We start from the raw sequence: 144,179 nt of genomic DNA, 5'->3' as shown, positions 1-144,179 counted from the left end.
ACTAGACAGTCCTATGGTCCTCAAGCTCGAGTTCTTCCTAGTTCTTTGCACCAAAACCACGAGGGCTTGGCCTTGTTGATGCCGTGTCTGCAAACTGCCTTCTCGACTCTGATCTCCTCTTTCTTCTATCTGTATACATCGGAGAAAAATGCAAACATCAATTATTACAGAATCTAGCTTGCCAAAAATCATTGAATTCGCATTATGAGTCTTGATAGGATTCCATCAATCATGAACCAGTTTATAGTCATATGAATGAAACTTTCTGCGTAAGTGTGCATGTGTAGAGTTGCGGACAAGGTACCGTTTGTTCTGCTTTCATTGCATCCTCGAGATTGCTCAATGTAGGAATAGAACCACTCTCCATGATACCCATCAAATTCTTCATGCGAACTCGCATTTGGAAGAGTTGAGCAACAAGTTGACTCACCTATTATTGATCCCATAAATTATATCTCATTCACAAGTTAAAATTTTAAAAATCCTACAAGTAGCGGCAATCCATACATGCTGTTCTGTTTTACCAGAATCTTTAGCAATTCTTCTCCTCCTGTCAGGAGACTCGGCCAATAACTCTGGCTTCTCCCTTTCCTTTGAAAATAAAATGAAAGGAGAAAGAAGCAAAACAAGAGACATTGTTTGCAAGTGGTAATGCTAGCTCGTTGTAACTTGAGTTCTAAAATTAGCATGAGAGCCAACTGTTTTTAAATCGGCATGAGAGCCTCTAAAATCAGTAAAACTTCTTTGAACCCTTGGTGCAGCAGACTCAACCAATTGAGCACTAGTCTCATCTCCTTCCACTTTCTCTTCTTTTTCTTCTCATTCTCCTCCTCTTCTTCTTCTTCTTCTTCTTCTCCTCCTCCTCTTCTTTTTCTTCTCTGTTTCTTCTCTTGTTCTTTTTTTCTCTTCTTCTTCTACTGCCCAAGGGTGTTTAGGGTTAAAAATGACTGTTAAAATGATAGCTAACCACTGTTAAATGCCATGTCATCTTTCTGTCAAGTCTCTGTTTTGTAACTTTTTTAAAGTTGAGTGACTGAAATAAAACCTAGGTGGATGTTTTGTCAACTACCCTAAAGTTGAGTGACTATTTGTGTAATTTACTCATTTAATTATTTTATTAACTACTTTAAATTTTAACCATAAAAAAAAAAGAAATTAACAAAAATATCAATTTTAACCATTTTTTACGGGATATGGAATCCTCAGAAAATTAAAAAATTCCTAAATTCCATAATACCTAAATTACCCTCAAATAAGTTTACAAATTACCAACCGTTGGTCGGTTCGTTACTCTGCTTTTCATAAGCGTAAAGCGTTAGTTGCGTATAAATCTCGAGCGCCAAAAACCAACGGTCAAGATTTCATCAACACATGCCGCATTAGAATATGGTTAATTATTTAGTGTTTATACTTTAATTTAACATAGTTTAATCATTTTACTTCTGTTTCTAATATCGTTAGTACAAACATCTAAAATTATTAATTATTTTAGTTAAAACAAGAATCAAATTTAGTAATTTTTAATTTAATGGAAATTTAGAAGGAAAAGAAAAGAGAGTGTATAAATATAGGAGAAATTCCAAAACGTTTTCATGAACCTGGTTGTTAGCAATTGCTTTGATCTTCCCTAAGAATAACCAATTTCCAAAGATAAACCATTATTTTTCTTCAAATCCACTCTGTATATCTAAAATTCCATTGGTTAATAATCATTCTTTTGTAAAAAAAATTGGGGATTGGGATTTGTAAATCTCCACCCTCAAAACATGAATATGGAAGAACTTTAGTTGATTCATTCTATTGTGGGGAGGTGGAATAATTTTGTAACCTTTTTTTTTAATTATCCAAGAACTTTTCAAGTTCAATGTTGAAGAGGAATTGAAAAAAAAAACAATCAAAACCCAAAAAAATTCATAAAAAACCCAGAGTTTTTTCTTCTTTCTTTTAGGAACTTGAAAAGCCTTGGATAATAATAACAATAATGGCTGCTGAAGGTATTCAAGTTTGCTCTTTTTTTAATAAAAAAAATGGGTTCTTTTTGGATAAAGATTTTATTTTTCTTTTTCTAAATGCAGGGATAAAATCAGACAAGGAATCTCCAAGGGGTGTATTGGAAAACCCTGGGGTTGGATCAGATTCAGATAGCAGCACTTGCAGCAGCAGCAGTTCAAGCTTGAGTTTACAAGAGAAACCAGTTCCTTCTTTATCTTCTTCTTCTTCTACATCCAATAAGAACAACCTGGATTTCAATGGTTTACAATGGAAGAGTATATTTGGGACTATCAAGAAAAAATCCCCCATAAGTTTCTCAATCTTCCCTTTGGTTACTAGTTATGAGATTTCTAGGAAGAATTTTATGAAGAAAATTGCTAAACTTTATGGTTCTGAGGACGATGATGATTGTATCCCACAAGTTAAACCTTCATGGAAGAATTTTTCTTACGCTGACCTGGCTGCTGCTACTGATAATTTCAGTCAAAGTAAGCTATTTTAATTAATTTACATCAATTAATTAATGATTAATCCCTGTTTTTGTTTTTTGTATTATAGAGAATTTGCTTGGAGAAGGTGGAAGTGCTGAAGTGTATAAAGGGATATTACCTGATGGTAAAGTTGTGGCAGTGAAGAAGTTTATTAAAAATGACAAGGAAACTGAAGAGAGGGCCGGTGATTTATTATCGGAACTCGGGATTATTACGCATATTAATCATCCGAATGCCGCTCATTTGATCGGTTATAGCATCGATCGCGGCTTGATTTTAGTCCTCGAGTTTTCGCCTCATGGCAGCCTCGCTTCTGTGCTTTTTGGTAACCATCTGTGATTACCATTGCCATTGCCAAGCTCTGTTGGAGACTAATGAGGATATTGTTGATGCATTTGCAGGTTCAATTGAGCAGTCCCTTGATTGGAAGAGAAGGTTTAAGGTTGTTCTGGGGATAGCCGAAGGATTGAAATACCTGCATCATGAATGTCCGAGACGGATTATTCATCGAGACATTAAAGCGTCCAACATATTGCTCACCGAAGATTACCAAGCTCAGGTACTTCCGACATCCACTTGATGATTCTTTTTCATTCAATTGGCTCACATTGGCATTTCATTTATAGATATCCGATTTCGGTCTTGCGAAATGGCTCCCGGAGAACTGGGAACACCATGTTGTCCACCCCATCGAAGGAACATTCGGGTAATACCATCCATCTTCTTTTAAATTCTGGAGTTAACTTTGGTCATCATACTCATAACGTTGCCTTCAGGTATTTAGCTCCAGAGTATTTCATGCACGGAATTGTTGATGAAAAAACCGATGTATTCGCGTTTGGAGTTTTATTATTGGAGATATTAACAGGTCGCCGTGCCGTCGATTCATCGTCGAGACAAAGTCTTGTCATTTGGGTACACCTTCTCCACTTAAAATATCATCAAAACACGATACATAAACAAACGAACTTAATCTCATTGTCTTGTAACAGGCAAAACCACTTCTTGAATCAAATAATGTCGAAGAATTAGTAGATCCTAGACTTGGAGACAATTATAATCCAACTGAACTAAAAAGAGCAATGCTAACAGCTTCCCTCTGCATTAGCCACTTATCCACCATGCGACCGAGCATGATGAAGGTAAACATAACATCGATACTAACAAGTTGTTCGATATCTCCCACCCGGAAATTCACGCCGATTACCTTCTTCTTCTTTTTTTTCAGGTCGTAGATATGCTTAAAAACGGAGAACAAGGTCTTTTAGAGTATCAACCTAAGTCATTCGGAGAAAAAGCGATGATCATAGACAACTGTGACTCCCAAGCTTATAATCGAACCAGCTACCAAAATGACTTAAATCGTCATATGCAGCTGGTTATGGAGTAAGCAATGATTGATGTTGCTGCTGCTACTAATTTTTTTGTTAGTTGTTTGTGTGAGAAAAATTTCCGAGCCGTAGAGAGTATACTGTCGGCCTCGTCGATAAAAAACAGTGTTCTTCAGGATAATTTTTTTTAAGGCTTTTACTATAAAACTGGCTTTTAATTCTTCAAAAACAACCATTTGAGAAACCTGCAATAATCTCAGAAGAAAATTATATCAGAAAAATCAATATGCAATGAGGTCATATTGTACTCATTTTTCTTTTTCTAAAAAAAAAATAATTAGTTCTTGTTTCTCAAAGAATGTAACACCTAGCATATAAGATTGTCGCAGCAACAACAACAAAAAAATGTAATTCGTATCGTTACCATATTTTGTCTGGGTCAAACTCGAATCGGGTACGATTTTCATTTTTTATTATAATTATGTCATATGTTTATTAATTTATTTATAAATATTATTTATTAGTACTACAATTTGTTTATAAAAAAAATTAGAATGATGATTAATTTGGTTGAGTTGTAGGGCAGTGTATAGTGACGAAGCTAGAAAATTTTTTGTGAGGGTCAGAATTAAATTGTATATTTTTATGATAATTTTATCATCATTTTAATAGTTTATATCTTTATAAATTTTAAAAGATTAAATTAAATTTCTATCATTTTCGAACGTAAAATATAATTTTACCATTGCTAATTTAAAATTTCATAAATTATAAAAGGTTTAAATAAAAAATTATCCATTTTAAGCCAATATACTAATTTTAAATATTGAAATAGTAGAACAGTGGACTATTTTTAACTACTGAACGATAAATAAGAAATTGTAATAATAAATCGATATTGTTTCATGATATTATATCGATTGTTATATTAATAATTTATAAAAATTAAATTAAATTAAATTAATATATAAACTATAACATTATATATTAGATTAAAATTCATAAAGGCTCATTTTTTTCTCACAACACAATATGAATGAATGGAATTGGTATAATGGAGAGACGTGAAGGGTGGAGGAAGAAGATTTTTTTTTTAAGAAAAAAATATTAGTTCACACTTCACAATGACATGGAAAAATAATTTGATGTGGTATCAGATTATTAAATAAAACCATTGCTTATATAATAGGAAAGGTCTACCTAATAATGTCATTACACAAATCCAAAAAGACAGAGCTATTTGACAATCCCTCATGGCATGTAAACTTGTTTTTGCATAATCGACACTAATATTCATGTGAGATACCTTCAAGGGCGAAGCTAAAGGAGATAGACAAAAGCAAAACCAATCGTAGTCATCTCAAAATCAACCTTAACAGTCATTTCAGAATTTTTTTTAGCAATCAAGTTGTTTTCATAATCTTCCTCAATCCATTGGAGTACAGTTTTAGTGACAAGTTCGTGCACAAGCTTATAAGCTTAAACTGAGTTAAAGATTCAAGCGGCGTCACCATTGACACCATAAGCGTATAAATAAGTTCTGGGTCCAGCCCAACCCTGTAAAAGACAGATTATACTGTTCTATAAAAAGAGTCGCCCAGCAGATCCTATCTAAACAACTGTGCCTAAGACTCAAAAGGCTCCATAACATAAAATCTATCTGCATTTCTAAAACAAAGTTTTAATACTTGGTAAGTGTTGGATTCAAATACCAAAATTTAAAATATAGAATCTCAAAAAGAACAAAAGGATTAAGGACACAAGGGTACAAATAGTCAAAATTGAAAGGGGCAGAAAAGTTGGAAATGTGCACCTTCTGCTGCTTTTTAGCCCCATTCTTTTCAGACTTGTCATGTCTTTAAATCCCTTTGGTCCTCACTCACTTTTGCTATAAGCCTACAACCAAAAAGCCAATTAATTAATCAATATATGTTTAAACAAAGATTAATTAATCCTCCTTTTCAGCTTACCGGCTCCAAGTTTAGATGATTAGGTACAAAATCAAACATCCATGTTCCCATTAGAGACCAAGTAATGAACGAAAAAGATTACGGCTTGGGCAACTGAGATTTTTACTTCATGATAGGGATATCAGAAATTGAATCTAGTTATTTTGGTTGGAGAGAATTTTTACCGAGAGGAGCAAAATGGATTACTTTTTGGATAATAAATATAAAGTAATTGTATCCAAAAATTGAAAATAATTGTGATAATTGTTATAATTAAAAATTAATAATGTAAGAAAATATTATAAAAAATCACAGTTTTATGTTCAAATCTTTTTAAAAAATTATATTTAAATATTCACCTATTTTTAAAAAATAAAAAATAATACTGGAATAATGTGAAGCGTCAATAAAAATAGTGAAACAAGACAGGAGATGGAGAAAAAAACAGGCTCGTTGTGAAGCACAGAAAGATTTCACAACACCCATCCTAGTCTCCTCCATTGCCATCCCTAAACTTTAAACTACTAAATTTCATTTGATATTTAATGTGGCATTCTTCATTTTTTTTTGAGTCCTCGAATGGCCTGTAAATTTTTATGATTAAAATATCCTTCATATCCATTTCTTCCTCGTATATGAGGACTTCCATGACTCCTCATCCGCAAAATTTGAACCTTGGAGCCAGTGGTTGGACTTTAATGAAAACATTGGAAAACACTTTTTCGCAAGAAAATGGAATTGATTTTGCCTATTTCAGCATGTCTCTCATCTCTAACATATGAAGATAAGATACTTTACAAAATCCAGCCTTCAAAACCAGAAAAAAATAAAACCCTCAACCCAAAAGGTAGATCAGATTGGTGATGGTTAGATTATGGGGTCAGCTGGGAAACATGGTTGCTTCTTGCTACTAATGTTAGCTGAATTGCAAAACTACTCCTTGTTAAATAAATAAATAAATAAAAACCTGATTTAAGGGTCATTTCAGTAAGACTGGTGAGGCCATAAGAAAAACTGATCCGCTGTTGGTTGCGACATTAAGGTCGTTGGAGTTGTGGTCATCGTTGAGGAAGAACCGGGGAGATCCGAGATGCTGATATTGGAAGCCTGAAGGTGGTGGTAGAGATTCTGCTGATAAAATGCCGCTGCATCAAACGGGATTCCGCAAGGGATAGTAGATATCGACTGCTGTATGGGGGCAAAACTTATGTTGCTGTTAGAGCTGCACTGGGGTTGTTGTTCGTGGTTTACTACTACTGGTTTTTGCTCCGACTCGAGTGAGATCTTTAGCCGCTTAGCTGCTCCACCGATGGGGAGAGAACTCTTGGCAATTGCTTCGACGTCGTAGCGGCTCATCTCGAAGTTGGTCACCGCATTTATGCCCCTAAACTTGATGGCCGCGATATCGTAGGCCTCTGCTGCCTCCTCTTCGGTAGCTGTCATCATACATAAGACGATTATTATTAGGTATCTATAGTTACCCTTACAATAAGGCATCGGATCATCATCACACGCATCTGCAGCCTTACCAAAAGTGCCCAGGTAAAGGTCCTTGTTTCCAGCAACACGACCAATCCTTGCTTGCCATCGACCTTGTTGATGATGCCTGCCAAAATTAAGTTGATAATTCAAGCATTAGTCTTGGTTTGTAATAATCGAAAACAATCCGGAGCGCATAATTCAAAATCTAACCTCGTGACACCTCTGTAAATTGATGCTCCCCTCGAAAATCCGCTGCTCTTCCTATTAAATTTCAATCGAGACAAAGGATACATTAAATCACCACAATTAACCAAGAAAATAAGGAATCACAAACTGATTAAGAATACTATGCTTTTACCTCCTTAAAGAAGCAATAAATTCTTGCTTTGTCACATGTTTCATCTCCTCCAACTCTTTCGAATAGTTTGTAATCTAAACCAAGCATAAGATCGAACAATTAAACGAGTTAACACAAAATATCATTCAGCAACAAAAAGGACCTTGAAATCATATATACCGGAAAGTTGGTGGTTGCAGTAGGACCCCAGTATTTCAGCGCAGCTAAATCGTAAGCCCGAGCTGCCTTTTCTTCTTTATCATATCCACCTGAGGAAAATTACAAAATCTCACATTATCAGCCTACAAACTTAAAACTAAATACAACAAAACATGAAACTGTATTGAGTTTTCTTACCCAAGTACACTGTTGAAAACAAACATCGGCCACGATCCCGCATTTTCATGCAAAAAAGTAGCAAAAAATTGTCAATATCAGGCAATAAATTTAGTCAAAATTTTCTGCTTCCAATCATTCATACAAAGCAATGCAAAGCCAAAATATAACAATCATTTTTTATACTGTTCAATCCTTGCACTTCACTATTATTTTACCCTTTAATTAAACTTCAAAATTTACATTAGGTTAAATATTAAAATAAAATTACAACTATGGCTAGATTATTAAAGCTTGAGTGCGAACCAGAACATAGCCCACATTATCAGCTTTTTTAGCCAAGAGGCACTGTCAATAAGTTTAGGCTATAAAAGTGGGGGTTTCACACATACTTTTTTTTTTTTATCTTTCATATAAAATAAACCCAATGGGTGGTTTGGTCAAACCCAGACCTTCTCTCTCACAGACCCTGGGGACTGAACCAGTGGGTGTGTGGGTGTGGGACGTTTCAAACACAGGGTGCTAAAATGGCGGCATATCTGATCAAATCAATCAAAGAAGAAAAAAATAAAAAATAAAAATGTGTTTTGTTTGGCTGTAAAGAAAAAGTAACATTTATACATTATATATAACATCAGTCATTCAATCATCAAAAAAAAAGGCTGACAACAAATGGCTATCATTTGAATGCATGCAAGTTTCTTTTCACTGTCAAACAGTGTATATATAACCATATATGTATGTATTTATGTACCTTGACGCCCTTTCCGAGCTTGACCTTCTCTCCTACAGCTGTTATCCCATAAATGAGCTTCGTATCTACCCGTCCATCGGTGTCTGTATTTACCATTGCCATGTAAGTAACCTCCATTAAAAAAAAATTAAAAATTTCTCGGGAAAAAATAGTAAAATGATGTTGTATACCTGGTGACACCCCTGTAAATTGAAGTTCGCTGACCAAAAGTATCAACGATTTTCTTTGAACAATCGGAGTCAACTGAAACGACGGCTTTATTGGTGGTGGTGGTGTTGATTTCGGAGGCTTGGTTAACACCTAGGGATAAGGAACCGGCGGTGGGACAATTTGAGTGGCCAGGAAACTCAACAGCAGCTAACTGAGTTCGTCCCATTGAAGCTGAGTCATCAACTTCAGACCCCGAGTTAGTCGAAAACGCTTGAAACCCAGTAATGGCTTTGAGATCTTGGTGGTCGTTGAAGTAAGCAGCAGCACCGACGTTGTGGTGATCGTAGATTTGAGTTAAATGAGTTAAGGACGAGTCCTGGGTTTCGGTTTGGCTATTATCTGAATATCTAACGATTGACGAGGAATCTCCGAGGAAATCTTCGAGTTTCGGAACTTGATGATGGTGAAAGCTTGAGAGAATGGGTGACTCATCGGCCGCCATGGCCGGTTGTTGAGTTTGATGTTTTGGATTCGTCCAGTCTATTAAAAAAAACCAAAAATGCACATAAAACGAGTCAACTCAGTATGTCTTTCTGGGTTTATTTTATATGTAACAGTATACAACACCCTATATTTTCTCGCCAACCAAACAGAAACCATGAAAAGAAAAGAAAGAAAGAAAATATTACCATTGGCATAGAAGTTATCGATCAAGTAATGAGGAGAAGCAGCAGAAGCAGTAGCAGCTGAGGATCCTTCATATGACACAAACTGAGGCTCAGATGAAGACCTCAACATCTCCATCGGGGATAGTGAAAATGAAAGCCAGTTACTCACTGTTGCTGGTGCCATTTAATACTTGTAAAAAACCAACACTAAAAACCAAAACTGTTTTTTTTTCTCAGGAAACAAACAAAAAAAAACTATCTCAAACTTTTTTAAACTCGAATCATAAGCTGAGAAAATAAAACTGATCATGTACTTAATCGTTACTTAAAAACTGCCCCCCTTTACGATAATCACGAAGCTTAAAACTAAGAAAAATGGGTAAAAAAATCTTTTCCAAAAGCTTAAAAAGAGGGTTAAATGCATGCAGAACCGGTCTGGGATTTCTTTGAAATTGGTTTAGCCTTTTGGTTAAGAGAGAAAGGAAACTAGGAAAAAGGAAAATTGACAGGAGAGGTGTTTGGGTTTTTAAAGGGATCGAGAAAGAGAGAATAAAGGGCAAAACTATTAATGCCAACCAGAGATAAGCCGCATTCAAAAGGAACTTGTTTGAGTGATTTTTCAAAATAGAAATATAGGTTTAATTTTCCAAAAGACCTTGTACTCTTTGGATTTTTTTAACTTAGTTCTTTGTCGACTGAAGTTAATTATTACAAACACTAAATTGAATAACTTAAACTAAACTAACCGACTAAACTTAACTAATTATTTTACTTGTCTTATGTAAAAATTAAAGTCTTAATTATTAAAAATTTTAATAAATTTCTGTTAAATTAAAATATGTGGTATTTTAATATTCCAAAAAATGAATTAAAAAAATTAAAATTCAGTTGATAATACACATTCAAATATAAAGAAGTCAGTTAACAGTATTATCGATCCAACTTTAATTTTAAAATTTAACAAGTAGATTAAATATAAAAAAAATTTAAAAATTATAAGGATTCACAACAAAATTATACCCAAAAAATTAAAAAAAATTGAAAAAAAAATAAGAGGCAATGTGAGGGGTGACTTTTAGCTCTGCGCGGTGAAGAAAATTTGTCTGGAACAGCGTCGCGAAAGATCTGGGCTAGGTGGGTTAGAATTTTTTAGGGTTAATATTTTTTTTTAATTTATTTCGTTTGTATTATTTGTAAAGAGATTATATATTTTAATTAATTAATAAATAAAAGGGAAGTGAGGGGTTTATTTAATGTAATGTTCTCGATTTTACACACTTGTCCGACATGCAGCTTTGTTTCCCAACCTTTTATTACCCATTGGCTGTTTCTTAAAGGGTCGGTTAGGTTTATGTATTTATTCTCCCTTCATTTCTTTTTTCTAATATTTAGTTCCATAAAATAAATCTAAATTTATTATGCACTAAAATAAAATCCATTTTAATTATAATTAAAATATTCAAACATAAATTTTACCCTAAATTAAAATATTTATAACAAAAGAATGTGTAAGACAAACATGTCTACATTCATGTTATTTGAATTAAATTTTGGGGAAAATTTTCTATATTTAGTTAAAATTAATATTATTAAGCTAAGTTGGAATGTATAAAAAACATTATTTCTTCATTTCTTTATTTATTTACAATTTTTCTTCCACTCTAAAGCTTTTGATTGGAAAAAGAAAAAAAGTTTGTCTCTCGTGCCATGGCGCGCCCAAAACTATGACTCTTTTTCCAAGTCTTTTTACGTCCCAATTGGCAAAAGAAAGAAGAATTAACAAAAGAATTTAATCAAATCATAAAATACCCAACAAATGGAAAAAGAAAAAAAAAGTAAAGGATAAAGTTAAAGGTGAAAATGACGAAAGCTTGAACGTAGAAGATAAATCGAAGAGATGTTGCACCACGCAATATGGAGATGAAATTTAAAATAAAATGGTTCAAAATTGTTTTGAAATAAATATTTTGCTTATTATATTTAAGTAATTTGTCAACGAAATAGGGAAGTTATTAAAATCATATTTTTTTTATATGATTAGTAAATATGATACACTCAACTCTTTTTATAATAACACTTAAAATTATGGATATTATAGAGAGATGATGATTATATATTTATAACACTATTGGAATTTTAGATTATATTTGATTTTTTTTCCATTTTCAAGTTTGAAAATTATAATATATCAATAACATTAATTACTAATATCTAGATAATTTTTTCAATAAATTCTTTCTATCTAGATTATATTTAATTATCTAATCTGACTATTATATTAATTTAGATGGAAACAATTTAAATTGTTTTTTAATTTAATAAAATATGATTGATAAGAAATTTTCATATAAAAAATAAATCAAATTTACAATAAAATTAACCGTTACAGTTACAATATTACAAAGAAAGGTAATTATATACATAAGGATGCAGTAAATAACATAGTAAGCACTAAGAAAAGCCAAAACTGAGAAAGTAAAAGTAAAAGTGGGGAAGAATAGAAAATGAAAACACTAAGTTGGACACTTAGATTTACATGAGATTCGGTCAAAGGAATAGTGAATGCGTAGGTAAAAAAAAATTTGCTTTTATTTTTTGCTTTGAAAGTGCAGAAAGAAGAAGCCAAAAAACAAAAGAGAAAAAAAAGTAAGGATTGGGGTAGAGGAAACCAATGAAGTGCGAGACCAAAAAGCTAGAAAACCAGGAAACAGTGAGGCGGCCCCCCATCACCATTCACCACCTTCAACCCTTTTAATTTGTATTTGTTTCCTCAGTTAAATCGAAACAAACAACCCCATCAATTTAAGGCAATGTTTGATTTTTGCCATAATTTGCGTACCCTATATGAGCTAAGTTAAGCTATACCCTCTATAGCCTCTAACCTCTAACTCATGCATGTTTTCCGTAATTTGTAATCCCGGCGAGTGAAAATCCAACGTATTTTACTGCTGATTTAGGAGTGTAACGGAGTTTGATATTTGGTTATTTAACATTTTTATTTATTAAATTTAAATTTATTAATTAATCCTCTTTATCAATTTTTATATTCGGGTTCCATTAAGTTCATGTAATAATATATTATAAGATAATAATGTAATTTAATAGAGTATCAATATATATGCTACATAAATCATAATTACAAATTATTTAATAAAATTTTGTAGAATTTACCCTATGCATGCATATGAAATTGATTTCAGAGTTGAAATTAAAGGAAATTGAGCGTTTGAATTATCTTTTCCATGAATATTCCGACAGTGTGCGTAGAATAATTAATGTTGGGAGTCTGAAACGATCTGAAATGTATAAAAATTGAAAGTTTGGACCGATCATTGATTGATTCAACACGAATATGTAGATTTGAAAGCAGGCAGCAGCGTCGAGTTTGTAAAATAATTTTTATTGTAAGGTATAATTATATAGTCATAAGACACGTTGCTGTAAAGCCATTTGTTGAAAGCTTCGGTGCCCAACAGACTGTATAGCAGCAACAGCGGCTGCTACGCAACCGCAACGCCAGTAGTAGGTTTGGTTCATTTGGACGCCTTTCTTTTTCTTCTTTCCTTGTTTCCTACTCCATCACCATCAGGGATAGTAAAATCCCAATTACTCAATGCTTTCGGTGAATGTATCCAACAACTCCTTTTTTTTAGAGATATAACTAAATTAATTTGAGAATAAAGTTAATATTTATTGTTTAAAAAATATTTATACTTAAAATATAATTATGTTTAAATATTAAATATAAAATATAAAATTTTGTTATCACCCACAGGTGAAAGGTAATCTAAGAAAAATAATAAGGGTAGGTTTAGATGGCATTACGTTTACTTATAGTTAGTATAAAAATAGTAGCCACTATGGATATTTGAAAAAATCACATAAAATAAGAAGTTTAATGTTAAAACTAATTTTATGTATATAATTAAATTAAAATTAAAAATATCGATTGAACTTCAATTTACTTTATATTATTTCTTAAAATCGCTCGTAAAACTACTATTATATGCAGAATAAATAAGACTAAAAAAATGTAGTACAAGAATGAACAAAAACTTCTAAATTTGAAGATTTATTAAAAAATAGAAAAATAAATAAATAAAATATAAAATTTAAGATAACACGTGTCTAAATCGACATGTGAAATTATTTATTATTTTAAAATACTTTCAAAACAAAAACAGATTAAGAAGTTGACGAAAAGTCACCTACTTTTCAAAAAAATTACTGGTAGTCGATAGAGTTTTAGCGAATAACGAGTACCGTCATCTATCCATTACAACTTGTAAAGACATGTGTAATGAATGAGAAAAATAAAGAAATAAAATATTGATAAGAGAGAAAAAGGTGAATAATAATCAACTCGAAAACTAATACTATCACTTTGTAATACAAAAGATAAAAACAAACGACTTAAAAAATAGAATTTAGGGTTTTTCTAAACTCATGCCAAATAATAGAAATTTTAATATTTATAATAACATATTTTAAGACTCCAACATGATTTAAATGGCTTTATTGCTGACTTTTGAATTGATAATATATGCATCATTTAACGGCATGTGACATCACACGTGATAATGACTAACCCATGCAAAACGGAATTACAATATTATATTTTAATTATCCTTTTTTCTACCTATAAATACAATCATGAAAAAATAAATAAGCGGCTGATGAGAAATATCCTACTATTCATCCATATATCACAAGACACGTGGCGAATACGTGGCACCCCACGATGTCTTCTTTTAAAATAGTAACATGTTGGCAACTTTGCATGACTTAAACTTGATTTCGATCATTATCAATATCTTTACACGTCATCTGCAATGTATATATATACGAGTTTAGCAATTTTATTTAAATAAAAATATCAACCCTAAGAATATTTGTTTTCTCATTTTTCTTTTCAAATAATATTATTAATAATTTGATAATTTTTTGTTATACACGTGGCACCAGTTGACTGCTTTAATTAAGTCACGTCCCACATTGAGATTTTATTTCTAGTATGTTTAATATATGTATAAATCCCCATTCACGTCCGATTTTGTTCTCGAAATATAAAAAAACTCTTCAAAATATCATTCAACTGAAAATTAGTTAGATTTCCAATAATATAAGATATTATTCCTATGAAGGAGTTTTATACTTGATTCTGTAAAAAAGTTTTAAGTGTAGCTCAAGTATTATTATGCTTGCAAGTATGTAGCCTATATGTATTGGTAACTTATATAATTAACATTACGTACTATGGTAACACATCACATCTCTTTATCTTCACTAGTTAAAACACTCTCAATTTCATAAATTCGAACTCACATCAAACCTTTTAAGACAATCTTTGTATAAAAAAATTTCATCATGAAAATAATATCTTCAATTATTCGGCATAAAGTTCCATTATTAAGACAAAACCCTCAAAACAACAATTTAAAATATTTAAATATCAAAATAGGTATAAAAAAATCACATCATGCATTATAGGTAAAGTAAAAATAAAATCAAGTGGTGATGATGTAGGGCTTAGATTCCATAGAAGAGATCCTAATCATCGTTCTTATCTTGGCTTCATCTTGGGATATCTTTTCCTTTTTAATAAAAAAATGGTAATTAGTACTTTAATATAGTAATAATTAAATTTTATATGATAAGATTAAAAGACTAATGGTGTAATCACTGCCTCTGACCATTGACTGAAAAGCACGTGCGCTGCATCTTTTAATTCAAATGTTTTCGGTCGACGATTTCGGTGACGCACGTGCATTCTCTGTCCCCGACAATTTATAATAATCATGTCTTCCATGTTTATTGTTTAACCCTTTTTAATCCTCTATAATGTAATACTAATATTTAATTACACATTTCTTATTATATATGTATATATTTATATTTTTCTATATAAAATAACAAAATAATATAATATTTATATTTTTCTCATCTGAGTTGATATTCGATTAACTCATAACATCAACTTAATAAAAACATACTTCAAGAATAATAGCTAAGTTATATGATTAGGGTAGGAAAAACAAATCTAGAAGGACCAAAACTATAATTAGAATAAATTTTGTTTTTTTTACTAGTTAGCTGTAAAAATGGATCTAAACTGGGGGGCAAAAAAAGTGATTCTTTTTCTCCCTTTCTTGGCAAGTTGGAGGCATAGACTTTGATCTAAAGTTTTCATTGCATTTTTAATAAATAAAAAAAGCTAAAGCTTTTACCATTTGACCATGCTTCTTGTATGCATTTGTATAAGGATTGTACTCTCTAAATCAAACAATTTTGATGTCAAGTTTGAATTTTGCAAATCCTTTTGTCGGTTTTGGAGCATTCTGTAATTTAAAATTGTTATATCACGTGAGATTTCAAGAGATTAATGATAATTTATAGTTTGTTATTACAATTACAATCATATTGATCACAATAATAAAAATATAGTGCGTAAAAAAATTATACCGATCAGTTTTAAATCAGAATAAATTTAGACTCAAATTCGAGCTTTTAATATTTGAGGTATCCGTGGTTATCAATTATTCCAAAGTTTTTATTAGACTAATTGGGTATAATAATTGGTGTTATTTATGTTAAATAGATTTATATTTGATGTCCTTGTAATTTACACGATGTATTCATGGTGGATAAATTTATGCAATTAACCAAATAATGAAAAATAATTAAATTTAAGTGTCTTCATTTTATTTATATTCATTAACAGGTTGGTTTTTTAAGCAAAAGATTGAAGTGGGCTACTTTTTTCTTAAATCGTTTAAAAGTGAGTTAATGGACGAAATTACATTGCAGATTTGGGCCGAACCTCTAAAAATAATCAGACAAGTTCTTTAGTTGGGCTTGTTTGAGAGCCCATAAAATAATAAAAATAATTTATTAAGTATTGGAGATGCGGGGAATCGAACCCCGTGCCTCTCGCATGCGAAGCGAGCGCTCTACCATATGAGCTACATCCCCGGGACGACGGCATTTATTTAAATATAATATTTTTTAATATGTTAATAATCTCGCACTATACAAAATCTAAAACTACAAAATATTATATTTAACTAATTTTAATATATTTTTAATATATAATGTTTTTATATTATTTTTATTTAATATCATTATTCTTATTTTATCAATTTATACAAAATAATTACAATATTTTAAAACAATGATTTTTAAAAAACTCTAAAATATCCAAACCAACCCTTATATATATATTCATACAGTGGCAGAGGTAGGGGGTTGGCAAGGGCCCCAGTCTCCCATATAATAAAAATATTTTCATTTAAATTCTTTATAATTTATAAAATTTTAAATTAGTAATAGTAAAATTGTAATTTAACTCCCTAATAATAATAAAATTTTGATTTAATTTTTTAAAAATTATAAAGATATAGACTATTAAAATAATAAAATTATATTTTTACTATCGTAAAAATTTACAATTTAATTTCGAAGCCCAAAAAAAATTGTCTAACTCTGCCACTATATTCATAAAAGATGTTATAAGAAATATTCTTAGATGAAAATAATAGAAAATTCCTATGTCCATTTCCGAATCTTCCAAATAACACTTCTTTTCTACCTTCAATATATTCAACAGCTACTTCCATTTTTATAACTATGTTTCTTAAATATATATATATATGAATTTTAATGCTCTAAAAAGAATAAATATTAATAGTTTAATATTTGAAGAAAATTATTTGTAGCCGAAAAATAAAATCAATTAACAGAACTAAATATATATATATATGGATGATGCAAAATGTCATTGTTTTCCAAAAGAAAAAACAAAAAAATAGATGTTACATATAATATTATTATATTAATTTATGAATAAAATAGCAAATAATGGTCATGCATGACGACACAATTTGACTCAACTAAGCCATTTCTCTCTCTCTCTCTCTCTCTCTCTCTCTCTCTCTATTTCTAAGGGGTTAAAGTCTAAATTTGCATGAATATTGGAAATTTCCCTTATACTTTACTTTTATTGATTTTTTTATTATATTTTCAAAAAAAATAATAAATTCTCATTCATGATTGGATTTTACAACTAAATTTTGAATTTTATTAAATCTTACCATCAACTTTGATTTTTTAAATTAAAATTTACTACTATTAATTTTGATGATTTAAAAACATAATTTAATAAGAAAAATTCTTTCAAATACTTTATTTTAAGGAAATATATTTAACAAATAAAGTTAAGGATTGACAAGTATCCTATAAGGAGTATAGTTAAATATTTTTTTAAAAAATGAGACATTTGAAGAATAAAAAAAATACATTGTCAATGTACCAAATACTAACTCTTATTATTTGGTTCAAATTCAAAAAAAAATCATAATTTTAAAAACTCGAAAATATATAAAAAGACATTTAAATATAAAAATTTTAAAATTTTTGAATTTTTTGAATTTGGACTAAATTGACAAAATATGCAAACATTGATGATTAAATTTGTTGGATATTTTTAAAATTAGGACCAACCTGACAGAATGTGTAAAGTGTTAATAGCTAAATTTATTATTATACCAATAAAAAAACTGCCACATCAACATTTCGTTTAGTGACCAAGGCATTTTAACGATGGAGTGATTAAAAATGACAATTAATCTAATGGAAGTGACTAAATTAACAAAAACAAAATTGTCGGCCAAAATAGGAATGCATTAAAACTTAGTCACTTTCTAAGTAGTTTAACCTTTAAATTTTTTTAGAATTATTATTAAGAAAAAATTTAAAAGTATCAATTTGATATTTTGGTTATTAACCTTTAAATTAACATGCTGCATCATCCTATGAACGGACGTTAACGGATGAGTGACCAAAATGTAATATTTCTATAACTTAAGTGACAATTATATAACTTTTGAAAATTAGGTGACTGAAATGTAATTTCAATCAATGGTTAAAGACAATTGGTGTAGTTTATCCTTAAAAGTATTAAGACAAAATTAGCTTTATTTTATTTTGGTTTAGGGTATTAGTCTATTAATGAACATAAAAAAAGAAGCTATTGCCTTCTTCCTAGAGGTGCTTATGCCCGGGTTCAAGCCATGTCTATACAAGGTATCCAAACTAATTTTCCAAGCTCAAGCTCAAGCCCAGCCCGACTCGAAAAATGGGCTTTCTTTTTTGGCCATGTCCGACCTAATTTAAGAAAGGTAATTCTAGACCCGTGTCGCCCATATTTGATTTTTTTAGATTAGTTTTTATTTAAAAATATTTTTTTAAAAAATATAATACACCAAATGCACTAAAAAAACTAAAATAAAGGTTTTCTAACACATTAAAAAATATTTATATTAAAAACACTACCATAAATATAATAAATATTTTATTATATTAAAAACACAAATAAATATAATAAATATTTTATTGTATTAAATATATTTGTTAAAATTTTATATTTTGGGTTGTGTTATTTAGTTGGGTAAGATTTTCTTTTTCTTTTTTTTTTATGTTTTTGGGTAATGAGTTTAATTGTTATAGAGTTAGTAATTTAATATAAATATATATAATTATTATATTTCTTATAACATAATATATTTAGGTCGGAGTTGGGCTAAAAAAATATTGCCTAAGGTTCAACTCATTTATAAAACGGATCTTAAATTTTATCCAAACCCATTTTTTAAGAGGTCTATTGGACCTGGACGAGTGGACTGGCCCAGGAGTATATACATGATTATATATACATTTTTTTAAAACAATTAGTCAAAAACAAGTTTTATATATACAAGATTTTATATGTGCATTATTATTTGAAATAATTTTAAAAATTTTAAAAAATATCAATTAAAATTTATTATTAAATATTTGATTCAAATATTTGTTAAGAATAAAGTTTATTATAAAAATTTAAGTTTGTTCGAGGTGTTTGTTTTAATTTATTAATATTACTTAAACATATATCATGATATTTCACTTCTATTTAAGTCCACTCATAGTGTATTAAATAATATTTTTATAAATTATTATAGTTTACAAATCAAGGTAGCCAAGACCCTTTTTCTACCAGTACTGATACGTACCGGTATCGATCTGTTCTATTGTACCTTTTCAAGTTTATCGCTATTTTATATATGTGTATAAAGAATATTTACAAATATGAAATAATGAGGTTAAATAAATTTTAAAAATAAAATTTTTGTTGAATTGGTAAAGAAAAGATTTTAAAAAATGTTAGTAGCATGGGTTCAAATATCACCATACATAAATTTTAAGATAAAAGAACTCATTAATTATATAAAATATCCTTTAATAAAATTCGCAAATGCAATCCATCATTAAATAAACTCAAAATAAACAACCAAAAAAATATATTCCATAAATAATTCAACAAATTCAAGTAAATAATAAAAATTTAAATTTTAAAATATATTTTAAATTGATATTTTTTTATAAAAAATAAATAATAAAAAAGTAAATTTAAAATTAAATTTATTTTTTACGAATAAATAATAAATTTTAAAAGAAATTTTTTTAGTACCTGATACACCATATTTCGATCGGTACGAGTGAAATCAACTAGTACGACTGTTACCGATTAGAATTTGCACCAGAATGAAACTTAAAGTTTATTGTTCCGATTTATTACCGAAACAGAGCGCTTCGGTCGATATGGGTTGTACCAAAACGATACTGACTACCATGTTATAAATGATAGGCATAATGACTTATTTAACCCTCTAACTTTATAAAAAAAATCATTTTAACCCTCCTCTTTTAGCCCTTGACTTATTTGACTTTTTTTTGGTTAAAAAGTCATACATGGATTGCCATGTGGATGACACATCAACATTTAATTAATTTTTTTAAATTATATAAAATATATATATTTTTATAATTTTGTACTTATTAATAGTTTTAATGTTTTTTAATTTATAAAAATAAATTTTATATTTTTGAATTTTTAAAATTTTAAAATTTTTAAAACATAAATTAAATGATGGCGTGGCAACCCACTGTATATCTTATTAACAAAGTAAAAAAAAGTTAAATTTTGTAACGACTCGAATTTTACCGTTACCGAAAAATGTATTTTTGGGTCTCCGTTTCTGAAAAATGGATTCGTAAAGTAAAATGAGTAATTAATTAGAGTTTAATTAAGTGAATTTAATTTAATTAAGAGTAATTAAGTAAAAGGACCAAATTGAATAAAGTGTGAAAGTTGAATTATAGATTAAACGAAAATAAAAAGGACTAAAATGGTAATTATACAAAAAGTATAAATTGAGGCGGTTTATCGTGAAGAAAATCTAAGATTTTTTTTATGTTTAGTATATTATTATATTATTATATAATAAATATATTTTATGTTTTAATTATATTATATTATATTATATTATATTATATATAAACTCAAGAAGCAAATGAAAGGAAATAGAAACAGAATGAAACAAAACAGAGAGCAGGGGAGAAAAAGAAAGAAGGGGAGAAAAGGGAAAATTTAAGGTTTGAAGCTTTAAGCTTTAATAGGTAAGTCAATCAAGCCCTTTTTACTTAATTTTGATGTTTTAGAAGTTTTAGAACAAAGTTTTGATGAAATTAAGTTGATATTTTGATAGTTATTAGATTTCTAGATATTGTCCATGTTAAATAAAATGATGAATTAAGGGCTAAATTGATAGAAATTCAAGTTAAAAATGATACAAGGATTGAATTGTAAAGTGATTCATAAGTTTTATGCTTTAAGGACTAAATTGAAAGAATTTTGAAATTATGGTTTTATGATGGAAAATAGATAATTATGTCTAATTTTGGTTAAAAATTTAGTAGAAATAAAGTATGAATTAAGATAGAAAAGTAAGTGAATTTAGTTAGAATTAAATTGAAATTAAAGTAAATCAACATTTTGTACTAAGACTATTTTGGACAGCAGCAGTAGTCTAAGTTTGAAAAATCACCAAAAATTGTAGAAATTGAATTAGAGGATGAATAAAATATGGAATTAAATATTATTGAGTCTAGTTTCTTATAGAAGAAACGATATAAGCAATTGAATTGTAAATTATGATATATAATGAATTTTATGAGACAAGGTCAGAATGAATTCAAGTTCCCCTGTTCTGACTTTGGAAAATCACAAAAAATTGAAGAAAAATAATTAGAGGCTTAAATTTATATGTTTAGAATCCCTAATGAGTCTATTTTCAGGAGAAATCAATGGGAATATTATCCGAGTTCTGTACTGTGAGATAATTAATTTTTAGTGAAGAAGGGACGAAACTGTCAGACAGCAGAATAGGGGTGAATTTAAAGAATAAACTGTACTTAATGACTAAACCAAAAATTCTGAAAATTTCATTGTAAGAAGATTTGTGAGTCTAGTTTCAGGAAAAATTAGCGGATCTTAATTTAGAATTCTGTAACTCAAGATATGAATTAGTAATGTATTAATGATTATGAATTGTATTAATTTCGTAGTCAATGTGGTACCAGAAATCTCGGCTAAGAAAGGACAAGACAAAGTCAACGGGAGTTAGCTCGAAAATTACGGTTTGTATTTCTATAATCCGAACTTAGTTATTATTTGTTATATTTATATACATATGGCAATTGTTAGTGTTAGAATTATGATGTTTTACAATTGGAATGGATTGATTTTGGTATGCGATGAATTTATTGAATTTATATTGATTGAAATTATTTTGATTGAATTTATATTGATTGAATTATATAATATACATGATTTATGTAGAAATTTGAATATTGAATGAATGTTATATTGAAAATATATTGATTGGAAATATGAGGAAATTGATATGAATATATGAGATTATGATTTTTGAATATTTATTGAAAAGTGAATTGAATTGTATTGAATTATGAATTAATGTGAATAATTGAAATATATTGTTGAATTGAATGAAATTGTATGAATTGTGAAAATGGGTGAATATATGTGATTATCAGAATGGTATATTGATGAAAGAATTATTAAATTGAGAAAGTGAATGAAATACCCTATTAACTAGTCGGGGTGAGTCGGATATAATTGGCATGCCATAGGATCTGGAAGTGTACGGGATTTGCCGGCTTTATCGACCAGGAACTTTATGTGTCGTATACTGATCAGGTACTATGTAGCGTTTTAGGCACAATGTGCTGTACTGGTGTGTTTGGGTTGAAATCCGTGTATCCGTCAAAGTTCGGGTTTGTTAATAGGGGTAAATAAGTGAAAGATAAATCGAATAAATTTGATTGATCAAGCTATTGAAATGAAACGAGAAATTGAATTGAGAATTGAAAATTTAGATATGAAATTGAAAATATGAACCAAAGGTTCATGAAATGATTGGAGTTCGAATTGATGATATATGATGCCACTTGATGAATTGAAATGTGATTTGAGATATATGAATCGTATGTATATACTGAAAGCTATCAGGGATAGTAAGTTGATATGATATAAATGAAATTGACTGTTATTGAAATGAATTAAAATGGAATATGATTGATAAGTGTATAGTTGAATATAGTTTAATGATATTGAATTGTGAATAAATTGAGGAAAGTTATACCGAATAGTAAGTGAAAGAACGGAGTAAATAGTAATGGATTTATTTAAGAATTGAACAATTATGTTATTGTGTTTATTATATGAACTGTATAAAATTTATATGGTAAGTAGTTGAAATTTATCTATGAATAAATAATTGCATAACTGTAATTGTTATTATGATCTTAAGTATTTGTTATATTATTAAATGTTCGGATTATAGAAATACCACTGACAGGGGCGAAGCCAGAAAAAAATTTTGGGGGGGCCGAAGGAAATTTTAATTTTTTATAGTCTATATATTTATAATTTTTAAAGGATTAAATTGAATTTTTATAATTTTAGGGGGGGCCAAAGTGGAATTTTACCTTTACTAATTTAAAATTTTAAAAAAATCTAAAGGGCCTAAATGAAAATTTCCCATTTTAGGGGGGGCCGGGGCCCATGCCTGCCCCCCTGGTTTCGCCCCTGACCACTGAGTATACCATACTCAGCGTACGGTTTGTTTCCGTGCGCAGGTTAAGTAAAGATAGTACGTTGAATCAGTATCCCAGGACGATCTCGAATTCATTAAGGTAAAGTATGTTGAGTATTGATAATGGCATGTACCCAGGATGTTTAATGAGAGTCATTTAGGTTGTAAAAGTATTGATGAAATGAGTAAATTATGGTTGGCAACGGTATGTAATATGAATTTTGAAATTTACTAAAAATTCATAGTGATTCTAAATTAGTCCCGAATTGAAATTACTGTTCATATTGGACCGCGAGGGCCCATTAAAGGGACGACATCTTAAAACTAGGATGTGTGAATATTTATTTTAATTAATGACCGGAATTGGACTGTACTGACTGGTAATGTCTCGTAACCCTGTTCTAGTGACGGTATAGGGTTAGGGGACGTTACAAATTTTCCATCCATTTTGAGGTAATTTGATAAAAAACATGTTTAAGGGTTAAAAAAAGCAAAAAAATAAATAGAGGGCTAAAATGACTTTTTTTTTATAAAGTTGGAAGTCTAAATAAATCATTATGCCTAAATAATAAAAATTAATTTAGCTAAGTGATATGAGATTAAACCTGCTCATAGTTTAAGCCACTTGTCCAGGCCCAAAGGCCTACATGAAAAATGGGTGGGTTTGGACAAAATACGAGATCCAAAAAATGGGCTTAAGTAAAATTTAAGGTCCATTTTCTACATGGGTCGAGTCTTGGGAAAATATTTTTGACCCGAACCCAGCCCAGCATGAATAATATGTTATAAAATAATATCATATTAATTATATATGTTAAATAATAATAATTTATATTTATATTTATATTTATATTAAATCACTAATCCAATAACAATTAAACTCATCGCCCAAGACCTAATAAAAACTTACCCAACTAAATAACCCAACCCAAAATATAAAATTTTAAAAATTATATTTAATACAATAAAACATTTATTATATTTATTTGTGTTTTTTAATATAATAAAACATTCGTTATATTTATAATAGTGTTTTTAATATAAATATTTTTTAATATGTTAGAGAACTTTTATTTTAGTGCATTTAATGTATTATATTTTTTAAAATAATTTTTAATAAAAGTAATATAAAAAAATCAAATATAGATAAATTAAGTTGGATTCAAGTTTACTTTTTTCAAATCATACTAAATTTGGATAAAAGAATAAACCATTTTCCGAACAAAGACGAATCCAGGATAAAAAATAAAAATAAAAATAAAATCCCAGCACATGAGCACTTACTGGGGATAAGTTGTTCCAACAAATTTCCAATCTCATTTCGTGTTGTTTTAAATTGATGAATAAATGTTTGATTATTATATAGATTTCGTGTTTAATATTGATTGAAGTATAATTAAAATATTATTTAAAAAATATATTTTATAAATTGTTTGCATAGAATTGGTGCTTAATTAGACAGCAATTAAAATTTTCAATAAATCCATACAACAAGCTCCAAACTAGCCGTCCTACATTCTCATTCAACGAGCCTAATTTTCTTTTCTTCTTTGAAAACATCTATAACTTGACAACAACCCCTTTCAGTGTTTTTCACAAAATTCAACTTAATCCAATTTCCTTCTATTCCATTTCCAATCATTTTATTTATTTATTTCAAATTAATCCTTTGACACCCCTTTATAGCTTTATATCTCCATGGATGTTCACTGAGTATTAAAAAAAAAAACTACTGTTTGAAAGCTAAGATCACCAATGGAAACACAAGTGGAGAAGGTCTATGTTGCAGTTGGGAACGATGTAAGAGATGGATATAAAACGTTGGCTTGGACGCTAAGAAGATGGAGTTTTCAACCATTCACCATAGTCCTCCTTCATGTTACTTACAACATTTCCACTGATTTTGTTTATACCCCATGTAAGTTCAATCATCAAACTTAGGGTTCATGTATATATTTTCGGTTTTATCTCTCTACCGAGAACTTTAACGGATTCACAGCATGAAAGCATCTCGGAGTGCTTGAACATGCAGAACCATGATAAACCTAAGAGCTTGTTCATGGTCTGACTCGACCCTAACATTTTTTTTTCACCTTCTATATAGTTGGAAAGCTTCCAGCAAGTGCAGTGAGTGAAGAGAAGCTGGAAATATTGCAGAAATATGAGCAAGAAAAGACTGAAAAGTTACTGTCCAAGTACATAGCTTTTTGTGGAAAGGTTTTTTTCTTTTTTCTTTTTTTTTAATGGCTATGGTGGTTGATGAGATTAGTTTTTTTTTTTTTTTCACTTTGTTGCCATTGATGATTATAATAGTTTTTTTTTTCATAGGTAAAAGCTGAGATATTAAAAGTTGAGAAATATGATCAACCTATCCACAAGCTCATAGTAGATTTGATGTCAGGTCTTGAAATTGGCAAACTTGTAATGGGAATCACATTCATGAAATCCTCATCATGGTATGCAATTATATAGATCTTATATTCAAGTTGAATCTTTCTACGATTAAATTTAAGAATTCTGATGTTTCGAATTAATTTATTCCTTTCATAGGAGATCAAAGAGTGCAATTAGTGGAGCATTCTATGTTCATCAATATAAACCTGATTTTAGTGAGCTATACATTATATGTGGGGGAAAACTGGTGGTCCTCAATGGGAACATCAATGAAGGGTTGATGGAAGATGATGGAGGAGGGATCATGGTTGCAAAAATAAAAGAAAAACCAAGCATTAAAAGCTTGTTAGGAAGAATTTTCTGTGAACGCCGAAAATGTTCGTCCCTTCCGTCAACAAACCAAGATTCGGTGAAGGATCGGTGGGACAATAATGTGGAAGAGCTTGGAAACTATTTCCAGCAATTGTTGTCCTTGAATTTGGATGAAGAGATTGATATGTTACAAGCTAATCCCGTGGAGTCAGATACACCAGAAAGCATCAATTCTAACATGGTGAGATAAGAACCATTTTTCAATGTTTGTAGCAGGTAGAAAATTTTTGTTGTTTATGCCTAACTAAATCCTGTTTTGCCAACAATTATCTATGTTCATTTCTTGACTCTAGAGGCACATGACAGGGACAGGATGTTTAATTATGTTTGGTCCCTTGTCTAGATTTGAATGTCTTGTCTTTTACCTAATTCTATAATTATTGAGCATCCATCATTCCATTTCCATGCCATAAGGAAAATGGTTGCATGTGGTAGAATTCCAACCCAAAGCTGCTAAATGTCTGCATGAATCAACTGAACTAAACATGCATTTAAGACAGTGATTTTCTGACAATTATGTTGATGAGTAATTGGACAAAGCATTGTCTTATTGACAGAATGATGAAGAAAAAATGGAAGCTGTGCAATGTAAGATAGACGAAGCACATGAGGCTATTATTTTGAAGAAGAAAGAAACTAAGGCTGATGTTGAAAGACATGCAAAAGCTAAATCGGCTATAGATTTATGCAATGCCAAGGTATTTTTTCAAGCTCTTTTGATTTTGTTTCGTGTGTGTTTGGAGCCTTAAATTCATTCATTTTCTTTTAGGCTGAGGATCTCGAAACTCAGATAAAAGAAGAGGTCACCCAACGGTTAGAAATTAAGAACGTATTGGACATTGAAAAAGAGAAACTATTTGAAGTTAAAAGAGAAGTTGAAGAGAGCAAAAATAGGCTTAATTCATTTAAGGATCTTCAAGTTGAACTATCAAATAAACTTCAGAAATCAAGTCAAGCAAGAGCAAATGCTGTGGCTCAGTTGGAAATGGCTGCAGTTACAAGAGCTAAGATGGTAATGGAAATCGTGGAATTGAGGCGACAAAGGGATGTTTTTCAACGCAGGATTGAGTTTTGTAGAGAGAAAGATGCACTCAGAATGGTTGCACGATCAAACGAGTTAAGATGTGGTTACAGAGAGTATATGGCCGAGGATATTAGATTGGCGACTGATGATTTTTCGGAGCGTTTGCGATTAAAAGTGAGTGGAGATTGGTCGAATGTTTATCGAGGACGAATCAATCATTCAACGGTTGCGATCAAGATGCTCAATTCTGTTAATGGAATGTCTCAAGAAGACTTTCAAGCTAAGGTATGAACGAGAAATGACTACTTGTTTTAGTTAAAGTAGTTGTATCTAATCAGACAGATAGTCACATATATCTGAATAAATGTCGAACGTGAATATTTGTAGGTGAGGCTTCTTAATGACTTAAGACATCCACATTTGGTTGCTCTAATGGGATTCTGCTCGGAGCTGACATGCATAATCTATGAATACATGCACAATGGTAGCTTGAGAGACATTTTATTTACCCCCCAAAGGAGCTGTAGGAAAATAAATAGAAACCGAGTCCTTTGTTGGTATGATCGGATCAGAATAGCTTGCAAGGTTTGCTCGGGCTTGAGCTACTTGCACTCGGCAAAGCCAAGGCCCATAGTTCACGGTCATCTAACCACATCCAACATTCTCCTAGACCGTGACCTAGTTGCAAAGATTAGCGGCTTTGGCTTGAGACAGCACCATGATCACTATGATATAAGATTGGACATTCGAGCTTTTGGGGTTTTATTGATGCATATGATAACTGGGAGGAATTGGGCGGGCCTGATCGAAGATGCGACAGTGGAGGACCAGGCAGCACTCATTAAGGTCTTGGATGAGAAAGCAGGGAAATGGCCTTCGGACTTGGCAGTAGAACTTGCAAAAATATCTGTGAAATGCATGTCGGTGTGCCGAAGGGCGAACCCAGATTTGCAGATTGCAACAGTAATGGAAGAACTACATGAGCTGAAAAAGAAAGCTGATGAACTGAGGGCTAGAGGGGGATTTGAAGTGGTAAGCAATGAGAACGTAAACAGTGAAGACTCAAATGAGGCACCAAGTGTTTTCCTCTGCCCCATATTCCAGGTTTGATTTTAATGGCAAATCCCTAAAAAAAAAAACTCTATTCATTGCAAGACATTTCAATCCTACCCAACACAATTTGACCATAGAAAAGCTAACCCAAGTCCATTCAACCCATACCCAAGTTGACTTGAACTTAAAACCAATTTGAACCTAAAAACAATTCGACCAAGTTAACTTGAACTTAAAACCAATCCAAACCCAAAAACAATTCGAAAGTAATTTAAAATGATGCATACCTAAAATAACCGAACTCGAAATTGACCAAACCCAAAACGATACAAACCTGAAATTCACCCAAACAAAAATGGAATGGAAATTTTAAAACACAAATTGACTCAACCTAGATTCACCCAACCCACATCCAATCGACAAGTCCAATTACAATGAGATTTTGGTTATTGTTTTGACATGTTTGAATGGTATTTGTGGGTGCAGGAAGTGATGAAAAATCCACATGTGGCAGCTGATGGGTTTTCATATGAATTGGAAGCCATAGAAGAATGGCTGAAGATGGGGCATGATACTTCTCCCATGACAAATTTGTGTCTTAAGCACAAATTCCTGACCCCAAATCACACCCTTCGTTCCCTCATCCATGAATGGCAGAACAAAGGAGCAAATTTGCCTTGTTGAATTAAAGATATTTCCTTGTGAAGATTTAAGGATTTGGCATTTGAGTTTCTTCATAGGTTATTTATTGCTTTTGTCTATGACCCAATAACAGTGCTACCCAAAGCATACCAGTGAAATCATCACATAGCCTAGCCTCGTTATCCAATAAGTTTGATGTTTGAATCTCGCAATCCCGAGCGGCGAACTCCTTTCATAATAAATCAATGTAAACAATATCAAATATAGATATAGAGTTCAAGCTGTTTGATATGTTTCTCTTGTGCAGCTCTTTGGATCAGTCATTGCTATTGATATAACAAATACGCATGCTTTTCATTTTTACCATTTTGCTAGCATACAGTCCAGTCATGTTCATCCCAATCAGTACATAATATAGGAAGTAATTATTCGAAGTTTCAGCACAAGACAGCAAAGGAAAACAAATAATTTCATCATATTTGCTCATGAAAATACGACCATTACCTCTTAGAGAACACCTGGGTATCTTCTTGCAATTATTTGGAGATCTTTGCCGTGTTACTGTGACGCCTTCAACAATTCCATTCAACTCAATACAACCTGAAACTAGAACACAACAAACACTGCAATTATACTGGGATCTTTTAGCATGCAACTCTTATGCCTTCAATGACCCCATTCAACTCAATACAACCCGAAAACTAGAATGCAGAAAAAATATTGCCACGCTTGCTCTTTTTCCACTCTAGCTCTGCTAAAAGGCCTAAATGATCACAAATTAAGTAGTAATCAAAGAATATGATATAGCCCTCCAATGACAGAAAACTTCCACTTGATATAAGGCTTCTCAAATCAATATAAATGAGATTAAAAAGGAATCACAAAGACAAAACATCAATTTCTAGAACTCATTCAACTAAGCAACTCCAAAGAGTATTATACTTAGATCTCCGCCTCTTAAGCCTTCAAAGACTCCGTTCAACTTGATACAACCTGAAACTGAAATGCAACAAACACCTTGCCGCCCTATCCACTTTCCCTTTCTCTGTTTTCTTCTCACTTAGCTAATGCCTAAATTTGCACAACTTAAACACATAATCAGAAAAACATAATTTAGCCCTCTAATGCCAGAAACTTCCACCTAATATGAGGATTCTCAAATCAATATCAATTAAGAAATTAATAGAGATTAAAAAGGATTAATCGCGATGAAAAAAGAGCAATTTGTAAAACTCAATCAACTAAGCAGCTCCAAAGAGAGTTTAATTTTAAGCCTTCAATTTAACCACAAACAAACATAATTAACACCTACTTAAACAATTTAACACAAGAAAGGAGTAATATAACTATTTTCCGTAAAATACCAACAAATTTTTGAGCTCCCCAAACCCTAAGAGCTAGAAACAGAAACCTTTTACAATTTCAAATCAGTTAAAATGTAATTCCTTCTATCTATCAAACATGATCAACACTCACAAAACAACATCATCACCACCAACAACAAAATATTCTAAAAGGAAATATTAACAAAAAGTTATTTTTGTTAAAATCGCCGAAGGAAAAGCTGTTTCTTTTGTTTTTCATTTAGCAGGAAGCGAAGAGAAGAAGCGCGCCACGTATTCTTGCTGCTCGCGGAACCGTTGTTTGAGGTAAGATTCGAGGATCTCCATGACGGAAACGAAACGCTTCATTTCCTCGAGTCGGCGAGTGAGTTCGGCTTCTCGAGCCCTGGCTCGTTCGAGTCGAGCCTCCGTCTCGGCTAACCGGACTCGGAGCGTATCCACCACCAATGCGTTGTTGTTGTTGTTCCGCGGCGGACGGTCCGGTGAGAGAGATCGTCGGTGATGACCGTAACACATTTTCTCTTCAGAGAATTTTTTTTGTGTGTGGAGATTGAAACGTTTGTCGTTTCGAAGGATGGAAGAATGAAGGAAAAGAAAGTTTTGGTTGCAGAGTTATTGCGAGCGAAAGAGGTTTGGTTACAGCACGTTTGAGATCAATGATGGATGTGCTCATCGTTTGATCTGGACCGTTGGCTGAGATTACTGGAATTGGTATCGTCTTTTGATGGGTCGGGTTGACCGGAACAATGTTGGATTGATTGAATCGAACGGCTTGAAGAAAGCATATGTGGTGGGCCGATCAAATCTTAGAATAATCGTAAATGTAGTTTTTAAAAGGGTAAACTACAGACTAATCTATGATAAGTTTTCGTTTATCTCATTTAACTAAAACAAATTACAATTTAGTCACTGAATTATTTAAAAATTTTTATTTAAGTCATTAAATTGTTAAAATCGATGCTATATGACTTACTCTATTTACACTATCTGCACCAATCAAAAGCTATCTTTCCCTTTCTCTTGTACAGTCTAATTATTTTTCATAAAACAACTTTGGACGTCATGAATCTGTGAACCAAAATTCAAAAAGCTTTTTTCTCCGATCTCTGACACTGACTATCAAATTGACTTGGATTTAAGGTATGTTTTTTACTTGTCGATGGTTACTGATCTATTATATCGATCACCAAATTGTCATTTTGAGTTCACTGGCGGAACTTTTTATTTAAAAAAAAATTAACAGTATAGTGATTTAGATAAATTTTTTTGAATAGTATAATGACTTAAATGAAAACTTTCAAAAAATTAATAATTAAATTATAATTTTTTTTAATTAAATGACCAAAATCAAAACTTAACTATAATTTAGTATTTAATAGTGTAACTATCATTAATCGAATTGTGAGGTATATAATAAATGTAAATTTTACTTTTTTGAATTTAAATGTACATAAATTATGCTAAATATTAAATATTAAATGAATTGATCCATTACAAGAACACAATATAAGAAAATAAATATACAAAAAAATGCACTAAGTAGAAATAAATATATCAAAATAAACATAAAACAAATTATTAAGTTACAAAAATTCATATAAATTTGTAATAGTAAATTTATAATAATACTTTAAATATGTAAAAATAACGCGAAAATAAAAAGAAAGGCCGCTGTCAATTTTTGAAGGTCAAGCTCTTGACGTATTCTACTTTAAGATATGTTATAGGTTATTTAGTAGTATGATATAAATATGAGTTAATTACTATATATGTGTCTAAATTAATATTTCCATTTTAAGCTAGTCTTATATTAATAAGATTTTTTCGCTATTAAAATTATTTATTTAACCATTAAATGAAACAATAAATTTTATAAAAATTTAAAGAAAAATACCAAATGGAAAAGATGGAAATTTTAAAATGAAAATTAAAAGAAGGGAAAAAGTTATGCTAGAATGTTTTTAATTTTTTTTTAATCATTCATTTATCTTTTTTATTAAAATATTTTATTTTTCTTAAAGAAAATCATTTAAAATTATGTCATACTTAATAATTAAAATTAGTAGTTTTAATAACAAAATGATGTAATTGATATAATCTCGATAGTTTATGATGTAGATAGAATGTTTTCAAATTTATGGACCAATTTAGAATGAGGTTGTAGTTTGGGGGAACTATAGTGCAATTAACTTTGGGCTTGAACCAACATCCCTACACAAATAAACATCCGTATTGTACGTTTCTCCTTCTTTATGAAAGTAAAATTATTATTTATTATTCTTTTTCTTTTGAAATGGGTTTTTGTTATGAATGATATTTAAATGATTAAAGATTAGTGTTATTTAATATGTTTGAAATTTGATTAAAATAGTGATAGAAAGTGTTATTAATTTATTGTTGCTGATTATCGAGTCTTATTAACCTATTATTGTTGAACGCTTGGATTATATGTTTTAAATTGAATTACAAATTTTAAATAATTTATTGTTATACTATTCCACAACATATATTTAGTATTGAAATTTGGTACAATGTATATCGGATAACTTTTAAGCATCGTACGAAAAAAAAGATTGTTTTATAAATAGTTTTTACTATTAATTTATAAATGTTATTGTGAAAGCAAAATTGTTTTAGTACTTGTAATAGTGCTTAGGATAATAACCAGGGTGATAACCATGATGTTAATAAATTTCATGTATATTTTAATATGATTTTTTTATTGTAGCATATGTATTATAATTGGAGACTAACCATGACAATAATATGAACGGATAGATTTTGAATTGAAATTCATTCATGTTTAAGATATGTGAGCTTTATTCATGCAGATGTTTAACTTTGAAAGATATGACCATTAGAATATGATAATTTTATGCACCTAAAGTTGCAAGATCACCTATCTAAAACTCATTGTGATCAAATGCACATGAAGTTGTAAGATTTTAAAATCGTGAGTATAACTCTGCAACAATTAAGATAACTTATGTTATTGAAGGTCATTGGTTATGTACCTATTGTACGCCTAAATATTTAGTTAAATTCTATCAAGATTCCATCAACGGAAGGGAGACAATGCAGAAACGAATAATAAAAATGATATTAAATCAAATTTAGCATGCTAGATTGATGATCGTGATAAAATTAAATAATAAAGGGATATTGGCACTGTCTTTGTGATGGAGATCATTTTAGATGTTAGTTTGTTAATTTTTAGGATTTCTATAATCTATATTGAGGAATTTCTTGTTGTAATCTATTTGCTATTCATTACTAGCTTAAGTATATTATTTTATTTTAATATTTATATAAAATCTTACTACTATATTACTTAGGGTTGTATGTTTTTTTTGTAAAAAACAAAATTTCTAAAAGCGTGAGTTGCATCCTTTTTATGAATTGTTAAACTTATTATTTGGTTTTTGAATATTTTATTAGTAATAATTCTTCTTACCACAAGAAGTGAAAATATAAAGATAAATAAGATAACAACAAAAATTCTCAATATAACCTTTCAAAGAAGAGAGACAATTTATGAAAAGTTGTTGGTTATGTACCACTCCTATCTTACACTTGTATCCAATAGATAATACAATAGTGCATACTATCATTAGGGATAAAAGGCATTTTTCTTGTTTGGTAAATAAACAAACTAACCTTTGGTGATACATTAATTTAAGGCTCCAAAAGAGCTGATATATTATTAACTTATGTTCAATGTGGTAATGAAACATGTTAATATTTCATAGTACAAAATTAATTTAAGGCTTCAGAAGAGCTACTACATTGTTATCTGAAGAAACAAAACGATAATTAATGTATAATGTCTTAGTTAGTCTCAAAGAAATTATTATCTTTTAAAAGGGCATACGTTGTAACAGATACAATATTGAGACTATGGATGAGGAGGTGATTAATTTCCATATATTAAATCTATTACATTGGGTAAGAATTTTGTATTGGAAATTATCGTATTTGCTCTAGTTTGAATTGTGTATATATTAGCATGGTTAAATCACACGAGATGGTAGACCAAAAGTTTACATTAGTAATGTTGAATAACTTGCATAGTAAACAAGAAGTTTACTAGTCCACATATACAAAATAGTTGGCATGACTGGTTAACCATCCCGATCAATATGATGCGACAATATAAAAATTTATATGTATATTTATTAAAGAACAAAAAGATTCTTCATTTATCAAGTGTTGCTTATTCTCAATGAAGATTTATTAAACCTCACTAGCAAAAGTTGAGATCGAATCTCTTGCATTTTTGAAAGAAATATGAGCTTATTTATCCAACAAGTGGATATTTTGATATGATTTTAGTAGATGCATCTACAAGATAATTATATGTGAGTTATCAAATCATAACCTGTAGTTTGTAAGATTACTTGTTTACTAATGTGTTTAAGAAAAAAACCTTAGATTATGCAATCGAGACAATTATTACTAATGTTGGTAAATTTATTTATCAAGTTTTCAATGATCATTGTATGTTAGATTGTCAACGTAAGTAAATATCACAAAGCTTGATGTTTATGTATATAAAATGGTTTAAAATTAATAATTCAATGCCTCCAGTTAATAGTTAGACCATTACTGTTGAGACAAAACTTTTTGTATAAGAATACGATATTTTATATGAATATACACTTGCACACATCATGTTAATGAGTTATGACAAATACTCTTCATTATAATTGGATTTAGCCAATAGCCAAATACAACCCATTTTAGAATTTTGTGAATGTACAGTATATATTTAAGTCACTTCACCACAATGCACAAAATGGGTATTTAAAGAAAATTGAGAATGTATATTAATTATGAATTTCCTTGTATTATTGGATGTTTTAAACAAATTAAAGTTCAATTATGACATGAATTTATTACTATTTTGATTTGACATGTTTTCCTAACATCAAAGGGGAGAAATAATACTAGGTGGATGAAATAATTACTTAGAATGAATTATCATTATCTATATCATCGTAGAAAGTAATTTGAACTTGATGATTCACTTCATTACAAATTAATTACCAAATGCATTCACTGACCTGATAAGAATAACCAAAGTATTACGTATTAGCTAATGTTTTAAAGTCCCAGTAGGACAATCTATTTAAATAAATGAAAGTATGATTATTGTTGGAACTCTAGAAGAAGATCAAAATATATTTTCCTAAAATTCTTCCAATATATGATATATTATTTTTCCATTAATTAAGGATTTGTACCATAATCAAGTGTAATGCATACAAAAATGCATAAAAGCAACAAGCAGATGGAAAGAGCAAGCCATGGAGAACAATACAATTAAGTTAGCTTTAAGGAGTTTACTTAATACATATTAAGTATTTGTAATTTCTTTCCATTAAATAGAATAGATTTTTTTAATTTAAATTTTTATGTTATTTTTTAAAGCAATTAATGTCTTTATTATTTACCAATTATCTATTTCTGTTTATTATATATGAAGTGTTTTTATTTATTTTAATATTAATATCTTTGAACAAATAAAATAATATTTCTATTTCTATTTATACACATCTAAATCTACACTTACTATTATACGTATTTCACCATGAGAAATGCTTAATGTATTTGCAATTTAACATTATTTTATACTTCGTATTACACCTTCTATGTAACTATATTAATATTACGATGATTATTTGGAAAATTTTTATTACTAAATTATTTGATAAGAATGGGATGGCTTTCGATTTGTGCTGCTTGACATCTTGACCGATATTTAATTTTATCTTAAAAAACATATCATTTTTCTATATTATTTATAATATATCTTATTTTCATAATTAATTTTTTATTATTTAGGTAAAAAAATAATTTTTAATTATTTAATAATATTTTTATGGGTAAATTATAAAAACAATCATTTTTGTTTGTCTTAGATTACATTTTAATCACTTATGTTTGAAATGTTATGTTTTAGTCACTTACGTTATCGTTTTGTTACGAAGTAGTCACTCTACCTTTAAAATCTGTTATCTCCCTGATGGTAGTCCTATGTGACAGTCCAAATGAGTTTTAATTGCCAACTTGAATATTCAGTTACTAGGATGAAATTAGGTTTTTAATTAAATAAATTTAATTTAACTACCATATAGGACATCCAAGTTGACATTTAAAACCCATTTAGACTGCCACGTAAGATCGCCATTAGGGAGGTAATGGAGATTAATGATAGAGTGACAGACTCGTAACAAAATGATAACGTAAGTGACTAAAACGTAACATTTCAACATAAGTGACTAAAATATAATTTGAAACAAACAAAAGTGATTATTTTTATAATTTAACCTATTTTTATTCAGAAAACCTGAAAAATGGGCTTTAGCCCGCGTAGTATAAATATATTGCTAACTCGAACTCCCTACGTCACAAGCACTCTTCAAGAACATTCAGCGGGTTCTCGAAGTGTAATAACCAAAACAACTCGGCCGTTTCAACCACCGCATACACCGCCGTCCATGGCGACTCCGCCACCATTCTTGAACTCAAACAACCCCAATCCCTTAACTCAAGCCTCCTCACACCTTCCGGAGGACACCGTGATCTACTCCATATACCCAGACAATCCCCTTTCCCAGGACGCCCTTCAATCGCTCCACCTCCAAATCCTCAACGCCGTTTCCCCTTTCACTACCTCTTACATTTGGCAGCACGAGCCTTTCACCCTCTCCATTGCCTTACACCCTTTCCCTCACCTCAAAGGTCACCTCCGTTTCGGTGACAATTTAAACGACGAATGGTTCACTGTTTTCCTCCTCTTTCGAGTCTCCGTCGCTTTCCCTTCTGTTTCCATCCAAGTTCACGATTCTGATGGCGAGTTTCTTTTGATTGAAGCGGCTTACCATCTCCCCCGTTGGCTAAACCCCGAGAACTCTCAAAATCGCGCGTTTATCCGACGCGGGAAGCTCCATATCATCCCCCAAAGCGCCCTCCCTAACCCGACTCTAACCGAATCCCTAAATTTCTTAATAGAAAATGAACAAGCAGCGGTGGCGCCGGATTCCGTGCAATATGTCATCCAGAATCGAATCGCTGGTTATCCGGAGAAGGCGAAACTGAATACCCATTCCGTGAGAGTTCGGGTCCCGGTTTCGGTAGCACGCGTGTTTAAACACGCTCCGTCTTTGATTTCGTTAGCGGTGGAAGGGTTCTACGACCGGGACATGGATTCGATGAAACATGCGGCGAAGATGGAACGGTTTTTGAAGGGACGGAAAGGAGGAGAAGAGGAGATGGTTACAGTGACAGTTAAGATGTCGAGGGCAATGTACGCGCAGCTGATGCAGCAGAGGTTTCAGTCGCCGAAGTGTTATCCTATGCCGGCGAAGAAGGGTGACTTGGAGGCGGAGCTGGGGATGAAGATAGCTTGTGGGCTTGAGATGATGTATCAAGAAAAGAAGAAAGAAGGGGAAGAAGGGAAAGGGAGTGGCTGGAAAAAGTACAAAGAGAGTTTGGAGAAGAGTGGGTATTTCAAGGGCTTGGTTCCTGGGTCTAATGAGTATACAAGGTTAATGGAGAATGCTGAAGAGTATTACAAGAACAGTTCTTTGTTTTCCAAGACCCGGTATGTCATTTAGTTTCTTACCTTAATCGAATTGAATTTGATGTTTATTAGTTCTTTTATTGAGCCTGGGCTTGTGGTTATTCTTGCAGTGAAATGTTGAATGCTCCTGTGAGACAAATAGATGAGATTCTTTCATTACCATATTCAGCTGATGAATTCAAGAACGAGGATGCTCCACCTTCAGATGACGATTCTTGGCTTTACAGTGGAGAAGATGAGTTGAACTCTGCTCTACAGGATAGACAAAAGGAGATTGAACTTTACGAGCTTAAACGTGAAAAGAAGAAGTCGAAGGAGCAAAAGGATACTGGTGCGTCATCAAGCTTGAAAGGCGAAGATTTTGATCTTAGTGAGCTTGTGAAAACCATGCAAGGCTTCATGCATAAGATGTCAAGCTATGAGGGAGCTGAGGTTCATAATGACAGGTTGGTGGAGCTTTTAATCAAAGCTAATTCTGCTATGATTTGTTCCTAATTTGATTTTTAAATGTAGGGATACGTTATGATCCACTGCTAATTCTGTCAAGTTAAAATAACATTTTACCTCCTTATGCAGGGATCCTAAAGAGGTGGAACTTGATGTGGAGCGCTTTATGAAAGATGTGGAGTCGGTGATGAAATACCAAGGTGATGAAAATGTGACTCGTGATATGGATGACGATGGAGGTTCTTCGGACATGGATTTTGGTATGAACCTTTTATCACTTTCAAGTTACAGTTCATATTTTTATAGGATTTGCCTAATTGCAATTTTTTGAGCAGACAATGTTAGCTAGTCATAGAAACGTATACGAGCTAACTAGATATCTCACACAGAAAAGCCATTATATCTCTAGTGCAAACAGGATACATACATGATTGCTTTCTTCATGATCTTTGTGGAACATATATGTATGGTATACTTTATTTTTTGGCCTGAAACTTCATGGATTATTTGTAATTTAGATATGGTAAATTTCATGTCTACCAAAACACCTTAATATCGCAATATATGTCTAAATCTATATGATTTAACACCTGAGAGACATATTTCTCTACGTGTTTCTAGGATATTATTTTTGGGAATGAGTGAAATTTTGCTGACGGTTTATCTTTTGTAGTTCATAGTTTAAGGCATTTTTTCTGCAAATTTAATGCCCTCTCATTCGACCGTTTCACCTCTTCCTTTAAAACACAATTGTCAAAAAGGAAGTTGCCTTTTTTATTTGTCGGTAGCGCAACAAAACTGCCCCTTTCCCTATTGCATATACGTAACAATACTAAGCAGGTGCATTAGCATATGATCAGGGAATGAAATGTCCCTATCTAATTAATGTAGGGGCTGATTCAAATTTATTACTGAAAGCTGCAGATGAGTCTGAGGATGGAAGTGACATGTCTGATCATGAGGATGGAGAGGATTCGTTCATGCATTCTTATTCGGATGTTATGAACAATGAACTGAAGAGTACTACCCTCAAGAAGAGCTTCGTTCATGCAAACGAGCAGACCTCCGTTAAAAATGAGGTATGTTTTTGTCTTTTGCATTGGGATACTCTAGTGGACTTAAACGTGATATGCCAATATTTTATAATCCCTGCCATGCATTCTGCTGGTCGAGAATCTAATTGAATTTCTGGCATTTGCTATCCTGCCTTGCTTTAGATAGGGCATGAAAACATGTAGAACATTGTAAATCTAGACTAGCTCATGTCCTAAGTTAGCTACCAATGTATTTCGGTCTTTGTTTATGTGATTTTACCAATGGTCGTTAATGCGTGGAGATAGCTTTGCAGGGAACATCGAATGCAACAGAGGATATGGATGAAGAGTTTAGTCCAGTGGATGTGGATGTCAACCTTGTTAAAAACCTTCTTGACTCCTTTGCTTGTCAACAAGGACTTCCTGGTCCAACTTCCAATTTGCTTGGGCTGATGGGTGTTAATCTTCCTAAGGATGACAATAAGGGCAAATGAGTTTGTACCAGGGAAATAATAGGAATTCATTGTAATTTACGTGTAGCTGCTGCATCCTTCTTGTAACTTAAGGTAGCAAATTGCTTTGAGAATCAATTTAATACTATCTAGAATCAATAGAAAACTACAAGTTGTATTTCCGTCAAAGTAGTCATCACCGTACTGTGGACGGTATCATTATAAATGTGAGATATGTATATAAAAAGTATTTACAAATATCAAATAATGAAATTAAATAAATCTCAAATATAAAATAGTCATAAAAAAATAAAATTTTGATGAAAAAAATATTTTAAAAATGTTGCTGATATAGATTCAAATTTTGTCATATGTAAATTTTAAAATACAAAAAAATACTTATGCCACTAGTATGATTAGTATGGATCGGAATTCAACTGGTACGACCAGTATTGAACGGAATATACACGGAACGTTTCGATCGGTATGGGTGGCACAGGAATGACACCGAGTACCATGATTTCAGGTCTTACAATTACTGTCTTCATATCTTGTCTTATAATTTGACAAAAGTTCCAATGCTCTGCATATTACATGAATCTGGGATTTTGTGTTACTGCTTTCTAAAGTGAGGATTATAAGGAGACCTGGGAGTCTTTTCATTTGCATGATTAATAATATTTTGCGCTCATCTCTATGTTTTATTCTTTCAAAACATGGACCCGCACCAACCATTTGAGATTCTGTAATCACCAACCACCACTGGTAACTCCAACTCCAAGGAATCCAAATTTTATCGTAAGGGTACTTGTATAATAAAAAATCTAGAAACAGGTTCATGTCTGATCGAATGGCACTCATCGAATCAGTGGTGAACACGTTCATTTTACCAATAATTGTTATTGCCTTTTACATTGTCTCTTCTCTGTTCCAATTCTGTCTCTTTTGGGTTCGTTAAGCAAAGAACAATACAGAAGAAGTGGTGCCAACAGCCAATGATCTCATGAAGAAAGAGCTTCCTTTGGAAGAAGACTCTGGTTCTTTCTCAAGATATTAAGACTGATCTTATTCTTGTTGATGTTGTTAATGGATTCTGCACTGTTGGAGCTGGAAATCTGGAAAAACTAAAATTTTTAGATTTTGCATGTTTTTTTAAGGAACTGTATTAATTATTTTGGACAAATGGCAATCTGGGTTATTCTGTTCGTTTTTTTCTTGCTTATGCAGGCTTCAATGAAACCTGATAAACAGATATCTGATATGGTTGAAGAATCTGCAAGGCTAGCGAGGCTATTATGTGAGAGAAAATGGCCTGTTTTTGCTTTCCTTGATTCCCATCTTCCCGATATTCCTGAGCCTTCGTTTCCTCCCCATTGCATTGCTGGAACTGATGAAACCAGATTGGTTCCTTGTACTTGATATGACTATACTTATGATTCTTATTTATTCATTTGTTCCTTTCCATTATATGAAGTCAATGACATGTATGTTTGTGTATTCTAGCTCTCCAATGGCTGGAAAATGAGCCTAATGCTACACTTAGATGCAAAGATTGCATTGATGGTTTCATTGGTTCAATTCAGGAAGATGATTCCAATTTGTTTGTAGATTGGGTTAAGAAAAATCAGATCAAAACTGTAAATATTTTTTCCAATGATCACAAACAGAGTTCAGTTTCCTATTGTTCTTTGTATTGTTATATATGGAAAGACTACACATAATTCTTGATTGGATTTTCGGTTCAGTCTTACTTACCTTTTCTGGACCAATATGTGTACGGGATTTCGTATCTTCTGCTTTGAATCGTAGGATTCTAACCCCACTTGAGGATGTTAATGCGTACTCTGGTGCTTGTGCAACTTTCGATCTCCGGTTCATGTGGCCAGAAATATCAGTGGTTCATCCCCATGTACTTCAAATCATAGATGCACATACTTATGCAAAGAAGTATGAAAACCTGATATTGAGAAAACATATAGTGGGGGAAAAGTTAAAGCAACTTACATGCATTGCAGATTCACATACATATACATAGATATGCCTCGTAGTCGTTAACTGTCACCTTCAGCATTTTTAAGTAGAGTAAGGTAGAGAATTATAATGTAGCGCAAACAGATAGAGTTCCGTAAGAACCTTAAAAATGCAGAGGCGATGCCTAGATGGAGACACGATAACCGTGACGTCGTATTACTATGAAGATGTTTTAAAGTTCCTAGTCTAAAATGAATTCAAATGATTTGCTCGGAGGTCTTTCATCAACCACAATGATTTTTCTCATTTAAATTTCTGAATGAAACGTAAAAGAAAACTCGGTCTGCTTGTTTGTTTATCGATAGAAACTTTTCGAGAATTTTGTTCTTTGGCAGGATCTGATGGATCACATTGGTCTATACATGGCCAAAGGTAGGGGAGCAAGGATTGTATCTGAGGTCTCAGTAGCTACTTTATAAGACCCCATGTTCATATGGCGTGTAAGATTGCCAGAATTGTGTATTATATGTGAATTTTAACTCATATACTAGCTGTTTTAGGGCTCGTCACGTAGGCCATTACACTGCAAAAAACAAGCACGAGCTGTTTTGTACTTGATAGGTCCTTATGATAAGAGGGAAATGCAGCAAAAAATAAGAATAGAAAGAAACAACTATTCCATTCATGGTGATTATAATTACAGGTTATAAGCCAACAGAAAACATGCCTCTTCCAATTCCTAATGAAAACGAGAAAAAGGAAAAAGTGTTGACCTCTGTGAGAGTGTCAATGGAAGCAAAGAAGAGCAACTTTGAAGGTAACACAGACAACGAAATGTTTTACCTACTGCTACTACATCCCGAATTTATACTTCCAATACATTGCAGGGTGTACACAAGAAAATATGGATGTCTTTTGCTTCTTTGGTTTGACACCGAAGATAAATGATCTCAAAGGAATTCTACTACGACTATCTGAGTGGGGTAGTTGGCCGCTTCGATTGGCCTTGGATCTTGAAAGTTCCCAGTCATCTATCAAAATTTCCAGGGTCCTCTCGATTTCGAGCTGCAGGGTTCTTGCATTATCTAAACCGGCTTCCAGTTCCTTACCAACTTTGTTATTCTCTTGTTTCATGTTCAAAATCTCGCCTTGGAACTTTGCTGCTTGGTAACTCGTGAACCTGATCTCATCGTCTGCTGCACTTGCTTTTAATGCCTGTGTAATCTCTTCTTCAATGTCACACAAAGACGAAAACCGGCTCTTCAGTTCATCTTTCAGTAATAAGCTTCTCTCGACCCAACTGTTCAGTTCTGTCTGAACTTCTCCTAGGTGTTTGTACAAGGGTCGCACATCTGATATTAGCAGAGATTTCCCAGTGCTATTTCCATCTTGCTTTTGTCGTTCATCGAGTTTCGATATCTCAGCCTGTAAATCTTTCACTCCGGTATTGAACTTAGGTAACTCTTGGAATACAGTGCTGAATCTGTACCAGAACTCCAAGTTCTCATTCAGCAGTTCATCGATGTTTATTCGGAAATTTTCTTCAATTTCTGAAATAGGTTGAGGCTGATCGCTCAGCATCACCCCAATGTCTTCATTTTGTTCCTTTCTGGATGGCGAGTTCAATGAGGTTTCAGTCACTATCGGCATATCAGAACTTGGTCTAGGTCCCGCATATTGATCGGTATTGTTGTTGTCATTGGGACCTGTTCGACAAAGGCTTAGTTCCCGACGTAAGGATTGGATCTCTTCATCTTTTGTGGCATTGCTGCTTTTCAGCTCCTTTAGCTGCAACGTTATCTCGAACAGGCTATTCTGGTTATTCGTCTCTACTTCCACGAGGTGCTGCTTGGTATCCTTGTGGTTACTAAGCATTGTACTGTTTTCCATCAATAAGTTCTTCTCTCTGTTTTCCATACCTTTCATGAACAACTGCTTCCAATCCGGTTCGCCTTCGGGTACTCTTTTGTGTCCTTTCGATTTAGCTACGGAATGAGTGTCTACTAACATCGAAGAAGCTCGCGAATCAACTTTGCTCTCTGTTATTCGGTCTTCGGATTTCTTCGAATCAACTTTGTTCTCTGTTATTCCCCGGCTAACACCACCTTCATTTGTAAAAGCAAGGGAGTCTTCTTTTTGTACTGAACCAACAGCAACCATCTCTGTTTTCGCACTCCGAATTCCGCAGCCATCACTTGCATACAGATTCCGACTCTCCTTTTCTTCAGACCCTAATTCAGATTTCACATCGGCTGATGCATCAGCAACCTCAATCTCCTTGCCTGCATTCACTTTTGACGATTCGATCTCATCTGGCTTCACATTACACAGTCTCCCTGAAAGGTGATTGATATTACAATGTGCTTCGATAAAATGAGTTCGGAGATCATTGTTTCGATCTTCAACAGTCCAGTTCAAGTCCTGAATCCGATGCAACTTCTCCTCCATTTCCTTTACCTTGTTCATCAAATAATTTCTTCCATCAATCAATGTGCATTTATCAACTTCCAAAGCTCGAATCTGGGCTTGAAGCTCATCGGTCTCTGCACTAAGTCTCTCGATAAGAGCCGATTGCGAGGAGACTGCCGTTTCTAAGTTTATCACCTTGTTCACAAGTTCATCAATCTTGTCCTCCATGTCTGGCACACTCAATGATTCACCGATGCCAACTTCAAACTTCTCCTTCAGCGTCTCCATTAAGGACTCCATGTCCTCTCTCTTTTTGGTACTGTCGCACGCTTTATCTTCCCTGGCCGATGGCTTTTCCGAGCGGAACTTGTTCTTTAAAGCGACCAACTTCTCCCTGGCATCCTTGATCCTTTTCTGCTCCACTCCGGCTTCCACGACTGATCTCTCTTGTTTCTCCTGCAGTTGAACCAACGTTTCTTCGCACGATTTTAAAGCCGTTGCAGCCATCACATTTCGAGCCTCATCGTCTTCGATGACCCTACCTACACCGAATTCGTCTTCCAAGCTACAAATTTTTTCTTGCATTTGTTTGATCTCATTATCTATTTCCCAGTACTTGGCCAATCCACTTTCGTAACTACTCTTTGCAAACTCTTTTTCGGTTTGCATTGCCAGGATTCGTTTACAGAGCCTATCGATCTCTTCGATCCCCTCGGTCTTCGTCAACCCGGATTTAGCAACTGCATTGGTAATAGCCTTCATTGATTTCTTACGCTGCATATCCTTAGTAGCTGATGTTATTAAGCTCTTCAACTCTTTAACAGGTAGCTTCGGAACCATAGGGATACTGCCTTTCGAGTTCTCCGTAGCCTTGTTCAAGAAACTCAGGGAGTCATATTCGTCTTCATCGTCCATAGCAAACTGGACTCGATCCGGAAAAACGGAAGCGATGGTGTTGTTGGCATTTTGCAGCTCAGTCGATATGTGATCGTATCGTTCAGCTAAGGCACGGTAAGCCCTGTACGATTCTTCGACAAAATGAATCAATTCTGGCCTCTTTTTGTAGTACATTTCAGCTCTTTTGGCAAATGAATCTCCATCTTCTTCTATGAGTTTAAGCACTGATGTCACCTTCTCCTCCATATCTGCAAATTCCATTGTATTTTCTTACAGTTTTTACAGCATACATACATACATACATACATACATATGTTCATACCCAAATTTCATTTTTAAAAAAAAAAACCCAGAAATTATTATGCATTAAGCATGAAATTGAATATAAAAACATATAAAATACCTTCAAGACTATGTTCCAACCATTTTGACTGCTTTGTTCTGATATGGCTAGCCCACCACCATGAATATGCATTGCTAGCAGCTCTCTGCAACATCTTTGTAACATATAAAACACTTGCTTTTTATTTTATCTTATTTCTATTTTGCATTGAATTATTTGATTTATAATATACACTTATCAAAAAGTGTGGAAAAAACAATAAATTTTATTACAAACATAAGTTGTTTAAGCTAACTAGACCTATTTACGGGTCTAGTTATAAAAAATATTGTTTTACTTAAAATTCGAACTAATTCAATTTGATTAATTGATTTTCAGTATTTTCATATTTTTGTTTATTAAAATAATAATTTGAACTGATTTAGTTTTTTTCTTTTTAAAATCAATTTCAGGCCTACCAAATACTTGCACATAAAGCTAAGAAATAAATCTCAAGTTATGAAGCAAAGTAAGGTATTTAAATGTTATTTTTAGAAAAAAAAAATTCAGCATTTGTAGTTAACTGGGATGGTTGGATTTTAACCAAATATTTAAGTTAGATTAACCACTTCAAATAAAAAGCAGTATGAAGATATTTTAGAATTATATTAAAAATTCGGTTCATTGCATCTACTAAAAAGTTCAGTTGATAATCACAATGGGTAACAATGTTTACTACGACTCAGCATTGAATCAAATCGAGTTCAAAAAATTTTGAGTTAATCGAGTTGATGAGTCTTATTTTATTATCCTCATTCGATTTAAATTTTTTTCGAATTTTGTCGAGTGAAATCATTTGAGTTAAATTAAAGAATTAAATATATCAAATTAAAATTTTGTTATAGTATAACTAATTTCATGTTAGAATATATAAATTTGAAACCATAGACATTTGAAAAATTTTTCAAAGCAAAAAAAAATGTTTAAATATTAATTAACATATTTAGCTCTCAAATTATTATTTTTAGAAAACTTTTAAAATTTTAACTTTCTTTATATATTATTTAGAACTTTTTTAAAGTTATTATAAAATTTTTAAATATAAAATTTGAAGTTTTTGTAAATATTTGAATTAAAATTTTTTTTTTGAATTTTTTTGTTGAGAGAGATCAATTTGCTTATTTTCAAAATTGACAAAGATCAAAAGAGTATTTATACAAATATGTTATTCGAATTATTCAAATTATAAAATTCAACTCGATTCGAACTCGAATAACTCAATTCAATTAACTCCAAATTCGATTTTTTTTATTTTTTTAAATTAAATCGAGTTTTACTTACCCCTAATATTTTTTGTTATGCTTTATCTGATTTTTTTTATGTAAAACATGTTGGAAATTGTATTTGCTTTGAAATTTTAATGATAAACTAAAAAATTTGCGTGATAAAAAAATAAGTGTTGAAAAATGAATTTAAATTATAAAATTATTTGATATATTATTTAAAATTAATTATGGAATATAATTAAATTATTTGATAAATATAGATTTTAAATTATAAAAAAAATCTATATTTTATCTTTAAATCTTAAAGATTTCATCTTATTATAAATAAAAATCAACTTTTAAATGTAAGGTTTTTATCTTTAAATCTTAAAGATTTCATCTTATTATATAAGGTTTTTATATAATATTAAGATAAATAAATCATAATTAAATAATAAATATCTCTTATCTACTTATTATTTTTTACATTTTTTATAGAAGAAATCTATCAAATTGTTTTTATTTTAAATTGGGAGTGATTTGATTGGTTTGGTGGGTGAAGATAAAAATTAGTAGTTTAATATGACCATTTAGTTTATAATTTTTTAACATTATTACAATTCTTGAATTTTTTTTTAATTATTAGAATAAATTACACCAAATGTCATTAAATTATTAGTAAATTTACGCTTTGGTCACTTAATTTAAAAAAATTACAAAATAGTCACTGAACTACTTAAAATTTTCATTCAGTCGCCGAACTATTAAATCGATATTATATGGCCTTCTTTGTTCACACCACCTACATGAATCGAGAGCTCACATTTCTCTTCTCTTTTACAGTTCTATCTTTTTAATGAAACAACTTTGCATATCATGAATCCAAAAACCAAAATACAAACAACTTTCTCATTTGATATTCGATACTAAACGTCAAGTTGACTTAAATTTGAAATATGTTCTTATTAATGAGTACTAATCTATTATATTTGATTGTTGAATCATTACTTAGATTGAGATTTCACAGTTTTGATACGACATTGTAAAATGACGACAGGCTTAGATGGAGATGGCAATCGTATATGGCGAGTACTTGGGTAATTTTAACTGTTTGAGACTTGAGAAATCAACAATGTAAGAACTAAGAATTTTGGTCCTCACTCTCATAGAACATGGTATTTACAAAATTGATATGATGATAGATATACTTTGTTGGGGGGGGGGTGGTGGTAAAGATCAAAATTATACAGAGTAGCAGTGTGCTGGAAGCAAGGATTCTTCATTTCTTGCATATTCACATTAATATTATTTACAGAAAAAAGAACAACAAAAGTTCTCCGCCGTGTTTTTGCAATTCCGCGGAGATCATTTCGAGACTGCACGTAAGCAAGAAGGGAGGATGATGAACCAGAAGCCGATACAGATCCTCATCTCTACTCAAACCGGCCACTTCTTTTATATATATACACATTATTCACCGATACTACAATAGGAAACTTCGCCTACGGACTAGTGTGACTTGGTCAGTTCAGTAGTTCGGGAAGGAAGATAACCATTGCTGCACCGAGTTGCTTCCCTCTGCATGTTTTAAGCCAAATTGCAGAGAAAAAGTTTGTATAAAATTAAAAACCTTAGTTCCATGTCAAAGGGCAACAAAAAGTACATGTATTAACATCGTTTAAAAGCTCGGAAGCACCCACAAGAACTCCGATATGATGGAATCCATGAGAGTTAACTCAAAGCCTCAATCAATGACATAGATTGATAATGTACGAAGCAGCAAATACATATAAGACTAAGGTCTCGACATTAATTGATACCTAAAACTATAAAAGTTCACTAAGGTAGAAGAAGCTAGCACCCAATACATAATGGCAACAAAACTGATCCTGTAAAGTTCACCGAGACATTTGGACATGTTCATCGATGATTTACCAACCAAATTATCTTGGAATGGCATTACATGTGACTGGAAATCTCACCTTAACATATGCAAACAAAGAGGACAATGTCCACCATGAAATAAGAAGGGAAAAAGGATATAACAGTTTCTGCGAAATACTTTTCATATATTTAAAGGTACTTTAACCCTAGAGGTTGATCTCTACCGTTTTCAGCCAAGTTCAAAGCAACATTGTCAACAAGTGCACGTGTAAGGCCCTTGTACTATGAGCCGGATTGTATTTTTTCCCATCTACTAAAGAAAATGAACAAATTAATCCCTATATATTAGATCAAAGAGAAAATTGATCCTTATAGTTTAGCATGAGACACAAGTGACACAGCACGTGTAACTATCTAGGTATTTCATTAGTCATGACAGTTTTTGATGACAGAAATGAATAATTTTTTTCTTTATAAAAAGGATTACTTTGCTCTTTTTTCCAATTTAGAAGGTCCAATTTTCATTTTTTGAGTAGAAAAGGCAAAATGCAATATACCTCCTCCATGGTACTTTTATCGAAACACTTGTGCTGCAACAAATTATGTGCAGTGACCATTCAAGCAGCTATACAAGCTCCATAAACACTTGTTCCATTATGTTCCCTAGTAAAATGGGTTTTGACATGTAGGCTTCAAAGTCTATGGTGCAGATAAAGATGCCACAAAAATAAGATAAATTTTTATTAGTTCCACCACTAAGGTGATTCTAAGTGTCAATCCACATTCAAACAAACTAAATATCAGAAATGAAAAAGATCCATATAGGAAAAACAAAGCTTTTACCAGAAGAGAACCCAGTTGGGAGGTTCTTGATGGCACTCAAGAGCTGGTTATTAGGGCTTTCAACAAGTTCTTTGCAACCAGGTCTATAACATGGAACCAACACAGCAAACCCATCATCATCATCTTCACCATGAAAACCAGGACCATGTGGTTCTTCCCACCCAATGGACCATTCTGGACCATCTGATTCATATCCAGATAAATGCACACCATCTGATGGAACCATCACAAGGTCATATTCTTTATCAACCACTCTCCTTTCTTCATTACCTTGCCAATTTGGTTTTCCTTTAGTTGAGGCTATTTTTGTTGGGAATTTAACAGTTTCATGCTCTCGTAAACCTAAACCCCAATCAGAAGAATTTAAGGAAGATCCATTTGAAACAAGCTGTTTCTCCTTATTTCCACTATTACCCCAAAACCACCATGGAAAACCAGGGAAGGAAACTGCCATGTTGAGCAACTTAGAACGCCATTGTTTTGCAGTTAGACACTCAATTAGGAAATGGTCAATTGAGTTTCAAAAATTAGAACAAAATTTTGGAAAGATATTAAATGAATCCAACAATTTTTTCAATCATAATTAAAGTCAAAAGCTTGTAAATTAAGCTCAAACAAATTGTCTTTCTCTTCAGATTCTTCCTTTTTTGAAAAAAGGGGAAAAAAAAAGAGAGAAATTTATCCAATCAAACAAGCCTTTTTCTAATATCACTGTTCTTTCCCCCCTTAAAGTCCACTGTTTATGACCCTTTTTCTCTTAGCTCAAAAATTGCAAAATTTTCTACTTCAAAAAAGAAAGCCCATTTTTTAAATTAAATAAACAGCTAAAAAGCTCAAAAAATTTTATAATCGGAAAAAATCCGATTTTGATTCAAAAAATGACCTTCTGGTAAAATTTGGGATAACCCATGATCGGAAAAGGACCAACCGTTGATTTTCAGCTGCTATTACCGACGAAACAAGCGGTCGGAGAAAAGAAATTCACCGGAAAAAAAATCGAAGCTTTTAAAAAAAGAAGCACGTTGAATTCACTGATAAGAAGGGGTAAAATTCAACAAATCGGAGACGAAGAGAGAAAGTCTTTTAATCAATGAAAAAAAACTTCAAAAGGGAAAATCGAAAACCCTAAAATTTTACGATCTCTCACTCATCTCCATTTTTTATTTATTTATGATTTTTGCTTTACTTTCTCTCTCAAGATTTTCTCTTTCAACTGTGACGATGATGAACTGATACCTTTGTCTTCTTCTAAAATTTATAGAGCCAATTCTTTTAATGTAAAATAAATCCGACGGTCTAGATGCAACGGCGTAAGTTAGTGGATTAAACAGTTTTTTTTTCTAAATATATATTTTAGTAATTGGGTAAAACTATGTTTTTAACCGTTGATATAACGAAAAGTGGAGGATCATATTATTTGTTTACGTGGTATGATAAGATCCAATCATTGCGTGCTAGCGAACACAGAGTATTTAAGCTTCTAACACGTGTAAACAGCTCAGCCTTGGGGTTTATTTAATACTAAGCGAAGGTTTAATTTTGTATTTAGTCCCTTTATTCATTGAAGATTTAAAATTTAATATCTTTATTTTAATGACAAGAATTGATAGTATCTCTAGTTTTTATTTAATAATTGAAGTCCAGTAGGATCATGTTGCATTTTTAAAATGATTTTTTCCTCATATGATCAGTTTAAATTCACATGGAAACAATGTAAATAAATAATATTATCAATGTTCACTCTACTTTTATAAAATAGTGCTTAAAAACCTTACATTACAAGTCTAGATTTATAATTGAAAACCTTACAGATTCCATATTTCTATTTGCTTACATGAACAATTATTTTTTTAATTTTAAAAAGGCCCCTTAATCCGATTTAATGGAAATTATCAGTCAAACTTTAATTATTAAAGACTAAACTGTTGGAATCAAAGTATGAGGATAAATTTTATATATAATAAGAGTACAGGGACTAAAAACAGTATTAGGCCAAAAGATAAGTTCTTTTGTAAGTCAATTAACAATTAATAAATATGAATTGATATTACTATTTTTGGGGTTTCAATTTATGAATAGTATAACAAACTAATTTTGTGTAAGTATTTTTTTTAAAGGGTAGTTGATGGGTTAGCATTAATGATATTTTTAAGATCGGTAAGTAGGTATTTTTTTATATAATTATTGGATAAAGTTCTATTACCATCACATGATGATTATTTTAAAGTGATTTGGTCACGAATGATTTAAGTTATGATTTAATTATTTTTTTATATAAAAAAACAACAACTATATTTAGGTAAAATGATAAAATTAAATTCTTAAAAAAAGTATTTTTAACTAAAATTGAATTCGAATGTAATAAATTTACATTCTAATAAATAATCTTACCTAAAAATAGCTCAAAATATTAAAGCAAAAAGGAAGAAAAAAAAACACATGCAAAAGTACAATTTTTTATCAAGAATAATACTTTTTATCTTATTTAGTTAAAATAAAAAGTTTGAACTTTATAGTTTATACTACTTTTTCAACAAAAAAAAATAAAAATAAGTGTTTTTTTTTTCAATCATTTTCATATTGTAGATTCAAAGGGAAAAAAAATCCCAGGTTGTTGCCTTTAAACAAGTGAAGCAACACCAATTCTTGATATTATATATCACAAAATGTAAAGAAATATATCACAAAATGTAAAGAAAATAATTATCATTTCATCAATTTCTTTTTCCTCTTTGTCTTGTTAGTGCTATGTCAACTTGTGCACAGTACAAATTTATGAAAAATGATAATTTTTTCATGCTAGTATAATATCAGTATATTTTAACGATATTGATTAAGGGCTTGTTTATCAATGTCTTCAAAAAATACTTTTCATTCAAAAAATTTTCTTTTAAATTATTTACTGAATAAATTTCTGTTCAACTTAAAAAGTCCGTTTAAAAAATCATTTTTCTTCTGTTGAAAAAGTTGAAATTTTTAACTTTCTCTAGGCCAAAAGTGCTTTTGGCTAGTTAATTACCTTTTTGTCCTCAGCATTTTTCACGGTAACAATTTCTTCTTCATTTCTTCTTCAGTTCTTCTCTCTGGTTCTTTTTTATTTTCCTTCCATTTTCTTCAATATCTTTCATTTAATGATAATATTTAAATATTTAAAATATAATTTATATATTCTAATTACATTTTATAAATAATCAATATTAAATACTTAGAAATATTTAAAATTAATATTTCTTATATTAAAATATTATCAATAAGTTATAATAAATTGTTTTTATATTCTTGCTAAAATATCATAATATTAACTAATTTGAACATTATTTAAATATATTTTTGTTACTTTATAATATCATGCCTAAAATAAATATTTTATTTCTTAAATGTACTTTTTAACAGCTATACTAAACACTCAAATTTTAAACAAAATTTTTCAAAAGTACTTTTTAAAAATATTTTTTCACTGTACTTTTTAAAAGTACTTTTTAAAAACAACGCTAAACTAGCCCTAAGTACCTAAGAAAATATTAAATTGATTAACGAATTTCAAATTTAGGTACTAGTTAAGTAAAGAAATTTTAAATACTATTTACCAAATTCAGGTACCTTGATATATATATTAACTATTGATTTACACTCTTTTTTGTTTTTAAAAGTTTTTTTTTTAAATTTTGTTTTTACTACCATCTACTTTTATTAAGAAAATTTTGATTATATTATTCATATGATTTTTCAAAAACACGTTAATTATTTTTTAATAAAATAATATATTGTATTTTAAAATAGTGAATTTATTGAGGACCAAACGGGTCAAATTCTTGACACGTTAAGTATTGTCACAGTGAGGGATTTTTTTCTTATCTTTATTGAGAACTTGGGTGCTTGAAAAGGTGACATTTTCATAGAGTCAAAGGTGAACCATACATGCTACACATGTTAGAATCAAACGCGTGCCCTAACTCGCAACACATTAGGTATTATCTATAGTAGAGATTCTGTCTCCTATCTTTATTGAAATCGCTTGAGTACGTAAAAAGGTAGCTTGATGAAACTACAAGTTCAAAGAGTGAAAATACTTCATCGATAGAGGTGTAGCTAGAGGCGACAAGTAAATGCCTTGGCGCCCTTATCCTCTTAATTGAAAATGATTTAATTTGAATCCTTTTAAAATGAAAATTTTAACTTTTCCCTTAAAACTACTATAATTTTATTTTGGTCCCTCTATTACCAAATTTTTTGCTTCACCATTGCTCGTAAAAGCGCTTAAATAAGGCAAACCATTCGCATTGCATATGGTTGTACTCACCTCATGCCTAAAACATTAAGGCAAGTGGAAATGCTACCACCTAGCTCTTTTTTGTGTTTAAAATCGAATAGGGTCGAACCCTCAACACATTAAGTATTATATTTCGTGGGGGATTTTATATCTCATCTTTATTGAAAGCTTGAGTGCCTAAACAAATAACATGAAAAGATGATAAGCTTACATATAAAAAAACATATTGTAGGCTACCTAATAAAATAAACCATATATGTTTACCTTAAAACGTATTGGATACTTTTAAATGAAAATACTACTACTTAAAACATCTTACCCAAAACTCCATTAGTATAATACAAATTTATCAAACCAAACAAATAATTCGATCCTTCTACCTATCACTATAATTCAATTCCACAAGTTTTTTTAAATAATCTCATTATAATTTTTGATCATATCTGTTCTTTTTTAACACAATGTCTAGAATTATTCATAGCCCCTCCTCAACCCATAAATAGAAGGATAATACATTTCAACACATTCAAACCTTCGTCCTCCTACATTGACAATGATATTCAGACCAATCGAGTTAAGACTCAATCAGCTATTATTATTACTTTCTTTACTTTATTTTATTTTTATATATTTCAATAGGATAATTGATTTAGGTGAAAAAGGAAAAAAAAAGTAAGAGAAAGTGGAGAGAAATGAGGGGAATAGAAAAATGGACGAGTTGAAATTTATGCAGAAAATATTTGAAGGTGTAAAAAAAAGTCATTGAGCAAGGAATCTGCTTTCGTTTTTTCCTCTTTTAAATTTCCTTAATATTCTTACCAATTTCCTATTTAAAAATAATATAAAAAAATAACTTTATCTTCATCTTCGAATAAGCTTTTTACTAGGAAAAGTTGTCACTACACACAACAATCTTGGCCAAGAATTTTCCTTTGCAATAATAATTATTTAAGGTTTAGTTTCATATTTTGTTGTTAGCTTTTTGAAAATTAAAAATTATACATATGAAAAATGCTAAGAACATGAATTCTTTGAAAAAGGAAAGACATTTGTCTTATTATAATGTTTTTTAATGTAATTATATGACCATTATCTCCTATGTTTGAACCCATAGTTTTGCCATAAGATATTTGTCTTTTAGTTTTTTATTTTATAAAATTGATGTGAAAGAGACCCCTAAAGTTTAAAGTGATGAAATTGATGATAAGGCTTTATTGTGTTCTTTAATTTAGTGCCATTGGCTCTTTTGTGAGGGGATTTTCCTTGTATTCTCACCCATCATTATTATTTATTTAATGTCCCTTTTGTTATTGTATATAAATATAACAAAAAATTATCATGTTCAAATCCCACATAATTTTTGTTATTTTACCAATTTTAGTCCTTTTGTCTTGTCCATGAACATTAATTACAATGTAGAAGTTAAATCTAAAATCTCATTAATGATCAGGTGATAAAAAATATTCATCTTATATAATTCACTCGAGTTTTAGTCTTCTAAGCAATTAAAAAATTTAATTTAAAGACAATTCTCTATTATATGTAAATATTAACTCTTTAATTATACTAAATTGAAAAAAATCTTCATAATAAGTGGGATTTTTAATTTTTTTATGTAATTTATACTATAAATAAGAGGGATTAAGTGGTATGAATGTTATTGATCAATTTTTATAATCTCAAATTTGATTAGTGAATTCTTAGTCATTTTAATTAGAGTTTTTTTATATTGTTTTGTTTTAAAATTTTATATAAAAAGATAATTAAAAAATACCATCATTTTATTAATGTTTATTAATTTTTTGAAAATCTATTCTTAATTAAAATTAGTGTGGCAGTATCAATTTGAGTTTTCAATTGTAATCAATTCTCTAATTCTGCATTACAACTTATATAATTAAATTTTTAGACCACTCGATATTATTTCAACCGGTCAATTTAATTCCATTGTTATGAGTTAATGTGACAAGTAAAGAGACTAACCGGGCGGGCCATTTCCATTTCCCACATGGACGAAGCATTAGCACATGAAGCCACCTAAGTTAAACGGCATATAGACAAAAGACAAACATGTACCAACACATGTGGTAATCTATAACTCGATACATTGTCCATCATATGTTTGATGAAATGATCGCATAAAAATCAACCAAACAAGCAACAAGCAAACCATTTCATTTTCAAACACCAAAGCATGTGGTTTAACACTATTCCTACATCATGTGTAGGCACATGGACAAAATCCAGCCGTAGCCCCCCCCCCCCAATGGTCTTCTTATCCAAATGATTTGATGCGACTGATATAGTATCTCGATAATCATTATTTATAAAAATGAAACATATTTCGTGATTAGATATCTTTTTTTGGAGAATAAATACAACGAAAATAATTAGTTATCGTTATCGATGGTGATTACCTTGGCTTCTATAAAAAATAAATTCCGTTACTAGTTCCTACACTTTGCAAAAATTGTGGATTTGGTCCATTAACTTTAATTTGATCAATTTTAGTCCTTTTATTTTTTAAAATTTGAAATTTAGTTCAAACTCAAATAGTAGTCATTAAATTAGTTTAGTTAGATTAATTACTAGCCTATGTCGTGTGTTCAATTGTAAATTTAATCCATGTTCTCTAATTGAATCATTCTAAGTCCTTATATTTTTTGAATTTAGAATCTTGAATGTAAATGAAAATTATTAATCCATTAACTTATTTTTTTAGTTAATAATATGTGAAATTAATAAACTAACATGGTATTACACGTATAATGATAAGTTTGCCATATCAGATTTTGAAGATAACAAAACTTCAGTTAATGAACTTAACAGTTATCGTTTGGTGAGATCCGAAATTTTAAAATTCATACAACATAAAGACTAAACTAACTAAATTAAAGTACAAAAATTAAATCCACAATTTTTATAAAATATAAAAATTAATAACAAAATTTAATAAATATATATTAAACTCGAAATTTTATCACTTGAAGCAACATATACATATCAAAGTAAGGATAAATTTTGGTTTGGATTGTACCTAATAATTTTTTACTTGACTTGGGTGTTGTTGAGGTCTGATTTAAACGTACAAGGCTGGGGGTTGAGTCATCTAAACTTGTCTTTATTATATGGTTGAACCCTGGAGGGGTCCCTCGCCAAAACTTGCGGTCTCCCCTTCCACTTCTTGTCTTCATCAACATAAGATGTACCATATGGGAATTTCAGAAGCTTGCGCTTCTTAGCTGTGCTCTCATTATTGATGGGAGATTCAGTCCAACAATTCAAGTGGTGACTTTACATTTCATACACTTACATTATAAATTATTTAATTAAGTTAATATCACTTATTAATTAAGTATCAATTTAGTTAAAAAAATAAAATATTTTCATTTTACACAATAAATTATATTATTTTAAAAATTATATATATACACATAATAAGACTTTCATGCCTTTTTAACTTATTACACTTACATTTCTCCCTCAACCAAAATTCATTTTTTTACACAATATTAAATGTGGGGAATAAGGGTAACACGATATATAATTCACTTAACATGCAATGTAGACTTCTATACATTATTTACGCACACATAGTAATTTTGTTTCAATTTAAAGGTTGAGTTATTTATCCAGGCTTAAATAATTGTTTAAAATTGAAGAGAAATTGGATAAAATATTAGGTTCAAAAAATGAATTTAGGTAAAAATTAAGTACATTTAAAATATAAATTTGATCAAGACTCCAATATCAAAGTCCTTGTTTGATCAGATTTGACCCATTTTTTAAGTTTATAACATGTTTATTTATTTATTTTATATATCATGTAATTTATATTATATGAAAATTAAATATATTATACTAACTGCAAAATTTTTTATGTTAAAATTTGATAAAAAAAGAATATATATACATATAATGGTACTAAATATATATAATTAGTAAATATTAAACAAAAATAATTAAAATTAAAAAAATAATATAGACAAATTTAAATAAATTTGGATTAGCTGTTTATAAATACGAACGAGATTAATAAAATTTAAAGTCGAATTTAGTGAACTATATATATATGATATTGATATCATGTATAAGCACGATGAAGCCTAGCTCAGGAGCTATTGTGAAGTAAGAGCAAATTTATTTATTTTTAAATAAAATTATTTTAATTTTAAATCTATTGATTATTTTTTAATTATTTTTGAAAGTGATGGTATAAAACAACTAAATGGTTTTGGCCCAAAAGAAAACAGTTAAAATGCTTCCAGCTCAATTGGGCTTGATTTCCATTACTTACGGCAACTCTCATTAGAAATTTTCCATTGGGACCCCATCCCAAAGGAAAGAGCTAAAACGGAAAATGAGTCCATGCTAACGCCGTCAAATCTCCTGCATAATTTTTTGAAAATTCCCACTACCCCGCTCTGCTCTCTCTTAACGGCCTTTTTTTTTTTTGGCGAACTCTCTCGTTTTTCTATTTTTGCTCTCTCCCTTTCATAATCTTCTGATGGTGAATCTATAAGCACAAAATCAGGTACTTTTCTGGATCTTTCTTCTCCTTCTCGTTATTTTACTGTTTGTTTTCTGAGAAAACTGATATTTAGTCATGTTTTTTTTGGCTGTTTGCGGTTAATCACTAATTTTTGCATTGCAAATTTAAGAAAATTTTTCTTAATTTTGTATTATGTGCCTTTTAGAATTTAGTTATTTAATGCTAAAATATTTGTGTTTTTTTACAAAACGGATGTGATTTGGACCATATTTTCAGAAAAAAATATGGCAATGGAGACGGTCTACGAAGAGTTAGATGAAGTAAAAGTTGAGAACGAGAAGCTAAAGGCAGATTTGAAAAGCAAATCCGAGTTATGTGAACATTTGAAGAAAATCCAGAATGAGCTGTTAACAAATATCCAAGAAGCGAGTTCAAAAATTGGGAAGCAGGCGGAACGAATTCTCGAAAAAGAAGAAGAAATCTCGGTGGCGAAGCGAGCGATTGAAGATCTTAAACACAGTCTGTATGACAAAGAAATGATTGTCAAGCATTTGAATGGTGCAAATAATAAGCTAAGAGTTGAGCGCGATGAGAAGAATCAGAAATGGGAGCAGGAAAATGGACTGATGGTATTGGCTTTAGATGAAGCAAATGAGAAGAATGTAGATCTAGAGAAGACAATTAATGTGCTAAGGGCAGAGATTAAAGGTATAAAAGCTCACCTCTCGGTGTCACAGAATAAGTGTTTGGAAGCAAAGAAAAAGGCCGAAAACACGAAGGAGATGAGAGAAAGAGATGATTTGTTGGATGAGGTAGAAAAAGGCAGGAGGAAGGTTGAAGATGAGTTAAAATGGAAGAAGGAACAGTTCAAATACCTAGAAGAAGCTCATGAAAAGCTTTTAGACCAGTTCAAGGTGAGTAAGCTTGAGTGGGAGCAAGAAAAATCTGCATTGCTTGATGAGGTTTCTTTGCTGAAAACAAGATTGGATTCTCAGATCTGGCTTACGGAAGATCTTGAAAACCGTTTGAAAATGTGCAACCAAGTTTTGGCTCATGAAGAAACTCGAAGAAAGTACCTGGAAGCTGAAATTTCAGAGCTCAAAATGCGGTTTGGAAATATTTTTTCTGAATTCCAGGACGCAAAGTCACGATTAGACTGCTTGAATTTGCAAAGGGAAAACGAAGTTGCGACTCAGAGACATTTATTGGGAACCAAGGAATCGTTAATGGAAGAAAATTTTAATAGCTCATTGAATTCCTTTTCCTCAGAGCTAGAAATTGAAGAGAAAAAATTAATGATTGAGGAGTTGGAGGATGACATTCCTAGTATCCAGGAGAAACTGTTATTGCAAGAAAAGTCCCTCTCTGGTTGTAACAAGCTAGTATTGACTGTTGAAGCTGAACTTAAAGCAAAGAACATAGAAATGAAGAATTTAATTGATCAGATGGAGGCGAGGCTGAGAAAATCAGAGGATTTGGTTAATGATCTCAAGAGTGAAAAGACGAATTTGCTTGAAGATATCATGAAGTTGTCAATGGATAGGGAAATTTTGATTAGATTCGTTGGGGGCATAGGTGACAGGATCACTGAGTTATTCAGGGGAGAAGCACAGCTAATGGGATTTAGTGCAGGCTTTTGACAATAACCATTCAGATTTTAAAGGCAGTGATGAACTCTTTGACTCACTAAAAGCGAACAAGACTAGTCTTCTTCTTTCATTAGAAGAAGAAGAGCACAAAACAAGAGAAGTAGAAGCAGTTAGCTGTGCAAATCAGAATATACAGGAGAAACTGCTATCACAAGAAAAGTTCCTGTCTGATTCAAAACATCTAGCATTGATTATTGAAGATGAAATGGAAGCAAAGCAACTGGAAATGAAGAACTTGATTGCTTTGATTGATGAGCTTAAGAGTGAAAAGATAAATTTGCTTGGAGACATCATGAAGTTGACAACCTATAGGGAAATTTTATTTGGATTCAGTGAGGGTCTATGCGATAGGATCAGCAAGTTCTCCGCTGAAGATGCAGAGATGGTGAGATTCTTGGGAAGGATAGTGCATTCACTTGACAGTGACGAACTCTTTGATTCTCTAAAAGAGAACAAGAATAGTCTTCTTTTTTCTCCAGCAACCAATAAACAACATTTGGTTATTGAAGAAAGATCACCATTAACACAGCTCAACTAACTGCAGCTTAAGTAAGAAGGTATTGGTTTTCTTTTCCATTTCTTCCTATTCGCTATGTTTTTCTGGAACAATCCACTTGTGACAGATTCATGCATGAATTATTATAGCATTTGTACAAGACTAACAATTTACCACATATGATTCAGGTTTTTAGCGATAATTCTGAAATTCCTCCGATACTTGATGGTTTTGCCCACCTTGGTCCTTCCGAAACTTGGCAAAATTTTTCAATTTGACCTCTAAGCTTGGATTTCATTAAGGTGTGCGAATGTAAGACTCAGTTTATGCCTTGTCATCACCTATAAATTTATTTAAAATTTATTTTCAAAAAGTCACATAATCACACCTTAACAAAATGCAAACTCAAGATCAAATAGGAAATTAGAAAAAGTAGTCACATTCCAAAATTAATGTAGACAAAAAAGTTCCAAGTATCAAATTGGGAAAATTTATCAAATTTAGGGACTAAAATTGCTTTACCCCTAAAACTCCGGCATTTTAAGAATCTTGGAATAAATATTCGCATGTTCCTCCATTGGTTTAATAGTGTCTTGAATCCCTACACTCTTCGAATTTTTAAAGTTCTGTTGCTCTACTTTTAACTTCAGAAATTTTGTCTTCCACTTATCTTATTTAAGAATTAGAGCCATGTTAATAACATTTTAAATATATAATCATTAAGTTAAAATTTGTATTTAATGTACATACATACTATCAATAAATCATATTAATACATATCATTAATAAACCAACTGAATTATTTTAAAATAATTAATAAATTATCCTCAGCAATTTTAAATCATTAAAATGTCACATATTTAAATTTAAAAAATAACTAGATATTAATTTTTTAAATCAAACAAGTAGAAATATCAAATTCTTGAAGCCAAAAGTAGAAGGATTAAAGTTCAAATGTCTTAAGAATATAGAGACTTAGGGCAGAATTAGTCCTTCTCGATCGCTAGAAATTACCAAAACGCAACCTTCCACCGCCGTTTTGATACCCAAACGCTGCGTAATTTTTTAAAACTAAAAAAATACAATGGTTGATTGATTGATTTTATCTCTTCTCCAAAAGGGGTGGAAAACTAACGAGCCGCCACAGAAGCCCGCGTGGCAATCCACGTGGATAAATATTAACCACTTTAATAAAAATAACAATATAATAATATAATAATAAAATTCCGCGCGTGCAAATTATTTTCCAGTCTCGAAATTTCTGTGAACAGCTTTTTTGTTTTTCTGTTTTTTCGAGGCCTGAAATTCTCCGTTCCGTCGTAATTTCTTTCTCTTCAAGGTAAGTGTCATTTCAATTTCCATAGCCTTTCGATTTATGTTCGTTTCAATTCTCCACTTGGAATCTTTTTTTTTTTGAAATTTTTTCTCAAAAAGAAAATCGTGTTAATTCGGCGGCTACGATACTTTGCCTGTGAGTAGAAATTTGGTTTTTCTTAATTATTTATTGGTTTATTTTCATCGGAATAAGTTTTACTGTTGAACCTTTTTTGATTGATTGTATGTAATATCGGATTCTTATAATTTTGGAAACTTGAAAATTTCGAAATAAAACTCTTTCTAGGTTTCAGCCTTTCAGGCCAAATTTTGTTGTTGTTATTAGTTAATGTTCTTATCTTTTCTGTTGCGGCATCAAATTTTTTAATTCTTTTTTCTCTGGCAGGTTTCTTTAGTTTTGGGATTTTGGATAAGTGTTTCGCTTTATTAATATCCAATTTTGAGTTTTAAGATTAGCTGTTGTTGGAATAAAGTATGATCTTATGCTACTAGTGACGCCCTGCAAGCTATTGACTTCACTCCCACAATGTATCTTTCTGGTTCTTTGCAATTGTCCCATGATTTGGGACTTTGCAGGAACCAGGGATGTAATAAAAAGTTTAAGGTACACGATTTGTTCCTTCACTTCTAAGAGAAGATTTTGTTCTATATATTGGTGTCTTTCTCACTTTTTCTTTTTCCAGGGTGTATTGGGAAGGCAGCGGTTGAATTTATTGAGCGACACCCTCTCATCTAGCACTTCGGTATAACTTCAAGTTCTAAGACATCTTCTTTGTTTAGGATAGTATTTCTCTACTGTTAAAATATGCTTCAAGTCCTTTTACTCTTCATATATTTAGAATTTAGTCTCCTACTTTTATTTCAATGAATTTAGCCCAGGTTTGTTACCCGTCATCTTTTTTTACATGGCTGTTGAGTATTTTTTTTAATTTCAAAATGTTACACCAGCGAATTTAACAGAAAAATTTTAATGTAATTAACAATTGGACCTAAATTTTGAAATATGAAAGTATAGAGACTAAATTCTTGGAAATAAAAGTAGAGGGATTAAATTTCAATTTTGTGAAGAGTGCAGGGATTTGGATTATATTTTAACCTTTCTCTGCTATTACTTAACTGTGATTATGTATGGATCACCTTGATAAGTGCATGCTTATTTACAATATCATGCCAGGGTTTTTTGCTTTAATTTTCTTAGCATTATTGTCTTCCTATTTTGGTTTGTCTGGAATTTGATTAAGCCAAGTTTATTATGAATGCATTACTTTTGCACATGGACGTCATATGATAGCTTTTTCTTGTCAATATCATTGTCTTAAACTGCAAAGAAACTGTCTCACGAAGTGTTGTTTGTATGCTATTTTTCATCCATACTAACAGATAATAGATCGATTTTCAATCTCCCAATCACTCAAACATTTATTGTTGCAGTATTGTACCATGTCACCAGAATACCCTGAACTTAATAACGAAGTGTTGTTATGAACTGCTTTGTGGCCTTTCAGAAGGTGGCCTGGAGTTAATTCTTTCAATTTAATAGCATGAGCAACAATTTAAATTTCTTTATGATGTTCAAGGAATCTTTATTATTCATCTTATCTTTCTTGCCATAGTTCCAGCAGCAGGATTCTTGGAGAATTCGGCTCTCCAACAGTTTGTACAGGCCAATACATTCAGTTCCATACAGAAACAATGCCTTTAAGAGTCATGCTTTTCTAGTACCAGGCAAAGTATTTGAACTTCCTGTGGTAAAAGCTGCCTCTATTGCATTGAAAAGGTTCTTTTTTCCCTTCTTTGGTGATCTGCTTGCCATATTTGTTATACTGAACTTCAGGATTGTTAGAGTGGTTATCTTTTCCGTACAGATAAATTTGTTCTCTTATTAGTTCAGCAAACATAGTATTAATTTTTATTTGGGTTTAAGTTCTGACATGTGTCTCAAACTATTAGCTAAGAGTACTTTATGTTTTCCTTCTTTAGCTAATTTATTTATTTTTCCTGGCGCCTCATGTTCATATTAGGAACATGTTGTCCTTAAAACAGTACTGCTGCTTTTGGGTGTTGTCTCTATTTTTATTAACTGTATGATTTTTATGCATTTAAGATTAAGCCCTTTGTATTATGCAGGTCATATAATATTTTACAAGATAGTCCTCTTGTATTTAAGTTGGCTCCAGCAGTTGGCATTATTATTTTTGCCGTATGTGGTGTTGTGCCACTTATGCAACATGGTAGAAGCTTACTTCTTCATGTAAGTTCACATCTCTAGGTTCCTCTCTATTCTGTTATTTACCATGGTTCAATACATGTGAGTTGGATCAATGCATTAACTAATGCTTTATGAGTACCTGCAGAGGAGTGATAATAGCTGGAAGAAGAGCAGAACCCATTACGTTACAACTTCTTATATTCAACCTTTGCTGCTGTGGACTGGTGCAATCCTCATATGCAGGTGTCAAAATCATGTCTCGTTTAAGTGCAAAAGGATCTCTATATTTTTCTGTTATAAAATGCAAAATCTAGTCTCCAACTGTTCAATTTGCATGCATGTTATTGCTGAAATTCTTGCAGAACATTGGATCCATTGGTTCTCCCTACAGAAGCCAGCCAATTGGTTAAGCAACGGCTTTTGAATTTTGTACAATCATTGTCGACTGTGCTGGCCTTTGCATATTGCTTATCGAGGTAAGCATACATTCTCCTTTTTATTTCCTAAATAAAATGCTTGATGAGTATGTTCACTGGCTTATAATATGATGTAATATAAACAGGCTAGCATTGCATTGTTGCTGGTGAGCTCATCAGCAATTTTATTACTGAAATCTGGTCCCAGCTTGTTCACTTTAAATGTGGTATCCAAAATAATCTAATGAAAAACGTAATAATCTCTTAGAAGCTAGAAGACATGTAGCACATATCTATGGCTAGTATGAACAGGAAATGTATTATATTTATAATATTTCAGAACATTTTTCTTCTGAAACTGATTTTTTTTATGTTAATAATTTTTCCTCATTGTTATGCTCCATGACTGTTGTTTCCATGGTACTAAACATGGTTAAAATACTTCTATGCAGCACGATTCAGCAAACGCAGAAATTCTTCATGGAGACAAGTGAGATCAGCAATACGAGAAATGTTGGTTTGATTGCTCTATCATAAAGCAATGATATTAATTACTAATAGTCATGTGATTGCTATTGTTTATTACTAAAGCCAGAAGTGCATATGAATTGTCACTCTAATGAAAGAGGCTGAGAGACCTGTAACACAAATCAGTGATTGGTTCTCTTTCATTAAATTTCATTTACATGATTTTCTTGTTGTTATTCAAACAGTCAGATTTGCAGTTGTGATCCTTTTTACTAATTCTTAAACTTGCGTTTCTGGCAGATGGGTTTCCAGTTTGCAGGGAAAGCACTATATTCTGCAGTTTGGGTTGCTGCTGTGTCATTGTTCATGGAGTTGTTGGGCTTCTCTACTCAGAGGTGGCTCACTGCTGGAGGTCTAGGGACAGTTTTGCTGACTCTTGCTGGCCGTGAGGTACACCTAAAGATCATTTTCATACTGGTTCATTTCAATTTATAGCTTTCCTATGATGCACATTCTCTGTTGCATTACTTGGTGGCAGTGGACGATGCTTTCTCTAAGTAAAAATACTTCATGTTAACTGCAGTTATCTCTGGCCAAAAAAAAAAAAAAAAGTTGCAGTTCATCAAGAATATATCGATGATATAGGACATATATATAGGGTTCTATGAATTTTTGAAAATTTTGTTATGTTATAGGCTAGAACATGTGATTATAGGATTTAATTGAATGAAAGAAAATGGTTAGGCCTACAGGTTTGTTTAGAAAGGAACTCAGCTTTGAGGGGAAAAACTAATAAAAGGGAGCAATGATTTATGGTTGCAATTGAAGCTTGGAGGTTTCTTTGGTGTTGACTTTGGTTAAGGTTTGATAGATTTGAGAGACTGATCTAGAGCTGGCTGTAAATCTGAAAATGCTAGAAACAGGTATAGGAGGAAGAAGATAAAATGACAGTTCACAACTACAGTTAACAATTGCTTCATACAATCAAAAGGTAATATAAGCTGATCATGGATCAATAACATCCTTGAATGAGTTGGGACACTGGAAATTTTTATCTCTTAATAAGAAGGGAACCCTAGAAGAAACCCTAAGGGAACGTAAAGTTGATGCTTATTTCTCCTAAATCAAATCCTAAACTTTTCTTGTTCTATCAGGACTTTTCTTGAACCATTTTTTATCTGAACCCGCGTATGCACTTTCTCAGAGTTTGACAGTTTGTTATTTGTTGTAGATATTCACAAATTTTCTCTCAAGTGCAATGATTCATGCGACTCGACCTTTTGTCGTGAATGAATGGATTCAAACAAAGATAGAGGGATATGAAGTTTCTGGTACTGTTGAGGTTTGTATTTGAGCCCTGTCTCTGTTTTAGAGTAAAAGGCGAAGCTGTGTTTGTATTAGACTTCAAATGGTTTCTAATGATGTGGTTCCCTTAGTAAACTGGGACAACAACTTTCTTCATCTGCGGGTTTTCTTATATGGGTCTTGATTTTTTTACATATACAGCATGTTGGTTGGTGGTCACCAACAATAATAAGAGGGGAGGATCGTGAAGCAGTTCACATTCCAAACCACAAATTTACAGTAAATGTTGTGAGAAATCTCAGTCAGAAAACTCATTGGCGCATTAAAACTCACCTGGCCATCAGTCACTTGGATGTCCATAAGATTAATGTAAGGAGTTCTCCAGAACTGTCAAAAGCTCTATTTCAGATTTGCATAATTAAATTGTCATTTTCAAATTTTTAAAATTCCTTTTGGATCCCTTTTGTTTGTGCAGAATATTGTTGCCGACATGCGCAAGGTATTGGCTAAGAATCCTCAGGTTGAGCAGCAGAGATTACACAGAAGAGTATTTCTGGAGAATGTCAGCCCCGAAAATCAGGCTCTTTTGGTTTGTGTTCAACGTCTGACCTTATGAAATCATTCTTCTTCGTATTACTACTTGCGTTGTTTTTCAGTCATATCTTTGATAGATTTTCTATAAGCAATGACAAGAAGGAACAGTAAAAGAATTTGCCTCATCCTATTTTTTTTGCGCGTGTATGTTGTTTGTTATCTAATATTTGCCAATTTATTTTTCCTCCTTTCTCGTTTGACAGATATTGGTGTCCTGTTTTGTGAAGACTTCCCACCTTGAAGAATACCTATGTGTCAAGGTAAGAGGATATCTCTATTAAGATTTATGCCTTTCAATGATGAATGTGACCTCTGCAAGTCGATTTTAGGGTGTTTTAGTGCATAAATGACATACTGTAGTAAAGCGTGCTAAGAAAAGTTGCTTGTAACTTGGTAGAAGTGAAATGAATCTATACCATATTCACCGTTCACATGAACTTATCTTATGAAAATGAAGCGACAAACTGTAGTAAAGCATGCTAAGAAAAGTTACTTGTAACTTGGTAGAATGAACTTATGTTGTTGTCTTATGAAAATGAAGCCTTTCAATTATGTTCAATTTATATTCCCTGTTTGTGAAAGTGGTTTCCATTAAGTTTGATACTGGATATGTAACTAGATTTTATGGTCGATGATGCAGGAAGCTATACTTTTAGATCTCCTTAGAGTCATCAGCCATCACCGTGCCCGACTTGCCACACCAATTCGAACTGTGCAGAAAGTAGTTGGTGATTCTGAGTTGGAAAATGTACCATTCGCAGACTCAATCTATAACCATGGTGGAGTGTCATCTAACAGGCCTCTGTTACTGATCGAACCTGCTTACAAGATCAATGGTGAGGATAGAACAAAAGGCCGGTCTGCACAACCAACCGGAGAACAAGACAGTAAAACCACAGTACGGCCTGCTGCAGACAACAAGGCCGGAGCAACACCAAAGCCTGATTCCAAATCCAAAGCAGATGCCAAGGTTGTAGAAAGCCCAAATTCTGAAACCAAAGCCTCTAATGCTTCTTTTGAACCAACATCACATCCCAAGACAGATGATAAAGTTAAACCACCATCAAAATCAACCCAGAAGACGAGTTCTAATGCTGCAGAAACATCTAGTCCCGACCAAAAGGTTCTGGATAACAAAAGAGTTTCCGATAAGCAACAGAAAGTTGCTAGGCCTTCTGTTTCCACAACGGAAAGTGGGATTGACAAAGCAGGTGGATTACGAGAACCGTTTCAATCAAAACCGGAAGGCGAGAAGTTGCCAGTCTCTGCCTTAGAGGAAAACATAGTTCTCGGTGTTGCATTAGAGGGCTCGAAGAGAACACTACCTATCGATGATGAGATGACTCCGCGCACATCAGAAGCAAAAGAGTTGGCTTCCACAAGCCGAAATGGAACCGGATCAAGTGCTGAAGACAAGAAAGGCGGTCAGATCTGGCCCACATCTGGTAACCCCGATGATCAGTGATATATTGAAAGCTAACTACTAATCCCCAGAGCTCACAACTTGCATTTGATGGACACTTGACACTTCCACTGAGGCTTTCTTTCATTAAGCTGCCCCCATACATGTATATCTTCACTCTTTTATTATTACTCTTAAAATGTATTAAAATGTAGCATGTTTTATCTTGAAAGTTATGGTTAAATATGTCATTTGCTCCAAGTTATTTATGTAAAAAATTATGTAACTTAATGCATATAATATGATTAGAATTGTTAAATTGGGAGGTGTAATCAACTCGAGCCGAGCTTGAAAAAGTCAATATTTAATTCAAGTTTGATTGATTATTTATATTTAAATTCGGGTTCGGCTTAAGGTGTATTCCAGTTCAAGTTTAAGCTAGGTTCGATAATTAAGTTTGAAAAATTTAGTAAGGCTTGCAAATCGTTCAAGTTGAGCATTATTAAGCTTGAACTAGTTCGAACTATAGGTCAAGCTATTTGGGCTTGATTCCGTATTTATTGAATTAATTTTTTTAAATCAAACTCAAAATTTTCGATTTTCACTTAAATTTTAGGGTCCAACTGATTCATGGCAGTCAAGATTGCAAATTTGAATATACGTAGGTATTCAATCTATTTTCTGCGGGGTGCAAATATTTAGAATTATATTTTAAGATTATTTTTCATTTCGAATTCAGATATCAAATCCATCTTATAATTTTAATTTTTTATTTTGATATTCGAAAAATGATTAGAAATTTTAAATATCCAACTGATAATAATAAATAATTCAGTCTTGATTAAACATATTCAAACTTATAGATAAGTATAGGAATCCAAAATTAGATAAATAAAAAAATCCAGATAATGATCTACTTCGAAACGAATCGCTTGATACCCAATAATTCTGAATTGGATTCAATAAAAGCTTGGATGGATGATGATGTTTTTTAGCATTGAATTCAAGTAACCTGCAAGTACAAGTACTTCATTTACACCCAGCAAACTTCCTTTCTTCAGCATGAACGCTTTTTTCCATTGTATGACAACAAGACCATCTTTAGATTTACACTCAATTACTTCTATACCGAAACCAAATATATTATTTCAAAAAAAGAAAATCAAATATAATGTCGCAAACTACAAAGTAAACACTCAAAATCTCTTCCACAACACATCAATGTTTCTCCTAATAATCAACACGAAAATGAGTTGTACAGACGGCTTCACCGGCTGACCTATGCAACTAACAAAACCGAGATGATTTATACGTTGCATACCCCCACTCTGCGGTCCATACTCCATACAATCCACAAAAGTTTAACGTTAAACAACACCATTCTCGATACCACAGTCGACTCGATACGCTACACGATACCGACTAAGAACAGTAGGATGTTATACTTTTTATTGATGAGAGAAATGGGATTGCTTCTTATTTATTATACCAATAATACAAGCCACAATTAATAGTTGCAGTAATGAAATCAATAAAATATAGTAAGCGTAAACTTGGCATACCTATAAAATGAGGTTTAGGGATTTAAACTTGGCACATACAATCCGGAGCCGGATATGTATATATGGATTGTTTCGGTTTCCTTAACCGGAGTTGACCTTGTCTGTTTATATGACCTTCCACCACTGCTTGACGGAATTCCGACCAAGTAATGTTTTTGTTAAGGAAGAGTTGCCCTAATAATGGCATGTTTGGTCTTATGGTCTTCATGTTCTCGAAAGTTCGGTGTCCAACCTGTTTGTATCATTGGAACTGTATATTATAAGTATGTCCGGGTTTAGGTATACTATCATGTAGACTGCACTAAAACCGGTAATACTCACCAACGCATTGTGCATATTCCCAGGAGAGGCCGAGACAAAGATATCACTATGCATACCAACATAGTAATCAACTGCTGCTAACAATGAAGCTTTTCCTTTTATAAGGACCCTTTCCTCTGAAGAGGCAAGGCTCTTTTTGTTTTCCATCTTCGGGAATAGCTCTCGTAAGGTGGAAATCCTAGCTTCCCCGCCATATACCTGAAATATTCGACAATGAATACATCGTCGAGAAACAATATATTTGGAAAAGTTTGCAAAACCAAAATTCTTAAGACAAAGGACCTTGTGGGAAGCAAGATAAAGACGGGTACTATTATCAAAACCCAAAGCTGCTAGCAACAATCCAATTTCTTCAGGAGTCAATGGACAACGACCTTGACTCCTCAACTCTTCATCGGTAAACTGAGAATTGAGAACCCTCCCTCCCCAAATCCTTTGTCGGTACTTGGCCAAAGCCAACTTTTCAGCTTTACCCCCACCGAAATCACAGGCTGAATGAGCCGCCATATCCTGCATTAAAACGATGATCATTCAAACTAAATCCTATATATATGAACAATGTCATAGTTAAAATACAAGGACCTTAATCTATGGTATAAGCAGGATATATACCTTATCAAACCGAAGGTGTACCACTACAAATTTCTGTGGCATTTGTTTGACATTTCGATCAGTGGTCCCAGTGAGATCATTGGTAATAAGTGGTGGACTTTCAGTAGGAGGATACCTTAGGCGATGGACAAGGGCATCTCCAAGTGCTCGAATGTGCGGAACAAAAACAAGTGCTTTAAAGTTGACTTGACAACGTAGCTTCTGGATTTCACTCGGCAAGTTGTCAAAAGACAAACGGTGAGAAAACGGAGAAATTGCAGCAATCCCATTGCTGTTAAAAAATCAGAACATGAGGGAGAACTATGATATGTCCGGAAACTGTTGAAAGCGACTAAAATATCTGTTCGAATCAAATGGTTCGAGTTGCTAACTAACCTCTGAAGTACAGGCAAGACATTCTCAAGGTACCAGTTTGCAGATGCATGAACAGGTGCTCGTTTAATTCGGGTTGGTCGAATAGCGGTGGCATAATACTCTCTTGTGCTCCAAGAGAAATCATCAGGTAGTTCTTTGACAATCGATATGTCATCCTTCATTACATTAATAAAGTGATCCACATCAAATATATCCATGAATGAGCTGCAGGGAAAATATTTTACTTAAACCGGGGAGAAGACTAGAAAATTTCCACTTAGAAAAAGAACTTGAAAGGATGATTCCCTTCCATATAAAAGCACCTTGAATCTTGCCAAACCGGATTTACTTCGAGATACGGGATCACAAGTGTTGCATTCAATATTTTAGCAACGGCAACTGCATCACATATCTAGAAACAAAAAGGAAATGTTTAGTAAAACTAGAATCATCGAATGTTTCATAATTGTAAAGTACCTGAAATGAGGACCTACCCCCATTCTTTGCTGGTTAAGTCCTCCATCAAGAAAGACCTGAAGATATCCTTCAGATTTCTGGGGCAACGCTGCTCAAAGTAATCAAAGACCAAAAATCCAAGAAAATGTAAGTATCATTAACACCGCAAACTCAAGTCTCGTAACACAGAATACCAACAATAAAAAACAAACCAAAACTCAAAAATCTCATCGTTTGCCACTCACGTGGGGGGTTTACAGATCCACCAAAACATGGTCTCCAACCTTGGTCAGCCAAAGGAGCCCAAAGATCAGTCGGTTCTCCATTAGACTGAATACAAACACAAAAGTAAATCAAACGTCAAAATCACCAGTCAACATACAGTCATAAAAGGAAAATCACAACATATGCAGGTACGCAGGCACGCGAACATACTCACACTTTCACGTTGTAAGGCACTCGTGAGTAACCGTAAATGTCGAGGTTTCGGAACATTCCACTCCTGCAACAAACATCAAAGGGCAGCACAATCGATTAATTTCCTTTCATAGCCAAAGCAATAATTCAACAAACCAGATAAATTTAAAGTTCCATTTCCTCCCCAAAGAGAAAATTACGAACACTATCACTATATTATCAATAAACTAATGGGAGAACTCTGCATAAAGAGCTGGTAAAACTATTAACTTTTATATATACACACATACACACATATATAGATTAAATTTGTGAATTTTGTGGGAGAAGGTGCTTAATTTAACTGAAAAAAACTTGCAAAGGCTAAAGAAAAATTTACAAGAAATGAAGAAAAGCTGAATTGGTGGCCATTATTTTTCAATTTTTTTTCCAGTTCAAGCAAATTAACTAATATATTACCTACCAAGTCAAAAAAAAAATTCTAGTTTTGGCATAATTTTCATTAAAGCAATATAATTTCCAGACACACTTAAACCATTGTCGGCAAAAGAAACTCAAAACAAACCCTTAACTTTACATTTTTAATGAACTGCAAACTTTTTATTTCTCATTTCCATGAAATTTTCCACGAAGAAACTGAGAACCAGGAATCCATTTTTCCATACAAAAAAAGAAATTCTAGTAAGCTATACACACACACACACATATATATATATGTATAGAGGAACGTACCAAGAATGTTGAAGGGGAAGCATGGCTGAATGAAGCAAAAAAACAAGGCAAAAGAACTGGGAAAAGCAACACAAACAACCCAACAATGGCTTCTTGTCTTCTAACAGGCTTATACTGAAACCTCATCATTTTTTCCATTAAAAGCTGAAAAAAAAAAACCCAGATCTCCAAGATGATCACTTTCCCTCAGTTTTTTTTTTTTTTGGATTTATTCTACGTTGATATAGCTTGCTTGATAGTGATAACACCACTAAAACAAGCAACACAAACAAAATCTAATCAACAACCAATAAAAAGCTCAAATCAAAGCACCCCCAACATCACATGAATTCTCTCTTCTTTTTCTGTTCTTTTTTTCTTTTTCTCTCTTAACTTTCTTTCATTTTCTGGACACCTGTATAGCTTTGATTATGGAAAACTGTGTCTTTTATAAAGGGTCCCTTTCAGAAAAAACAAACAATAGATTAAAAAAAAGAAAAGCTTAAAGCTTTTTATGCTTGTGCATGAAAAAAAAAAGGTAAATTTATTTTTTGGACATGACTAATGATAAATTTAGAATCTTTAAAACCATTTTTTTCATAATTTTTTTTGGTTTAAAGGGTTGTGAAAAAAAATTAAACAGTAAGGTAAGATGATGGGCTTTTTTTGTTAAAGTTTTTAGATTTAAGTTTTCATCTTTTTTTTTATTTAAACCTGTGATTATAAAAATTAGACCACCGACACTGAAATTTGAAAACTGTTGAAGCCTTTAAGGTTTATGTATGATTATGGATGGAAGCTGTGATACCATGAAATGAGGGCCCCAATGTTTCTTAATATATATATATTTTTTAGTTTTGTCTAAAATGGTTAAATCCGTCTATTAGTCTATGAACTATGTGTAAATTGTCGTTTTAGTCCTTATACTTTAATTTAGTCAACTTTAATACCTATGTTTTTAGAGATTAAAATTTTGGTCTGAACTAAATGGTAGCTATCAAAGTCAATAATCTAAATTCTGTTATTTTTAAAATTTAATGCGATAAATATATTATTGTGTGTATAATGTCATGTCAGTTTATTATTTTCTCATGTTACAAAAAAAAGTTTATAGATTTTAAGATTTAAATTTGAAATTTAAAAAATATATCAACTAAAAATGATCTAGTTGGAGAACATATATGGGCTGATGAGCTAAACATGTTTAGCCTTTAAGTTTTATAAAATTATAAGGTAGTGTACGATAAATTTGTACTTTAGCCCTTCAAAGAATGACAGTTTTTTTAATTTAATCCTTTTAGCTAAGCTAATAAAATGGTAAAAATACATTTTAGCTCTTATAAAAATATGTAATTTAAATTTAGCCCCTCAAAGATTTTTGGCTTCACCCCTAAGAATATAGACTAAATCTACAACTTTACACATAATACAAGACTAATAGTAAAATTTAATCAAACATATTTAACTACTATTATTTGATCAGGACTAAAATTTCAAAATCTAAAATGTATAAAAACTATAATTGACCAATTTGAAAAATATAATGACCAAAATAGTCAGATTAATATATAGGTACTAAATTCATAATCTACACAAAATACAGGGTCTAATAATAGAATTTGATCTTCTAAAATCCAAGGAAAAAAGGTCATTAATTTAAGGTTCCAAATAGGGTGAAATTTAGTCCAACTTTTTCATTACAGCTTGATGTAAGGATATCTGTTTTTTTTTTTTGTGAGGGGGGGTTAATGGTCATAACTCATAAATATGGAGCTTTTTTTAATTAATATTTTTATATTTTTTAAAATTATGATTAATAATTAAAAAGAAAAACTTTGTTGATAAAAAGTGCCAGATTCATTCCCTTTCTCTATTAACTAATTCATTTAGGAATATTAGTTTTTAATAGCATATTTTAATAAATTATTAATACGCAAAATATTTTTTAAAAACTTTTTAAAATGATTGTAATTGCAACTTTTACTTTAATTATAATTATTTTAAATAAAATATTTTAATAATAAATGTAATTGAATTATAATTATTTTTAAATATTAATTTAATCATATGAAAGAAATAAAAAATATTCTCATTAATTCAAATAAAATAAATTCAAACTCATACTATTATATATATATAAAAAGCATATTTTAAACATTATAATTATAAAATAATATTATTTTTTATATATATATTCTTTTATCATGCTTTTAAATGGAACCTTTATTTATTACCTTTCTTATCCTATCAAAATCATGACATTTTTTAATTATAAAATAGAATTGAGTTAAGTATACAATTAACTCATATTATTAAAATTTTATATTTTAAACATTTAAAAAATAAAAGATTATATTTTTGTAGGAACAAAATTTTTTTATTTTCATATGTCAAAAAGTAATTTTTAAAAAAATACAGTAACAAATTTAGGGAATTTATTAAACTTTAGATGGTTCCATATTTTAGGTTTTAAGCATAAATTTCTCTCTTTATATATAAAAAGGTACCATTTATAGGATAAATTGAAGCAATTAGGGGTGATAAGATATCTTTTTTAATTGGGTTTCGAAGCATAAATAAAAAGTTTTGCTTTAGTGAAAGGAAATGAATGTTTTGTCGTTTTAGATGACAGAGTCCATTAATAAAATCGAGGTAAAAATAATTTTTTTTTAGGAAAGTTGGTGGTTTTAATTTTCAAGATTTTGATGATTTATTTTAATTTTAATATTTTCAATAATAAATAAAATACTCCAACTGTATTAAACTAAGGTAAAATCGAAGAAATCAATTTAAAATTAAAATCGAAATAAATATTTTAAATAAAATGGATTAAGAAAAAATAAATCCAACACCCTACATTGCTATCCCTAATGGTACGAGTAAATATTGAATACTTTGCTTTGATTGAACACTCAAAAAAAGGTACCTTCCAAAGGCAGAGAATTAAACGCATCCCATTCCTACAGCTGGAAATTCGTTTCCATGGTGGAAATCCAATTCCACAACAACATGACTTCTTAGTAAGGTAAAGGTATTCTATTTCCTTCTTATGTCACCCAATTTATATTCCACTTCACCAAACCAAATTTGTGCTTAATTTCTTTCATATCCATTTTCTTTTTGTTCATCTTTAATCTCAAATTTATATATTTATTTTACATAAATAAAATACAATTAATTTTCTTTATAAATCTGTAATTTCTTAATTTCTATCATTTTAATCTTGTTGAGTGTTTTCCTTATCTCTCTCGGATGGTGGTATTTATCTATTTATATGATATGAGTAATGTTCATTGATTTAACATGTTAGATAAGTTTCATGCACATCAACGCGTATCTTACCTTAAACTTAATACGTATTTATGTAGTCTCCTGTGTGATTTCGAATGAAAATATAAATACCTAATCTTTTTTGAGTTTGGTCTACAAGGTCAATGCATGAGCTCAATGAAAACTAACTCATGTTGAATCCATTCAAGTTTTGGTACAATATCATGAAAATCTAAAAATGAAAATCCCACATTTTAATATCTCAAAATTGTTAAAAACATTGAATAATGCATTAATGGGTAGTATAATAGGAAAAGGACAAAAGGATAAGATTTCAATAGCACTATGAAAAAGGAATTCCATAAAAATAAAAAAGTTAAACAAACAAGTCAACTTCATTAGCACTTTGGTTTTTAAGGGGGAACCTATCAAATTAAATTTCATAACTTTTTTTTTGGTAAATCACAGGTCTAAACAATAAACGCAGACTAATACAACTTGAACCTAAGCTACACCTAGAATAATAAATATTTTTAATTATTAAGTCATTTTAATTACCAAGTCATCATATGAGATTCAAATTTCATAAGTTAATACATTTATTTATATATAAAACAATTGAATTTAAGGTTTAATCCATTTGTTTCATCTTTTTTTTTTTGTTTAAAATAATAAAAATAATAATAATAAAACAACCAAATTCAGCCAAACAATTGATGTTTGTTTGTATACACCAATAGAAAGGATGATATTGGGAAAAAAATTATATATGCAAATCTAAAGAGAGTATGCTAAAACTAGTCACCTAGCCTAGTTTACACTCAATTCCCTCTCCTCTATTATTAGAGTTTAGAACTAAACCCATTAATTGTTTTGGTATGAATACAATTAACATTTTAATCCCCTAATAATTCTCCATTAATTTAATTTACACCAATAGTTCTAGACTTTTAGAGGTTGAAAGTTGAAGTAAATTGAAACATATAAAAAAAACTATAAATTTGGGGAAATATATTTAAAAAGGTTGAAATATACTTCAAATCATTGTACTCTTTACATATTCAACTTTTATTGTTAGGAATTTAATATTTCCATCTTTTGGGTTTAAAAAAGCAAATCCAAATGTTAGCACTATTGAAATTCTTTTATTAAATTCAAGTTCATTAACAATGTCTAATCACCCCACACCAATAAAAACCCTTATTAACTCAATTGACACAGATGATATTCTAGACTCTTAGAGATTGCAAGTTCGAGCAAATCGAAGCGAGTTCATTAACAATGTACAATTATTTATTATATAGTTACTGCTTGAGTTTTTTTATTTATATATTTCAACATAAATATTGAAATTTGAAAATTTTAAAAAATAAATTTTAAACATAAAAAGAATACAAATGCCTAAAATAAACTAAACGTATCGCACCGTTCATCCAAATTCACGTTAAAACAAATTTTAACACAACAATAAAAACTTGGAAAATCCTAGTAGGCCTAATTGTAGGAAAGATATTTTAAAGCCCAGGATTGTGAACCTTGAATTGAAAATTTAGTGGGGGATTGAGGCAGGTCCATGGTAGGTATAAGTACATATAGTAGCGGCACCGGCAATAAGCCAGTTTGTGACGGTGTGGGCCAAATTATTCTCTGTTCATTGCGGCTGGATTTTGTGAATCGGGAAATTGTAGGCACAACAAACTCCATCAATTATTGCGAGATAGACTTGAATCTATGCCGACATGCTACCATTTTCACTCTTTTAGATGCAACACCATTGCTACCCTAAGAAACTATGGGTTTTAGTTTCTTGGAAATTGTGGTTTTTGGGTCCATACATGTTTCAAAAAAATTACCACCCAAATCAATATTACAATCTATAATCGTATAGAATAGGATTTACATTAGACGACATTTTCATTAAATTAAATATTCGTTAGCACCTTAAATGTAATTTTTAAATAATATTGTCTTTAATAATCAAAAGCTCTTATTTTCATTTTCTTTTATAATTTAATTTTTTCATGAAATACTTTAAACGATATGAATTTATAAACCAAAATCCAAACAGTTTTCTTCTTCGATCTCTGACACTAGCTGTCAAAATGACTTGAACCTAAAGTATATTCTTCTACTCATCGATGGGTATTGATCTCCCGTATCTGTTGTTGAATCATTGCTTAGAATTTACTAGTCCAATGACTTAAACAAAAATTTTGACAGCTAGTAAATTTGAAAGTTTTTATTTAAGTTTTTATAATTCGAAAAACAAATTGATCTCCCGTATATTTAAGTTTTTATTTGTTTGAGTCATTGGACTATTCGAAAGTTTTTATTTAAGTCACTTGATTGTTAATTTGTTTTTCAAAAAAAAGTACTTTAGGTTCAACAATAGATACGGGAGATCAATTTAACAACCGAGTGACTTAAATAAAAACTTTCGAATTATAAAAGAAAATGATATTTTTTCTAAAAAACAAATTAACAACAGGGTGACTTAAATAAAAAACTTTCGAATAGTCCAATGACTCAAACAAAAATTTTTAAATAATTTAATGACTTAAATAAAAAAATTTAAATAAATCAATGATATTTTTTAACTTTTTACATTATTTCTATATAGGGTAATCTCAAAATAACATATCAAAGTTCCTTTCATCCTTTTTTAATTTTTACATAAACTAAATATATATAATTTGGATATAATTTATACCCAATAATGTAACATATGCGCACGGTTGATTTGTATGTATGATTAACTTGTACATTATTAAAGCATCACTGCACCCAATACTTATTAATATAATTTTTATAAATTTTAAACTCGTTGATAATTGATATTATGTCCGGGTCGGGCCAAAAACAGTTCAAATTCCTTTCGTTGTAAACGGGTCGGGCTGTAACCCGAAAAAGATTTTGCTGAACATTAAGAACTTGCTGGCCTATACCTTCATATGTGTGGATGAAGATTGATCCGGCCCAACAGTTTACATGTTTGCCAACCCCCTTTTTATTTGCTAACATTTTAAATTATTAGATATAATATATTTCAACATTCTTTATTTTAACATTTTTTTTAATTTTCTATATAAAAAATAAATTTATTAAAACACTTTTAAATTAATATAATTTAATTTATAAAATAAAATATCGAATTAAATTATACCAATTTAATAAAATGGTTAATAAAACACATAGAAATATTTAATTAAAAATTAAAATCGTTGAAGTTTGCAAAAAGAAAAAGAAAAAAGGGGTTGTCCTAAGATGCAAATGCAGAAGAGGAAGTTCCAAAAGTAATCATTATACAGATTTAAAGATGTGATAAAGAAAAAGAATTTGGTGAAGAAAATAAATAAAGTGGCTTCGGTGATCATTTTTACTTTGATTCTTGCTGGTTTTTACCACCATTAGTTGTTTTATTCATCAAACTTGGTTGATGGATACATATAATGCTAAGAAAAATAAGATGAAAAACACAAACATTATCCAGCCTTGCAAAGTGTGATGGATATACTTCATTTCCCTTAAAAAAAAAAAATAGGTAGAGGAGGACTAAAAAGAAAGTTGAAAGTTCCCATAGTTCTTTGTCCTTTATAAAATAAAATAAAAGTACCTTAATAATACCTACATGACAGAGCAGGGTATCATGTGAATTTATGAAGTTAAAACTTATATCCAAACATTATCCTTTTAAAGCTGATGAATCCAATTTTGCCCACTTTGTTAATAAAGTTGATGATCTCTATCTTTTCGTATCTTCAAAAATCTTAGCCTGTAACGTCCTAATTCCAAATACGAATTACTTGAATATTAAGCCACTACATTAGTTCATCAAAGTAACTCAGTAAAATTTATATAAGAAAAAATATCATACATAGTTATACTGCAAATAGTAATACAAAATATGTGGAGCTTCAATATCTTCGTATATTAAAATAGTCAAAATAACAAAAATGATAAATGAGTTACAGACCTACAAAAAAAATACAATGCCTTAAGAATACAATGGCCACTAATAGATAAGGTACTGTACTCTGAATACGTGATTTATTATAAAATCACCATATTAGCCATCCATCTTCCCCCTACTTCACACAAGCTTCCCAACATCCTTAATTTATTATAAAAAGGTCCAAAATTCACCCAAATTAATTCCAACAAAACCCAATTCCAAAATAAATTTATCCATCGCCAACCTAGGTCAGCACTCGAATGTTAACTCGAGAATTTGGGGTCGTTACATAGCCTATTTTTGTAGTATACTGTACAACTTGGTTTGGGTCGATTTCTACTATTAGTTCATGTATTATATGTAAATATTGTTCAAATTTTAATATTTTAGGTTTGATCTAAAATGACTGTTGTTAAAGTTGTTAAGTTAGATTATGATATTTCTAAAATATTATGATGTAAATGTATTATCGCATGTGTAATGCGCTTTCTATCTACGTACAATATATACAAAAAAGTCATGTTATTTTAGTTATTTGATTTAACAACTATTGTTTGAGTCATGACTGAAATTTTAAAATTCAAAAAATATAAAGGCTAAAAATGATCAATTAGAGAATAATAAAAATCTACAACTTATACATAATATAGGACTAATAACAGAATTTGATCTAACGAATTTGATTGTTTTCGTTTTAGGTCAAAATATATAAACTAAAAGTGATTAAATTATAGTATAGAGACTAAATCTATAACTCATGCCAAATACAAAGACTAAATTATCCTACCCCCATTAGCTACACACTATCTCTGTCCAACCCAACATACCAGTAAGTATATAATACCTGTCCAACACTACACACCTCACGGTGTCAGTACGACATGTTACAGTGTTTACAGTCTCACTATCGGATCAAATATAATGATAGGTGATTTGACCACCAATTTAGTACAGAACACTTTCTTCAATCCATAACCCTTGCCCTATGCAGATGCAAAATATAGATGACCAATTTGTATGTATAACTTCTTATGCAGATACAATCATATAGTCCAATATAATAGAGAGTAAATAGAGCTAATTCATAATCACAATAAAGTAGATCATACAACTCAATTTGGTGATACCTATCTTACTGATAGCTTACACTTGCATTGTACAACAAATATGACGTTAACAGAAATTGGCGATTTAGGCTCACACACCCTTGTGGTTCCACATGGCCTGGCACACCACCTTGTGGTTGCCCATGCCCCTTATTTTTCAAATCCGTAAGTTACCCGATTTGGGCACATGCCCGTGTGCCAGCTTGTGTGACCATTGCATTTTTATGTCTCACACACGGTCGACCACACGCTCATGTCTCCTGCCCATGTGTCTAAAATTCGGAATCAGTTAGTTACACGGTCCACCACACGACTTACCACACGACCATGTGTGATGTGTTGTCGTGTAACGACCCGATAGTCACGGGTGTCGAAAAATGTATTTTCGAGACTCTGTTTCCGTAAATTAGACTCGTAAATATTTATTAAAAATATTTAGGAAGTTAGTTGTGTGGTTAATTAGGTTTTGGTTAGGCGAATTTACATAAATTAAGAGTAATTAGGTAAAAAGACTAAATTGTATAAAGGGTGAAAGCTGAATTATAGATTAAAGAAAAACTAAAAGGACTAAAGAAGCAATTATGTCATTGCTCATAAATGAGGCGGCATAAGTATATTATTATAAAATTTAAAGTAAATATATATTATAATATTATATAGTATTAAAACTTAATGTTTAAGTATATATATTATATATTATATTATAATATAAAATAAAGAAATAAAAGAAATAGAAATAGAAAAAGAAATAAAGAACAAACGAAGCAGGAAGAAAAAAGAAAGAAAAGCGAAAATTAGGGTTTCAAAGTTCTAAGTTCAATTGGTTAGTCAATTTAATTTTTTTTCTTGTAATTTTTTATGTTTTTAGAATCCCGATATTAAATACTACCTGACCTTGTCAAAATTTTAAAAATTATTGAGTTTTTAAATGTTGTTAATGTTGAATAATTTTAGTATTAGAGATTAAATTGATAGATTTTTAAATTAGAAATGAAAAAGGATTAAATTGTAGAACAAATAGTAAATTTTGTGTAATAGGGACTAAATCGTGAAAAATTTAAAATTTTGAATTTAGTCTAAAGTGGAACTTGCATGAAAATAAAGAATTAAATGTGAAGAATAAAAGTTAGTCTCGGTTTAGGGACTAAATTGGAAATTAGGCAATATTTGAGTAAAAATTTGAAATATTCAATATGAAATTGAATTGTGTTGTATTGATGTTTTTTAATTGTTTTAATTCCGTAGCTAATGTCGTACCGGAACCTTCGACTAAAAAGGAAAAAATAAAGTCAACGAGAAATAGCTCAGAATTTATGGTTTGTATTTCTAATCCGAACTTAGTTATTAATTGTTGTGTTTTTTTATTTAATGCATAAGGTAAACGTTGAGGTGAGTATTTGACACTTTGCCATTGAATTGAATTTAAGTTAATTGAATGGATTGAATTGGTATATATATATTGAATATATTGATTATTTGAATTGAAATGAATATTGGTTGTATTTGAAAAGTGAATTGGAACCCTATTAACTGTATCAGGCTGAGTCGGATATAGATGGCATGCCATAGGATAGGAAGAATTTGGGGATTTCTTTGACTTCAAGTTGATGAGACATTGGGTGTCAAATTATTACTTCGGATATATTCAATGAGGCACTGGGTGCCAATTTACTCCGGTTTAGCTGATGAGACATTGGGTGTCAAATTATTACTTCGAATTATCCGATAAGGCACTAGGTGCCAAATTGGTGTGTTTGGTTGGATCCGTGTATCTGTCCGAGTCCGAGTCGTGTTAATAGGGGTAATTAATTGAAATTGTATTATGATTGATGTTAGATGATATTGTATGTGAAATGAAAATGGGACAGTAAATTGAAATATGGATTGAGACACATGAATTGTGTATTCATGAATTGGATATGGAATGAACAAAATTATTGTTTAAATGATATGTATATTATATTATGAAAAGCTATTTATATAGCAAATGTGAGAATTGAGATATTGTGAAACAAATGAAATGTGATATGGTTGTTGTAATATTTAGATTGTATATTTGTGATTTCATATCTTTTGATATTCGGATTATAGAAATACCGCTGAGCTTTACTCAGCGTACAGTTTTGTTTTCCGTGCGCAGATTAGGTACTTAATTTTGATTTCTGATTCAGCTTCCAACAACAATCACGATCTCAAACGTGGTGATGTTTATCCTTTTGTGTCGGCACGTACCTAGGGTGTCTAACTATTACTTGTTTTGTGAATTGATTGTAAATAAGATTATAAGTTAATATTGGTTGGTTATATACATATAAATATGTGTTTATGTTTAAGGTTCATTTTGAGTCCACACGGCCAGACACACGGGCGTGCGAGACCATTTTGAAAGGACACACGGTCTGGCACACGAGCGTGTGGCTTGGCCGTGTGACCCAAGTCAGAGAGTTACACAGGTATAGACATGGGCTAAGACACAGCCGTGTGTCCCTATTTTGAATACCCACATGGCCTGAGACACAGGTGTGTCTCCTGACCGTGTGAACCCTGTGGCTTTGAAAATTTTTAATATTTTCTGAAAAATTCTCTAAGTTTCTGAATTAGTCCCAATTTGTTTCTAATACGTATTTTGGGCCTCGAGGACTCGAATAAGGGACAATATATATGAGTTTGATTGATTTTGACTTGAATACTATATGATATGAAATGTTTTGAATAAGGGCTGAGAATTCTTGATTTCAACGGTGGTGTTTAGTTTTCTTCTTTTTATTTTAATGTGACTGTATATATATAGTGGAAGAAAACGTAAGTGGAAGAAGTCTTTACCCCAAGATGGATTGATTAATCAATCTAGCTTGAAGCATGCTCAAAAGATCAACCGTATAGAGTTTTCGCTATCTTTTGTATGGATTCCCATACATGTATTGCTAAACAAACAAACCAATTTGACAAAAAAAAACGTTAGATGTTAAAGTGCTTCAAAAAAAAAGACTAAAGTTACCAAACAACCAAATGTTAGGGACTATTTTTGACATTATGCAAAACCTAAAACTAAACAAATTTCTCAAATTTCTATAAGATAAAATAGATGAATGGCCTTAAATTTGTACACCAGATGATGCACGGCAGAACATGTGTTCCACTGTTTCCTTTCCACTTTTAACAAAAATTTCTAAAATTATTTAATCTATTTTTGTCTCTTTTATTAAAGTTATGTTTTTTTTATTATTATTTTTAATTTCCCTCCTTTCGGCCCTTTTGGCAAATGTTTAAAGTTGGTATTCAATATCCCTCTTTATTGACCCATCCCTCCCCCAAAAGAAGTCCCTCAGTGACTATTAAGATAGAATTAATATGTGATTTAAGACAATCATTACAATAATTAATTAATTATTAATAAAATTCTGACAGTGGCCCATTTCCACCACCATAATTACTCTTTTCTATACAAATCCAAAACCCATACTCAATCATTTTCTTTTATTTTTATTTTTATTATTTTTAATTATGACTGTTTTGTTTACGTAAAAATATTTACGAAGTTGATTTGTTATAAGGATTGGATCAGTTTAACTTTTATAATATTAAATAGAAAATTAAATATTATCAAGTTGAAATAAAATTAACGTTTGTTGTTGAGAAAAATATAAAATTTGTTTTTAATTTATAATTTAACTTCAAACAAAATATTTCTTCAAATAGAATTATAATTTTTTAAATATAATTTTGTTAAACAATAAAAAAAACACTTTTAAGATATAAGTTTTGAGATATTATTTTATTAAATATAATTAAATTAATTATTTTTCGGTATTCTTTATGTCCGTTTCACGATCCATTTTCGGGGTTCATAATCTATAGATAGGAGGATAATACGCTTCAATGTACTCGAACTCACGTCCTCATGCATTGACAATAATGCTCATACTAATCGAAATAAGACTCAATCAATTATTATAACGCAATAAGTTAATATATTAATATTGTTATGAAAAAGGATTAACCAATGTTTAATGAAAGGTAATGTTTTTCTAAAGGACAAGTATGGACAAATGATTGGTTTGATTGATTTTTCATATATAACTAATTTAATTAATTAACCTTTAATAACAATCGATTGATCTTATTTTTAATTAATTTTATTGAATTGATTTAGTGTGGGTTTGGATGGGCGATTGGGTGCGGTGCGGTGCGTTTAGCTTACTTTTTGTCTCACGCTACAGTATCGCTACAGTATCTAATCTCACCGCCATCGCTGTTTTTACACTAACCGCAGGTAAACGCACCGCCCATCCAAACTCACCCTTAACTTCGATCTTATCTAAAAATTTTATACTGAGATATACGTTACTTAAGGTAGCAAAAATTTTAAAAAATATAAAAATCAAATTTAAAATTCCACGGATAAATGAATTAATCTTTTATTAGTTAATTAAAAAAAATGAATACGAAACCCTAGTATAATAAACCTATACATTTTCACTTATGTAGAGCTGAAGAGGAAAAAAGGTGAAGGCAGTTCCCCAAAAAACCCGGATTTTAAGGAGCCGTTAGACGGGTCCCTCGGGAAACATAAAAGGGCAAATCTGTCAACCTGCACATTTCTGAATGTAAAAAAGCACAGGAATTCTTCTGATTGACACATTTATTACAACACTACACCAAATAATACTAATATTTTTCTCTAATTATTTTTAATAAAATGCTAATTTTATCTTAAACACTATAATACAGGAAATTTAACAGTAATAAAAGTTGTAGATAACGACATTTTTATTCAAAATTTATTTATTAAAATTAAAATTAAACACCTTAATGAGCTTATCGTTATAAATAAAATGTTGGATTATTTAATTAACTATAACTTTTATCCTACTACCATATTTAGCCATTATAAAGAATTATCTAAATAATATAAATATAAGAAATAAAATAAAAAATATATATATTTAGTTTCATCAATTAAAATAATTACATTCCATACTACTTACATTTTAAATATGAGATGAACTATTTAATTCAATTTCAGTTGATTTTAAAAAAATTAAATAGTTAAATTTATTTAATTTATTTTTTTTAAAATTAAATGAAGAAGAAATTTACTATTCCCTAACTAAATCCTTATCTTTACTATATTTCCTAATGAAACCCTTAATTTCATATTAGAGGGTTGAGTTTAAGTTTATATTTTTAACTTGAATTGATTGGGTTTAATTCGTTTTACTATTTAAAAATAATAAATATTTATTTATTTTTATGATTAAATTTAAATAATTTCTAAACAATAAAATAAACTATTTCAATTGATGTAAACAAAAAAAAATTGTGATTAAAATATTAAAGCTAGCCTTTAACCCGACTTATATAAATAGTAAAAGTATCATGAAGGTCCTTGTACCATGAGTCATCTATGTTTGATCAAATTACAAATTGGTCCTTCCATTAAAAGCTGGTTTATATATGTCGACATGAGGTACACCTAGCACATGAGGTGTAACTATCTAATTATTCTATCAACAAATACTAATTTTTAACTATAAAAATAAATGAAATTTTTAATTAAATTTACTCTTTAATAATCTGTTTTTTTAAGTAAAAAAGATAAAATATAATTTAATTCATTGTACAAGGACCTCAGTAGTAGTTTTACCATCCATACCTCTCTAATTCACATGGATGAATAGAATTAGTATTAACAGCAATGAAACAAGAAATTAAAACACACAAAACGAGGCAAAAGCTCCCCTTCTCTCTGTATCCACTAAATATTTAGATTCCTTTTTTTTTCACTGTTTTAGTGTTTTTTTCTTTCATTTGTTTCTGTCATTTCATTCATCTCTCATTTCCCTTCTTCACAAATCTCTGCAACAACAAAAAAAAGTTTTCAATTTCATCACTGGGTTAGCAGCAATCTCTGCAAACTTTCTCATTGGCTATATCTTCCACTTGCTCCAAGAAATGGGTTTTCTTTACTAAAATGGTTTCATAAAGCTTAACCCGAAGTTGGGTTCTTTTTTGTTCTTGCTCCAAATGGATATTAATTTCATGAACTAGATCGTTTTGTTGTTGGTGAAAAGGGGAAAAAAATGGGTAGTGGAAGCTCAAAAGCTGATAAAAATGAAGCCTTGCGTTTATGTAAAGAGAGGAGGAGATTCATAAAGCAAGCTATTGATTCAAGGTATGCACTTGCGGCTGCTCATGTTTCTTATGTTCAATCTCTTAGAAATATTGGTATAGCTTTAAGAAGATTTGCTGAAGCTGAGGTTTTGATAGAGTCTTCTTTATTAACCTCGGCTACCGAGCTTGATAAAACCCCTTCACATTCTTCATACCCTTCACCGTCTCCTTCTCATTTAGGAGCTGATGTTTCTGATTCACCATTGGAGAATGAAAGTCCCATTTCTCCGGTAACCACGAATTTGAGTTACATGAGAGCAGGGAATAGTGCTGCTTTGACTGTTAAGGTTAATCCTAATAATGGTGGTGGTTGTTTAGAGGATGAGTCATTGGCAATGGCAATGGCAATGCCACCACCCCCACCTCCTCCTTTTGAGTCTGGTTCTTGGGATTTTTTTGATCCTGTTGATGATAGTGAGAGCTTTAGATTTATGGGGAATAATGGGGTTGATTTGGATTTTGAGGATTTGAGAGGGTGGGGAGAGTTTAGGAATAAAGGGTTTGATCATGGTGGTTTGGACGAAAACAATGAGTTGAATGAAGGGCCGGAATCAGAGAGAAAAGCTGTTGAAATGTCGAATGGTTCCGCAACTCGGAAGTATAGCCGTGGTAGATCAATGCAGGATGATACATTTTTGTTTGGATTAGGGGGAAAAAATGGTGGTACTAGGCAGATAAATGACAAGGAGGTGGATCATAATGTCAGTGGTCCAAGTGAAACTTTGATGGGCAAAAGTGGGCTCGAACAATCGAGTTCGAAGAAAGGAAAAGCAATGGCAGATAAAGATTTATCTACTGAAAGGGAAGATCCCTCTGAGTTTATAACCCATAGAGCCAAGGATTTTCTTTCAAGCATAAAGGATATCGAACATCGATTCTTCCGAGCATCAGAAGCAGGTAGGGAAGTCTCCCGGATGCTTGAGTCTAACAAAATCAGGGTTGGATATTCTGAAGCCGAAGGTAATCCTCATTTAACTTTCGAATTTGGATTCGATTTCTTTTATTGTCTATTCAATGCTTGTGCCGCATACACTACTGAGTCCTCATCTGCGAACATCTTATGTCAAAATCAACTATTGTAGGGGGATCCTCGGCATTGCTGGCAGCTTTGCAACCTGTTTGCTGCCGTGGAAAGACTGGTCTGGTTTCTCATGGTAAGCTCTCGCTTTACATGGCTCTTTATTACGTACAGTCAATTGAAGGACGGTCTTTCTTATTCAACTTGTGGAACTTTTACTTGTTTTTTTCATTTTACTGATTATGGCATTAACTTGTGCCGTGGAAATGTATCATTCTTTTCTCATGCCATGATCTTGTAGAGCCGGTGCAACATGTAACCAAAGTCATACATTGGAAGAGATCAGCATCTTCAAGGTCTTCTTCATCAAGGAATCCACTAGCCACGGCCTCTAAAGACGGTGCTGATGACAGTGGAAGTGATTTCGTTGAAGAGTTCTGCATGATTTCCGGTAGTCATTCATCCACCTTGGACAGACTTTATGCATGGGAAAGAAAACTCTATGATGAAGTGAAGGTACTTCTTATTCAAATCACTTTGACATATTTAATTTTGAATATCTTCTTGATATAATATTGTGCATATGCTTGAAATTTGGAGGCAATGTTGGTTTCGTGAATTTAACTTTTAAGTTTATTGACGGTTTTCATTGCCATAAGTTAATTGCCTTATTGGCAACTAATGAAGGAAATGTTTGTTAATTTCCGAAATAGTGTGTGGCTAATATGATTAGCTTCTATCTTTGAATGTGTATATTAGTTTCATTTTCTTCTATCTGCAAGTGCTATTACTCCTTGATGCTTCTTTCATTTAATTTCTGAGAATATCAGGTTCAAATTGTTTGTTATATGCTTTATATTTCAACATTTTCTTTCCTCGAGAAGTAGAAAGGGACGTTTTCATGTCATGGTAAGAAACATGCTTCTAGGTAATTTTTAAACAAGTGCAGGTGAGCAAACACATTAGCTCATGCCTCAAATAGAAATTAGCAAAGTTTAGGAGTATTAATTAAGTTTAATCGGTATATGTTAGTATTAGTAGCTTTGCTTTTAACCAATCTAATATGTAGATTGCCCTTCAAGCTTTTGACTTGCTTCTTTCCACCCGTTAGGCTAGCGAATCTATCAGGAAGGAGTATGATCGAAGATGTGATCAGCTCAGACACCAGTTTGCTAAGGATATTAGCACCCAAGTGATTGATAAAACGCGGGCAGTCGTTAAGGATCTACATTCCCGAATTAGAGTAGCACTTCATTCTGTTAATACCATATCAAAGAGGATCGAAAAAATGAGAGATGAAGAGTTGCAGCCACAACTTGTAGAGTTAACTCAAGGGTAAGCTCCTTTAAATCATAAGTACTTGAAAATCTCTGAGGTTTCTGAATCATTGATATCCATATCTTGACTACAATTATGCTTGTGTTTGTAGGTTTCTTAGGATGTGGAAGGCCATGCTTGAATGCCATCATTCACAGTACATCACCATCTCGCTGGCATACCATGCAAGGGACTCGACGGATGCGCCACAAGGAGATGCACGCAGGCAGATTATGGTGCAGCTTCAGCAAGAGATTGAGTGCTTTGGCATAAGCTTTACAGACTGGGTTAATAGCCATGCATCTTATTTAGAAGCTCTGAATGGTTGGCTGCAAAACTGCATCATAGAACCTCAGGAACGTTCTAAGAACCGGTATCCATTCTCACCTCATCGATATCTGGGATTTGGACCACCGATATTCGTTCTGTGTCGTGAATGGTCAGCTGGAATAAAAGCCTTACCAGCCGAGGAACTTAGTGCTGCCATCAAAGCCTTCTTATCCGATATTTGTCACTTAATGGACCAACAACTAGAACAACAACATAAGAAAGACAAATCAGTTGATGCAAACAACGGAGAATCAGAGAGCAAAGATGGTCTTAACTTGTTAACGAACGGCGACACAACTGCTGATGTATCTTCAAACTTGTGCTGCATACAGGCAAGCTTGACTCGGGTTCTCGATAAACTAAACAAATTTTCTGAGGCCTCGGTGAAAATGTATGAGGATGTGAGACAAAAAAGTGATGCAGCTCGAATTGCATACCTCAAATTGCAGGCCAACTAGATTCAATGTAAAGCTATGTAATGATGAAAATATAAGCATTATTAATATTCAGGTTTCGGAAATAGATGGTTGTAAATTGGAGTTGCAAGTAAACCATGCAGGACTCAATAATCTGCATTATTAGTTCAAAACCAATTTTTTCCTTTGTTTCTTCTCCGTTTACCATTGGAGGTGCCTCATTTGACATTATTATCATGTTTCCATGCCTTGTTACCTATGATTTATTTGTTAAGCCACTTGTTCTGCAGGCTGTACCTCTTCTGATGGATAGAAACTTGATGACTGAAATTTTAAAATTTGCGGAGGCATAAGCTACCTGATTGTCAACTCTACAATGCCTATGACTTGTATTGCTGGATTTCTTGCTACTCTGCCATTATGTTTATGCAACTCTTATCCTAAGTCTAAATAACATAACTTCTAGTCGTGCATGCCCTAGCAATCCTAATTGAAATGAGGCTATCCTCTGTAAAATTAAGCTTAATTTTACATATCCATTTTATGGCATATACAAATTAATCTTTTCACGATTCATACTTTATAGCTGCAACTCTCAACAACCTCATTTCTAAAGTTTGAACCAAGTTTTCTTTTGGGAGCGTAACGTGTCCTCAGGGACAAAGGGAGGGGTAAGTAGGGGCCTAATCCCCTAAAATTGAAATTTTTAATATATGTTAAAATTATAATTTGACCCCAAAAATAATCCCCTAAAATTGAAATTTTTAATATATGTTAAAATTATAATTTGACCCCAAAAATAATAAAATTTTGTTTGAATACCAAAAACCGTAAAAGAATATAAGTCTATATAGATTAAATTGTATTTTAACTTTCATATAAATATATAACATAATCCATCTCTTAAGGAAAAATTTAACTTTATCCTTGTATTATTTTATCCAACACTTGTCGGTAGTTGATAAGAAACAATCAGTTGGAGTAGTTTGTCAAATTTTAGCATTGAATAAAAGAAAAAATGTCTTAGTTGCTTATGGATTAAAAGCTCGGTACAGCCATCGAATTGTAGATTGCATGTTGGATTGCCTGTTGAGGTTTAGCCTTTTTCTTTTCTTGTAGCACACGACTGCTTTAATTGCGGTGGTTTTGCTCTACGTAGAGGCTGGTCCAGATTCCATAAGGACCTGTACGGTAAAGCTTTCTACCTCCAAATTCTATAGGGTTAAACTTTGAATATGAAAATTTTTCGATATTTGTGATTGCTTTTCGATGAAACAAAACAGTTTGTTTAGAATTACACTACACAGTGAAGTGGTGCTAAAAAAGTGGGCACTCTTTCACTATGAAAAGCAGTAAATACACTATGCACAAAAGAGTTGTTTATGTAATTCAATTTTTTTTTATGTTTGTAGAGTCTAGTTTAATCAGAAATATTCATTGTTTTCAACAATAACAATAAGTGATCTTAATTTATCACACCCCGTGACAGTTTTCCTCACTTTTATAACTTGAAGACTTAATATATTGTGAATTCATCTATTGTGAATTCAATAAGTAAAATCATAATATAAAGGTTTTACTGTCAAAATGCACTCATACAATATAATTCCTTACAAAAATAGATTAAGTGCTTAATTCTCTCAGTACATTAATTTATACAAATATCTCAATTATATAAATTTATTTCAAGACCTGCTTAAATATTTAGATCTATATCAATCAACTAATACAAAGATTTAATAAGATAAATACAAATAAAGACTTTTGGCAGACCAAATCTGATTTAATCCAATCCAATCTCCAATAATCATTCATAATAAACTAGATATCATCCATACATTCAGCATACCCCATGTAAGCTGTACAATAAAATTGCCAACAACTTAAATATGAAAATAATCTCAAACAAGATATTTCCAAACTAATTTCAAGATTAAGTCTTGACAACACTTTAAAATCAAAGTGCAATCAACCAAGATCAAATCTAAACTACAAGTTTTTCTATTTAATATTAGCTTTTCTTTTTCGTAACATTTCTATGCCAATAGTTTTCAATAAATTTTTTATGATAATTTTTATTAACAATAATAATAATAAATAAAATAAATGCATAAAACATCATTGTTTATGTCATCAAAAATCATTTCAAGAATAGAGTCGGCAATATATTATTGAATTTTAAGGTCCAAAATTAAAAGAAAAGACAAAAAAAATATATTGTTGAAGTCTCTTGAAATTATTGTTAAGTAACATCAATTAAATCAAAATTTGTCCATAATCAAAATATTTGTAGTTTAATCAAAGTTCAAAGTAGCAAGAAATTGGTATTGTTCACACAAGGGATGAGCCACTTGGAACAATTTTATCCCCAAAATATGTTTATATCATATTGGATTAAAAAATCTAAAATACTAATAAAAATAAATCATGAATTTATTTTAATAATTTTCGACTTTACAAAAACTCATTTTAGTTTTTTATTTGATTTTTCATCTTTTTATCCCTTCAACTTGTATTATTTGTCAAATCACCTCACAATTAATGAAAAAATTAATGTCGGCTAACTTTGTCAATATGGCACCCATGTGTAGGACATGTTAGGAATTAATTAATTTTAAAAAAAATAAAAAAAATATTTTTATAAATTTTAATAATTTATTTTTTTTCAATTTTTAAATTTTAAAAAATTAATTAATTATTGATGTAGCATTCAAGTGTATGCCACTCATCCATTTTGAGGTGATTTAACAAATAAAGCAAGTTTAAGGGCTAAAAGAGACAAAAAAAATTAAATTGATGCCTAAAATAATTTTTTTTTGTAAAGTTGAAGGGTCAAATAATTCCTATTAATTAATTATTATTATTAAGTGTTTTGCTAAGTTGGTGTCACCCCTCAGCCGGGTCACCACCTCAGTTAGAAAATTACTAAAATATCTTTTTGTTATTAAAATAAGTTATATTCTTTGATGGTAATTTAATTTTTTTATTTAAAAAAACCAATAAAAATATATATATATATGATAAGATTTAAATACATTTGCGTTGATGAAACCTTTAAACCACTCAACTAAAGATTTATTTTAATATTTTTATACATTTCAATTTTTATTATACATATTTTATACCTTCATCAATTGTGTTTCTCTCTCTCTCTCTCTATATATATATACATATAAATTGATTAAGTTGTTGTCACAAGTTAATTTGACATCGACTTAAGATTGATGACAACACCATGATAAACAAATTTAAACTTATTTTTTCTTGTTAACATCGTACATATTTTAAGTGTTGTTATTAATTAGTTTCAACCCATATATTTCATTATTTATGTATGTTATGTTTAAATAGGCATTTGTGTTCTAAACTTATGGTTTCCACACGCATACACTTGTGATAAGATTTCTAGCTATTATTAATCACTTGATTGAGTTGGTGTCACGAGTCAATTGGGCAGCAATTCAGTTGCGTAATGATTAAAAACATTTGCTTTATGAAGTAAATTGTACTACTTTGAGGGTATTTTTTATCATTTTATATCTTTTATATGTAAAAATATATACAAATAAAAAGATTTAAACCCAAGCCTCTGTAGTATTCAAAATTAGTACTTTATTATTTTAACCAAAACCTCATTTATTATTTATATAGTTTTTTTTATAAATATGTTTATTACATAAATCTATTTTTCACTTACATCGCAATTATGCTATAATCTAATTATCTAAAAACAATAATTTCGAAAAGGCTTAATACATAATTTAGTACATAAGTGTGGCACTTTTTCTAACGTGGTACTTGTGTTAATTTTTTATCCAATTAAACACAAAAAATTGTTACTTTCGATTACTAAAATATATAACATTTGTCAAATACAAGTATTACATTACACTAAAAAAATAACACATATATCACATTAGAAAAACTATCAAACTCGAGTACTAAATAATATATTAATATTTTTTTTAACAATTGACCTCCTATTAAGACCATTAAGACATTAACCCAAATACACATACATATTTAATATAAATTTAAAATATTAAATATTAAATATTAAACATTTGCATTTCAATTAAATATATTACTTAAATGTCACATCAATTTAATTATGGATTTATGAGTTAGCATCAGCTTGAGATAGACAAATTCACAATAATTTTGCTATTGCTTTCAACAAAACTTAATCCCTAAAGGTGAACAAATTTTAGAAGCAATAAACTAATTTAAAATCTTATCAAGTTTATCTTGTTATTATAAAATTATAAATTATGTGCCACATTGCTTTTCCAGCCAAGCATAGTTGCTTCATCATCTCACCCATTATTTTTAACACATAAGAGAGTTGACAATTTCTTAAAGTCAACTATTTCTTTTAAAAGAAATTACAGTAGTCATCCAATTAAACACATTTCTGGACTAGTGCCCATGAAATGGTTTGATGTATTATAAAATATTTCTTTAATTATTAAAAATTAATTAATATATTATTTAAGATTAATTTCATATTTTAAATTATTTAAATGATACTTGTTAGCAAAATTTTCCAACAAAATTGTTTGGAAAAATAAAGCTAGATGTTATCTCATATATTTCATTATTTAATTTTGATTAATATTTGCTTACAACATACAATTATTACAAGCAACCAAAGTCAATTCTTGGGCTCCTTTAATTTTATTCTTATCTAGAAATAAAATCAAATATTTATCATTTGAGTCTTAGTTTAATTGATATATATATTTTTTGTAATAATTTAAAAAATATAAATTCAAACGCGTTTAATTGCAAAATATCTTTTGCTTTAGGGGTTAGAAAGTTACGAATAAATTAAGTATATATGTAATGTAATGTTATTTTTGTTTTTATTTTTGTTTAACACATTGATCTATACACAGAAGTCAAAAAATATTTTTAGAGTTATAATTTAATTTTAAATTTTTTGATATCAAAGTGTAGTTTTATTATTGTACTAAATTATTATTCTTCCATGTGGAGTGTGTCTCGTATTTTCAGGTCAAAATAGAGTTAAAGTAGGGGTGACGTAGCGACAAGGATTCATGCGACGTTGCAACAACACGAAGCCATCAGAAACACAAAGTAGAGGCGACGTCACGACGAGAAGACTCTTGACGTTGTGACAACGCGACGGTTTCCCAATAAAAGCAGCTGTTGTTAGACTTTCAGCAGGGTTACATTTCACAATTAAACTCTGATTATGCCAGAGATATTTTAATATGATTAGATCTCTAATTTTAGCCTACAAAAAGTGCCTTTAGTAACCTTAGAAAAAACATAACTTTGAACAACATTAAGAGAAAGTTTTAGAGAGCTTTGAGGGAATTTTTTTGTTTTAGCTGGAGAGCTTTGTTTTTTGAGGTTAGGGCTTGTTTTAGAATTTCTCCATCTTGTGCTCTTTGACTATTTGTTTATTAGTGAAGTTTTCTTTTGCCAGTGATTTTTTATCCTCTATATCGAAGAAGTTTTTCCACGTAAATTTGTGTGCCCAATTTTCTCTATTCCTTCTTTCTCATTATTTATACGGGTCGATGCCCAATAAAATGATACCAAAGCTTAGTTAGGTTTTCAAAATCAACCCATTCAAAGATGACGACAATGAGATTCGATATCAATAAGTTCGATGGGATCATAGATTTCAGTTTATGGCAAGTTCGGATGACGATAATTTTGGTTCAGAACAATCTGAAGAAAACTGTTATAGGGCAAAAGCCCGCAAATTCGAATTAGTCGGAATGGGATGAGCTTGATGAGAAGGCTTTATCTGCAATTTAGTTGTGCCTCATGAACAATGTGTTGCAAGAGGTGCTTATAGAGAAAACGACATCCGTCTTATGGAAGAAGTTAGAAGCCCTTTACATGAAAAAGTCTCTGGCAAATCGATTGGTGTTGAAAAATCGCATGTACATCCTCCGTATGGCTAAAGGTGCGTCCATTAAGGCTCACATTAGTGAGTTTATTACTCTCTTGAATGACCTGAAGAATGTCGAGGCTAATATAGATGATGAATATTAGACTATGCTATTGTGTGCTCTTTGCCCTTTTCGTATAAAACTTTTAGGGAGACCCTGATTTATGAAAGAGATAAACTTTCGTTCGAGGATGTACAGGGAAACTTGGTGAGCAAAGATAAACTCGACAGCGAATTAGGTTCGAATAGCAAGTCAAATGGACATGCCTCGGTTTTAGTTGCAAGAGGCAAACAACAGTCTAAGGATTCAAGTCAAAGTAGGTCTAAGTTAAAATCAAAGTCGAGGAATTGAGAAAAGACTTGTGGTTACTGCAAGAAGTTAGGTCACTTTAAGACAGTGTTATGAACTGAAAAATATAAGATGGCTGCTGAGAGTAATAAGAAAGGAAAGCAAAAAATTGAGGTAGTCGATTCTAGTGTGGCCGAGGACAATGGTGATAATTTATTGTTGGTGTCTACGACAGAAAGGTCTAAACTTGTTCTCCATTCATACCATATGGGGAAAATTCACCCTGTAAGATAATTAGTATTAGTACCGTTTAGATTAAGATGCACAATAGGATCATCAGGACACTATCAAATGTCAAACATGTGTTTGATTTAAAGAAAGATCTCATCTCTTTATGTATTTTAGACTTGAAAAATTGTAGGACTGTCATCGAGTCAAGCGGCATTGAGGTATCTCGTAGAGCTCTCATTTTGATGAAATGTCAGAAAATCAACAATCTATATATCCTACAGAGCTCAACAGTGACTAAAATAGTCGCCATGAGGAGTCTTGTGATGTCGCAACGAATTTCATCCTTTACAGAGTTAGAGTCAACTCGGTTATGGCATATGTGACTTGGGCATATGAGCGAGAAAGGTATGATTGTTTTGGATAAGAGAGGTTTTGTTTTAGGAGCAAGGGTTGGCAAATTAGATTTTTGTGAACATTGTGCTTATGGAAAACTAGCACACGTTAGCTTTAATTCTGTTAAGCACAAGACAAAGAACACTCTTGAGTACATTCACTCCGATTTATAAGGTTCAGCTCTTGTCACCTCAAAAAGAGGCAGTAGATACCTCTTTACCTTTATTGATGATTATTTTAAGTAGGTCTGGATCTATTATATGAAGCACAAGAATAAAGTTTTTGGGATCTTTATGCAGTGGAAGACCTTACTAGAGAAGCAAACTAGGAGAGGTTTAGGCATACTAAACATATTACGTCCAATGGCGTTTACAGGACAAACTCTATCTATCAACTTAACAAGACTCATGGGCGGACACTATCAGCTCGTTTATCCATAACTTAATACAATGCAAACGTTTTACACATGACTTATATTTGTGCCAGATTTAGACCCAAGGTTCAAAATCGGAATCATATCAATCAGTAGTATTCATATACATATGCTCCACCCCGTAACTCCTCATATTATTTCTATGTAGCTGAACATGTTTTCTCATGATATGCAAGTTCAGTTTGCAATATAGTTGCCTTACCGGAGGCATCACAAACATATCTCATTCTCCTTTATTACATATCACGTTTCACATATAAATGATACTGGCTCGCACGAAAATGAGGGTATTTTATCTTGAAACATGAATTGACCATACTCACGCTAACAACGTTGGTTTAACGCCACCATAACCAGATACCACACATTTCATCATTGAGAGGGAACGCTTACCTTACATAATTTATATAGGAAAATGATTTTATAACATAATAAAGTAAGAAGGAACTCACCAAAAAGTCTACTATATTAATCTATTCAACAGGTCCTTTGCCTTTGTTACTTGGACCTTCGTTAGCTTCTTAAGCTAAAAAAAGAGACAATTATATCTATCAGATCATTAAACTACTAGAATTTAACATGCATGCATGAATCGATAGTATGCAACTTAGAATCAGGTAGTTTCCTTTCTCACGAACAGTTCTAAATTCTATGCATGCATTACAGTAAACATGTAAATTCCTTCGATAAAAACCTAAGGGTTTACCAGAAATTATCAATAAATTGGTACTAAAAATGACGTCAGTTAGATACTGGAAACTCCTAGCTAATGATTCCAACTTAGAAATTTCTAAATGTTTAGCGAAAACGCAAGGAAGAAGAAGATGCATATGCAAAAACGTAAAAACATACTAGCTAGATATCCTTATATAATAGAGACATCCAGGAACAAAACTTAGTGGAATGTGAAAGGATTCCACGATCACTCTAGAATTTTGAGAAGAAATTAATTAAGAATCTAGTCATCTACAGTACCCTAGTTTAGTTCACTAGAAATCAACTAAACTCCAACATTACTAACCGAGCCATTGTAATATATACTAAACATATAAACAAAACTATCAAGCTGCGAACTAACTAGTTTGCCCAAAACATCTGAGGTTGGCGGATAGCTTAAGAGAAGAGTTTGCCAAACCCTAGAGTTTGCCAAATGACGAATACCATAGAATAAAAATTACCCAGTCAAACACAAATACTTCACTAGCTTACTTATTTTCTACCCTTAACTTAATCGACTTACACAACAAACGATAATTTGATATAGTCTTCGCCAGGCAGGTTGTTACACCGATCTTCAAGATATGTTGCTATAAAATGTTTGAATATCACAAATAGGATTGCGCATGTCCCTAATGTTAGTAAAGATCAAAGCTTAATGATTTTATTTTCAAAATTTGCTAACACAAAATATAACAATTTTTTTAGCCGAGCAATGTCAAACACTAATGAGCACAGCTTCTTGAAACTACTCAAAAATTGCCTAACATCAATTAATTGTAACTTTTAAAGTACTTATGACATTTGAAAACATAATAGAAAGCACCATTGTATGTCATTTTATAATTAGACTCACCTTTGCTACTTCAACGGTAATCCAGTCTCATACTGCATTCTTTTTTTTTTATTAATACCTGATTTTTATATTCAAATAAAAATAAAAATAGGAAGTTATTCCAATTCTATATTTATTAATTATTTATAAAATTAAAGTATAAATGATGTTCAAACAGATTTCTTGTGTAAATTAAAAAAAAAAACAGCAAAAATGTGGTTGCATAGACCAAAACAAGTGAACGTGGGTGGTCATGGAATTCAAATTATCATGCATAAAAAAATTCCCCAAAAAGAAACATAAAATAATAATTTTTGGAAAAATTATTATCCCCAAAGGCAAATGAGGCTATGAACTGCAAAGGGCACATTACTATGTCCCCTCAAAAGCCAATAAGCCAACTTTTCTTTTGCCCAATATAAATATATGGGGTTTTTTAAATTATAATATTGTGAAAATATATTTAGTACAATAACTTCTAATAAAATTTAGGGTAAATTCACTAGTAGTCACTCAAGTATTGATAAATTTTTTTATCATCCAATTAAGAAAAGTCACAAAATGGTTACTCAACTATTCTTTTTTTTTTTCTTTTTGGGTAATCAACAGTCAAATTACAGAAAATTAACTTGAAAGCTTTTAAAATTGACATAATAGTAATTTTAACCCTCAAAATTTATACATTATCTCAATGTATTGATTCTAAAAAATTAACCCTCAACATTTACACATTATATAATTTGGTCTATTTTGTAATTTTGCTTTTCTTCGTGACCTTTTTCACCTAAAAAGCTGAAAAAAATTATAATCTAAATTTATAAAAAATACCAAAAATAGAAACACCCAAAAATCCAATGTAATAATTTTCATCTTTTCTCATTGTTTTAAATTTAATCTTCTTTGGCAAAACTACAAAAAATATTAAATTATACAATTTATAAATGTTGAGGGTTAAATTTTTTAAAATCAATATTAAATCGACACGATATTAAAAGTTGCTACTATGCCAATTTTAACAGCTTCCAAGTTAATTTTCCCTTAGTAATATAGAGGTTGGATACCCAAAAAAAAAAGAATAATTGAGTAATCATTTTGTAACTTTTTATAGTTAAATAATTAAAAAAAATTACTAATAATTGGATGACTAATAATATAATTTACTCTAAATTTTAATTTTTTAAATAATTTTCTTTAAAAAACAAATTAACACCTATAAATATCGAGTTTCCTTACTATTAATATATTTACTTAGGGATTTACTATCCAATAATTTAATAATAAAAAGAGAACCTTCTTTCCAAATAAAATATACTAAATTATTTTTAAAAAAAACCTAGATTACCTCGTATAAGATTCATTGTCATAAAAAAAAAAGGAAAAAGAAAGAGGTTTATTAACATTCTAGTAAATAAATCCATTTCACTAACTTCCAAATAGCTAGGAAAGAAAATACATATTAAATATATTTTATTTGGGAAGAAGGGTTTTTTTTTTCTTTTTTTAATTTAAATAAAGCAAGTGTATCAGAAGAAGTTAATGTTAGCTGATGTGGTTGAGTACTTGAGTGTCTAGTAAGAAAGAAGGTTTGGTTTAAAGGTGAAAACAAAAATGGAAAATGCTTGATTTGTGAAACACATTTTTATAAAAACTCTTAAATACGAGGAGACTCCTCGGCATACTTTAATTCATATCTTTTTATATTAATAATAATATTAATATCAATTAAATTAATATTTGATTGATAAAATACATTATTAATACTTAAAAAGAATATATATATATTATCAAAATTTTCAAAAAATAAGTAATTAATAATAAATAAATAAAATATGAATGTGAATATTTAAAGTTGAGATTAGACTTGTCCGCAAGTCATTCCGATCAAAGTTACAATTTAGGGTTCTTTTTAGCTTGAATTTGAATTTAGTCAAATTGAATTTATTTAAACTCAAATTCAACCAAATATTAAAGATTTGGTAAAAAAGGAAGAAAAAAAAACCTTGATGATTAAGATTTGGTAGTATTATTGTAAAATAAGTGAAGCAATTGGGATTTCAAATTCATGATTAAATCTCAAAACCCAGAGGACATGAATGGAACATGACACGTTTAATTTGAGCTTTAGGAAAAATAATGGAAGGAGTGATTTGAAAATGAAGATACTTTGCGTGGCTTGAAAGTGATGTCCACGTAGGAACCGACGTGTATGCGCGTCAAAGTAGGTCCACCATCTATAGCACCATCAAAATTTTTTAGGGTAAATTTTCAAAATTGGGCTCAACTTTTTAGAATTGCTCACTTAAGGGTTAAATTTTTAAAAAAAATCAAATATTTTCGAAAAGTACTCAAATTATCAGATTTTAAATAATATTTTTTTTAGTGTTTTGTAAAAAACTTTTATTAATAACACCATTTTAGAAAAATGGATGTTTATGCAAGTAATCTTTAAATTAGTATATGGTAGAATCTAATATAAATTTAATGGTTTGGAATTGGAATATTGGGGAATTTGGGATCCTTCTCGCTTCTATCCTACGCAATCTTTGATTTGACCCCACCCTTTCTTTTTCTTCCATTTCTCATAGTTTTGACTTTGTTTTTCCATTTAACCATGGTTACTGGCTTTATATTCAATGGGAATGAGATTTAGAATATATTTTAGATTTATTGTGAGTATGGATGGATGATTGGATGCGCTGCAATATGTTTGGTTTGCTTTTTTTAATGTTACAGTTTTAGTATAGTATTTAATTTTATTTTATTATTATTTTTATACTAATCACAAATAAACGTATCGTCCATTCAAATTCACCCTTAAAGTAAACAAAAAAAAAAACAACAACAAGTATTTAGTATAAAATATATTACATTTTCAATGAGAAAATACAACTTTAAACATTAGAGATAACATTGTTTGGAGGAGGAGCCATCAATGCGTTACGTGAAAAAACAAGAATAAAAATTACCTATTTTTACATTAGCATGGGTTAAATTGATCAAAAATTTTAACATTGTTTTATATACAGACAATAGAGTTATTTTAATTCTACAAGTGCAGTCAAATAATTCCGTTTATGGTGTATTAAATAATATATTTATATAATATAATATGTTTATATTAACTATTTGTTATGTATTAACTATTATAATCAATGAAGTTACTATTAAGAAAAAATGATTATATTCATTTTTTATTTTTATTATATTTGAAACATCAAAATAATTATATATTTTAATTATAGTTTTTAATTATTATTTTAAATAATATAATTTTATATTTATTATATAAAATATAATTTTGTTATTTATTAAATTATAAACTATAAATACATAAAATTACATTCAACACATATAATATTATAATCGATAATTATCTAAATTTTATCCTTTGAGAATTTAATGAAAAGAAAATTGTCGACCTCTCATTAGCTCTTGGGTTTTGTCATCTGTGGCTACTTGATTAAATTTAATCTGATATAATTAATAATATTAATATAACTGTTATTACCTTAATCATAGTTTGCATTTGCTTTTGAATTTTTGGCACTTGAATTTGATAACTAGGTTCACTTTAGTACCTACACTTTTTTTAGTTGACTTTGGCACATGAACTTGACAATTAGATCTATTTTGATCCATGACCTTGAAATTTCTAAAATTTTGATGATGTGGCATTCTGAGTTTGAAAAAAAAGAAGAAAAAAGATGATGTGGTACAATCTTAGAATGTCATATTTGATGTTTTAATAATTGAACCAACGGTTGAACAAGTTAGCCCACTAGTTTTAGATTTAATCATTTTGATCGGTTCCATAGTCGGACCAAAAATAATTAAATAAATAATAAAAATCTAAAAAAAAGTAAAATAAATAAAAATTGGTTTTACTTGGCTTTTTAGATTTTTATGAAATTTTAATTATTTATTTAATTATTGTTGATCCGACGATTGAACCAGTGGTTTAACATGTTTAATCATCGATTCAATTATTAAAATATTAAGTATGACACTCTGAAATTGTACTACATCATCATATTTTTTTTCAAGTGTTGATGTGGCATAATCTCAAAGTGCCACATCACCACACTTTTAAAATTTTTAAGTTCAGGAATCAAAATGGACCTAGTTGTCAAGTTCAAAGGCCAAAAGTTACATTATCTCCTTTTTTTTTGCGGTCATTAACAGAATAAGCTTAAATGAATAACAATTTTCAAGTTCAGGGGTAAAAATGGATAAAAAAAAAGTTCAAGAGTCTATGTAGACTTACTTACAAAGTTTATGGGCTAAAAGTTATATTATTCCCCATTTTTTAAATTCAAGAACCAAAATAGATAATAAAAAAATTTAGGAACCAATATAGAGGTAGTTATAAATTTTAAGGGTTAAAAGTTAGATTATCCCTTGAATCATTAACAAAAAAATTCAACTTTTTCATCATTGTATCCACATTGGTTTTATTTCAATATTTTGTTTTTATTAATAATTATTTCCACTTAGTTTCTTTCTTTTCTTGTTCATATTTCAACTTTAATTTCTGGGATTTGTAGTTTTTTTGTTTGTTATATTTTTGCTCTAACATATAAATCATTTATTTAAACATATTCAAGTTTTGTTACATTGATTTTCCAATTAAAGTTCTATATACAAAATTGAGGTAAATATAATTTTCTAATTTCTCTCCATTTTAATATTAAATAAATTGGTTAATTTCTAAAAATATTGAAGTAAAGTAATTTTTTAATTTAGAAAATGAGAAATTAAGTATAATTAATCACAATATTAATATTTTCTATCAATTAAACATATTTTTATTGGTATAATAACAAATTTATTAAATCAATACCAAATTGACATAATGTTTAAACTTGAGAGTTAAGTTTATTATTATACCAATAAAAAATTATACAATTGATGAAAATTTAATGTTGCGATGAATTGTCTTTAATTATTCACTTTTAAATTTGACAAAGATTAAATTGCTCTATTTTAAAAAAAATAATAAGAACCAATTTGCTCAGTATCAAAATTAAAAGAAATTATAAAAAATTGTTTTTTTTTTACAAAATAGACAGAGAAAAATTTAAACCCAAAACATTTTTTTGATTTTTTTAATAAAAAATTATGAGTACAATAAGTACAAATAATATACATATGAGTAACTATTACTAAAATAAACAATTATAAAGTATGACCTATACAAGAACTATACATAATAAAGATTTAAATCAAATTAAATTTAAACTAAAAATTCACATATAATTTACAAAAATCTAATTAGCATAACCTTAACATTTGAGCCGATTTTTATAGTAAGAGATAAATTGTATTTTGTCTCATTTACTAATGAATTTAGTAAATTATTTTTATGTTAATTATATTTTATTTTATTTACGCCATATATAATTATTTAATTATAAAAATTGGTAAAACTTTTAATAAAAAAATAATACAAAAATTATTTTACATCCTTTTTAAATAAAATTAATAAAATATAATCTAACCCTTAGACGGTTGTTGCTAACTAATTATCTTGATCGAAGATGGCTACAAAGAAACATAAAATCACAGCCAAAGTATTCATGATAACACTGATTGAAGTGGCAACGTGGCAAGGAAAGGAATGCCAGGTCAACAAAATCTTTTTCCCAATCAAAACTTCACACGTGTAAAGCACCGTTAAGAAACCGACACTTCTCGGTTAACCCTTCAAAGTAAAAATGGCAGCAAAATTGGCGATGAGGTACCCTCCATCGTCACCCCCTTCCAATCGAATAAAAAAAGCATCTTTGAAGTTGACAAGAACGAAAGGTGATAAATTTAAATTTAAATTATCTTATAATTAAACTAATAATTAACAAAAATAATAATTTAATGTAAAGAAAATTAATAGAGAAGCACATGGGGGGCTAGAAGGTTATATAAGTAGTGATAAGCTTTACCGCTTGAAATCCAAGAGTGTAAAACAGCAAGGTGAGGCCACAAAAAAAAAAAAAAAGGAGAGAGAGAGAGATTATTCAGATTTTGTTGCAGTGTCCAATCATTCAGTTTTTTTTTTCCTTAATTCCCCCTTTTTTTCTTTAATTCCCAGCTTCTCTGAATCCCTTTCTGTCTTTCAAGCTGAAAAAAAAAAGGAAAAAATCTGTTCTTTTTGAAAGCCAGGTGATTCAGATTAGAGATCCAGGTTTGGGTTTTTCTTTTAAATTATAAAGTTTTAATCTTTACTTTGATCAGCTAAGAGGGTTTATTTTTGGTCCCTCAAAGTTGGGTTTTGCCTGTTCTTTGGTTTTGATTAAGAAACAGGTCTGTTTTTTTGGATATGGCAGCTGTTATAGATATGTATAATAGTAGCAGAAACTCAGTTTTTTATGATCCTTTAAGAGAAGAGTTAATGAAAGCACTTGAACCTTTTATGAAAAGTGCTTCTTCTTCTTCTTCTTCTTCTTCTTCTTCTTCTTCTCCCTCACAGCCCAATTTGTACCCTGAATATTGCTCCCCATTGAACGGTAGTACCCACTTGTTTTCAAACCATGGGTTCTCTAACTATGACAAGAACATGTTGGGTTTTGAGCAAACAGGTAGTTCACTTGGGCTTAACGAACTCACCCCTTCTCAAATCCTTCAAATTCAATCCCAAATATTACATCAACAACAGCAGCAACAGGTTGCTTCCATGGCGGCTGTTGCAACACCACCAACAACAACCTTTGAGAACCCAAGGGTGGGCTTTCTTTCACCAAAGCCTGTTCCTATGAAACATGTCTCTTCCACCCCACCAAAAGCTGCGAAGCTTTATAGGGGTGTGAGACAGAGGCATTGGGGCAAATGGGTGGCTGAAATTAGACTCCCTAAGAACCGAACACGACTTTGGCTTGGCACTTTCGACACAGCTGAAGAAGCAGCCTTGGCTTACGACAAGGCTGCTTATAAGCTTAGAGGAGAGTTCGCTAGGCTGAATTTTCCCCACCTTAAGCACCAAGGAGCTCATGTTTTTGGCGAGTTTGGTGACTACAAACCCCTCCATGCCTCGGTTGATGCTAAGCTTCAGGCTATCTGTCAAAGCTTACAAGCACAAGGCAATCCAGTGAAGACGAAGACCCTCCCCAAGGCCGCTGAGTTTCATTACCCCATCAAAACCGAGGAGTTTGATCATAAACAAGACAACTCATCATCATCATCATCATCATCAGTTGATGAATCATCATTAGCAGGATCATTATCTTCACCAGAATCTGATATCACTTTCTTTGATTTCTCTGATTCCAAATGGGAAGACAATGAAATTGAAAACTTCAGTTTAGATAAGTTCCCATCACTGGAAATCGATTGGGAAGCCATTTGAGTCCCTAAAAACACAACTATCATGTAATTTCTTGTATTTTCTTAGGTCTAAGCATCTTTTACCTTCGTCATGTTTTTTTCCTTAGTGTCTCTAGTGGTCTGTCTACAATGGGATTTTTGACATTTGTGGAAGATCAATGGAGGTTTTTAAATTAGGGGTATCAGTTTAGAATTTGTATCATGTTAAAAAATATATATGTTGTAAGCGCAAGAGGTATCTCCTTTCTAAAGACACTGGTCTTGCTGGTACTGTTTTTTAATTATCCTAGCAATGGCCGTTGGAGTGCTTCAACTGTTTATGTTTGGTTCCATTATTGTTAAAAAAAAAAACTAGTAAATATTCCTACAATTTATTTGAATATATTTTAATTTAATTTTAATAAATCAAATTTATTAAATAAATATAAAAAGGAATGTGACAGAAAGTTGTTTGAGAAAAGAAAATCTGTAAAAACAAAACAAAATTAAAATTAAAAAAAGTTTTGAATTATTTGCATAAAAACTTGTATATAAAATAGATAACAAAGAAAAAAATTTATGTCATAAAACTTAATAAAATTTTAATTATTTGCATAAAAATTAGTTTTATATCGCGTGACATGAGTTATAAATTAGTGAGAGATTTCATAATTTTAAATAATTAAATAATTATTCTTTTAATTTTAAAGATTAAAGTTTAATTTCATTATTTATAAAAAAAGATTGAATTATAATTTTTAATATATATTATATTAATATTTGTTATTATCTATATTTTGTTTAAATTTATAATCACATGTTAATATCATCAACTTAGTATTGATAGAAATAGATAAAAATAACAGTAATTATTAAAGAAAATACCAGTATATTATTATTATTAATATTTCTCTTCAAACCAAATATAATTTTTAATCAATTTTAAAGAAAATCTACTTATATGGTTTGCATGTGTAGATGTTTGATTCGGTACGGTTCTTCACATGTTAATTTTCCATTTGGCCCTTTATACGGCTTTTTAATATTTTCTGTTAAAACATCACTCCTTGTCTCTTGAACAGTGTTCATTAAACAAAATTTTGATGTAATCTATGAAATTTCATGTTTTATTAAAGCATAACAAATCAATCCAATTTGATTCCCTCTCATTGTGGGTTCTAAATGGGGGCAATTTTTCATGTTAAACCTCTATAGACTTTTGTGCTTGGCATTGAATCTCTATTTTTTGTTTAAAACATGTCTAGTTTTGTTGGAAGGTATGAGTTTTATATTATTTCTTGCACAAATTTTCAAATGTATAATTAAGAAAATTCTTGGGTTTTGAACATATTACAAATGTTAGAATTCGAACTAGATCTGCTTAAAAGTCAGATTATTTGTTAAATTTTGAAATCTGACTTGATATTTAGGAGTTTTTAAAGTGAAATATTATATGGAAAAAAATGAGTTTAGACAAAAAAATTTAATTCTATTTAAAATATGAGTTCAGCTTGGACTCCAACATTTAAAGCTTGAACTTGATTTGGTCTTTTTCCTAATCATATAATATATTATATTATTTTCATATATTATGTTTGTCATGCCTCGAAAAGATAGGCGGTTAGCTGAAATAATTAACCAAGAAAATGTATATGGTTGAATGATTAAGTGTTTAGGGCATTATCCTAGAAGTTCTAGGTTCAAGCTACCTTTTTCCCATTTTTGTCCTTTTAATTTTAGCAATCTAGCATAAAAGCCACAATAAAATATATACGGTTAGGAGTAAAACTTAAGTAAGAAATAAGCTTTGGCCTAATGGTTAAGAACTAGCTTCCCCCTTCATTTAACCTAAGTTAGAGCCCTTCTCCTTTTAATTTCATAAATATTCGGTAAAAATGCCTTAACACATATATACGATTAAGTGTCTAAAATAAACTAGAAATGAGCAACAAGCTCAATGGTTTAGCGTTAGTACTCCAACCTATAGGTCTGAGTCTCATTCCTATTATATTTTCTTATTTTTAGCAATCTAATTACCACACCTCGAAACGTATATACAATTCAATACCGTAATTAAGCAAGAAATAGGTGTAAGGCCCAAAGGTTAAGTGTTAGTATTTTCCCCCATTGACTCGAGTTTGAGCCGTCCATCTCCCTCCCCCCTTCATTTTAATTTCAAGTTTTTGCAAAATGTAGGAAAATTGCATTTGCAGCCCCTAGCGTTTACAAACTTTAAGAATTCAACCAATTCTTTCCTAATTAGAATTTATATATTGCCCTTCTCAAAATTCCAATAGAATTAGAATTCCACCATCTTTTTCTCTTTTTTTCCTAATTAGAGTTTCATATTACCCTTTTCAAGTCCTAATAGAACTTGCTCTCCATCTTTCTATTTATTCTTTTTTTATTTTATTTCCCTTTTCTTTACACCACATTTTTATCTTAATTGTTGATAATTATTTTGCTTTCCCGAATCAAATCATCCCCCATTCAATCTTTCTTTCTATCGAGTTTGAAATTATCGTTGATAGCATCCCTATTCTTGCCAAGAATCTGTAAGTACATCTCGTTTCCAAAGTTTAGATCCTAAATTTTCATAATATTACTATCCAACACTAATTTTGTGATTGATTAAACGATCTCTTACAGTCTTGTTAAATCTTAATACCTAATGTTAATTCATGCTAATTTTTCATTGCAGGACTGGATTTAGGTACGCCAGACCAGAATCGAGAGTAAGGAGCATCAATTGGACCCTCGGTGAAAGGTGTGTATTCTTTTATAAACGACTCAGTGGTGATCGTGTGTAGGATTAGGGTCACATAGTCTACTATACAGCTATGTGCCCTGGAAACCCTAGGCTTGTTCACGAACCACATGACCAAAACTCTTCCACACGGTTGTGTAACCTTTCCACAAGGCCTATAGCCTCCTACACGGCCTGACCATACAACTGTGTGCCCCCTATTTTATAGTTTTTCCCAGAAATTTATAAATGTTCAGTTTAGTCCTTGTATATGCCCTGAATTGTTTTTAGAGTTTTTTTATCAATTAAGTCCCTAATATTATGCTATTTTAGAATTTGTGCTTTAGTGATTGAAGTGTTATGATTATATCATATGTGAAGTGTACATTACATGCTACTGTCATTGTGAAACAGATAAATTATTATGTTAATACTGTCATCACCCTATTGAATACCTGTTAAAGCATGTTTACTACTTGTGTTGAACTGAATACACATTAAGGATGTTAATTGCTAGTGATGAGTTGAGTAAATGTTAAGCATGATTATTGCTAATGTTGATTTATTCCATTACAAAGCATGTCATACTGCATTGCATGGAGGTGGGATGATATGTACGGAGGAAGAGTGAAAATTTAATAATATGCAAATAGTGTGGTGATAGTTTTTTTTACCAGCAAATATGTTGTGCACCCACAAAAAGTGACAATAATTGCAAATATGTGGCTCAATCAGAAACCAAGTGTAACACCCTAAGAATGTTAAAATTTCTCTTTAGGTTGTGTCAATAAAAATGTAGTGTTTCTATGATAATGTGCTCTGGTTGCTCACCGAAGGTTTGAGGTTTGAGTCGCATCGTTTGAGGTTTTATGTATTCTTTAATTGAATTTTTAGACTTGCATGTACCGTTTAAGTTAAATTCTATGCGTTGAAGTTTCAAGAATGAACTTGTTGATTCAATGGTTAAGCATCTGTTTGTGTGTCAGTGGTCTTGTGTTTGAATATCTACGTGTGCATTGAGGAATATTATTTTTGCACTTCTCCATAATACTGATTTTAGGAATTTAAATGAATTTCTTATGTTAACTCATTTTTTCCTTCTTCATTTTATTTACTTTCTTCTTTTTCTTTTCTTCTTCCTTTTTCTTTTTGGCATTGTTCTTGAATTTTGCTTCGTATAATGCTTTGTTGAGTTAATTATTAAATTGTATCACTCTGTTAGTTGTTTTGGTGCTTAAAGGTAAGATTTAATCGCAGTAACTCTAGTCGTTATGTATGAATTGCGAGTTTCTTGAAATTTCAAAGTGAGAATGTTGATTGTTGTTTTGCTTTGTTTGTTCGTGGTTATGGAAGCGTAGGGGAAGGTCAAGAGATGCCTAACGCTTCTCTCATTGTCTAGAATTCAAGTATACGCTGTTGAATTCGAGTATACGCTGTTGAACTTCTGGTAAGTAAGTTTTGTTCATTTCGAGTTTTTACGTTGAAGGTTCTGACATTGATTGTTGTTGCGATTTAGCGTGTCTCTTTTAATTTTGTTAATTGAGTAGTTGGATTTTGGTTTTTAGGCTTTAGGAGTCTCAATTTTTGCTTCAGGGTCGTCATTACTTACAAGTAGGGTATTGAAACCCCTTTTTCTCTGTGTTTTTATTGTTGAAAACGAGACAGTTGAAGGCACACAAGCTATCATACGGGCGTATGTGCAGGCCATGTGTGACACATGACCATGTGATAGACCGTGTAACTGACTGATTTCGAATTTGAAACACACGGACGAGCTATACAGATGTGTGGCCAACTGTGTGTGAAACATGAAGGTGAAGTTGTCACACGGGTTAACACACGAGCTTGTGCTTAGACTGTGTAACTCACTGATTGATAAATAGGGAGGCATATACAGGAGAAACTAGCATGTGCTGGACAATGTGAGGGACACGGGCTAGTACGTGAGCGTGTGCCCAAGCCGTGTGACTCATTGACTTGATGAGTATGGGCAAACAAGTAACCATACGACCGTATAGAGTCACATGAGCAGCCACTTGGGCATGTAAGCCTGATTCGCCAATTTCTGTTAACTCCATAATTGTTGTATGATGCAAGTGTAAACTATCAGTAAGTTAGGTATCACCAAATTGAGCTGTATGATTTACTTTACTGAGATTATAAATTGGCTTTAATTACCCGTCGTCACACGTGTTGACACACGAGCGTGTGCTTAGACTGTGTAACTCACTGATTGATAAATTAATAGGGAGGCATATACAGGAGAAACTAGCATGTGCTGGACAATGTGAGGGACACGGGCTAGTATGTGAGCGTGTGCCCAAGTCGTGTGACTTTGACTTGATGAATATGGGCACACAAGTAACTATACGACCGTATAGAGTCACATGAGCAGCCACATGGGCATGTGAGCCTGAGTCGCCAATTTCTGTTAACGCCATAATTGTTGTATGAGGCGAGTGTAAACTATCAGTAAGTTAGGTATCACCAAATTGAGCTGTATGATTTGTTTTATTGAGATTATAAATTGGCTTTAATCACCCGTCGTCACACGTGTTGACACACGAGCGTGTGCTTAGACTGTGTAACTCACTGATTGATAAATAGGGAGGCATATACAGGAGAAACTGGCATGTGCTGGACAATGTGAGGGACACGGGCTAGTATGTGAGTGTGTGTCCAAGCTGTGTGACTCATTGACTTGATGAATATGGGCACACAAGTAACCATACGACCGTATAGAGTCACATGAGCAGCCACATGGGCATGTGAGCCTAAGTCGCCAATTTCTGTTAACGCCATAATTGTTGTATGAGGCGAGTGTAAACTATCAGTAAGTTAGGTATCACCAAATTGAGCTGTATGCTTTGCTTTATTGAGATTATAAATTGGCTTTAATTACCCTCTGTTATACTGGATTGTATGTTTGTATCTGCATAAGAAGTTATACGTGTAAATTGGTCATTTTTACTCTGCATCTGTATAAGGCAGGGGTTATGAATTGAAGGAAGTATTCTGTACTGATTTGGTGGTCAAATCACCTGTCATTATATCTGATCTAGTAGTGAGATTGTGAACACTGCAACGTGTCGTACCGACACCGTGAGGTGTGTAGGGCTGGACAGATATTATATACATACTAGTGTGTTAGTTGGGCGGAGATGGTATATAGCGGATGAGGGGTAGGATAACTACATCTCTATCTGTATTTGTATATGAATTTGTTTCTGTAAATGATCTATTGTCTGAATCTCAAGAATACTTGAGTTAATTTATGCACATTGAGTACTAATATTATACATTTGGTTGTAACGTACTAACTAGACTGAATGAATTTCAGGAACCTCCCAGAACTGATCGGCTGACAAACGTTGGACTCGGTCACCTAATAGCTATTCTCTTTATATATATATATGTAAATGTCTTTAAGTTGTTATTGTATTCCGACTTTAAGATTTAAGATTGAATTGTGTAGAATGGTTAATGATTTTAAGAACTTATCTATGTGTCTATTAAATCGGTTTTAAGTGCATCTATTTTTGGTTAGTTCATTTAATGTCTTGAACTTGGTATTTTCGTCTAGGCCGAGTTTAAGGTGTTACACCAAGTGGCAACTTGTCTGTAAATGTTTTCACCTAAAAATACTAGTGGCTTACTCACAATTTGTAGAAACCCAATGACAATTTTTATTTGCAATTATGTTGTGGATAGTGTATCCACAACAAGTGGTAGTTTATTTGCAAATTAACGGTGGTTTATCCACAACTTGAAATTAAAAGGCTGAATGAGTTCTGGGGAACTCATACCGTGGTGTGTAGCGGTAGGGTAGGACCTTTCTTGATCAACTGAATATGCATTGCCAATCATAATCATGTGCATACAACTGTGAATTATTAAATATTATAGTGATGTGTTATTCTGATAAACCGATACTGTGAATTGTGAATTGCTCTACAAATGTGTTTATTTTAAAAATTGTTATCTTGTATACTATGGTTATTGTTTCATACTGATTTCCTTGTGATTGGATGCACATTGAGCTTCTTAAGCTCACCTTCTTATTTTCATCTTTACAAATAACATACCAGATTAGAACGAGGGTGCGACATTCAGAAGGCTCGAAATCATTTTTGCTAAAAGTATTTTAGACATTTTTTTTATAATTATGTTCTTTTGGAAAATGTTTTATTTAAACTGTGGCATGAACTTAAGATTAAGGTTTATTTAGCATGCATTATATTTAATTTGAAGTTAAAATATTGAACATGGACTTAGAAGTAATTATGCTCAAAATAATTTTGACTTTTCTTAATTAAAATTAAAGTTGAATATCACTTTTCCTCTGCTAGATTATAAATAAATTGTGGAAGAATAAATAAATTGAAAATTAACTAAGTTTTCAAAATTAATCACTGTTACAAGGGAAAAGTTTTACTTAATCAATTTTGTTACTCGTGAGTTTTCTGAAAATAGGCTAAGTTTTCTTCTAAAATAAAAAAATGTTTTAAAATGACTGTTTTATAAACTTCGATAGCCTATTGGGCCATTTCGGTGACCAATGTAATATTATGAATTCAGGCCTAACATCTGGGCTGAGTTTGGAGTGTTACAATTGTCATACCATGTGAAAGAAACCTCATGGCAACCTTTAAGATAGTCTGATGGGACAGTAAACACGTAATTTTCTGTGACGCCTTTGTGGCGTGTTCTATAAGGCCTTTATAGCGTATTTGATAAAGTCTCTGCAGCTTATTATGTGTTGTTTAGATTATATAATATGTAATGCCTTTGTGGCGAAGTCTGGTCGAACATTTTGATGTCGTGATCTGGGTAAACTTCAAGACTTCTCTGTTAACTAATGTGATGATAGAGAATTGGTAAGTTTAATGATATATTTGCATGGTTAGTCTTATAGCAGAATTTGAATATGATCTAAGTAAAACTTCTGGAAGAGTTTCTACTAGTGTTATTTGAAGGGTGAATCCGTCATATTAGTTTATCAGTATAGGAAATTGGTGTATTCATAGTTATGAAAGGTTTAAGTGTTCGTTGGGCCTGAGTTTGTCTGCGCTATTCAAGGAAGTAATATAAGTTATTTGGTAACCGCCAAATTTGAATGATTTTCACGTCATGTACAGAGGCCATCTAGAATCTAAGTTGTTTAGTGAAATTGGGTGTTCTCGTGATTTGTAACATAGTTGTCTGAAATTTTTTTAAATGATTTAGAACGTTTCATTATCAATATAAGTTGTGATTTTGGGTTGATTTGAGATATAGTCTGATTAGTATTCTGATAATTACTAGAACTAGTATGAGAATTCGCTAAAGTTGAGGTAAGTATGGAGTTCTTCTTGAAAGATCAATTAGTTTAATTATCCACCAAAATTAGTGTCAGTGAGTAACCATCTTGGGAGAAAATTATTCTATATCTATTTGAAGGATATCTCATTGATGATAGATTCTGTATGTATATTCTTTTGGAGAGATACGTTTGTCGAGAAGGAAATGAGTTCCGTATTGATTAATGGAATCTGGAATTAATCCTAAGGATGATTCGTGAATAGATTAGTCAAGTAAGGAAGTTGATGAATATGTGTATGTCAAATAGGAAAGTATCCGTCAAGGACAAAGATAAAATCCAAAGTCTTCAATATGAGAAGTTCAACTGGAAAGGTTTTAAGGTAAATTGGGTTAAAACTCACTAAGTTTGTGTGAACTTACAAATGTTTGTTCTTGTCTCAGGTTTTGATGTAAGATTAAGTACGCCAGAAGGGATCAAGCTAGTTAAAAAGAAATATTTTACATCATCTGTCATTGTAGAAATTATATAATTTTTGTGATTTTCTGAAAGTGTGATTAAGACATTAATTTTAAGTTTACACTACTTTTTATTTTAATTTTCTCAAAGCAAGGATCAACAAGTTTGGATTTGAGACAACTTGAAATGCGGGTTAATTAGACTTGAATTAAGCTATAAATCAAATCATTAGAAAATTACTATCACTGATATTTTAATTTATAAGTTGGAGTTTTATTTTAGGTAAATTATGTGTAATTTTTTTAATTTTGATTTTATTTTGATTTAACTCTCATCTTAAATTAAAGGTGTTTATGGATCGAGTCAAGTCAAGGCCTAATTTCAAAATATTTTTGAAGTTTAGGCTCGTTTTTGGGCCGACACGTCTACCCAAAAGTTCATTTTACTATTTAAAATTAATAAAATATATATTTAGTTGTTATTTTATGTATTTTATAATTAAATTTTAATTATAAAATATTTTTTTATTATTACCCGACCCAAAGTGCAAAGATCCTTGCCTAAGCACGGTATAAGTTAGGTTGGGTGGGCTACCCAACCCTTGGACAAGTCTACTTTAAATTTATTTAGGTAAATTTATACATGCTTAGGTTTGGATATATTCTGATTATCAATCTGGTCATGCTTTGTAATAATTAATTATTATGATAATTATTCAAATATATACTAGATTATGGTACAACCACAATGTGTGTGAAAAATAAAATTATCTAAACAAATAAATTTGTAAAAATAAATGAGGTTTTGGTTGAATGATAAAATATAAATGTAAAAAAACTAAATAGATGGAGGTTCGATTCTTAATAGGTATATATATATATTTCTATTGACATAATGAAAAATCTAACTCTTATATACTTTTTTGTTAATTTGACCCTTATTCTTTTTATTTTTAGCTAAATTTGACCCTCAACATTTTACAAAAAGTCAAATTATAGTTTTTTTAGCAAAAATGTTGACTAAAATATTAAATTTTTCTACATGACAATCCATATGGCAATTCACATGTACTTCATGTTATTTTTTTGAATTTATATGAATTTTTTATAATTATAATTATAATTTATAATTTTTAAATTATTTATTGACATGACATATAATAATAATGTCATGTCAGCATGAAGTATAAGTGAATTACCATATAGGTTGTCACACTAACATCATTAAAAAATTAATGTTTTAGTCAACATTTTCGTGAAAAAATGCAATTTTCTTTTTCTTTTTTTTTAAAAAGGTTAATGATCAAATTTTGCTAAAAATTAATAAGAGGCAAATTGACAAAAGATGTAAATGTTGAGAGCTAGATTTATCATTATGCTTTTTCTATATAAAAAGATATAAAATGACAAAAACACCCTCAAAATAATAAACTTTTCTTTATAAAGTGAATGTATTTTTATCTTTTCTTTATTAACTTGATACATAATTAACCCGTAATATTAACTCTATCATAGATTTTATAATAAGAATAAATTATTTCCGGTTCTACTTGTAAATTATTTACAAAAATGTGAAATAAAAGTCTCACAATCTTTGGGGATAATTTAGAACTCACAATTGGTGGAACTGCACCAAAATTCAACACTGAAAAAGGATAATAGGAAATTCATAGTGAAACCAAAATGTAGGATTATACTGCCTTTGACTGCACTACCAATAATTTCTGGCTTTTCAATATTTCCATTCTCACAATGAATCGACTGAAAACAATGTCCAACTTTTTTTTTATATATATAAAAATATAAAAAAATATTGGGATTTCAATTAAATTAAAATTCAAGAGTTGACCAATGGGATGCAAATAATTGAAGGTTTCTAATTAAATTTTTTTTTATGTGAAGAAGTTTCAATTATGTAATCTACATCAACGTTGAAATTTGCGTGATGCCTTTTCACTAATTGAATTGCATGCCTCCATGTTCTTTTCAAATGTCTAATTGAATGAATAAATACTCAATAATTGAAATATTAATCTATTGATTAACACCTTAATCCACCATAATACAACTCATGAATAAATTTCCAAATTTTTAATCACTTACCTAAGCTAATCATTTTAGATTTAGGTAATTGCAATAAAATACTAACATGTGTGCAGTGAAATGATGATGGAGGAATTCGGGTTTGAATCTTTAAGATAATATTGTTGGGAGGGACAGTTACAAACCCTAAAAAGATTAAATGGGCCTTAATTTAAAAAAAATATATATAGCAAAATGCTTGATGTTAAGGGAGGGATCTACTTACACTAGTATCCTTTCATATATTTTTGCATGAATAATATTTTACAGATATAACCATTGAATTTATTAATATAATTGTATTTTTTATACATATAAATTTCCAAACCGATCTGATATATTTATCATATCGATTTAAAATATTGTATATATTAATATTCATTAAATGGTTGAAAGTTTTCGACATAAAATAAATAGTTAAAAGTTTAAATTTATGTCAAATTTAATATGTATGAATGGATTATGGAATATAACAATTGAATTATTAAAATATTACTAGAGAAAATTTATATTATTATATATAAACCCGTCTTAATTTGCTACCATTTTTCCATCATTAATAACGGGTTAATTTCAATTCTGGTCCATCCACTTTTTAATTATATGAAAATGGTCAAATTTCAATCCGATCCCTATATTATGCTCAAAATTGAGATTTGATCTTTATACTTTAATTTTTTACATAATTTGGTATATCAGCGTTTAGAATACCATTAGTTAGTCTAAATAATTTATTATGATTAAAATGATGACATAAATTTAAAAAATTGTTAACATCGCCAATTTTTAATTTCTAAACAAATTTACAAGCGTAATCTAAACTAAAATAATGAAGTCAAGTTTCCCTTAAATTTATATTTAAAAATCTAAATAAAAATAAATAGACACATGTAATCATCTTAATCCTGCTTATGATTTTTTTTCTTTTTCTTTTCATCAATAGTGTAGTCATATATTAAACATACGATAGTATGATATTATTTTCATATTTTGCATACCTATGATATAATCTTTAGATACTTGGGTCTGAAGATCAGATTTTGAACAAAGATGTTATAGATTTGAGTTGATTCATCTTGACTTAAATTACTATTTAATAGTTTAAGTCATTGGATTAGCTTGAGCTAATAAACTCAGGTTGAACTTAGGTAAGAGAGAACAGTCTAAAGATAGGAATCTCAATGCCACCACCCTATAAAAAATATCAGTCTTCCTAATATTCTTATTCTTTGTTCTAAGGAATACAAGAACAAAGTTCACACTACAACAAAACAAATGGAATTATTAGAAAGAAACTCACTTTCAAATGCTCTTCTCCAACCATTTGGATTCCCTTTATAAAGCTTTATGAACAATACCTTCCCAAACCCCAAACCCTACCTTTTTTTTATTATCTTTTTCACAATAAAAATGGTATATAAATATATGAATGATATCTTTTGCTTTTGAAATAGTTCATAACTTTCCCTTAGATTCTATCTAAAGCATCTTATATAAGATGGGCAAAAAAAGTAGTGTGAATGGAATGGAAGTTGCATCCTCCCAAAGTTATTCAACAATTCCTTAAGATGATGAAGAAAAAGTTCTATTATAGCCAAAGTTTAATTAATGTTTCATTTCCCCACCTCTAAAGGTTTTAAGCCACGCGATTTTAAAGGATTCTTTAACAACTTTATGATAAGTTAAATTTATAATTTCATATGACTTTATTAGGATGTAAAATTATCGACGAGAATCTTAAAATATAATTACGTTTGATTTAATTATATGATATTATTATCGATGCTGAGATTCAGTAATGTGGGGATGACCTCAACACCACATATTTGTTGGTAACGTGACTATTCTTAATGACTTCGATCTATTTTCTGTAAAATCAATACAAAAAATTCAAGAAATTAATATAATTTAATGAATTAATTTCTCTATTTTTTTAATATATTTTTTCGAAGTAACAATTCAATCATATTTATTTACTTATTGTAAATAAGTTTTGTTTATTATTATTATTAGTTTGAAGAAACTCAACGTTTATTTTATTATATTATATTTTATAGATTACGTTATCTTTTTAATTAATTAGTATTAATGAATAAATATTTATTTGTTACATTAGCAATGGAGAGTTTTAACTCCATAAGTGGGTTAAGGTTTTGTAATGTGTCTTTAAATTATATTTAAAATTTTTTAAATTAAATTAATAAATAGTTTTTTGGACGGATTTTAGTTGTATATTTTTATGAGAGCTAAAATTGCAATTTCACAATTTTAATGGTTTATATTTTTATAATTTTTTAAAGAACTAAATCAAAATTTTATCTTTTTTAGGGGGTCAAAATACAATTTCACCATGTACTAATTTAAAATTTTATAAAATTTATAAAGCAAAAACTAATTTTCTATTTTAAGGGGGTCGAGGCCGTTGCCAACCCTTCTCTAGCACTACCCCTAAAGACATTGTGGCAAAATATCAACCCTGCTTATAGAATAGAAACTTTCCACCATCTTTGTATCAAATAATTACTGTTGGACTATGTTTAGATTGGGAGTGAAGGGAAAAAAAGGAAGGAAAGGAAAATCTTTTCCTCTCCTTAATCTTTCCTCTCTTTTTTTTTTCCTATGTTAATAAATTTATATTACTATAATTGCTTTTTTCATTATTTAATTATAAATTAGTTTAAAAAATTTAACATTTTACATATTATTATTATTTTTTTAAAAATTTCCTTTATTTCCAAAGCTAAGTTTCACTCTCATCATAATTTAATAATCTCCTGTTTCTAATCTTTGTTTATAATTAAAAATAATTTAATAAAACGTATATTTAAATAATCTTATATTCCGTTAATCAAATATTAAAATATTATATTTTAATCCAATAAACCAAAATAACATAAATATATTAATTAATCTAAATAAAAGTAATCAAACATTCCCCATCAAAATACCTCTAAAGAATACTCAAACCAATTAAGAAAAGTGGGGCTAGTTTTCTTAGCACCATGGATTGTAATGAATGCTTTTATCAAAATTCCACAAGTATCTAAAGTGAAGAGAGACCAAACATTACATGATACCCAAAAAGCAAAAAAAAAAAAAAAAGGACCATGGAAATGATCTGTGGAATGATGCCCTGCAAAGGAAACAAAACAAAAGTGATGGGCTTTTTACATGTGAAGCACAGCTAAATTTGTTGTGTTTGAAGTTGAAACCATCAACCAACCCAACCACCTATTTTGTCTTTACTATGTGGGAGTTGGTGTGGTTGGAGAAAATAAATTAGTTGGGTCACTTTTGCTATTACTAGGATTGTTCATTTTGCCAAGTAATTGGTTTGTGTTATAGAACAATGATTGGTTATGATACACATGTAACACTAATTCCTAATCATTTTTATTTATTGAAGTGTTTTTATCTCCACATTTGTTTAAATATTTTAGGGTCAATTACACTCAACGTCATTAAATTATTAGTAAATTTATATTTTAGTCACTCAACTTAAAAAGTTTTATAAAATAGTCATTGAACGATTTGAACATTAGACTATTAAAATCGTTGTTGTATGGCCTTCTTTGTCTGCACTGCCTACACCAGTCGAAAGCTCTCTTTCTCCTTCTATTTTATAATTTAATTTTTTTTATGAAACAACTTTGAACGTCACGAACCTGCGAACTAAGATCCAAATAGTTTTTTTCATCTGATCTTCAACATTGATAGTCAAGTTGACTTGGATCTAAGGTATGTTCTTCTACTTGTCGACCAGTATTGGTCCAGTGTATTAATCGTCAAATCGTCTCTTGAAGCTTACTAGTCGGACTTTAGGAAAAGAAAAGAAAAAAGCTTAAAAACATAGTGACTTAAATAAAAACTTTTGAACAGTTCAGTAACTTAAATGAAATCTTCAAATAATTCAATGACCATTTTGTAATTTTTTGAAGTTAAATGACCAAAACATAAGCTTACTAATAATTTAATGACCTTATGTGTAATTTATCCAATATTTTATAATTAAAAGTTGATGGAGTAAATATGTAAAAAGGAATTAGAATAAGTTAGTAACTATTAGAATTTTATTGCATAAAAAAAAATGTTTTCTAATTGGTTATCGATACACGTAAGGACTCAATTCAAGATTAATGTCAACTAAAGAGTTAAGCATTTTACCTGTAATTCAATCGACAACTGGTATGTTGGTGCTTGTTATTTGAATTTTGACTTGTTGTATAAGTGATGATAGTGAGCACATGCTTGAGGATGATGATTTTTTTTTTTTGATAGTTGTTCAAAAATTAAATTTAGATTTAACGATAAACGAATACTTGAATAAAGTTATTTGTGGCTTCACTTGTGATTCAAATCAAAATATATTATGTCAGATGTTTCTATTTGGGTTTAAAATTATCAAATTCATTATAAGTGTGGACTTATGTTTTGGGCCAGCCCTGCTCCCCTCATTGTTTTCAAGTCATTGAAGTATAATTTTACACACCTGAAGCCCCAAAATTTCTTATCGACTAATATCAATCCTATTATGCGTAAAGCCCAAAACTCTGAATAATTTGGTAAAAACATTTTTCTAGTCCCTTTCAATTTTGATATTAAACAAATTGGTCCCTTTAAATATAGTAAAACTAAACCTTAAATTAATCTGAAGTCCCAAAACTTCAGTCTTTGCCAATAGTTGCACTTTAAACATTATTATGTCAATTAAAAGAAATTTTACAGTATATAATATCATAACTACACCACATGAACCTATTTATCTTCCTTTGGGAGTATACTTTGGGCTAAAAGTTATTCAATTTCCAATATCTGACTCAATTGGACAACCCTTAAACTAGCTAGTCGCTGTAGTTAAGGCCAGTTGGAGCATCTAAATTAATAGCTTAATAACTTCGCAATGAATATAAGGTTCCAACTTCCAACTTATTAGTTGCAAGATATTACCTTTTACGTAAGGTTTTTAAAACTTGGTTGGTGATTAAACCGATCAAATTAACGATTTCTAATTTGATCAATTTAATTAGTTTAATTGATTTGATTATTCAATTCAATGAGTTCAATCTATTTTCGGATAAATCGGTTTAATACATTTTTTAGAGTGACATTATAATCAAATTTCAATTCAACAAGTTGATATGATCTAATTCAGTTACAAAAGTAAAGCTTTTAATAAGTTCAAGTATTTATAAATTAATTTAAAGAGTTGATATAAACACTACAAAAGTGACAATTGATTATTTAGATAAAAAAAACTCCAAAAATGACTGAAATGTTTTTTTTTCTTAAGAAAAAAAATCAAAATTGAATTGACTTTTTTTGTTGTTGTTGTTTTCTTTTTGTTGAATTACAATAATACGGTAAAGTCCGAACAATCAACGCAACTAGCGAGACTTGAATCCAGACGACACCGAAGATGATGAACACCTTTGACCATCAGGTCATCACATGGGGTTTCTTTTAGTTGGTTAATTGACATTATGTCCTATTACTTTATTTTTATTGTGAAATTATTAAGTTATTAATTTAAGTTATTTATCTATACTATTATTTAAATATGTGACCAAATTGATTTTATATTTACTTTGGTAATAAAAAATTTGGCTATTTCATAAGAATGAAAAAAATATATATATACATATTTCAGAGTTGAGGATAATAATAATTAGAAATTTTATCATATTATGCGTGTGGAAACTACGGATTTAAAACACATATACTTGTTTAAAGGTAACATATTTTAATCCTTTTGAGTTTAATTTTTGAGTAATATGTATAATTTATTAATTGGATTTAATTTTTGGATAGTGTGTAGGAAATTAATAATTATAAATGTGTTTTGAATTTAGGTAATGGATTGTGTATGAATTTATATGTTTTTAAAAATTATAAATTTAATATATATTTTAAAGTCAGTTAATTTAAATTTAGATAGAAACTGATCCGAGTTCATTATTTTACTTGATTTTCTCGAATTAATTATTTTGATCAGTTTAACCAAACTTTCAAATACCCACATTTTTTTCAAAGGTAATTTAAAAAACCACCAATGATGAGAATCTCATTTTATTTTTTCCTTGTGGGAAAGGTAATGTCCCTAGGAGTGGGAGAGGACCAAATCCTTTAGTCACGCCTTGTTGAACATTCTTTGGACTTAGAATTTTCAAAGCTCAATTGTAGACGTTTTTGCCCAAAATAGTTAATTAATTTAGTCATAATAAGAAAAAAAGCCAAAATAATAATTTTAAAAAAGGTTTCTTTAATTATTATAGCATATATTTTGGCTCGTTTCTTACAATGTGACTGCTAGTTTTGTTTTGTTTTTTTCCTCTGGACAAATTGGGATGTAATATAAACATATATACACTGAATCTTATGTCTTTGTTTTGTTTTGTTTTTTTCCTTGTCTTTGTGGGACTAAAATTTTATGTCTTTATGACTTCTAAGCTCTCTTCTTTTGACCATTTCATTGTCTATGATCCTCGTTCTTTAACCACTGAGACAAAGAAAGATATATAATAATATTAATTCATATGTACGGTTTAAGAAAGTTAATTTTTATAAAATTTGTGACTGTTTCTTTTAATAATACTATTACGTTTAACATTTAATATTAATGCAACCCGTGTTTAATTTCATTTGGAATTTAGACAAACAATAGAGCAACATTTGCCCTTTTCTTCCTTACCTTAGAAAAAAAAACCATCTTACAAATAATAATTTCTAATAATAATAATATAAATAGACCTTAAATGAATTTAGATAAACAGTGGTAAAGTTAGAGGGAATCCACAACAACCTTAGCCTCTCAAAATTGATAAAAATTACTTTAATACTCTTTTAGAAATTTAAGAATATAAATAATTATAACAATAAAATTTCATTTTGACACTCCAAATATTTATATTTTACTTCTGACCTCTCCAAGATATTTCCTATTACAAACGTAAAGTATCACTCATGTAATTTAATTATTATTACGCGTCTCTTTAAGCTATAAAGAATATTGTAATTTCAATGTGTCAAATCTTGAAGTAGCTACCCAATCTTTTCCAAATCTTTCATTGCTACTTGTAGTTTAATAGAATATATTTGATCTTAGTGAAGCTTTTTAAGGATTTTCACCAAAATAAATAAATAAATAAAGCTTTAAGCACGCGGATTTGACGTGCGAATTGCTGATTTTAAGCATCAAAGACCTTATAGATTTAACCACAGAGCATGCAAAATTTGTGATTTTCTTTTTTGGAAGATTTTATGTTATTGTTTAATTAAAATTATTTTATCTCACATTAACCCAATCATAATAAATTGATAAAATTTTAAATAAAATAATAAATTTAGTTCTCAATGTTTACATTTTTTTATTAATTTAGTTCTTAATAACCTTTCAAAAATTCAAATTATTTTTCTTTACTGTAACGATATTGGTGTGATAGTTCGCGTGTATTTTATGCTAACATGCAGTCATTTATCTTATATTTCACGTTAATAAATAATTTAAAATTATAAAAAAATTAAATTACATATAAATTGTCATGTGAGCTGTCATGTTTGAAAATTTAACATTTTAGTCAATGTCTCTATTAGAAAAACATTAATTCAACTTTTTTTTAAAAATGTTGAAGCTCAAATTTAACTTTAAAAAAATAAAAATTTAAATTTACAAAACATATAAATATTAAAGACTAAATTTATAATTATACTAAAATTTAATATCTTAAACGGAAATTTAACCCACTCAATTAGCGTATTTGGCGACAAAAACGATTGGGTTAGTACACATATTAAGAAAAAGAAAGAAAGAAAAAGAATATAAACCCCTAGTAAAAAGAAGAATCACAGATGCATGAACGTTTAAAGAAAGAAAAAGAATAACAAGAACATAGGACTGGAAGTAGGTATTAATGCTTATTCAAGCAATTTGTAAAGAGATTTCATCATTTTATGCCAAGGGACACTTCACGTTCTCAGGAAAAAATTCTCATTTTTATTGGAAATGTTGTCACCAACTAGGGTTGGTGAATAAAGAAGAAGAATCAAAGCTACCTTATCTTAGGTTTTTTTTTTTAGCTAATAAGGTTATATATAATTCGATTTTTATTTTGGGGTGGGAGGGGGGAGTTTCATTAAATTGGTAAGTATAATTATGGGTATATAAGTTGGATCCATTGCCGACAAAAAGAAAAATATATATTGGTGGTGTTTGGCAATCATATGTCAAATTAATACCTAATGGATGTAAAATGAATGGGCCATGGCATCTCTTCCCCCATGTGGGAAGCTGCTGCCTTTCCCCCACTGCCCTAGGTTGATGTTTCCTTTCGATGTTGATGTTGTTGGTTAAACTTAAATTTGAAGTAGAGTTTCGGGTCGAAGTAGAATTAGGTAAGACTGAGGAAAGATGAAAAAAAATTGATAGTTGATATTAAATTTGATTTGATAATTTATTTTTTTTGAAATTAAAAGCATAATTATAAATATAATAATTATAAATACAAATAATATATATTTTAATATTTACAATTAGAACATTATAACTCATATCATCTTGTTCTAGAATTTATTTATTTATTTGGCACATGATTTTTTTGGTTTGTCTTTTAGCTTGAGAACTCGATGGTGGAAAGGATTGCGTGATCAAAATAAAGGTAGTATACGTTTTCTAGTCAAAGATTCCTAAAGCCAATTTCAGTTATAATTATATATATATATGTACATATATATAAGTTTAATTGTCTGAGCCATCCTCAAAGTATAAATATTATATTAGTTAAGTCCTTTCATCAATCTTTTAATTAGCTTGAGTGTTAAATTCCAGCTTAAATTTGGTTTTAAAGCTTATATAAAACACATTAGTTAAATTGCAAACACGAGGGTGCTTATTACATTTATTGCTTCAATCTAATATGTTTTTTTGTTTAACCCTTGTAAATTTTAAAGAGTTTGTCTATTTTTAACACATCAAATTCAATTTGTTTATATGGTAGTTACGAATGTATTTACATTTTTATCCACATGTTTTAAAATGCCCTTTGTTAGATCTAAATTGACATTTAATGCCAACTGATGACTAGACAATAGAAAGACTAGTCATCGGTTTAGGCATTAAATGTCAATTTGGATCCGATTAGAATACTGATATTTGGAAAACCCAATTAGAATGGTCATAGTTTAATGATCGACTTAAAATTCGAATCATAGTTTGAATAAGCTCGAAACAATTAGCCCCATACTCAAATTATACTAAAATTGCTTTCATATTAAATTATAAAGTAAACTACATCCAAGGGCATTAAATTATTAGTAAGTTTATGTTTTGGTCATTCAACTTCGAAAAGTTACAAAATGGTCACTAAACTATTCAAAAATTTTCATTCAAGTCATTGGAATGTTAAAATCGTTGCTGTATGGCCTTCTCTGTTCACACTATCTTCACCAATTGAAAACTCTCCTTCTCCTTCTCATTCTCTTTTACAATTCATTTTTTTTTTCATGAAATAATTTTGAATGTCATGAATTTGTAGACCACAATCCAATTAGCTTTCTTCTCCAATCTTTGACAATGATTGTTAGATCGACTTGGATCTAAGGTATGTTCTTCAACTTGTTGATGGGTACTAATCTACTGTATCAATCATCAAATTGTCACTTGGAGCTCGTTAGTCGGACTTTTTTTTTAAGAAAACTTAACAGCCTCGTGGCTTAAATAAAAACCTTTCAAATAGTTCAATGACTTAAACGAAAATTATCGAATAGTTCAATTATTATTTTGTAACTTTTTAAAATTTAGTGACCAAGATGTAAATTCACTAATAATTTAATGACATTGGATAAATTTATCCTAAATTTTTTTAGAAACAAAGCAAAATATGAACATTGTGATGTCATCAAGCAATGACGAACATGCATGAGAGAAATATTCTAGTAAATTAATGTTGGAAAATATATAAACTTTGATTTTTTGGCATAATGACTTTTTGGCTCTCCAAATTTATAAAAAATGTTATTTTAGCTCTCCATTTAATTTTTCGCATCTTTTAGCATTTGAACTTTGTATTTTTTGTCAAATCACCCTTAAAATGGATGGAAAAGTTTACGTTTGCTAACTTTGCTGACACGACATACATGTGAATTGTCATGTGGATGACATATCGACATTGAATTGTTTTTAAAAAATATTTTTATATAATTTTTTATACCTTTTAAATAATTTTAATTTTTTTTAAAAAAGTTCTTATAATTTTTTAATATTTAAAATTTTAAAAAAATTAATTAAATGCTAGCGCGTCATCTGCATGACAATCCACGTATATGCCATGTTAACAAAGTTATAAAACATTAATTGTAATGCCCTGAATAATTGAAGTCTATTTTTGTGAAATTTAACACAACTGTGTATCTGCTTCAGTGGTTAAGTGTTCTGGTGTGAGAGGTCTTGGGTTTAACTTTCACTTTTGGCAAAACTTTGTTGTTGTTGTTGTTTTTTTTTATCCAAGCCTTACTCTTTTTGAGTGGGCTTATATTAAATTATTTGTTAATTCATATCAGAATGAGCCTAGTGGTTCGAGTGGTAAGGAGTTAGTGTGTAGGAGGTCCTATGTTTGAATCCTTGCGTGAGTTTGGGTATTAATTTTTGCTCGGTTGTCTGATAGAGTTTTGATAGAGCTAAAATTTTATATTTGAAATAGTTGTTAGTTAGTAGGTTAGTGGGAGAAAAATTGGGGATCTGTTGTCATATCTATTTGAGTTTTTTTTCTTTTTCCCCAAAAAGAATCTTTTTCTATTTTTGACGTTTTGTTCTTTTCCCCTTTTTGACTTCAGTCAAGTTTTGCTCCTTTTCTTTCCTAATTCATTTCGGTAATTAGATTTTGGTGCAATTCGTGGTGTTTTGATTTTGGTGCCTAATTTTTGATGGTAAGTATAGTAGGTGTGGTTATTACTTTTGGGTTGGTGAACCTTTGGTTGATGGGGGTTTCTTTGTTGTCGTTTAGGAAAAGATCAAGGGGCTCGGGGCTTGCCATCAATGCTATAGTCATGCGAAATCACCATTGTTTGATAACAGGTAAGAGTTTGGTTGTATAATGGAATGAACGAATCAATTTGTTTTCAGTTTTAGTATAATTTTAAGCGACTAAGTTGGTGATTTATTGGTCAATTCTAGGTGTTGCATGGCTCAGGAGTGTTTTCGCATCGAAATTGTATCAGGTGTGTTCTCTAAACGCAGAAAATCAGCTTTCGACGAAAGCCAAAAATGCATTCTGTCGATGCCACATAAATGTGTGCCTGGTCGTGTGGTTGCCCGTGTGTCTGACGAAGGTATGGTCGCGCGTAAGACACGACCTTATGATGGTGTGAGTGTGGCCGTGTGGGCCACGCAGGCTAGGTCATATTGGGTGTGTGGGCCTACATGGGCATGCCATATGAGCGTATGGGTTTGGGCCAGACAGTGTGGGTCACACGGTAATGCGAATCTGGGTGTGTGGGCCTAAAATTCTAAAAGTTTCCTTAGAGGTGCACGGTTCATTCCGAACGACTATTAGCATACTATAGGGTCGGTAAGGGCTAACCAAACCCTAAATTATGTGATCTGATATTCTGATAGTCTGCCTTGTGTAGGATACCGATATGTATATCTGTTCTGTTTAAGTAAATATATAGTATCTTTATATGAGCATGTTATGCATGATATTACTATATCTGTTATTTCTGTATCTGTGACTGGGGTGGGTTTTGTCTATGTGGAGGAAGTGATCTGTATGGTGACACTTCGCCTATATTCTGGCAGCTTGATTGTATATTATCTGTAATGTGTCGCAACGACACTATATGGTGTGTTGGGATGGGTGGGTGTTTTTAACACCTCATGGTGTGATGGGATGTTACGAGATAGTGTGTAAAGGATGGGGGTAAGATTCTGTATATATGTACTGATTATCTGATTCTGCTATCTGTATTTGAAATAGTCGTAAGCCTGCATTTGTATCTGACTGTGTATGAGATTTCTGTATGTATTGCATGTCTACTTCCGTCGAGTTACACACTGAGTTTACGAAAACTCACATCTGTTAGCCTGTTCTGTTAAGGTAATCTACAGACTTAGGCGGATTGGTGTGACAGAGCCTCACGATGACCACAAGTTCGTAAACTGTTTAAGATTATGGTTTTTTATTTTAATTTAAGGATTATTTCTGGTAGTTCTGTAGTGATTGGACTCTCTAGACTGTTTGACTTTTATTTTGGTTTTGGAGGCGTTTTAACCTTTATGATCACGTTTGACTAAAGTCATTGTTTTACAAAAATAAAGGGTTTTTCGAACACATGAACGAAATTTCCAAAATACAACTTTTTCTAAAAACTTTCATTGTAGATTATATTTTGGCAAATAAATTAATTAAATAACTCTTCCAGTAACTGTTATAAAACTTGGATGTTTTATCAAACGACGAAACAAAACTTTATAAAAATTGCATTACTTTCAAAACCTTTCAATGTAACACTCTTGGATTCAGCCATAACGTCTAGCCGAGTATGGAGTGTTACATTTAGTGGTATTAGAGCCTGGTTACAAAACTCAGGCTGTGAATTTTAGGTTCCAAAATTGTGCTCCAAAAAGAACTGGTTTTAAATAACTTGGATCATTTTAAGTAAGTATTTGGTACACCGAGTCTCCGGCGCTGATCTTGTAATTATTTCTGAATTTAGATAGAACTTTTTGAAAACACTATAGTTAGCACTTTCTGAAAACTATACTGAGCTAGTTAGAGAGAAAAACCTTTGAAATACTTCTGAACTTCTAATAATTTGCGCATAAAACATCTGTTAAGAAATACCGGAACTGATACATAAAATTTTATAATGTAGACAAATTTGAAATACACGATGAGTGCTCGTGGAACTCACGATCATAGTATTCGTGGGCGCGGCAGAAGCCGTAGAGGGGCTCGAGTTGAGTTTTTCTCTTTGGGTAGCGTCGAAACCATTTTTGGATTTAAAAGCGGAGATCGACTTTGGTTTTGAAAATGAAAATGAACATGGGAGTCGCCACCAATCTTTTTGTTTAGGTGTGATCGGATCACCAAGAATTTTGGTCATTTTAATAAAACATTTCGATTTACTAAAACAACGATTTTGGTCTACGAAATTTGAGAAAACGAGTTCGAGAGTCGGTTACGTACGAGGAAGGGTTAGCATCCTCGTAACGCCCAAAATTGGTACCTAATTGATTAAGTGTTGTCCTTATGTCTAGATTTTAGAAAAAAATTGAAATACGGTTTCCTTTTAAAACATTTGTGTGATTCAAATTGGTCATCAAAATTCTCTCGTTTTAAAGGTATGCAGCATCATATCCAGCACGATTGGACACGACCCTTTATACTTTCAAAAATAAGATTAATTTTTGACTTTCAAAAGCTCGCACGCAAAAAATTATAAAAGGATATCCAAATATTTAGTCCGACGAAAAATCATACCCAACACGATAGGGCATGATTCCCCGAATTTCCAAACATTGAATACTGCCTTATTTTAGAATCTTTGGGTAGAGAAAATTGGAAATTAACTCAAAATTCATTTATTTGTTTTAAAATAAGATGGTATAATTAACGGGTTACAAAGGAACATTCGTATGAAGAAGGATTAATAAACATGAGATAATACACACACATAAAGTGCAATAAACCACAATTAATAAATCCAACAATTAAATACAACTATTCTAAGAAAAATGTGACCAAATTTTTAAGCATGGACGGAGAACAATTAATATAACAAATAAAGCAATGAATAAATAATATACAACAACAATAAATATGGAACAATATACATGGATAAAATGTTATGCAAATGAGTGATTATAGTACACACGATGACAATAATCACTAAACATATATTATTTAAATATTAATAATTAAAAGGAAATGAAATGAATAATACGAACAATAAAAAATAAGCAATAAGACGATTCTAGACGAATAACATGTAGGAAAAACAAGCTTGAAATAGACACTATGGAAAATAATTTAAAGTAAATAATATTAAACAATTTAAAATCATTAATATACAAGATAACAAAATAATATAAATAGAATAACTTAAAATAATAATTCAATAATTTAAGATTGCACATAAAAGTTTAGAATAAATTATATTGTAAAAAAATAATTTAAAATAATTAACATATAGAAGATGTGTACAAAAGTTTAATATAAATAACATATGAAATTTTAAAATTAATAGTAGTAGAAAGATTTATAATAAATAATAAAAAGAATTTAACACAATCATCATATAAAACGATATAACTAAATAACATATAAGAAATTTAAAATAAGTAATATATATGTATATATAGATAATAATTTAAAATACAAAGATGTATATAAAAATTTCAAAATAATACCTATAATAGTTTAAAAGAAATAACATATGTAAAATATTTAAAATTGATAATAATTTAAAATCCATGATATGTTCAAAAAAAATAGAAATAATAATAATAATAATAATGTAAATAAATAAAAAAAGAAAATATATAATGTAGCAAAATCAATATAAAATTAATTAGTTTAATAATATGATGATAGCAATAGTAATAATATAATAATAATAAGGTAGAATATAAGAATAATAATAATACACTAGTAAGAATAATAATAGTAATAAAAGAATAAAAGTAATAATAATAAAAAAATAACGTATACATAAGAAATAATAAATAAGTAAATAAATACATACTAAAATATATATGTAATAATGACGATGGAGCAAAATGTCTAAATATGAGCAATATAAGAAATCTCAAAATAAATAATAAAAGATTTACAATAAACAATAAAAGGAACTTAAAATGGTTAACCTATAGAACAATAACATATAAAATTTAAAATAGACAAATATATGTAATAGTTTAAAATATAATATATATGTATATATATAAAATCAAAATATATACAATGCAAAAGTTTAAAATAAATATTGCATACAAAAGCCTAAAATAAATGATATTTAAAATAATATATAACAAAACGATTTAAAGTAAGAGTTCGAGGACTAAATTAAAATCGAAGTAAAACTGCAGGGTGAAAATTGTAAATAATAGAAGCTGCTAGGGACTAAAATAGAGCGCGCGTAAATTAATAGGGATGAAAAACGAAAATAAATCAAGCCCCGAAACTAAACATTTTAACGTGGACCAATTCGAAACAGTGCGCAAAATCCAGGGAGAAATTAAAAGAATAAAAAGTATGAATAAGGCCAAATCAAATGCCAGTGCAAAAGGGTCGGATCAACACGGGGGTAAAGGGACGGAAATGACGTCATTTAGACGTCAACAATCTGGCTCTTAAACGGTGCCGTTTTAAGGTTGTATAAAAGCCTATTTTTTTTTCATTTCCAGCTGATTTTAATGAAAACAAAAATTAAAATTTTCCTTCTTTTCTCTGCTAGGGTTTCTTGACCCATCATCGCCGTTGCCGGACCGCTACCATGTACAATGGTCGGAGTTCCTAAAAAGAACCCTTTTTGGTCGATCTGAATTCCCCAAACTCGATTTAAGGGTAATGTACTCAAACTATCCACCAAAAACTCGAAAATAAAAGCAAAGAAGATGAGAAAATAAAGGGACCTTTCGGCTCCTTAATAATGCCGATAGGATTTTCAGTCGAGTCCCCTGACTCGGTGTCCTCAGAGGACAGAGAAGGCTCCAAGCACGGCGCTAAAGGTAACGGATTTCGCCCCTCTCCCTTTTATTATCTATTATTACTTATTTCAAACTAAAAAAAAGAAATAAAAGGCACCTTAATCTTCTTTGAATCGGTTTTTGTATTTGATCTCTTTTGCATTTTTTTTGTCCCCCCTTTTTTACAATCTATTTTTGGTGGGTTTATAGTCGATTTTACAATTTTTCTTGCTACTGTTCAGGCTACTCTATTCTTCTATGCTATTGTTTCCTTTTCTTTGCTGCCATCTTTTGCTTTTCTGCCCTCTTTTCACTGTTTGCAGGCCTTTGGAAGCGATGGGACGGGGCCATTCTGGTGCAAGACTGAGCCTCGGGCGTTGGAGGCGCTGACAATGCACGTGGGGAAGGGAGGTGCGGCGCCTAAGGGATTAGAAACCCTAGGGTTTCTGATTTGGTTTAGGTTCTTGGGCCTTTTGGGCTCCATAGGTTTGGGTTTAGTTTTAGGTTATTGGGTTTGCCATTGGGTTTTAAAATTTGGGCTCGTTGTAAAAAAACTTGGACTGATTAATATTGGACTTTTATTTGGTTCTATTGTTTTTAACTTTGGTTTATAACGGGCCGGGCAAATTTGGGCCCGTACAGGTAGTATGCCAGATTTAGACACGAGTAAGACACTAGTTTCACCTGCTATTGAGACTAGGTCTCAAAGCTGCTCGGTTGTGGATGATGCACTATCCCAAGCCATGTTGAGGGTGTTGAAGTGTAAGAGTATGCCCAAAGATCAATCATGAGATGGTTGTAATAGCATACTTGATTTACCATGTTTATTACTATAAGGCGTTTCCATTATTATTTTAGTTTCTTTTCTATGTGTATAAATAAACTGTTTTATAATAATGTCCTGAGAATAATATGATTGTTGTTAAAACATCCTTAGTCAAGTATTATTGTTGTATTGTTGATTAGGACAACAACAATGCATTAAGACTAGCATGTAGTTGATTGATGATAAAGAGTTGTCATTGATATGGAGTGTCAAAATCAATGCATGAATATGTGTGTTAGAGAACAACATATTGGACTGACCTGCTATGAGTATGTTTCTTGGATTATTATGTAATTGTCACAACATTACTCATAGTGATTAATAAGTATATGATCCTCAGACTTGAGATCATCATTATCCCAACATCGTGAGTTGTATATTTTGATACAGTCAAATGTACACTGTAACTGGTTGTTCTATAAAGGTTGATGTTGGATATACCACAATCTATGTAGAAGGGTATGGTTAATCGATATAGAATAAGTCCTTCCTAAATAATGGGAGTAGGCCACTTGATTGAGTGAGACTAGAAATACATGGCCATGCTCAAATAAGTTGATATGAGATGTCATACTTATTTGTATATCATCGTCTACTCAATATATCAAGAAACATGAGATGGACTATGCAAGTGTGACTATTCTATGACTTGTGTTCATTCCAGAGATAAAGGACTTAAGGATTAATGCATGAAAGGTAAATCACAAAAGGTTTATGTCGAATCATAACTTATTGTAACTTAGGTAGCAATGATGCATTGCTAGATGCCATTCATTGTATGTAACATTAGAATCATTCTAGTATTACTGTAACATTAGAATCATTCTAGTATTACTGCTAACGTTACAAGAACCTACAGGGTCACACCATATGGTTGAGATGATCGGAATAAAACATAGTTGGTATTGTGTGTGGTTGTCACATGAATTAAATTAATTGTAGAATTAATTTAATTGGGCAATCAAATATCGAACATATTATATGTACAATGATGTTGTACACATAATGAGAACATAATTCTATTAATATATGAATTTGATTCGTATATAAATTTAAATAAATATAGTTTACCGAAATTTTTGTTATAATTAATGTAATTATAATTTTCGGTTAAAACATTATTATATTTATTTGTTTTAAATTTTGTGAATTAAGATTCGATATGAATATACCAATTTAAAAGGGGAGTTAAAAAGAGGATTAAAAAACTACCTCGAAAACCTAGTTTTGTGGTCTAGCAGCTGTCAAGCAAAGAAATCTCTCAAAAATAGTTTTGGGGATTTCTTCCCTTCATTGTCAATTGGGTGGATTACGTAGAGGTCGGCATCTGAAAAGTTGCGACTTGGTTCGATAGCGGTTCTGAATTTTCGTTGTCGAGGCATCGCTGTCTACCCTGGTTGAAGTTTCGATAATTTCGAAACCATCATTATAATATCATTTTTCCCGATTTGTTCCTCGCACATGAATCCATGGTTTGGATTCCTAGAATTTTAGTTTTCCACTGCGCCTTGGGGGCACCGGCATTCCAGCATGAAGAAGGTCCATTTTGGTTCTAAGAGCCGTAGGTCGGCAACTGAACGACTCCGGTCCAATGGTGCTGAGCTATTCAGGGGTGTCATTAGAGTCGCCCCTACTGTGGTCGAGTATTCGTTGGAGGCCCCCGAGAGGATAATGAATGACATCGATTGTACTCTTAAGTAAAAACTTAAGGGTGCAGTCTTTTTGCTTCGCGATGAGACATATTAGTGGTGGTTGTCGTTGAGAATTGTACTCAGCCTGATCATCTGAACTGGAACTATTTTAAGATTACTTTCCAGGGGAAGTACGTGGGGGCGAGCTATGTTGATACTTATAGGCGTGAGTTCATGAATCTCACACAATGTGATAAATCTGTGGCCGAGTATGAGGCCGAGTTTTTGAGGTTGAGCCTCTACGCTCGAGGCATGGTGGCGTCTGAGTATGAGAAATGTGTCTGTTTTGAGGACAGATTGAGGAATAATATGAGGTTATTGGTTGCTCCATAGATGGACAGAGAGTTCGTAGTTCTTGTGTATAAGACGAAGATCACCGAAGAGGTTAAGCGCGTGGAGCGCCAAAATAGGGATCGTTAGTGAGGCAAGAATAAGAGGGATTTAGAGCCCTGTGGTTTTTTTAGAGGCCCAAGAAATGAGCCAGACCTGATAGGCCTATTGGAGTGGGGGTTCCTGTTGCTCCTACTAGATTTAGTATTGTGGTAATTATGGTAGGCATCATCCGGGCGAGTGTTGGAGGAAGTTAAAGGCTTGTCTGAGGTGTGGGTCTTTGGAGCATCAGATTAGAGAGTGTCCACATCATGCTGATCAGATGAAAGCTTCAGGACCAAGTTCTGTATAGCCTCAGATGGCAGTTCAGCAGCCACCTAAGGGCCGTGGATTGGTTAGGGGCGGTAATGGTATGAGCCGATGATAGAGAGCACCAGGCAGAGATGCTCAACACTGAGAGGAGAGAGACGCTCCCGATGTAATCACGAGTACTTTCTTCTTTTTGATGTTCCATATACTGCTATGATAGAAATAGGTTCTACACATTCCTATATAGCTAGTACTGTTTTAAAAAACTTGGGGATTTCTGTTAAGTGTACTTCTAGTGACATTACCGTACTGAGTCCGTTAGGGCAATCTATTCGGGTTAGTAGACTTTATAGGAAAACATTGTTGGAAGTACAAGGGACTATATTTCTGGCAAATCTGATGGAGCTATTGTTTTGGGGAATTTGACTTAATTCTAGGTATGGATTGGTTGGTTGAGCACCGAGTTAGCTTAGATTGGGTGACTAAGAGGGTTATTTTGAGAACCGAAGATGATAAGGAGATAGTAGTGATCAGTGAACGTCGAAATGATCTGTCTAGTGTGATCTCTGCTCTTGTAGCTGAGAAATTAGTTCAGAAAGGGTGTGAGGCGTATATGGCTTACATTAGTGTTTTATTTTTTAGAGACTCTTCTGTTAGGGATATCAAAATAGTGAGGGAATTTCTGGATGTCTTTCTTGAGGAGTTACCGGGTTTACCTCTGACTTGGGAAGTTGAGTTTGGCATTGAGCTTCTACCGGATACAGCTCCGATGTCCATCGTTCCATACCGTGTGGCACCGAAGGAGGTTATTGAGCTTAAAGCTCAACTTCAAGAGCTTCTAGATCGTGGTTTCATCCGTCCTACTGTGTTTCCGTGGGGAGCACCAGTTCTGTTTGTAAAGAAAAATGATGGTACCATAAGGATGTGCATTGACTACCAACAATTGAATAAACTGACTGTGAATAATAAGTATCCACTTCCAAGGATCGACGACTTATTTGATCAGTTCCGAAGGGCTTTAGTGTTTTCAAAAATAGATCTCCGATCTGAGTATCATCAGCTGAGAATTAAGAAAGTTGATATTCACAAGACTACATTTAAGACTCGTTATGTGCACTACGAGTTTCTAGTTATGCCCTTTGGTCTGACGAATGCTCTGGTTGCATTCAATGATCTGATGAACCGAGTTTTTCAGCCGTATCTGGATCAGTTCGTCTTAGTGTTCATCGACAATATTCTGGTTTACTCAAAGACTGAAGATGAGTATGATGAGCATCTTAAAGTAGTGCTTCAGATACTTCGAGAGAAACAACTCTACGCTAAGTTAAGCAAATGTGAGTTCTAGTTGTGAGAGGTAAATTTTCTAGGGCACATGGTTTATGCTAAGGGGATCCAAAATACTCCGGCTGCATTCATGGATCTGATGAACCAAGTTTTTCAGCCGTATCTAGATCAGTTCATCTTAGTCTTCATCGATGATATTCTAGTTTACTTTAAGACTGAGGATGAGCATGATGAGCATCTTAAAGTAATGCTTCAGATACTTCGAAAGAAACAACTCTACGCTAAGTTAAGCAAATATAAATTCTGAAGGGATCCGAGTTGATCCTAGAAAGATTGAGGCTGTACTTGTTTGGAAACAACCTTGAAATTTATCTGAGATTCACAGTTTTCTGGGTCTTGTGGGTTATTATCCGTGGTTTGTCGATGAGTTCTCTCTAATTGTAGCTCCTTTGACTAAGCTTCTGCGCAAAGGTGTTTCTTTTTTCTGGACTGATGCACAATAATTGAGCTTTCAGAAGTTCAAGTTTGTTCTAACCCAGGCTCATGTTCTGATACAGCTTGAGTCAGTAAAAAGTTTGTGGTATAAAGTGAGGCGTCACATGTTGGTTTGGGATGTGTATTGATGTAGGATGGTAAGGTGGTAGCTTATGCGTCCCATCAGCTTAAGTTACACGAGGGGAATTATCTGACGTATGATCTCGAATTAGCTGCGATAGTGTTTGTGTTAAAAATCTGGAGGCACTATTTGTATAATGAGAGGTTTATCATCTACCTCGTTCATAATAACCTCAAGTACCTTCTTACTTAAAAGGAGTTGAATCGTAGGCAGTGCCATTGGATTGAGTTGTTTAAAGACTATGACTGCACGATAGTGTATCATCTTGGTAAGGCCAATGTGGTGGCCGATACTCTCAATCGTAAAATGGTGCCTGATTTAAGAGCGATGTTCACTCGTCTTAGTTTGTTCGATGATGGGGGTCTGTTAGCCGAGTTGCAAGTTAAGCCAACTTGAATTGGGAAGATTTGAGAAAAGCAGTTGAGAAATAAGTCTTTGGTTATGTAGTTTCATTAGGTTGAGACTGGCAGTACTTCAGATTTTAGGCTGAATTAGGATGGAGTTTTGTGTTTTCAAGGTCAGGTTTGTATACCGAATGATTTCGATCTGAGGGAGTCGATTCTGAGGGAGGTCCATAGTAGTCTTTATGTTATGCATCCCAATGGTAATAAAATGTATTGCAATCTTCGTGAGCTATACTGGTGGCCTAGTTTGAAATGCGAGGTTACAAATTTTACTGCCCATGGTCTGACGTGCCAGCAAGTTAAGGCTGAGCACCAATTGCCTTCAAGTTTGCTACAGCCGGTTAAGATCCCTTTATGAAAAGTGAAATGAATGACGATAGACGTCGTTAGTGGTTTATCTTTAACACACACTAAGAATGATTCTTTTTGGGTCATCATGGATCGATTCATCAAGTCTGCTCATTTTAATACGGTTTGGACAAACTACATTCTGCAGAAGTTAGTGAAGCTATATATCTCCGAGATTGTAAGACTGCATGGGGTTCCTGTCTCGATAATTTTCGATAGAGATCCTCACTTGACTTTCCAGTTCTGAAAGAAATTGCATGAGGCTCTTAGTTTGAGATTGGACTTTCGTATTGCATTTCATCCTCAGGCCGATAGCCAATCTAAGAGGGTGATTCAAATACTGAAGGATATGCTTCGGAGTTGTATGATAGATTTCTGAGGTAGTTGGAAGGATTTTCCAATTGAGTTCGCCTACAATAATAGTTTCCAGTCTAGCATCCAGATGACACCTTATGAGGCTTTATATGGTCGTAAGTGTCCTATCCTTTTGTGTTGGATTGAGTTTGGTGGGCGTCGAGTTTTGGGTCCTAAGTTGATTTCCAAGACTAAAGATAAGGTTAGACTGATTCGGGGTCATCTGAAAGCGGCTTTTAATAGACAGAAGTCTTATGCAGATTTAAAAAAGAGAGATATCGAGTACTCTGTGTGTGACTCCGTATTTCTTAAGGTTTTTCTATGGAAGAAAGTTATGAGGTTTGGTCGTAAAGGCAAGTTGAGCCCTAGGTTCATTGGGCCGTATCGGATTCTGAAGCGTGTGGAACCGGTCGCTTATAAGTGGGCGTTACCTCCAGAGTTAGACCGTATCTATGATGTGTTTCACTTCTCGAAGTTGAGGCGATACAGGCCTAATCCATCTCACGTTGTCTTTGTTGAGAAGATCGAGGTTAGATCAGATTTGACTTTTGAGGAGTAGTCGGTTCAGATTTTGGATCGTGATATTAAGGTTCTGAAGAGGAAGTTCATCCCATTGGTTAAGGTTCTGTATGTAACAGCCCGTTTTTAGCTGAATCAGAACAGTGGTTTTGGAACCACAAATTCGATGATAAAAAATTATTTTAATATTTTTTCTGGTGATTATATCATGTGATTATATATGTGTGAAAGTTTTGTGAAATAATTTTAGCGTTTGAATGTTTAATTTGATAAAATGACTAAATTGCGTAAATGCAAAAGTGGCATTCTATATATTAAATGTGTTTAATTGTTATGGTTTATTAAACCAAAGGTCCTTATGTTGATATTAGGCCATTAATAGTGGAATTTGACATAAATGGTCATTAAATGAATGTTTTTAAATGGTTTTAATTAAGGTTAAAATGGTAATTTGGTTATTAAGGTTAATTAAATAAAACAAAGTGAAAAATTAGCTTCATTATCATCATCCATAACCGAACACCAAGAGAAAAAGAAGAAGAAAATGTTGTTTTAGGGTTGGGCTCTTATTGTTCTTGATTGAGATCAAGAATGAAAGAAATCAGATCTAGATCGGGGAAAATCGAAGGTTATCGAATAGTCGATTCAATCCGTTTATTTTGAATATGAGGTAAGTTCATATGCAAATAAATAATTTAAATTAATTTACAAATGTTTGTTTGTCATTGAATTGCTATAAATGTTGAACGAGCAAATAAGAGCAAGAATCAATGAAGTTATGATATCCGAAAGTCCTATATGAACCTTAGGAATTGTATAGGATATGAAAGTCATGACAGTAGGATTAACGAGACATGATTATGTGTAAGACCATGTCTGGGACATTAGCATCGTTATATGATTTCGTGTAAGACCATGTCTAGGACATTGGCATCGTTATATGATTTCGTGTAAGACCATGTCTGGGACATTGGTATCGATATATGATAACATGTAAGACCATATCTAGGATATGGCATTGTACGAGCTATAAGTGATTTCCGAGTATCTTTAACGATTCCAAAGGGTTCAACAGGCAAAGTCAAGTCAAGAAAGATTGTGTGAACGAGTTAAGTGACTCAGGTACGTACGAGATTCATACGAGTTTTAAAAAGGAAAGTATTGGATGAATCCACATATGATATTGAATATGTATACATTGGGAAAGGTTTGTGAACTAATATGTGCTTATTCATAATATGCCTATTTGATGGAAATGGTGTTGAATCATGTGGTAATTTTATTTGTATATGGCTTACTAAGCTTTTAAAGCTTACTTTTTGTGTTCTTTCTCTGTTTTATAGATTATCAAAGCTAGCTTAGACATTGGGGATCATCAGGAACCGTCATCACACTATAGATTACTTGTTGGTATTTTTGGATGCTTTGTAAATATAGTATATGACATGTATAGGCTAGTCAGTTGATGATAAGTTTTGAGTTATGATATTAGCCATGTGTATTGGCTTGTGAAATGATGTAATGTTGGTGTCTATTTAGCCATTTAAGTTGGCTTGATTTATGAGTTTGATAAGTGATATATATAATAATAGTTACCTTGTGTTTTGACATATTTGATATGGTTCTTGTGATGGTTATGAGTTGCTCAACTAGCTAGATGTTAATTGGTGTATTATTACTTGGAAGATGGCATGTTGTGGATTGAATTTGAGATGATGAAATGGTATGTTTTGTGGCATGAATTAGTTGATAATATGATGAGAATATGCATAAGTAAGTTAGGTGAAAATGTTGGTTATGACATATTAATGTGGTATGTTTTTGGTTATGATTTTAAGGGTTGAATAAATGATTTATAAATGGCATGAAATGTGTATGAAATAGCATGCTTTGGTTGCCTTTGAATGTATTGAAATGGTATGAAATGATGTGGTATAGGTATGCTTGAGGAGGATGAGAAATATGGCTTAAACCAAGCCTAATTTTGCCCCACACAGTTGAGCACATGGACATGTCTCTCAACCATTTGCCTGCTGTAACTTAGTTAAACAAGTCAGTGAGTTACATAGGATAGAGCCATGGGCGTGTCTACTGGCCGTGTGTGACACACGGGCTGGCACATCGGCGTGTGGTCAGCTGTGTAGCCCAAGTCAGTATACCCTTCATTTTTCACTCGGTCATGGCACACGGGCATGTCTCGGGCCGTGTGATAAAAGTCAGTATGTATGCCTTGTTTCCACACGGGCATGTCTGGTGGTCATGTGAGACACACGGCCTGTTTACACATTCGTGTATCCCTGTATGCATGAAAATGTTATGAGTTTCCTAAAGTTTTCAAATGTTATTGGTTTAGGCTTGAATATCTTTTAATCATGTTTTAAGGTCTCGTAGAGCCTTATAAGGGACAATATGATTATGTTTGATATATGTTTATGTGATAACAAATTAATGTATGAGAAATGTATGTTGTTGTTGTAATTGATCGATAATGCCTCGTAGCCCTATTCTGGTGACGGATACGGGTTAGGGGTGTTACATTTTATTGGTATCAAAGCTACGGTTTAGTTGATTCTAGGACTAACGTAGCGTGTGAGAGTCTAGCTATACATGTCATATATATAAATTGAGATAGTATGATGATTCCTGACAGCTTAAAGTGTGTTTTCATATAGAAAATGGATTCCGATCGGGCTTTAGCTGACGATGTGGAAAGTAATGCACCTACTCCCGCTCAAGGGGCAGCGCCGATTGATTCTAAGCTGATTTCAAATAGTCAAGAGGGAGAGGCTAAGCAAGCCTTTTTCCAAATGATGAGTGAGTGGTTCATGGAGTTCGTTTGAACGAAATTCGACTGCTTAACAACATCCATCCCCACCTGTTCCTCAACAAAACCCTACTATTCCTCAAGTTATAGATTTGACAAGGTTAAACAAGCCGCATGTGAATAACATTTGAAAACAAGGGGTTGAGGAGTTTCGGGATACCGTTGATGATGATGTGGAGAGAGCTGAGTTCTGGCTCGAGAACACAATCCGAGTATTCGATGAATTATCTTGTATTTCTGATGAATGTATCAAATGTGTTGTATCTTTGCTAAGAGATAATGCATATCGTTGGTGGAAAACGTTGATATCTGTAGTTCCAAGAGAACGAGTTACTTGGGATTTCTTTCAATCTGAGTTCTGAAAGAAGTATATAAGTCAACCATTCTTCGATCAGAAGCATAAAGAGTATCTAAAATTGAAACAAGGCCGGATGATTGTCACTTAGTTCGAAAGAGAATTCGTATGATTAATCAAGTATGCTCGGGAATATGTTTCTACTGAAGAAATCATGTGTAAACGGTTCATTAATGGGCTGAATGAAGATATAAAATTACTAGTCGAAATTCTAAAGTTGAAAGAATTCGTCGTTCTGGTTGAGAGGGCTTGTAAATCTTATCAATCTGTATTGAAGATATCTTGAGAATCGTTCAATTGAACTAATGCATTGATGAGATATTCAAGTAGAGATCGTGAAAAACAACCTGTGAGTTCTAAAGCTCAAGCTATGTCTATTGCTAGTGTTGGCAGTGTGAGACAAAAGAAACCCGAATGTTGACAATGTGGAAAATGGCATTTTGGTGATTGTAGATTAAATGGACGGGCTTGTTTTAAATGTGGATCATTAGATCATTTCATTCGTAACTGTCCTGAGTTGGATGAGCAAGATACAATACAAAACACGAGGCTGAGTAACACAACAGTTAGAGGTAGACCACCCAGAAACACGGAAAATGTAAGTGGTAGCCAGAGAGCGACTAAAGATTTTATTGTGAGATTAAAGGCCAAAGCACCTGCACGAGCCTATGCTATTCGTGCTCGCGAAGAAGCGTCCTCTCCAGATGTTATCATCGGTACTTTTATTTTCTATGATACTAAAGTTATTGCATTGATAGATCCAACATCAACCCATTCATATGTATGTGTGAATTTGGTGTCCATTAAGACTTTGCTTGTTGAGTCTACTGAATTTATGATTAGAGTATCGAACCCCTTAGGCAAATATGTTTTGGTTGACAAAGCCTACAAGAATTGTCCGTTAATGCATCGAGAATTCTGTTTTCCAGATAATCTGATTTTATTGATGTTCGATGAATTTGATGTGATTTTGGGTATGGATTGGCTAATGCTACATGATGCTATAGTAAACTGTAAATGAAAGACAATTAATCTGAGATGTCAGAATAATGAGATTATCCGGATTGAGTTAGATGATTTGAATGGTTTACCAGCAGTGACTTCATCGATGTTTGCTCAGAAATATGTGAGAAAAGGTTGCGATGCTTATTTTGCTTATGTGTTTGATACGAAAGTGGCTGAAAAGAAGATTGAATCAGTTTTAGTTGTGTATGAGTATCCGAATGTGTTTCCTGAAGAGTTACTGAGTTTACCACCGATCCTAGAGGTTGAGTTTGGTATTCAGGTAGTGTTGGGAACTATGCCGATAACGATAGCTCTGTACAGAATGGCTCCGACATAGTTAAAAGAATTGAAATCTTAGTTGCAAGAATTGACGAATAGAGGTTTTGCTAGGCTGAGTTTCACTCCTTAGGGTGCATCGGTGTTGTTTGTGAAAAAAAACATGGCACGATGAGATTATGTATTGACTACCATAGATTGATGATTTGTTTGATCAGATAAAAGGGCAATAGTGTTTTTGAAAATCAATTTGAGATCGGGTTATTACCAGTTGTGAGTTAAAGACTCTGATGTGCCAAAAACTGCATTTAGAACAATGTATGGACATTATGAATTTTTGGTTATGCCTTTTGAATTGACTAATGCACCTGCTATCTTTATGGACTTAATGAACCAGATTTTTAGGCCGTACCTAGACCTATTTGTAGTTGTGTTCATTGATGACATTTTGATTTACTTACATGATGAATCCAGGCATGCCAAGCATCTGAGAATTGTGTTACAAACTTTACGTGATAAGTAGTTATTTGCAAAGTTCAGTAAATATGAGTTTTGGCTATGAGAGGTTAGTTTTCTAGGACATA

At 31.2% G+C, this 144,179-nt stretch overlaps 12 protein-coding genes, 1 non-coding gene and 1 pseudogene across 22 annotated transcripts; 8 read left to right on the top strand and 6 right to left on the bottom strand.

Annotated features, from left to right (window-relative positions):
* The first annotated feature begins 1,632 nt into the window (after positions 1 to 1,632).
* Positions 1,633 to 4,333, top strand: LOC121208959 (receptor-like cytosolic serine/threonine-protein kinase RBK1). Its single transcript, XM_041079781.1, has 8 exons — positions 1,633 to 1,994; positions 2,076 to 2,480; positions 2,551 to 2,808; positions 2,885 to 3,042; positions 3,110 to 3,189; positions 3,260 to 3,398; positions 3,476 to 3,625; positions 3,712 to 4,333. The coding sequence occupies exons 1-8, from the start codon at positions 1,982 to 1,984 to the stop codon at positions 3,871 to 3,873; spliced, it is 1,365 nt and encodes a 454-aa protein (XP_040935715.1). The 5' UTR covers positions 1,633 to 1,981; the 3' UTR covers positions 3,874 to 4,333.
* An 844-nt stretch (positions 4,334 to 5,177) lies between these two features.
* Positions 5,178 to 10,046, bottom strand: LOC107950482 (AP2-like ethylene-responsive transcription factor AIL6). 3 transcript variants are annotated; one of them, XR_005904075.1, is made up of 11 exons: positions 9,512 to 10,046; positions 8,843 to 9,362; positions 8,673 to 8,755; positions 7,940 to 7,948; positions 7,763 to 7,851; positions 7,604 to 7,677; positions 7,456 to 7,506; positions 7,293 to 7,369; positions 6,731 to 7,199; positions 5,628 to 5,710; positions 5,178 to 5,371 (listed from the first exon to the last, which is right to left on the bottom strand). XR_005904075.1 is itself a non-coding variant. In XM_041079780.1 (10 exons), the coding sequence occupies exons 1-9, from the start codon at positions 9,672 to 9,674 to the stop codon at positions 6,748 to 6,750; spliced, it is 1,518 nt and encodes a 505-aa protein (XP_040935714.1). In that variant the 5' UTR covers positions 9,675 to 10,046; the 3' UTR covers positions 5,178 to 5,710; positions 6,731 to 6,747. The 3 variants fall into 3 exon arrangements, 2 of the variants coding, with proteins under 2 accessions (XP_040935714.1, XP_016740822.2); XM_041079780.1 differs by having other exon boundaries at positions 5,178 to 5,710; XM_016885333.2 differs by lacking the exons at positions 5,178 to 5,371; positions 5,628 to 5,710 and having other exon boundaries at positions 6,482 to 7,199.
* Positions 10,047 to 16,389: 6,343 nt separating this feature from the next.
* On the bottom strand, positions 16,390 to 16,462 carry TRNAA-CGC (transfer RNA alanine (anticodon CGC)). The gene has a single exon. It is a non-coding gene; the product is annotated as a tRNA-Ala (tRNA).
* An 8,532-nt stretch (positions 16,463 to 24,994) lies between these two features.
* On the top strand, positions 24,995 to 29,329 carry LOC121208897 (putative U-box domain-containing protein 50). Its single transcript, XM_041079778.1, has 8 exons — positions 24,995 to 25,399; positions 25,586 to 25,698; positions 25,810 to 25,937; positions 26,032 to 26,428; positions 26,805 to 26,945; positions 27,017 to 27,556; positions 27,659 to 28,375; positions 28,811 to 29,329. Exons 1-8 carry the CDS (start codon positions 25,237 to 25,239, stop codon positions 29,006 to 29,008), a joined length of 2,397 nt encoding a protein of 798 aa, XP_040935712.1. The 5' UTR covers positions 24,995 to 25,236; the 3' UTR covers positions 29,009 to 29,329.
* Positions 29,330 to 30,304: 975 nt separating this feature from the next.
* Positions 30,305 to 30,925, bottom strand: LOC121208913 (protein SKIP34). The gene has a single exon (XM_041079779.1). The coding sequence runs from the start codon at positions 30,823 to 30,825 to the stop codon at positions 30,547 to 30,549; it is 279 nt and encodes a 92-aa protein (XP_040935713.1). The 5' UTR covers positions 30,826 to 30,925; the 3' UTR covers positions 30,305 to 30,546.
* Positions 30,926 to 36,720: 5,795 nt separating this feature from the next.
* On the top strand, positions 36,721 to 40,009 carry LOC107944630 (protein ecdysoneless homolog). Of its 6 annotated transcripts, none has more exons than XM_041079774.1 (5): positions 36,721 to 37,915; positions 38,005 to 38,340; positions 38,471 to 38,601; positions 39,266 to 39,420; positions 39,690 to 40,009. In XM_041079774.1, exons 1-5 carry the CDS (start codon positions 36,810 to 36,812, stop codon positions 39,867 to 39,869), a joined length of 1,908 nt encoding a protein of 635 aa, XP_040935708.1. In that variant the 5' UTR covers positions 36,721 to 36,809; the 3' UTR covers positions 39,870 to 40,009. The 6 variants fall into 6 exon arrangements, with proteins under 6 accessions (XP_040935708.1, XP_040935711.1, XP_040935707.1 ...); XM_041079777.1 differs by having other exon boundaries at positions 39,682 to 40,009; XM_041079773.1 differs by having other exon boundaries at positions 39,260 to 39,420.
* Positions 40,010 to 40,328: 319 nt separating this feature from the next.
* On the top strand, positions 40,329 to 42,277 carry LOC107944631 (nicotinamidase 1-like; annotated as a pseudogene).
* Positions 42,278 to 42,494: 217 nt separating this feature from the next.
* Positions 42,495 to 45,601, bottom strand: LOC107950011 (protein NETWORKED 2D). The gene is made up of 2 exons (XM_041084385.1): positions 45,508 to 45,601; positions 42,495 to 45,352 (listed from the first exon to the last, which is right to left on the bottom strand). Exons 1-2 carry the CDS (start codon positions 45,599 to 45,601, stop codon positions 42,651 to 42,653), a joined length of 2,796 nt encoding a protein of 931 aa, XP_040940319.1. The 3' UTR covers positions 42,495 to 42,650.
* Positions 45,602 to 47,826: 2,225 nt separating this feature from the next.
* Positions 47,827 to 50,662, bottom strand: LOC121208807 (uncharacterized). 2 transcript variants are annotated; one of them, XM_041079770.1, is made up of 2 exons: positions 49,419 to 50,662; positions 47,827 to 49,274 (listed from the first exon to the last, which is right to left on the bottom strand). In XM_041079770.1, the coding sequence occupies exons 1-2, from the start codon at positions 49,870 to 49,872 to the stop codon at positions 49,201 to 49,203; spliced, it is 528 nt and encodes a 175-aa protein (XP_040935704.1). In that variant the 5' UTR covers positions 49,873 to 50,662; the 3' UTR covers positions 47,827 to 49,200. The 2 variants fall into 2 exon arrangements, with proteins under 2 accessions (XP_040935704.1, XP_040935705.1); XM_041079771.1 differs by having other exon boundaries at positions 47,827 to 48,269; positions 49,419 to 50,646.
* Positions 50,663 to 58,139: 7,477 nt separating this feature from the next.
* Positions 58,140 to 60,784, top strand: LOC107950476 (uncharacterized protein At4g38062). Its single transcript, XM_041079769.1, has 3 exons — positions 58,140 to 58,222; positions 58,457 to 60,386; positions 60,514 to 60,784. The coding sequence occupies exon 2, from the start codon at positions 58,465 to 58,467 to the stop codon at positions 59,818 to 59,820; it is 1,356 nt and encodes a 451-aa protein (XP_040935703.1). The 5' UTR covers positions 58,140 to 58,222; positions 58,457 to 58,464; the 3' UTR covers positions 59,821 to 60,386; positions 60,514 to 60,784.
* Positions 60,785 to 61,457: 673 nt separating this feature from the next.
* Positions 61,458 to 68,373, top strand: LOC107944511 (mechanosensitive ion channel protein 2, chloroplastic). Its single transcript, XM_041079765.1, has 14 exons — positions 61,458 to 61,664; positions 62,046 to 62,264; positions 62,344 to 62,403; positions 63,274 to 63,437; positions 63,788 to 63,911; positions 64,015 to 64,112; positions 64,232 to 64,345; positions 64,738 to 64,798; positions 65,054 to 65,203; positions 65,985 to 66,095; positions 66,260 to 66,427; positions 66,534 to 66,647; positions 66,856 to 66,912; positions 67,293 to 68,373. The coding sequence occupies exons 2-14, from the start codon at positions 62,187 to 62,189 to the stop codon at positions 68,115 to 68,117; spliced, it is 2,124 nt and encodes a 707-aa protein (XP_040935699.1). The 5' UTR covers positions 61,458 to 61,664; positions 62,046 to 62,186; the 3' UTR covers positions 68,118 to 68,373.
* An 802-nt stretch (positions 68,374 to 69,175) lies between these two features.
* On the bottom strand, positions 69,176 to 73,221 carry LOC107944510 (O-fucosyltransferase 39). Of its 2 annotated transcripts, none has more exons than XM_041079767.1 (10): positions 72,509 to 73,221; positions 71,799 to 71,861; positions 71,605 to 71,689; positions 71,398 to 71,468; positions 71,227 to 71,315; positions 70,925 to 71,128; positions 70,550 to 70,820; positions 70,220 to 70,447; positions 69,938 to 70,135; positions 69,176 to 69,848 (listed from the first exon to the last, which is right to left on the bottom strand). In XM_041079767.1, the coding sequence occupies exons 1-10, from the start codon at positions 72,644 to 72,646 to the stop codon at positions 69,639 to 69,641; spliced, it is 1,557 nt and encodes a 518-aa protein (XP_040935701.1). In that variant the 5' UTR covers positions 72,647 to 73,221; the 3' UTR covers positions 69,176 to 69,638. The 2 variants fall into 2 exon arrangements, with proteins under 2 accessions (XP_040935701.1, XP_040935700.1); XM_041079766.1 differs by having other exon boundaries at positions 71,572 to 71,689; positions 72,509 to 73,139.
* Positions 73,222 to 86,515: 13,294 nt separating this feature from the next.
* On the top strand, positions 86,516 to 90,257 carry LOC121208735 (protein ALTERED PHOSPHATE STARVATION RESPONSE 1). The gene is made up of 5 exons (XM_041079764.1): positions 86,516 to 87,949; positions 88,072 to 88,143; positions 88,309 to 88,523; positions 89,119 to 89,342; positions 89,437 to 90,257. Exons 1-5 carry the CDS (start codon positions 86,899 to 86,901, stop codon positions 90,110 to 90,112), a joined length of 2,238 nt encoding a protein of 745 aa, XP_040935698.1. The 5' UTR covers positions 86,516 to 86,898; the 3' UTR covers positions 90,113 to 90,257.
* A 14,585-nt stretch (positions 90,258 to 104,842) lies between these two features.
* LOC121208719 (ethylene-responsive transcription factor ERF060) lies at positions 104,843 to 106,581 on the top strand. Its single transcript, XM_041079763.1, has one exon. It carries the CDS (start codon positions 105,211 to 105,213, stop codon positions 106,231 to 106,233), a length of 1,023 nt encoding a protein of 340 aa, XP_040935697.1. The 5' UTR covers positions 104,843 to 105,210; the 3' UTR covers positions 106,234 to 106,581.
* The last annotated feature ends 37,598 nt before the right edge of the window (positions 106,582 to 144,179 follow it).

The sequence above is a fragment of the Gossypium hirsutum genome, chromosome A02 (assembly GCF_007990345.1).
Source record: "Gossypium hirsutum isolate 1008001.06 chromosome A02, Gossypium_hirsutum_v2.1, whole genome shotgun sequence".
Classification (NCBI taxonomy): Eukaryota; Viridiplantae; Streptophyta; class Magnoliopsida; order Malvales; family Malvaceae; genus Gossypium; species Gossypium hirsutum.
This window is presented reverse-complemented; position numbering and strand designations above follow the sequence as displayed.

Coding starts and splice junctions, on each gene's coding strand:
- LOC121208959 (XM_041079781.1), top strand. Junction 2,481..2,550: donor TACTGATAATTTCAGTCAAA/GTAAGCTATTTT, acceptor TTTGTATTATAG/AGAATTTGCTTGGAGAAGGT. Junction 3,626..3,711: donor TGCGACCGAGCATGATGAAG/GTAAACATAACA, acceptor CTTTTTTTTCAG/GTCGTAGATATGCTTAAAAA.
- LOC107950482 (XM_041079780.1), bottom strand. CDS start 9,674: ATGGCACCAGCAACAGTGAGTAACTGGCTTTCATTTTCACTATCCCCG. Junction 8,756..8,842: donor ATTTACAGGGGTGTCACCAG/GTATACAACATC, acceptor TGGTAAATACAG/ACACCGATGGACGGGTAGAT. Junction 7,507..7,603: donor TTTATTGCTTCTTTAAGGAG/GTAAAAGCATAG, acceptor GAAATTTAATAG/GAAGAGCAGCGGATTTTCGA.
- LOC121208897 (XM_041079778.1), top strand. CDS start 25,237: ATGGAAACACAAGTGGAGAAGGTCTATGTTGCAGTTGGGAACGATGTA. Junction 25,400..25,585: donor TGATTTTGTTTATACCCCAT/GTAAGTTCAATC, acceptor CCTTCTATATAG/TTGGAAAGCTTCCAGCAAGT. Junction 26,429..26,804: donor AAAGCATCAATTCTAACATG/GTGAGATAAGAA, acceptor TCTTATTGACAG/AATGATGAAGAAAAAATGGA.
- LOC121208913 (XM_041079779.1), bottom strand. CDS start 30,825: ATGTGTTACGGTCATCACCGACGATCTCTCTCACCGGACCGTCCGCCG.
- LOC107944630 (XM_041079772.1), top strand. CDS start 36,810: ATGGCGACTCCGCCACCATTCTTGAACTCAAACAACCCCAATCCCTTA. Junction 38,602..39,232: donor TTCTTCGGACATGGATTTTG/GTATGAACCTTT, acceptor TAATTAATGTAG/GGGCTGATTCAAATTTATTA. Junction 39,421..39,689: donor AGACCTCCGTTAAAAATGAG/GTATGTTTTTGT, acceptor ATAGCTTTGCAG/GGAACATCGAATGCAACAGA.
- LOC107950011 (XM_041084385.1), bottom strand. CDS start 45,601: ATGTTGCAGAGAGCTGCTAGCAATGCATATTCATGGTGGTGGGCTAGC. Junction 45,353..45,507: donor GTTGGAACATAGTCTTGAAG/GTATTTTATATG, acceptor TGGAATTTGCAG/ATATGGAGGAGAAGGTGACA.
- LOC121208807 (XM_041079770.1), bottom strand. CDS start 49,872: ATGGCAGTTTCCTTCCCTGGTTTTCCATGGTGGTTTTGGGGTAATAGT. Junction 49,275..49,418: donor CCCAACTGGGTTCTCTTCTG/GTAAAAGCTTTG, acceptor TCTGCACCATAG/ACTTTGAAGCCTACATGTCA.
- LOC107950476 (XM_041079769.1), top strand. CDS start 58,465: ATGGCAATGGAGACGGTCTACGAAGAGTTAGATGAAGTAAAAGTTGAG.
- LOC107944511 (XM_041079765.1), top strand. CDS start 62,187: ATGTATCTTTCTGGTTCTTTGCAATTGTCCCATGATTTGGGACTTTGC. Junction 63,438..63,787: donor GCCTCTATTGCATTGAAAAG/GTTCTTTTTTCC, acceptor TGTATTATGCAG/GTCATATAATATTTTACAAG. Junction 64,799..65,053: donor AGATCAGCAATACGAGAAAT/GTTGGTTTGATT, acceptor CGTTTCTGGCAG/ATGGGTTTCCAGTTTGCAGG.
- LOC107944510 (XM_041079766.1), bottom strand. CDS start 72,646: ATGGAAAAAATGATGAGGTTTCAGTATAAGCCTGTTAGAAGACAAGAA. Junction 71,862..72,508: donor CTTCCCCTTCAACATTCTTG/GTACGTTCCTCT, acceptor TGTTTGTTGCAG/GAGTGGAATGTTCCGAAACC. Junction 71,129..71,226: donor CCGGTTTGGCAAGATTCAAG/GTGCTTTTATAT, acceptor TTTTCCCTGCAG/CTCATTCATGGATATATTTG.
- LOC121208735 (XM_041079764.1), top strand. CDS start 86,899: ATGGGTAGTGGAAGCTCAAAAGCTGATAAAAATGAAGCCTTGCGTTTA. Junction 88,144..88,308: donor GACTGGTCTGGTTTCTCATG/GTAAGCTCTCGC, acceptor ATGATCTTGTAG/AGCCGGTGCAACATGTAACC. Junction 88,524..89,118: donor AACTCTATGATGAAGTGAAG/GTACTTCTTATT, acceptor TCCACCCGTTAG/GCTAGCGAATCTATCAGGAA.
- LOC121208719 (XM_041079763.1), top strand. CDS start 105,211: ATGGCAGCTGTTATAGATATGTATAATAGTAGCAGAAACTCAGTTTTT.